The sequence below is a fragment of the Pristiophorus japonicus genome, chromosome 4 (genome assembly GCF_044704955.1).
Source record: "Pristiophorus japonicus isolate sPriJap1 chromosome 4, sPriJap1.hap1, whole genome shotgun sequence".
In the NCBI taxonomy this organism is placed as follows: Eukaryota; Metazoa; Chordata; class Chondrichthyes; family Pristiophoridae; genus Pristiophorus; species Pristiophorus japonicus.
In genome coordinates, this window is record NC_091980.1 from 236,903,835 (window position 1) to 237,048,013 (window position 144,179).

Below are 144,179 nucleotides of genomic sequence, written 5' to 3' on the forward strand. Positions count from 1 at the left end.
AGATTATATGAGAAGGCTGCAGTTTGAAGAGATAAAATGGATAACTCCCCCAAGTTAATGTGTTCTCTGGCTGGGCACAGATTAAGAGACAAAGGAAGCATAGCTTTGAAACCCATCAAAACCAAAAGGTGTAACCTAATTAAGGAACGATGTGATTATTTGTACTGTGGAGGATCTGTGGAGTCTCCGCCGGCCCGAACCGGAACTGTCATTCCGACCACCCAATCCGAACGGCCCCTGTGAAATTTCAAATCCTATTTTGTTTCATCATATTTTACAGATACAATGACCAAGTCAAAGGATTGGGACACGTCTGATTGTGAAATGATGCTGCAAGTAGTAGCTTAAGAATACATTTAGCAGAGATGTTAATGTCTCTGTAGTCGCTCACCTGTAGCATCGGCTAAACCTGCCTCGAGCGCCGAGCGGCCCCGACCCGGTGGGCGGCCAAGTGGCGGAGAAGAGTGAGAGAGGGAGAGGTGGGTAGAGAGCCTGGGGGTGGATAGAGAGAGACGGGGGGGAGGTAGAGAGAGAGACTGGGGGGGAGGGGAGGGAGAGAGACTGCGAGGGGGAGAGTCTGGGGGGGGAGGGAGAGAGAGAGAGAGACTGGGGGAGGGGGAGAGAGAGACTGGGGAGGTGGGAGGGAGAGAGAGAGAGAGAGAGACTGAGGGAGGGGGAGAGAGAGACTGGGGTGGGGGGTGGAAAGGGAGAGACTGGGGGGGTGAGAGAGCCTGGGGTGGGAGGGAGAGAGAGTCGGGGGGAAAGAGGGAGAGTCTGGCGGGGGCGGGGGGGGGGGTAGGGAGAGAACATGAGGGGGAGGGAGAGAGCCTGGGGTGGGGGGAGAGAGAGAGTCTGGAGAAGGGGGAGAGAGTCTGGGGGGGGGAGAGTCTGGGGGGGTGGGGGAGTCTGGAAGGGGAGAGAGAGAGAGTCTGGTGGGGTGGAGAGAGAGAATCTGGGGGGGTGGGGAGAGAGAGTCTGGGGGATGGGAGCGAGAGTCTGGGGGGGAGGGAGAGAAAGAGTCTGGGTGGGGGGTGTTGTGTATGCATGCCTGTTTACTGCGTGATGTCTGTAACACTGTTATGTGTACACCAAATGTACCTTTATATTGTACAGACCTTGCCTGTACACCAGAGGGTGCTTTTGCTGGAGACCTAGGGGTTGCCTGCACACGGCAGGTAACCCAGTACAATAGGGAACTCACAGCTTGTTGTCGTCACTCAGGAGCTGCAAATAAAGGACTACAGGTCTGCACAGTTTAAGTATCATACCCTGCCACATGGAGTCATTACTAAAGTGCCTACATACACTACAAGGGGAATGAAGGGTATTCAACCCAAAACATTAACTCTGCTTCCTCACCACAGATGCTGCCTGACCTGCTGAGATTTCCAGCATTTTCCATAAATATTATGATAGCTGAGGAAAGACGAGTTCTAGTTGCACTAATACATGCTGGGAGATTCTCCACATTGCATAACTCAGTCTATTGCATCCTCAGAACTTAGTTGGTAACAATCCCCACCCACAGTGAAGTGCAATTCATCATAGGCAACCCCTCGAAATCGAGGAAAACATAGAAACATAGAAACATAGAAAATAGGTGCAGGAGTAGGCCATTCAGCCCTTCAAGCCTGCACCGCCATTCAATGAGTTCATGGCTGAACATGCAACTTCAGTACCCCATTCCTGCTTTCTCGCCATACCCCTTGATCCCCCTAGTAGTAAGGACTACATCTAACTCCTTTTTGAATACATTTAGTGAATTGGCCTCAACAACTTTCTGTGGTAGAGAATTCCACAGGTTCATCACTCTCTGGGTGAAGAAGTTTATCCTCATCTCGGTCCTAAATGGCTTACTCGTTATCCTTAGACTGTGACCCCTGGTTCTGGACTTCCCCAACATTGGGAACATTCTTCCTGCATCTAACCTGTCGAAACCCGTCAGAATTTTAAACCTTTCTATGAGATCCCCTCTCATTCTTCTGAACTCCAGTGAATACAAGCCCAGTTGATCCAGTCTTTCTTGATATGTCAGTCCCGCCATCCCGGGAATCAGTCTGGTGAACCTTCGCTGCACTCCCTCAATAGCAAGAATGTCCTTCCTCAAGTTAGGAGATCAAAACTGTACACAATACTCCAGGTGTGGCCTCACCAAGGCCCTGTACAACTGTAGCAACACCTCCCTGCCCCTGTACTCAAATTCCCTCGCTATGAAGGCCAACATGCCATTTGCTTTCTTAACCGCCTGCTGTACCTGCATGCCAACCTTCAATGACTGATGTACCATGACACCCAGGTCTCGTTGCACCTCCCCTTTTCCTAATCTGTCACCATTCAGTTAATAGTCTGTCTCTCTGTTTTTACCACCAAAGTGAATAACCTCACATTTATCCACATTATACTTCATCTGCCATGCATTTGCCCACTCACCTAACCTATCCAAGTCACTCTGCAGCCTCATAGCATCCTCCTCGCAGCTCACACTGCCACCCAACTTAGTGTCATCCGCAAATTTGGAGATACTACATTTAATCCCCTTGTCTAAATCATTAATGTACAATGTAAACAGCTGGGGCCCCAGCACAGAACCTTTCGGTACCCCACTAGTCACTGCCTGCCATTCTGAAAAATACCCATTTACTCCTACTCTTTGCTTCCTGTCTGACAACCAGTTCTCAATCCATGTCAGCACACTACCCCCAATCCCATGTGCTTTAACTTTGCACATTAATCTCTTGTGTGGGACCTTGTCGAAAGCCTTCTGAAAGTCCAAATATACCACATCAACTGGTTCTCCCTTGTCCACTCTACTGGAAACATCCTCAAAAAATTCCAGAAGATTTATCAAGCATGATTTCTCTTTCACAAATCCATGCTGACTTGGACCTATCATGTCACCTCTTTCCAAATGCGCTGCTATGACATCCTTAATAATTGATTCCATCATTTTACCCACTACCGATGTCAGGCTGACCGGTCTATAATTCCCTGTTTTCTCTCTCCCTCCTTTTTTAAAAAGTGGGGTTACATTGGCTACCCTCCACTCCATAGGAACCGATCCAGAGACTATGGAATGTTGGAAAATGAGTCAATGCATCCGCTATTTCCAAGGCCACTTCCTTAAGTACTCTGGGATGCAGACCATCAGGCCCTGGGGATTTATCGGCCTTCAATCCCATCAATTTCCCCAACACAATTTCCCGACTAATAAGGATTTCCCTCAGTTCCTCCTTTTTACTAGACCCTCTGACCCCTTTTATATCCGGAAGGTTGTTTGTATCCTCCTTAGTGAATACCGAACCAAAGTACTTGTTCAATTGGTCTGCCATTTCTTTGTTCCCCGTTATGACTTCCCCTGATTCTGACTGCAGTTTGTCTTTACTAACCTTTTGCTCTTTACATATCTATAGATACTTTTGCAGTCTGTCTTAATAATCCCTGCAATCTTCCTCTCGTACTCTATTTTCCCGGCCCTAATCAAACCCTTTGTCCTCCTCTGCTGAGTTATAAATTTCTCCCAGTCCCCAGGTTCACTGCTATTTCTGGCCAATTTGTATGCCACTTCCTTGGCTTTAATACTATCCCTGATTTCCCTTGATAGCCACGGTTGAGCCACCTTCCATTTTTTATTTTTACGCCAGACAGGTACAATTGTTGTAGTTCATCCATGCGGTCTCTAAATGTCTGCCATTGCCCATCCACAGTCAACCCCTTAAGTATCATTCGCCAATCTATCCTAGCCAATTCACGCCTCATACCTTCAAAGTTACCCTTCTTTAAGTTCTGGACCAGGGTCTCTGAATTAACTGTTTCATTCTCCATCCTAATGTAGAATTCCACCATATTATGGTCACTCTTCCCCAAGGGGCCTCGCACTACGAGATTGCTAATTAATCCTCTCTCATTACACAACACCCAGTCTAAGATGGCCTCCCCCCTAGTTGGTTCCTCGACATATTGGTCTAGAAAACCATCCCTTATGCACTCCAGGAAATCCTCCTCCACCGTATTGCTTCCAGTTTGGTTAGCCCAATTTGTATGCATATTAAAGTCACCCATGATAACTGCTGTACCTTTATTGCATGCACCCCTAATTTCCTGTTTGATGCCCTCCCCAACATCAATACTACTGTTTGGAGGTCTGTACACAACTCCCACTAATGTTTTTTGCCCTTTGGTGTTCTGCAGCTCTTCCCATATAGATTCCACATCATCCAAGCTAATGTCCTTCCTAACTATTGCATTAATCTCCTCTTTAACTAGCAATGCTACCCCACCTCCTTTTCCTTTTATTCTATCCTTCCTGAATGTTGAATACCCATGGATGTTGAGTTCCCAGCCCTGATCATCCTGGAGCCACGTCTCTGTAATCCCAATCGCATCATATCCGTTAACATCTATTTGCACAGTTAATTCATCCACCTTATTATGGATACTCCTTGCATTAAGACACAAAGCCTTCAGGCTTGTTTTTTTAACACCCTTTGTCCTTTTAGAATTATGATGTAGTGTGGCCCTTTTTGTTTCTTGCCTTTGTTTACTCGGCCTTCTACTATTGCTTTTTACCTTTCTACCATCTGTTTCTGACTCCATATTATTTCCTTCCACTCCAAAAGTAACTTCTCAGGTGACTGAACAGTCCAATACGGGAATTACAGTCTCTGTCACAGGTGGGGCAGACAGTTGTTGAAGGAAAGGGTAGGTGGGGAGTCTGGTTTGCCGCACGCTCCTTCCGCTGCCTGCACTTGTTTTCTGCATGCTCTCGGCGATGAGACTCGAGGTGCTCAGTGCCTTCCCGGATGCTCTTCCTTCACTTGGGGCAGTCTTTGGACTCCCAGGTGTCGGTGGGGATATTGCACTTTATCAAGGAGGCTTTGAGGGTGTCCTTGAAACGTTTCCTCTGCCCACCTGGGGCTCGCTTGCCATGTAGGAGTTCTGCGTAAAGCGCTTGCTTTGGGAGTCTTGTGTCGAGCATGCAAACAATGTGGCCTGTCCAATGGAGCTTGTGGAGTGTGGTCAGTGCTTCGATGCTGGGAATGTTGGCCTGATCGAGAACACTAAGTTGGCGCATCTGTCCTCCCAGGGGATTTGCAGGATCTTGCGGGGACATCATTGGTAGTATTTCTCCAGCGATTTGAGATGTCTACTATATATGGTCCATGTCTCTGAGCCATACAGGAGGGCGGGTATCACTACAGCTCTGTAGACCATAAGCTTCGTGCCAGATTTGAGGGCCTGATCTTCGATCATTCTCTTCCTCAGGTGGCCGAAGGCTGCGCTGGCGTACCGGAGGTGGTGTTGAACCTTGTCGTTGATGTCTGACCTTGCTGATAATAGGCTCCCGAGGTAAGGAAAGTGGTCCACATTGTCCAAGGCCTCGCTGTGGATCTTGATGACTGCGGGGGGGGCAGTGCTGTGTGGTGGGGTCAGATTGGTGGAGGACCTTTCTCTTATGGATGTTTAGTGTAAGGCCCATGCTTTTGTACGCCTTGGTGAAGATGTTGACGATGACTTGGAGTTCAGCCTCTGAATGTGTGCAGACGCAAGCGTCATCCACGTACTGTAGCTCGATGACAGAGGATGGGACGGTCTTGGATCTGGCCTGGAGACGAGGAAGGTTGAACAGGTTCCCATTGTCATTGCCGCACCCACAGTGAAATGCAATTATAGCATGACACATTTGCATGTAAGTGCGGATGTAAGATTTTATAAGGAGAAAAGTTCACAGGAAGGTGGAAGAATTTAACATATATAGAGAGATCGGGAAATATGTAATTTATGTTTTAACAAAAGCAAAATACTTAATTTTGAGCCACGGTTATTTGACTTTTTAATAGGGACAAAGATTTGTGGGGAAAATCAAGTCAATAGAGTAAAAACAGAAAATGCTGGAAACACTCAGGAGGTCCGGCAGCATCTGTGGAGCGAGGGTTAACGTTTGTGGACGACCTCTCGACAAAACCCATTTGAGTGCGCTGGCGTCTGCTTTTATTAGTAAGGTTTCCTCAGGCTCAAATAGAGCTCTGATTGGCTGCGTTACGAATATGATTTTTGTTTTGAGCCAACCAGGCGAAAACGTGAGAACTGTTTGATATCGAGGGGTGTGAAGAGAACATAAATGCCAGCGGCAAAATCTGTGCCCAACCGATTCATTAAATGAAATTAAAACAGCCAGGTGCAGCGGTGTGGGTTTAACCTGTCACAGGGAGAGGCGTGGGGTGGTAGGTGGCAGGGCTGTCTGCTGTGTCTGGGGACTGCAATTGGAACACTGGAGGCTGAGCTCAGATAAGTCTACAATGAATGCGAGTGACGCAGGCCAACGAGCGGAGATCCCCGCAGCCAATGGCAGGTCGCCAGTCCAGGGCTATTTGTACTGAAGGAGCCGAATACACGAGTATTGTGTTTGAACCAGCAGCAGCAGCAAGCAGCAGCAGTATCTTGTCTGACCTCCCTTTCGCTCCTGTTCCCCACGTCCATGGATTGCGGAAAGCAGATAGCTAAAGGGGGCAAGGCCGAGGGGCAGAGCGGCGGGGCCGGGTCCGGGTCGGCCAAGCTGCCCATGCCTGCTGCCGGTGGTGCCAAGGGCTGGGTGAACGGGCACTCGGAGCCGCCCGAGTGGCAGGCGCAGCAGAAAGCGGCGGCTCAGTGGCAGGAGGTGCGGACCCGCAGCCTTGAGGACAACCAGATGAGTTTGCCGAGTCTGGAAGCCGCCTACTCGGCAATCCTGAAGGGGCTGGGGGAGGATCCCGAGCGGCAAGGGCTCCTCCGGACACCGTGGCGAGCCGCCACAACCATGCAGTTCTTCACCAAGGGTTACCAGGAGAAGATTTCAGGTAGAGTCAGCGTGACAAGGAAGTGCCTTTAAAAACTCTTCCTTTTCTCTCTCGCTCCGTGATTCGACAACATAAAATGTTTTAGGAATGTCCTGATTGTCGGTTTAATATAAAGATTTACTACATTTTGTGTACAGATGGGCAGTGGCTCTGGTTGTTTGGAGGTATCGCTGGTTTTCCTCTTGTAATCCTGGGCTAACCTTCTGTAATCCGCACAGGAAGCCCCTTTTAATTTGGTCTCTTTCGGTTTCTCATTCGCTCACTAAAGTTTGTTTCTGAATATGCTGCAGTCAGACAGTCCAGTAAGAATAACTTGTGTTCTTTCTCTCCTCCCCGAATTGTACCACCTCCCCTGGCAAAGAGCCCAGGGATCCTGCTCGGCCAACTGGGCTTTAACCAATAGAGTCATAGAAATTTACAGCATAGAAGGAGGCCATTCGGCCCATCGTGTCCGAGCTAGCCGACAAACAGCTATCCAGCCTAATCCCACTTTCCAGCTCTTGGTCCGTAGTCTTTTAGGTTACACACTTCGAGTGCACATCCAAATACTTTTTAAATGTGGTGAGGGTTTCTGCCTCTCTCACCCTTTCAGGCAGTGAGTTCTAGACACCCACAATGCTCTGGGTGAAAAAAATTCTCAAATTTCCTTAAACCTCCTACCAATTACTTTAAATCAATGCCCCCTCTGCTAAAGGAAATTGGTTCTTCCTGTCCACTCTAGACCCCTCATCATTTTATACACCTTAATCAAGTCTCCCCTCAGCCTCTTCTGATCCAAAGCGAGGAATATCTTTCCTCATAGCTAAAATTCTCCAGTCCAGGCAACATCCTCGTAAATCTTTGTAACCTCTCCAGTGCAATCACATCTTTCCTGTAATGTGGTGGCCAGAACCGCATGCAGTACTCTAGTTGTGGCCTAACTAGTGTTTTATACAGTTCAAGCATAACCTCCCTGCTCTTATATTCTATGCCTCGGCTAATGAAGGCAAGTATTCTGTATGCCTTCTTAACCACCTTATCTACCTGTCCTTCTATCTTCAGGGATCTGTGTATATTCACTCCAAGGTCCCCCTGTTCCTCTACACTTCTCAGTATCCTACCATTTATTGTGTATTCCCTTACCTTGTTAGCTCTCCTCAAGTGCATTACTTCACACTTCTCCGGATTTAATTCCATTTGCCACTGTTCTGTCCACCTGATCACTCCATTCATATCTTCCTGCAGTCTATAGCTTTCTTCTTCTTTATCAACCGCATGGCCAATTTTTGTATCATCTGCAAACTTCTTAATTATATCCCCCTACATTCAGGTGTAAATCATTGATATATACAGGTTGAGTGTCGAAAATTCAGAGTTCCGCAATCCGGACACCGGGATGATCCGTGGCAGGGTCGTCCGGAATCTGTAAAATGTTCCGGAATCCGGACACCCTGCCAAACCCGTTACCGTTGCCAGCCGGGCCCAGTGAAAATCCAAAAATCAAACTCACAGAACACTCACAGAAATGAAAAAACAAAAACTCCAACCCTACCTCTTCCAGGTCTTCACAGGCACCACTGCTCCTGGGTCTGCACACAGGTCCTTTTCCCTTGGCCAGAACTCAGGTGCACCTAAAATGCAAACCATGGCACCCCCAGCCTTGCACGCTGGCGGTCTGCCTAAAACCACCAGTGCAATACCCTGGCGAAACCCAAACCAGCTGGCCCCTGCCTGCCCCCAAATGAAACTGCGCAAATCGGGAGCTGAAATCAGATCACCACGCCACATGACCTCGAACGGAGCTGACACGCCCTCACCCAACCCGATTGCGATTTTAAGTTTTCATGACTTACAGAAAGGCGTTGCGAAGAAATGCATTGTGAAGGACTACAAAAAGGCATTGCAAAGAATTACAAAATGACGTCCAAAATCCGGAAATATCGGAACCTCAGCCCAGGCATTTCTGGACTCGGGACGTCGGAAAGACGTTCCAAAGTCCAGAAATACCGGAACCTGGGCTCGGGTGTTTCCGGATTCAGGATGTTAAAAAGACGTTCCGAAGTCCGGAAATACCCGGAATCCAGAACGGCCTCGGTGCGGAGGCTTCCAGATTTTCAATGCTCAACCTGTACCACAAAAAGCAAGGGACCTAGTACTGAGCCCTGCAGAACCTCACTGGAAACAGCCTTCCAGTCACAGAAATGGTAGAAGATGCAACATGACTTATTAGTGTACATGTGTTTGGTCTTGTGGGGAATGCATATTGACATGTCCCGGTACCCCTAACAGATTAACTGAAATCACAAGCAGGTTTGTGGCAAATTCTATTATTCCCTTTGTACCAGCCTGATATTGAAAATCTACAAAGCTGAACTGCCAATAATTTATATGCGACTTTAAAAAAAAAAATTGTCTGTCAGAATATACCAGTAATTCAGTATTCCTAATAGCACGCCTATTATATTACCAAGCCTTTTTTAGTCAGTGCTATTAAAGATACCAAAGCTAAAAGCTCTGCTCGGTTTTGTTTCAGCATTGTTAAATGAAAATGTTAAATGAAAACTATGTGAATTTCAAATAACTAAAAGACGACAGATCTGCTCATTTTAAATTGGTCTGCAAATCCCCTTCTACTACAGGGGAGGAAAGAAATTAGGCTATGTGGAAAATGAGACCATGTACTGTATCTCCTTTTGTGATCTTTGTAGGTAAGCAGCTCTGTCTTTCACTGGTGGGATTCACTTATTTCATCATAGGCAGTCCCTTGGAATTGAGGAAGACTTGCTTCCACTCTAAAAATAAATTCTTGGGCAACTGAACAGTCCAATGATGACCAGACACATTTATTTTAAACAGCTGGTCCCTTCAGGAATATTTGATACAGTTTTGAAGATATAAGATTTTGTAATAAAATGCAATCTAATTTATGATTCAATTGTTCGTACATAACATGCTCCTATGCAAGAAAGCCTGGCTTAAGAGGGGTTAACGTGATGAAAGGTGATTTCCATTTGCAAGAAAACCCTTAATTTCTCAATCAGATTTCCATTCTCAATGACCCAATGTTTATACTTAGGATGACTCATCAAAACTAACCTTTTATGTTGGGATACGTGAACGCATCTGTATCTTCAAACCCCATTGAGTATTATTGCGTTTGATTTTTTTTTTCCAGGAGTAAATTATTGTAGTAATATTTATAGGATAGCACTCTTTCAAAAGGTGGGGTAGGGCTGATTTCAGTAATTTATACTGGCTTGGAAATCTAGTTCTAGCTTTTGTCTCAGATTTTTATCAACATCTAAACAAACTAATCTTGATATGATGTTTTAATCAGAGCGAGTTATATGTATGATTGAGAGCAAATAGTAACCCGCTAAACATCAGATGGGCTTTGTTTAATTTTTGTTCGAGGTGTACCTAATGTGTCAAGTAGAAACTTTTGTAATTTTAGCTCCCCCGCCCATTATGTTCTGCTGTAGGACAGAACATAACTCCAGTCTAAGTCTCTCACATAAAATTCTTGAATTATTTACCAGGGAAGAGTAGCTGAGCTGGTTTCCTGTTGCCGTCCTTGCGGTTTTTGTCTTCGGAATACCTTGTCCTCAGTGGGCTTCTACCAAAACTAAGGAGCCTCACCTACCTTTTACGATCGGGCGTGAACCACTTGCACCCATTGGACATCAAGCCTGTATTCAGAGTCGGCACTCTGGTCTCTGTTCGGGTCAGCTGTCTGGAGTGGGACTGAACCAACCCTTCTGACTCAAACAGGAATACTGCCACAGAGCCAGTGGTCACTCCTAATTTCAGATACTTATTTATTTAAATATTATAAGTTTAAAATAACAGAGGCAAATTTTAGTGCAACTTATGGCAGACGATGTCAGTAAGTACAGCAGAGCTTAATGAAATCCTGGCAGTATATTCATAGTCTGGTTATCTCCTGCCTGCTAGAATAAAGAAATAAATCTGTTTATTACAAATGCAGCCACTTTTAATGTCCGGCCATTGTACCAAAGTTATATGCATCCATTTCTTTAGGCATTGACCAATACATCATTTTTGTTAGATAATTGTAAAACTACATATTAAGGGAAAGATAGCATTGTGGTAATGGCCTCAATTTTGCCCAAGCCCATTTTCTGGCGTATTGCCAGAGTTATGCCTGATTTTCTAGGCCAGAAATGCGGCGGAAATAATTTGCCAAACTTTCCTCAATCTCTCATTCGAATTTGGCAGTGCACAGCGTGTCCAGTCACCTTGGGAGGGGGTGGAGCCTGCTGTCTGCACCGATAAACAATGCCGTACCACTTGCGCATGCACGGGGAAAAAAGAATTACATTTCTAACGTCGTTGCAATGGACGCACATGCGCAGTACAGCTCAGAGTTGGCAATCGGCCATTTTTAAAGAGCAAGTTGTATGTGTGAGAAGGAGTGCTGTGTGAGATCATTGGAAAAATCACAGCTGCAGCAGTACAAGATGCAATGTGGTGTAAGGACCAAGAATTTCTTACAGGATGAAGTGGAGGCACTAGTTACTGTGATTGAGAACAGATGGCAGGAGCTGGACACCAGCAGAGGTCACATAAAAGTTCCACCCAAAGAAACAAAGAAATGCTGGAACCATGTTGCAGAAGATTACTGCACAGTGGTGACCACCACGAGATCTGGAGGCCAGTGTAAAAAGAAATGGCAGGACCCTGGTCAAGTAGTTAATGTAAGTAATATTTTCATTTATTCAATGCAATTGTAAATGTGACCAGCTGTATATGTCCCACCCAGCAGAAAGACACCCTCTCTCAAAAGTTATATGTTCATCTTTGCAGAGGAAAGTGGAACACAACAAATGAGAAAGAACTCTAACAAGAGGAGGCCCAGAAAACCTGCAGCCACTGATACCCTTGGAAGAGAGGGCTGCTGCTTTGATGGGTTCTTCCTGGAGAAAAGCAATCATTACTGTATAAGCTGGGCCCACACTCGAGGGAGAGGGTAAGTCATGCAAATTCCACAGTCTGGCTTTTCTAAATGTTAAGTACTGCGTGGGCTGGCTGTTGCTTCGGTTCCTGGGGATGTCTCTGTCAACTGCGCTTTGGTTGATGCAATGTGCTATCATTTATCGTGGTTCTTCAAATCAGCCTGCTCCTGGCCTGCGCTGTGTGAGCCTACTCATTCCACCCTTCCCCCTCCTCTGCTGCTAACCATTTGTCTGTGTTTTGTTATATTTTGCAGAACTTGAGGCCGACCCAGACGATGTAAAATAAAATTCAGATCAGGACCAGCCTGAACAGGATAACATCTTCAACCAACCCTCCAGACCAAGAACATGGGGGAAGGGGCGGCGATGGAGCTGGATGAAGCCCCCACTGTTTTACTGACTTTGGAGGAGGTGCCGCTCATTGTGGTGAGAGCCCCTTCCGTGACTAGTGGTTTGAGTGCTGGTGGGACATTCCGTGGTTTCCAAATGTCCGAGGCTACAGGTCCCAGTGCAACAAGGTACACCCAGAGCCCCACCTTCTGAGGCTGCGGGTCCCAGTGGTGGGGTGTAGCGAGGCACACCCAGGGCCCCACCATCCCAGGCTGCGGGTCCCAGTGGTGGGGTGCGAGCCACGCCCATGGGGAGGAGGGGAAGGAGAGCTCGACCGCGCTCTCCTGAGGTGCAGGATCTAACAGATGTGGTTCAGATGATGTCATTGAGTGCGGAGAGCATTGACCTTACCCGATCACTCCTGTGCACCATGTGTGGGGTGAGCAGGACTGTTGAGAAATGTTACAGCAATGACACGAGAAATGGGAACGATGTTCAGGAACAGTGACCATGAGGGAGGGAATGTTGCAGGTCATTGAGACACTGTCAGGGTGCATGAGGGACGGCATGTTGGAGTTAGCTGCTGCAATAAGGGAACACGCCCAGACCCCGTGCCCATTGACTGAATCAACTGTCATTCCCACTGCAATCCCCACACCAGCCTCTGAAGAGCCCAAAGCCGGGCCCTCCAACTTGCCGCCGATGCCCCCGCCCACCCTTAACAGATGCGTATTTACCCGATAATTTGGAAAGAATAAGCTTGGTACCAAGCCCAGAAACACTGTGCCACCGCCTGCGGGCAGGGGTGGTGGAGAGTACAAGACAAAGCGCAGCGGGCGGTCTTAGAATAAGGGGGAGGAGAGATGGGTGGGTGCACACTTTCTTTGCTGCTGCTGTTATTATTGTTACAGTTGTAACTGTTCTCAAATTTAAAGTTTTTGGTACCTTATGTAAATTTACAAGTTTAAAAGTTTGAGTGATCTGAAATAAAGTTATTCTTGTATCAAACTTTAAGTACAAAAAGAACTGTTTGTTCAACTTTTAAATAAAATATATTTTACATTAAAACTGAATCATTTCTATTATTTGTTCGATTATTAAAATAACTTTTGAAGTAAACAAAAATAATTTCCATCAACATAACATTACGGAACGGCTCCAACCAGTAAACACGGTCCATCTGGAATAGTTGCCGCTGAGCCCTCCGGCAGCAGTAAGGCGTTCACGGATGAGCTGCTGGCGCAAGGCTCGAGCAATCGTTAAAGGGGCATGATGGCCCGCCCTCCTCCGCCGTCATGCTCCGGCCTCAGCCACTTGCATAGCTTCCTCATCCTCCTCCTCCTCCTCCTCCTGCTCATCATCTGCATCTTCCGCATCATTATCATCAGCCACTGTCACCGCAGGTGGGTCTTCCACTACCTCATGATGGCTAAGTTATGCAGCAAACAACGAAGAACTGACTGACAATCTCATGGGGGTGCAACAAGTAGCCTCCGGAATGGTCCAGGCATCGGAAACGCTATTTCAAGATGCCAATGGTCCTCTCTCTCTCATGCTGCGTGTTGCAATATGCGACATATTGTATTCACGGTCAGCTTCCGTTCAGGTTACATGTAGTGGCGTCTTGAGCCAGGTGGTCAGGCCGTACCCTTTGTCTCCAAGTCGCCAGCTCTGCCCTTCTGGCTGCTGCTGAAACATGGCAAATATAACGCTCTCGCGTAGGATGAACGCATCATGGGTGCTCCCAGGGTATCTTGCATCGACTGACATGAAATGATGCATGTCATCACATACGAGCTGTACATTAATGGAGTGGAAGCCTTTTCTGTTCGTGTGCATCTCGGAATCCTCCAAAGATGCTCGCAAGGCAATGCGAGTACAATCAATGCAGCCCTGTACCTTTTGAGAAGGCAGCAATCCTGGAGAAACCCACAGCCCTGTCATGGATTGCTTGGGTGGTCATGAGGAACTTTATGAAATAATTCCTAGGTGTGTACACTGCAGCTGTCACCAGGCGAATGCAGACATATGTTGCTTGTTGAGAGATGGCGCACACATCCCCAGTTGTAGCTTGAGATGATCCGGATGCATAGAATGAAAGTGCAGCTGTAACCTTCACTTCAACTGATAAAGCAGTCCTCCTGATGCTTCTTTGTTGCATGTCTGCTTTGACCAAGATCTCAGTTACAATTTATTTGCGGAAACGCAGCCTTCTGACATCTGCATCACAGGTGCAGGTACGAACACCTGTCTTGATATACCCGATGTGGGAAGGCCTCCTGCCCAGCACCCTACGGGCTCTGATGTTCCTAATGCAATGACGTCGAATCAATCGTCTCCTACGTAGCACCATAATGCAGAAGGCTTGCACAAGGTTTGGTATTGTCAGAATTGCCCCCATACTTAAATTTTACCTTTTGAAAGAAGCTCAAAATGGCAGGAAAGCAGGCAGGACAGGTTGCCTTCTGATCGGCACCTCACTCCCTGGGCTCAGTGCATAAGCCTTCCAATCGGCACCTCACTCTCTCTCTCTCTCTCCTCCCCCCCCAACCCCTGGGTTTGTTTTCCATCCGAGCCCTGAGCCCATGTCCGGGTGTCGGGCCAATTCTACTGGCCAAAGCTACGACCCTCCAGCCCTGCTTCAAGACGTTCGGTGCTGGCATGACCTGGCCTTCTCTCCTCCTCCAGCATGTGGTGAGTAAAATGGCTGTGACCCCTCCTGCCCTCCCACTTTGAACCCTAGTGGGCCACTGACCCTTCCAATGCCTGCCCCCAACCAAGCCTCGGACCATCTACCATCAAGGGCGCTACCCAACGCCGAGCCTGCGGCCAACATCTCGCCGTAGGCAACTAGGCCCAATTAGCAGTGCCTGGTCTCCAGTCGTCTTGGACCCCCTTGCCACTGGACCAAGACCTTGCTCAGCTAAGCCCGTGTGGTAGCCGGTGTGTAATGACCATCCGACGTCAAACGAACCCATGCACACATCTTCCATCAACGACCCTGCCGTTGAAGTCACCGAGGAGGATCAGTATGTCACCCACGGGGACACAGGGCGGGGTTTTTTCGAGGTTGGAGTAAAAACCGTCTTTGGCCTCATCTGTTGCATCGAGTGTTGGGGTGTACGCACTGATGGCTGTGCCGCACTGGTTCCGGGATAGGGTAAGTCGAAGAGTCATAGGCGTTCGTTAGCCCCGCAGGGGGAGTCTTTGAGGTGGTCGACCAGCTCGTTTTTGATGGCGAAGCCGACTCCGTGGAGGCAGCTTTCTTCCCCTGGTTTCCCTTTCTCGGAGAAGGTGTAACCTCCATCCTGTTCCTTGAGCTAGCCTTCCCCTGCCCACCGGGTCTCGCACAGGGCGGCGATGTCGATACCAAAGCGTCTATGTTCCCGAGCAACTATGGCGGTGCGATGTTCTGGCCTGTTGCTGTTGGAGTTGTCCATGAGGGTCCTGAAGCTCCAGGTCGCTGGAGAAATACCACCAACTATGTCTCCGCAAGATCCTACAAATCCCCTGGGAGGACAGATGCACCAACGTTAGCGTCTTCGTCCAGGCCAACAGCCCCAGCATTGAAGCACTGACCACACTTGATCAACTCCGCTGCGCAGGCCACATGGTTCGCATGCCAGACACGAGACTCCCAAAGCAAGCGCTCCACTCGGAACTCCTTCACGGCAAACGAGCCAAAGGTGAGCAGCGGAAATGTTACAAGGACACCCTCAAAGCCTTCCTGATAAATGCAACATCCTCACTGACACCTGGAAGTCCCTGGCCAAAGACTGACCTAAGTGGAGGAAGTGCATCCGGGAGGGCGCTGAGTAACTCGAGTCTCTTCGCCGAGAGCATGCAGAAATCAAGCGCAGGCAGCGGAAAGAGTATGCGGCAAACCTGTCCCACCTGTGACAGAGATTGTGGTTCTCGTATTGGACTGTACCTAAGAACTCCTGTTAAGAGTGGAAGCAAGTGTTCCTCGATTCCGAGGGACTGCCTATGATGATGATGATTGTGGCGTGAGTGAGTTTAAAAAAAAGAGAGAACTTCTGAAATCCAACTTCCATTTACTATGTTGACAGGTTAAAAAAAAGTTGAACTTTATTATTGATTTTTACAGTGTTCTTGACTCCCTCCAAAATCTTCAATTTAAAAACAATGGTGTCTTTTAGCGCCGATTTATCAATGTGCGCTGGTTTTCTTAAGTGCCCAGAAGGTTTTTCGGGAGTGGCCAGATACGCCAACCTAGGAGGAAAACATTTTGGCCGAACTGCAAAAAATTATAAAAACCAGCGCAGACATGAGGGAACATGAAACATAGAAACATAGAAAATAGGTGCAGGAGTAGGCCATTCGGTCCTTCGAGCCTGCACTGCCATTCAATAAGATCATGGCTTATCATTCATCTTAGTACCCCTTTCCTGCTTTCTCTCCATACCCCTTGATCCCTTTAGCCGTAAGGGCCATATTTAACTCCCTCTTGAATATATCCAATGAACTGGCATCAACAACTCTCTGCGGCAGGGAATTCCACAGGTTAACAACTCTCTGCGTGAAGAAGTTTCTCCTCATCCCTCAGTCCTAAATGGCCTATCCCTTATCCTAAGACTGTGTCCCCTGGTTCTGGACTTCCCCAACATCGGGAACATTCTTCCCGCATCTAACCTGTCAAGTCCCGTCAGAATCTTACAAGTTTCTATGCGATCCCCTCTCATCCTTCTAAACAGTGTATAAAGGCCCAGTCGATCCAGTCTCTCCTCATATGTCAGTCCCGCTATCCCGGGAATCAGTCTGGTGAACCTTCGTTGCACTCCCTCAATAGCAAGAACGTCCTTCCTCCGATTAGGAGACCAAAACTGAACATAATATTCCAGGTGCGGCCTTACCAAGGCCCTGTACTATGACGACAAAAAAACTGGCCTAGAAAAATTGTAACTAAGTCAGTTACACCGGCGCAGATCGCAGGGGGAAACTTTGAAAAAAAATACAGCAAAAAAAAACGGCGCGCACCAGAAAAACGGCGCAAATGACCCAGGAAAATTGAGCCCAATGTTACTGGACTAGTAATCCAGAGGCCTGGACTAATAATCTTGAGACAGGAGTTTAAATCCTACCACGGCAGCTGGGGAATTTAAACTCCCTTGATTAAATAAATCTGGAATGTAAAAAAAGCTGGTATCCATAATGGTAACCATGAAACTACCAAATTGTTGTAAAAACCTATCTGATTCGCTAATGTCCTTTGGAGAAGGAAATCTGCCATCCTTACCTGGTCTGGCCTATATGTGACTCCAGACCCACAGGAATGTGGTTGACTCTTAATTACCCTCTGATATGGTGGCTCACCAATTAAAGATGGGCAATAAATGCTGGCCATGCCGGCGACGCCCATATCCCATGAACGAATAAAAAAAAAATACACTTTTGAATTTGCTTCTGTAACTTTAAATTTGTAAAGGACTTCCACCTCGCTCTGAGTCATGCTATGAGTAATAATGTTTGTAAGATCATGGTTGATCTGATCATGGACTCAGCTCCACTTCCCTGCCCGCTCCCCATAACCCTTTATACTCCCTTATTGCTCAAAAATCTGTCTATCTCCACCTTAAATATATTCAATGACCCAGCCTCTACAGCTCTCTAGGGTAGAGAGTTCCATAGATTTACAACCCTCTGAGAGAAGAAATTCCTCCTCATCTCCTTCGAAAGTGGGCGGCCCCTTACTCGAAGACTATCAGCTAGATTTTACACTTTTGTGCATTTCGCCCAAAAATGGGAAAATGGGCGTTATTTCCGGTGTGGGCGGTAAAAATGGGTTTTCAGATCGCCGGCTCCTCGCCTATTCTCAAAGCACCTAGTCTCCATTTTTTAAATTGGGCATTACCGCGAGCAATATGAAATGGGCTGTAGCGTTAAATCTCGCTAACCTTCAGCCGTAAAATGTCGCCATTCGTAGCAACGGCATGGCAACACTCGAATCCCGCGATTCAGGAGGCCAAGGGTCATCATGACATGCGCAGAAGAGGAGACAGAGAGAGAGAGAGGGAGCTGAGAGGGACTGAAGGCGTGTGTGGCTGTGGTGTGTGCTTGTTTGGCTGCTGTGGGAGACACGAGGGAGATTCACCAGCAGCAAAAAGTCTACTAAGCACCAAGAACATAGTTGTCACTGAGTTTTTGTACAACAAATAATATATAACATGGAAGGGATGGAGGAGGCCCTGGAGCTGGTAGCCAAGAACACTGGTGGCAGCGGGCTCCCAGTGATCCCTGAGAATGGCACTGCACCCCAAGGTGCCGCACCCCCATTGCCAACCACACGAGAGCCAGCAGCAACATCTTGTTTCTGGCTTGGAGCATGTTCCCACCTTGGGACCGTCCTCTCCCGTATCCATCCAAGCATCACCCCCCGCCCCCAATGAAGCATCGCTTGAGGAGCTCCTCGGCCAGGCGGCTTGGAGTCAGGAGGAGAAGGGGAAAGGGTGGAGGTGAGGAGAAGCTGGGGGGAAGGATTGGTTTTTACAGAAATACTGATGATTTCAGACAACTGTTCGGTTTAAATGTTTTTTATTTCACAAAACCTTGTTGCGCATTGGCTCAGATACACACTGGTGATTCCTTAACATTAAAGGGTATAATTACACTTAACTTCAATTAACTTAAACTTTAACCATCACCAAGGTGATGCCAACCATTGACGTATAACCTGCCCACCCAGCAGTGTGTCAGCCTTGTAAATAACACCAACGTTCTTTCAGGAAAAATGCTCATTGATGAGCTCCTGATGGAAGGCTCTTGCAGCTATCATGCCGCCACGGGCCCTTTCATGCGGTCTACAGGGGGGCGGCGGCGTGGCTTCAGCATCAGCCTGATTGTCTGGTCTGATGTCAGCGTCCGCCTCCTCGACCTCCTCTTCCTCTCTCTGGTGAGGTGGACTGTCAGACTCATCAGACAATTCTTGCCCCTCCTGATAGCCAAGTTGTGCAGCATGGAGCACACCACTACTAATTGAGGTAACTGCTCAGGGTGGTATTGGAGCTAGCCTCCTGAGTGGCCCAGGCATCTAAAGTGCTGCTTAAGCGCTCCAGTGGTTTTCTCCACGATATTGTGAGTTGCTCTGTGGCTCTCGTTGTATCGCTGCTCGACTTCACTGTGGGTGTCACGCAGGGGGGTCATCAGCCAGGTGGTGAGGCCATATCCTTTGTCACCAAGCATCCAGCATTGACCTTGTGGCTGATTGTTAAACAAGTCAGATACAGTGCTCTCACGCACGATGTGAGCATCATGGATGCTGCCCGGAAATTGAGCATTCACTGCCAGTATAATTTGCTGGTGGTCGACAACGAGTTGGACATTCAGAGAGTGGAATCCCTTGCGGTTCCTGAAAACCTCTGCATTCTGAAAAGGTGCCTGCATCGCGATGTGCGTACAGTCTATTGCTCCCTGCACCTTGGGGAAGTTTGCAATTCTGGAGAATTCTAGAGCCCTCTCAGTCTCGGCCTCCCTGGTCATAGGGAAGCTGATCAAGTCCCTCCTGCATGCATACAGGGCTTCAGTGACCTGTCCAATGCAGCAATGTGTGTCATGCTGAGACAGACCACAAATGTAACCAGCTGAGGCCTGAAAAGAACCCGACGCGTAGAATGATAGTGCCGCGATGACTTTGACCTTGATGGACAGTGCAGTACTGATGGTGCTGGCAGACTGCAGATCTCCCCTTATGAGCTGGCATACCTCAGTGATAACCTCATTGTGGAAGCGCAGTCTCCGAAGGCAGGTGGTATCGGGCAAGTCGAGGTAAGACCGCTTGTCCCTGTACTTGCGGGGGGTGTAACGTCTGGTCCTCCTCATCAGTCTGGCATGTCTTACATTGGGCACATAATGGTGTGGAGCGTACCTTCGGCAATCTCGAGTCTGCAGCATGTAATTGGTCATCAAGAAAGTGTGAGAAAGGACAGGCCCCATTGCAATAGCTCTCTCTTTTCCACCGATTGGTCACTAACAATGAATGTCCCAACGAAGACACCTATTAAATTCCAATCGGTCACAGTATGGTCAAGATGTTTGTGCAGATGTTCACATCAACTCCAACGACCTCCAGAGTACATCTGAACTCCCCCGAGGTTGATGCACAGCAACCTTTTAAAGATGCGACATGTGATGTAGTACATGGCGCCCATAACGCTGTGATTAGTTCCGGTTAGTTCCACTTTTTTGGGGCGAGCGATATTGTGGGAGATATGTGTGCGAGGTGGTGAAAGTGACGCTGGGCGACCGCATGGCCGCTAGTTTCGGCAATTATGATCTTTACGACAAAAAAAGTGGGCGGGCGGTATTATTGAATTTCAGCGTTAATTCTGTGCGGAAAGTAACGCTGGGCGATATTATGGGCGTTGATTCCGCCCATTCTGATGATTCTGCCCAAAAACGTGGGCGGATGGTATTATGTTTTTTCCCAGTGTTACGCACATGGGGAAAGTAACGTTCAGTGATAAGTTTCCAAAAAATGCCCGTCAGTTTCCATTTTGTGGCTAAATGGGCAATATATGGGTATTATACATAATTTCAGCGGTAAAATGGATGTTAAGTGGGCGTTAAGCAAGCAACCTTCTCTGAACAGCCTCCAATGCAAGTATATCCCTCCTTAAATACGGAGACCAAAACTGTACGCAGTACTCCAGGTGTGTCCCCACCAATACCCTGTACAGTGGTAGCAGGACTTCTCTGCTTTTATACTCTATCCCCCTTGCGATAAAGGCCAACATTCCATTTGCCTTCCTGATTACTTGCTGTACCTGCATGCTAACTTTTTGTGTTTCATGCACAAGGACCCCAGGTCTCTCCGTATTGCAGCATTTTGCAATTTTTCTCCATTTAAATTATACTTTGCTTTTCTGTTATTTCTGCCAAAGTGGATAACCTCACATTTTCCCACATTATACTCTAACTGCCAAATATTGCCCATTCACTCAGCCTGTCTATATCCCTTTGCAGATTTTTTTTGTCCTCACAATTTGCTGTCCCACCTGTGGTGTATGTAGCACACAAATCACTGCCTCTACACGGTCTGGTGTTGATCTAACTGCTGTGACCTTAGTCCTTTATTGAACAGCTCTAGGGTGCTCCACAGGTGTGGTGGGCAGCCTTTTATACTGCCTCGTGCAGGTACTTTCAGGTCTCCCACCACAGCGCCCTCTGTGGTGCACCATTGTACTTATCATACATTTAATGTACCAGAGCAATACACAACACCACCCATCTTTGTATCATCAGCAAACTTGGCTACATTACACTTGGTCATTAATATAGATTATAAATAGTTGAGGACCCAACACTGATCCCTGCGGCACCCCACTAGTCACTGTTTGCTAACCGGAAAATGACATATTTATCCCAACTCTCTGTCTTCTGTTAGTTAGCCAATCCTCTATCCATGCTAAAATATTACTCCCAACCCCGTGACCTTTTATCTTGTGCAGTAACCTCTTATGTGGCATCTTATCGAATGCCTTCTGGAAATCCAAATACACCACATCCACTGGTTCCCCTTTATCTACCCTGCTCGTTACAGCCTCAAAGAACTCCAGCAAATTTGTCAAACATGATTTCCTTTTCATAAAAATATGCTGACTCTGCTTGATTGAATCATGCTTTTCCAAATGTCCTGCTACTGCTTCCTTAATAATGGACTCCAGCATTTTCCCAACGACAGATGTTAGGCTAACTGGTCTATAGTCTTCTGCTTTTTGTCTGCCTCCTTTTTAAAATTGGGGCGGTACATTTGCGGTTTTCCAATCTGCTGGGACCGCCCCAGAATCCAGGGAATTTTGGTAAATTACAACCAATGCATCCACTATCTATGCAGCCACCTCTCTCAAGACCCTAGGATGTAAGCCATTGGGTGCAGGGGACTTGTCTGCCTTTAGTCCCATTATTTTACCAAGTACTACTTCATTAGTGATAGTGATTGTATTAAGTTCCTCCCTCCCTATAGCCCCTTGATTATCCACTATTGGGATGTTTTTAGTGTCTTCTACATTCCATCCTGGTATTCTCATGATACAATGATACTGGAGATACACATTTATATTATAACTAGTTGATCTTCCATGACATTTTACATGGGAGTTAAGACCAAGATCACTTTTATGTCAAGCAGGATTAGAGGGTGGGAAATAATTGGAGTAGGGCTGAGGGAAGAATGCAAAACTGGTCAAAGGGAGAGGATACAGTGGTGTTGGAGACCAGAAGGGTATCTGTAAAGTAGGACTCAGGATTATTTTGTAATAGAAAACATGTTCACTGGAGTATTGTACGGAGCCTAAATACCGGTTTAAATATTCTAGTGGAATGTGTTATAAAATTCAGCCTAATTCATTTTTTTTGAATCCTAATTAGTGAAGCTACAGCAATATTTAATAAGATTACATTTTGTAGGGATAGGAATATGATTAATCTTTGATGCCTTATGTTCTGCGTTACAGCATTTGTGACCTGCATGTTCTGTGGATTGAGAATAATATAATACTGTAATAATTACAGCACAAACCTCACACATTCCCCCTCTTTCACCCACACCCTCAATGCACAAGAGGGTGCAAGGGAAAGAGGGTGCAAGGGAAAGAGTGTGCACCTGTTCTCTTTTGCTATCCCGTGCACGTGTGCACTCTCGTGTGTGTTTTCTTGTGTGTGTTTTCTCTTGCTCTCTTGCTCCATTATCTTGCTTCCTCTCTCACTATCTTGCACTCTCTGCTGTGCATGGATCAAAATCTTCCTGCGCGAGAGAGAGCAATATTGCGTAAGAGAATCTGTTATTAAGGACAGACTGAGCACTTGGACAAATGTGAACTGATTAGAGAGAGCCAGCATGGATTCGTAAGGGACAAGTCATGTTTAACAAACCAAGTTGATTTTTTTAGGAGGTAACCTAACATGGTAGATAAAGGATTGCCTATGGATGTTATTTATATAGACTTCCAGAAGGCATTCAGTAAGGTTCCACATAAGAGATTGTTAACAAAAATGATAGCGCATGAAATTAGTGACTTTGGTAGGGAAATGGTTAGGAAATATGAATCTGGGAGTAGGAATCATGGATAGGTATTCAAATTGGCAGGATGTGACTCGAGGTGTCCTCCCAGGGATCTGTGCTAGGATCTCAGCTTTTCATCATATTTATAAATGACTTGGATGAAGGAATAGAAAGCTGTATATCCAAATTTTATGACAACATCATGTTAGGCGGCACAATAAATAGTGTAGGTGAGAGCAGATGTGAGCAGAAAGTTGCACATTGATAGATTAAGTGAATGGGTAAAACTGTGGCAGATGGAATTCAATGTGGGGAAGCGTGAGGCCATCCACTTCGGACCTAAGAATGATAGATCACAGTATTTCTAAATGGTGAGAAGCTAGGATGTGGAGGAGCAGAGAGATTTAGAGGTCCAGGTACAGAAACTACGAAAAATAAACTAGTGGACAGGTACAAAAAATAATTTAAAAGGCTAATGGAATGTTGGCCTTTAACTTGAGGCGACTGGAATACAAAGGGGTAGAAGTTATTTTACATTTGTAGAAAACTCTGGTATGATCCCATAAACTGTGGTATGATCCCATTTAGAGTACTGCATTTAATTTGGGCACCACACCTCAGGAACAATAAATGCCTTGGAGGGGGTGCAGCCCAGATTCACCAGAATGATATCAGGGCTAAAAGGGTTAAATTATGAGAGTGGGTTGCAAAGTCTAGGTTTTTATTGCTTTGAGTATAGAAAATTAAGGGGTGAGCTAATTGAGATGTTTAAGATGATTTAAAGGATTTGATAGGGTAGTTAGAGAGAAAATGTTTCCTCTGCTGGGGGAGTCCAGAACAAGGTGGAATGACCTTAAAATTAGAGCTATGCTGTTCAGGGGTGATTCAGAAAGCAGAAATGGTAGTGGAAATCGGGAATTCTTGCCCCCCGCCCCCCCCCCCACCCAAAAAAAAAGCTGTTGAGGCTAAGCCAATTGAAAATTTCAAAACTGAAATTGATAGATTTTTGATGGGCAAGTGTATTAAAGGTTACGGAACAAAGATGGGTAAACGGAGTTAAGATACAGATCAACAACAACAACAACTTGTATTTATATAGCACCTTTAACATAGTAAAACGTCCAAAGGTGCTTCACAGGAGTATTAGGAGACAAAAAAATTAGACACCGAGCCACATAAGGAGAAATTAGGGCAGGTGACCAAAAGCTTGATCAAAGAGGTAGGTTTTAAGGAGCATCTTAAAGGAGGAAAAAGAGGGAGAGAGGCGGAGAGGTTTAGACAGCGAATTCCAGAGCTTTAAGGCCTAGGCAACAGAAGGCACGGCCACCAATGGTTGAGCGATTATAATCAGGGATGCTCAAGAGGGCAGAATTAGAGGAGCACAGACATCTGGAAGATTGTGGGACTGGAGGAGATTACAGGTGGGGAGGGGCGAGGCCATGGAGGGATTTGAAAACAAGGATGAGAATTTTGAAATCGAGGTGTTGCTTAACTGGAAGCCAATGAAACGAGCACAGGGGTGATAGGTGAACGGGACTTGGTGCGCGTTAGGACAGGGTCATCTTGAGTGTTGGATCACCTCAAAGTTACGTAGGGTAGCATGTGGGAGGCCAGCCAGGAGTGCGTTGGAATAGTCAAGTCTAGAGGTAACAAAGGCATGGGTGAGGGTTTTAGCAGTGGATGAGCTGAGGCAAGGGTAGAGACGGCCAATGTTACAGAGGTGGAAATCGACACTCTTGGTTATGCTGCAGATATGTGGTCGGAAACGCATTTCAGGGTCAAATATGACACCAAGGTTGCGAACAGTGTGGTTCAACCTCAGACAGATGTTGGGGAGAGGGATGGAGTCAGTGACTAGGGAACAGTTTTTGACGGGAACCAAAAACAATGACTTTGGTCTTCCCAATATTTAATTGGAGAACATTTCTGCTCATCCAGAACTGGCAGACAGGCAGTCTGACAATTTAGAGACCCTGGAGTGGTTGAGAGAAATGGTATTGAGGTATAGTTGGGTGTCATCAGTGTACATATGGAAACTGACATTGTGTTTTCGGATGATGTCGCCAAGGAACAACATGAAGATGAAATAGGAGGGGGCCAAGGATGGACCCTAGGAGGACATCAGAGGTAACAATGGGAAGAGAAGCCATTGCAGGTGATTCTCTGGCTATGATTAGATAGATAAGAGGCGAGTGCAGTCCCACCCAGCTGGACGATGGTAGAGAGGTGTTGGAGAAGGATGGAGTGATCAACCGTGTCAAAGGCTGCAGACAAGTCGAGAAGGATGAGGAGGGATAGTTTGCCTTCGTCACAGTCACAAAGGAAGTCATTTGTGATTTTGATGAGAGTTGTTTCGGTACTGTGCAGGGGCAGAAACCTGATTGGAGGGATTCAAACATGGAGTTGCGGGAAAGATGGCCACAGATTTAGGAGGCGACAACACATTCAAGGACTTTGGAGAGGAAAGGGAGGTTGGAGAAGGGTTGGTAGTTTACAGGGATGGAGGGGTCAAAGGTTGGTATTTTGAGGAGAGGTTGGTATTTTGAGGAGAGGGTGATGACGGCAGATTTGAGGGAGAGGGGGACAGTACCTGAGGAGAGTGAACCGTTAATGATGTCAGCTAACATGGGAGCTAGAAAAGGAAGTTGGGTGGTCAGCCGTTTGGCGGCAATAGGGTCGAGGGATCAGGAAGAGGGTCTCATGGACAAGATGAGCTTGGAGAGGTCATGAGGGGAAATTGGAGAGAAACTGGAGAAATATGTGAGTTCAGAGCTAGGGCAGGGGGCTTCCTTAGGGGAGCTTTGGCCCGGTGGGTTAGGGGAAGGAAACGAAGTGGATGAGGCAGCTGAACGGATGGTCTCAATCTTAGAGACAAAGAAGTCCATGAGTTCTTCACACTTATTGTCAGAGGTGAGGGAGGAGACAGGAGAGTGGTTTATGAAGGTGGTTAACAGTGGAGAATAGAAGCCGGGGTCTATAAGAACATAAGAAAAGATCTTTACATTCAGAATGATTCTGGAATAGTGAGCAGTTTTGGAAGATGAGAGCGGGACCCGATAATACTTTGTGTTCCAGCTAAATCTGGCGGTGAATGGCTAAACCAGTTGTCGGCCATATCAGTTCAAGTCTGTGTCCCTTGGATTTAAAGGAGCGAAGCTGAGGGCCTTACTAGGGGGAATGGTCATGGTGAGAGAGAGTAATTGTTTTAATAGGGACTAGGGCATCAAAGCTGGTGGTGAGGGTGAGATTGAGCAGATCGGTAGTTGCAGAAATGTCATGGTGAATGGAGGGCCAAAGGCTGGACAATTAGGAGTTCCTAGTGCAGTTGTAAGAGTCAGGAGAGAGTTTTTTCCAGGGGCGGACACAGAAGGAGGTAGGGCTGCGGGGGACAGGAATGGGGATGTGGGTGGAGAGCGATACGAGGAAGTGGTCAGAGATGGCCTTATCTGTGATTGACACGATGGGAGTAGCGAGGCCACGAGAGATGGCAAGGTCGAGGTTGTGGCCGTGAACATGGGTTGGGGAGTTTACATGGAGGGACAGATTAAGGGAGGACAGGAGGCTAGTGAACTCAGAGGAGAGAGAGCATGGTGAATTGAAATGGAAGTTGAAATCACCAAGGACGATAAGTTGTTTGGTGCAGAGGCTGAGGAAGGAAAGCAGTGAGGATATATTAGGAATAACATTTGTATGGTACCCGGGTGGGCGGGGGACAATGAGAATTTGAATTGAGTGGGTTGGAATAAGGTCAGATGTTCAAAGGAGGAGAAACTGCTGGAGGAGTAGGGGGCTAGATCAAGGTGTGATTTGTTGATGAGAGCCATACCACCACCATGGCAGTCTGAGCAGGGCAAGTGGTGGAAGGTATAGCCAGGTGGGGAGGCGTCATTTAAGGGTTAAGGTGTCGCTGCCCCTCAACTAAGTTTCCGTCAGTGCCATGATGTCGATGCAATCATCCACAATAAGCTCATGGATGGCAAGGGCCTTGTTCGCAAGTGAACAGACATTCTGGAGGGTGATGTGGAGAGGGTCGGTGATGGCTGCCCCACTGTCAGCATCCACAGGGGCAGTGCTGGGTGGGGAGGAGATTGTCAAGATTAGCCCCAGTGGGTGCGCTGGGCAGGAAGGTCGGCGAGAGAGTAGGATGGGACAGTTTGGGTTGCTGCTCGTAAGGAGGCAGCGACGAGTGGCTCGATGGGCCCTTTGCAGATGCCTAGAGAGGCACAGAGGGAAGCTGTGGGCTTATCTAAGAGGGAGTCAAGCCTGGGACGGTGGCAGGAGAGTAGGAAAAGTCAAAGGATAATGAAGGATTGGGGTAGGGATTTGAGAGGGCGGAATATCCGAGAGAGGGGAGATGAAAGGAGGCATGATAACAGTGGAGAATGATCAGAGAGGGATCGAGAGAAGGAAAAGAGGGGAGAAAAGTGGAAACGTATTGAATGGCTCGGGTCCAGAGCGGCAACCAAATTGCGCACACGAATGGACAGGGGAAAGCTCAGGTTACATAGGCCTGTTTAATGTAGTAATTAATGGGATACAATAGTAGGGAGACCAGGGTCAAAGTCAGAAGTCCCATGGAAGGACAAAGCCGACATGAACAGGATGGGACCGGCACAGAGCATCGATGAACTGCTGTCCAAAGCAGACCAGTGAAGTCCAGAAGCTATTTGAAGTGTAGAGAGTTCGAGGATGGAGGTTGTTGCCATAGGAATGAGAGTCGGTAGCGGTGCAGAAAGATGATGGTGAAGTTGACGCAAGTTGGAGATCACTGTAGATCAAAGCAACGGAGAAAAAGTAAAAGCACAAGCCAGCCAAGATGAAAATCTGTAGAATGAGTCACCGTATAGAAAATGAAGCAGCAGCTGCTAGCTAGACGCCAGCTGAGCTGAAAAAACAGTAGAACCAGTTCAGCAGAGACACAGCTGCAGTTAAAAGGTAAAAAACAATGGGACGAAAATTCCGGCCTCGCAAAAGCCGATTTTTGGGGCAAGCTGTGCATGCGCTGAAAACCGGCTTTCCCGATCTGTCAAGATGTCTTTCCCTCGTACTCTCTCTCAAATGCACAGTTGCTTTATTTTTTCTGTCGCGCTCTATCTCTCGCTTTGGCATTCACACTCTGCATGAACTCGTCTGTACACATGTTCTTCCCATGCTCTCAAGCGTGCTATGCTGCACGCACTCTACATTACAACAGTGACTACACTTCAACAAGTAGTTAATTGGCTGATATTTCATGTCTTTATTTTTTTCCCTCTCGCACTTGTACTGAGCTCTCCCTCTTGCATGCATTCTCTCTCGTGCTTTTCTTCCATCTTAGTTTTTTGCAAAAGTTTTCTCTCCTTGCCCCTTCCCTTTCTTTGCTGCAATACAGTTCCACAGATGTTGGAAGATCTCCGCCACTTTTTCAAAGCGGAGATCAATTTGCAATTCCTTGCTGTCATCCCAGAAAACTGAATAAGATAACTGACATGCCTAGGATCCTCCTGGTGTTTACAGCTGGTCCTACTCACTGTCCTAACCAGCTGAACCATCGTGAGAGCCTCACTAGGTTGTGTTTTACCACTTCAACATGAGTTCTTTTCAGATTGTGAAGTAAGCACAGAAATGCACATCTATTAAGAAAATATTTGGACATTTCGGCTGAACTGGAGAGAAAATATAAAGTAGAAGTTTGTGTGTTTTGGACTAAGACTGCTTAGCAGTGCAGGAAAATGTGCTTCAATTTGTTTTCACCCAGTTCTACACAATGACGTATTTGTTTAATATCCTTCATTTTGTTTATCCTCACAATAGTGTTGATAAGCTATTCTCGTTGCTTGGTTATATTAGTTTTTTCTGTCACCGGGGTGTACACTGAGATGTCTGCAGCAATCCAGACAGTTGCCATATCAACACATTATTGTCTTTTTGTGATGCAGTTCCTGAAAATAACTGGTAAAGTCAAATTTAATCTAAATGTCTTGAAAGGTGTAGTGTCATCATGTTTGCTGTTTCATATCCACAGGTGGTTGAGATTCTGCTCGTCAAAAGGATATGTTGCAGAAATTGTCACGTTATATATTTCCTAGCAGTGCTTGTAATTGTTTTGTTGGCCATTGCTAAAGATGATCTATAATGACAGTTGATATGTCTTGTCATCATTAGCTGTGAGAAAAATGCAAAAATAAATCTTCAGTTCCTACCCTTAATTAAAAAAGATAAATTTAGATTTATTTGGCCATCTAACCACTAACTGAAAGCATTGTAAGAAATATATTTTTAATTCCAACTAATTAGATTTATAAAGAATCAAGCAATCTTACATAATTGCTTTATGTATTACTGTACTGTGAAGTTTCTAGGCTAGGAAGTAATCTTTCCTGTCTTGGCTGTATTTGGAAATAAAAAGCTGGTACCAGTAAAACTGACCAAGAAGCTGTGGGATTGTTGTAAAACCCCAACTGGTTCACTAATGTCCTTTAGGGAAGGAAACCTGCCATTCTTACCTGGTCTGTCCTATACATGACTCGAGTCCCACACGAATATGGTTGACTCTGAACTGCCCTCTGAAGTTCCCTAGCAAGTATCAAACCATTACCAGGATCGAAAAGGCAAGCTGCTACCACACCCTCAGAGCAACTATGGATAAGCTGGGATTGTTTCTTTACAACAGAGGAAGCTGATTGAGGTGTATAAAACCACGAGTGAATAGGAAGGACCTATTTCCCTCAGCAGAGAGGTCAGTAACCAGAGGGCATAGATTTAAAGTAATTGATAGAAGAATTAGAGGGGAGTTGAGGAGAACATTTTGTACCCAGAGGGTGGTGGGGTCTGGAACTCACTGTCTGAAAGGGTGGTGGAGGCAGAAACTCTCATCACGTTTACAAAGTATGTGGATATGCACCTGAAGTGCTGTAACCTACAGGGCTACGGACCAAGAGCTGGAAGGTGGAAGTAGGCTGGATCGCTATTTTTTGGCTGACACTGACATGATGGGCTGAATGGCCTCCTGTGGCGTAAATCTCTATGATTCTAAATGCCGGCCTTGTCAGCGATGCCCACAGCGTGAGAATGACTTAAAAAAAAATACACCTTTAAAATTGCATAAATAAGAACACAGTGAGTATAAGAGTTTTCGCACAGTGAGATTTTCCACTCTCAGTCTATAACCTCATGGCCCGGCATATCCCTCACTCTACCATTACCATCAAGCCAGGGGACCAATCCTGGTTCAATGAGGGGTGCGGAAGAGCACCAGGCGTACCTAAAAATGCTAAACAGCGGAAGCAGCATGCTATAAACTGAGCTAAGTGATCTCACAATCAACGGATCAGATCCAGCCTCCTGCCACATCCAGACATGAATGATGGTGGACAAACAACTAATGGGAAGAGGAGGCTCCATGAATATCCCCATGCCCAATAATGGCAGAGCTCAGCACGCAAGTGCAAAAGACAAGACTGAAGCGTTTGCCAGAAATATTCAGCCAGAAATGCTGAGTGGATGATCCATATCGGCCTCCTCCTGAGGCCCCACCATCACAGAAGCCAATCTTCAGCCAATTCGATTCACTCCACATTATATCGAGAAACGGCTGAGCGCACTGGATACAGCAAAGGCTATTGGCCCTGACAACATCCTGGCTGTCGTGCTGAAGACTTGTGCTCCAGAACTCGCCACGCCTCTAACCAAGCTACAACACTGGCATCCACCCGACAATGTGGAAAACTGCCCAGGTATGTCCTGTCCACAAAAAGCAGGACAAATCCAATCCAGCCAATTACTGCCCCACCAGTCTACTCTCAATCATCAGCAAACTGATGGAAGGTGTCATCGATAGTGCTATCAAGCAGCACTTACTCACCAATAACCTGCTCACTGATGCTCAGTTTGGGTTCTGCCAGGACCACTCGGCTCCAGACCTCTTACAGCCTTGGTCCAAACATGGACAAAAGAGCTGAATTCCAGAGGTGAAGCAAGCGTGACTGCCCTCGATATCAAGGCAGCATTTGATTGACTGTGGCATCAAGAGCCCGAGAAAAACTGAAGTCAATGGGAATCAGGGGGAAAACTCTCCACTGACTGGAGTCATACCTAGCACAAAGGAAGATGGTTGTGGTTGCTGGAGGCAATCAACACAGCCCCAGGACATCACTGCAGGAGTTCCTCAGGGCAGTGTCCTAGGCCCAACCATCTTCAGTTGCTTCATCAATGACTTTCCCTCCATCATAAAGTCAGAATTGGGAATGTTTGCTGATGTTTGCACAGTGTTCAGTTCCATTCGCAACTCCTCAGATAATGGAGCAGTCCATGCCTGCATACAGCAAGACTTGGACGACATTCAGGCTTGGGATGATAAGTGACAAGTACCATTCATGCCATACAAATGCTAGGCAATGACTACCTCCAACTACCTCTAACCACCACCCCTTTACATTCAAAGGCATTACTATCACCGATTTCCCCCACCATCAGCATCCTGGGATCACCATTGACCAGAAACTGAACATAAAGACTGTGGCAACAAGAACAGGTGAGAGGCTGGGTATTCTGTGGCGAGTGTCTCACTTCCTGACTCCCCAAAGCCTTACCACCATCTACAAGACACAAATCAGGAATATGATGGAATACTCTCCACTTGCCTGGATGAGTGCAGCTCTGACAACACTCAAGAAGCTCGACACTATCCAGGACAAAGCAGCCCACTTGATTGGCACCCCGTCCACCACCTTCAACATTCACTCCCTCCACCACCAGCGCACCGTGGCTGCAGTGTGTACCATCTACAAGGTGCACTGCAGCAACCTGCCAAGACTTCATCGGCAGCACCTCCCAAACCCACGACCTCTACCACCTAGAAGAACAAGGACAAGGGCAGTAGGCACATGGGAGACCATCACTTGCAAGTTCCTCTCCAAGTTACATACCATTCTGACTTGGAAATATATCTCCATTCCTTCATCATTGCTGCGTCAAAATCCTGGAGCTCCCTCCCTAACAGCACTGAGGGAGTGAGTACCTTCACTACAAGGACTACAGTGTTTCAAGAAGGCGGCTCACCACCACCTTATCGAGGGCAATTAGGAATGGGCAATAAATGCTGGCCATGCCAGCGATGCCCACATCCCAGAGTAAATATTTTTTTTAAAAGTCACTGAAAAATATAGAACAGAAGTCAAACACTTCAACACAAGGGCAGATGATGATGGAAAATGTAAAGGGCCAATAACCCAGAGCATGGCTCGATCATCTTCTAGCAGTTGGCTGTAGGGCAACATGGGCTGAAGCCTGTCCTGACTCATGGGGGAATTTAAATACCTGGGTGAGAACTTTTAATTTGAGGCTTTGGCGACTGGAAGCTGATTTAGGACTGCAAGGAAAGAGTTAATGGGATCGTGCAGGATAAGATACGGACAAGAGTGTTTTGGAGGAGCTAAATTTTATGGAGGGGGAAGATGAAAGGCCAGTCAGGACAGCATTGGAATAATCAAGGTGACAAAAGGCATGGATGAGGGTTTCAGTGGCAGATGGGTAGAGGTAGAGGCGGGCACTGTTCAAGTGCAAGTATGTGGTATTTGTGATGGAGAGGAGTTTGGACAGAAGCTCAACTCGGCAGAAAATAGGAGGCCGAGGTTGCAAATGGTTTGAGCCAGTGGCTGGGGAGGGGGTGGAGTTGGTCACAAGGGAATGGAGATGGTGGTGGGGGCTGAAGATGGTTTCAGTCTTCCCAGTTTGTAGCTGGAGCTTGCTATGGTGTACATGCAAGCTGAAGTTCCCTTCAGGCTGTTAGTAGTTAACCCTGAATTCAAGGTCTACTCGGCGAGCACCAATATAACATTTCCATTTCCCATTTTCCAAACCAGAGGTCCCTGTGGGAATTTGAGTGTGATTGCTAACTTTGTGTGAATTTTTGTCAGTGTCTGTGCTGTAGATGCATAGCGATGAGGAACTACTTAAAGCTAAATTGAGGCTGCCTACACTTGAGCACCCTTGCACTGACAAGAGAATTTAATTCTGTTAGTCTCATCTAGATTTGAACTGTCTCAAAGCAAAAGTGAAATGCTAGCCCACTGCCCAGAGACCTTGTAGAGCTTCACTCTAAATGATGCTAATTAGCTTCTTATTTTTAGGAGCTGAATACCTTGACACAAGGGGCTGGGTTTTCGGTTGTCTAACGCCTTCGTTATCGGCCAGGGGGGCATTAATGGGAGTGTAAGAGATTATCAACCAGACGTGCAGCTTTTAGCGCCCCAACAGAAACACATTAGAGGCCCACCGGGGGCACTGACAATCGGTGCGACCCTGATGTCAGTCCTGGTGCAACGCCCACGCTTGTGCCCCGGTCGATAAATTAGGTGCAGCCGCCTCATATTGCGACCACCAAGAACAATGTCTGGAAAAACAGTCGGTCCAGGTTTGCAGAGTCGTTAACTGGTGGCTACTTAAAGGGATGAGGAAGCGCTTCCCTCAGAGGTCATAGTCAGTGTAACGTTTACACACAGCATGGTGGTGAGCCTCCGAGTTTGCAATGGCAGACAGACATAGCAGTTGAAATTGAGAGGAAATAATTTGTAAAATTTTAATGGGGGCATTACTAGTTCGCTAATGTCACATTCTACATGCTCTAGCAAGGCATCGTGAAGAGAGAAGGGCTGTTGGCCATGATGGCAGCTGAAGGAGGAGAGCCCCTAGACGTCGGGACAGGAGCCTTACCCCCCTGTGTGTCAGAAGACTGCGCTTCCGAAAGGAGGTCATTACAGAGATATGCCATCTCCTGCAGGAAGACCTGTAGCCTCACATCAGCACCAGGACTGCGCTGCCTGTTGCAGTGAAGGTCACGGTGGCACTCGCCTTCTATGCCTCCGGCTCCTTCCAGGCTGCATCAGGGGACAGAAGCAGCATTTGACAATTCACAGCACCTCGCTGCATCCACGACATCACACAGGCTCTCTACACCCGTCGAATGGACTTCATTACCTTCCCGATGAGCAGGGAGAAACAGCATAAGGGCACATGTGGGTTTGCCAGGTTAGTGGGCTTACCAAGGGTGTAAGGATCAATTGACTGCACGCACGTGGTCTTGCGAGCACCATTCCAGAATGCAGAGCTAATCAGAAACAGAAAGGAATACCACGCCCTAAATGTACAGGTGGTGTGCGACCACACGCAGCACCTCGCAGTCAATGCTCGCTATCCTGGAAGCGCACATGATGCATTTATCCTGCGGGAGAGCACTGTGCCTCAACTGTTTCAGCCACCATGGGAAGGCCGAGGCTGGTTGCTCGGGGACAAGGGATATGGCCTGGCCACCTGGCTAATGAACCCCCTCTGCAACCCCACCACAGAGCCGGAGGAACGCTACCCGCAACATCATCGAGCAGACAATAGGGCTGCTGAAGCAGCGATTCCAATGCCTGGACTGCACTGGAGGCAGCCTTCTATATTCCCCTCAACAGGTATCACTGTGGTGTGCTGCATGCTGCACAACTTGGCCATGGACCCAGGCCTTGCCAGTGGGGATCACAGGCTCACCTCAGGATGACGAGGAGGAGGAGGAGGAACAAGAGCCTGCCGATGGACTGAATGAACAGCAAGACGATGAGGACCAACAGCAGCCATGGAGGAGGCAGTGTGCCAATGTTGACGATGGCAGGGCTATTGGGCGGCGGCTCGCTTAAATGGAGTAAGCTGAGGGCTACAGCTAATAATGAGCGCATATTGTGGCACGATAAGGCCACCTCTCCATTGCATGTCAAAAGGCATACACCAGAGGCTAAAGGAAAGGTTCAGCGTTACCTTTTATTGGAAACACATCCCTCAAACATTCCCCAAAAACCCCACTCCCTTTAAAGAAAACACAATGGGGCATTGCCATTTTAAATAATACAACAGATGAATAACATTTACACCTTTGCTACATGGGACCCATGGGCACACCTTTCATCAGTGGGTCTTACATAGGCACTTCCCACCCCTCTGCCTCACCCCCACCCTCGCCTACTCCTCCTCAAGGGTCCTCAGTGCCTGCAGCAAGGCCGCTTGAGGGCTGCTGTGTGTGTGAGGGAGACAGGACAGATGGCCCAGCATGATGCCCTGGATAAGTTCTGGGCCTGGAAGGCTTGGCTGCTGACAGCCCGAATGCTGACAGCCTGAATACATGACCTCATCTCTCTCATCTGGAGGGAGGAGAGCATGCCGGGAGATTTCAGAGATGCAGTAATCGTGACCATCTTTAAAAAAGGGGACAAGTCTGACTGCGGCAACTACAGTGGAATCTCCCTGTTGTCGGCAACTGGGAAAGTCATCGCTAGAATCCTCCTCAACTATCTTCTCCCTGTGGCTGAGGAGCTCCTCCCGGAGTCACAGTGCGGATTCCATCCACTACGGGATACAACGGACATGATATTTATGGCGCGACAACTGCAAGACAAATGCAGGGAACAGCACCAACCCTTGTACATGACCTTACAAAGACCTTTGACACTGTTAACCGTGAGGGACTATGGAGCATCCTCTTCCGTTTCGGCTGCCCCAAAAGTTTGTCGACATCCTGCGCCTGCTCCACAATGACATGCAGGCCGCGATCCTGACCAACGGATACATCAAAGACCTAATCCATGTCCGGACCGGGGTCAAGCAGGGCTGCGTCATCGCGCCAACCCTCTTCTCGAACTTCCTCGCTGCCATGCTCCATCTCACGCTCAACAAGCTCCCCGCTGGAGTGGAACTAAACTATAGAACCAGTGGGAACTTGTTCAACCTTCATCGCCTCCAGGCTAGTTCCAAGACCGTCCCATCCTCTGTACGCGAATGACGCTTGCATCTGCGTACATTCAGAGGCTGAACTCCAAGCCATCGTCAACATCTTCACTGAGGTGTACGAAAGCATGGGCTTTACACTAAACATCCGCAAGACAAAGGTCCTCCACGAACCTGACTCCGCCACACAGCACTGCCCCCCCCAGTCATCAAGATCCACAGTGCGGCCTTGGACAACGTGGACCAGTTTCCATACCTCGGGAGCCTTCATCAGCAAGGGCAGACATCCATGACGAGGTCCAATACTGCCTCCAGTACGCCAGCACAGCCTTCGGTTGCCTGCGGAAGAGAGTGTTCGAAGATCAAGCCCTCAAATCTGGCACTAAGCTAATGGTCTACAGGGCTGTAGTGATACCCGCCCTCCTATTATGGCTCAGAGACATGGACCGTGTACAGTAGACACCTCAAATCGCTGGAGAAATACCACCAACGATGTCTCCGCAAGATCCTGCAAATCCCCTGGGAGGATAGACGCACCAACATCGGTGTTCTCGATCAGGCCAACATCCCCCAGCATCGAAGCACTGACCACACTCGACCAGCTCCATTGGGCGGGCCACATTGTCCGCATGCCCGACACAAGACTCCCAAAGCAAGCGCTCTACTTGGAACTCCTACACGGCCAGCTAGCTCCAGGTGGGCAGAGGAAATGTTTCAAGGACACCCTCAAAGCCTCCTTGATAAAGTGCAACATCCCCACCGACACCTGGGAATCCCTGGCCAAAGACCGCCCTAAGTAGAGGAAGTGCATCCGGGAGGGCACTGAGCACCTTGAGTCTCGTTGCTGAGAGTATGCAGAAAACAAGCGCAGGCAGCAGAAGGAGCGTGTGGCAAACCAGACTCCCCACCCACCCTTTCCTCCAACGACTGTCTGTCCCACCCTGTGACAGAGACTGACAGTGCATCTGAGAATGGGAGGCAGTAGTATGTGATGGCTGGGGTGCAGACCGCGGCAGGTGCAAAGGTGAAATGGCAGTTTTGGGATACCGAATGATGTTCTCCTGAGAGAGGACATCATGTTCCATCTCGACTGATGGCCCCGGGACAGAGCCTCAATATTCGGAGCAGTCTAGTGGAGCGCAGATCGCTGGCCTACTTCAGTACCATTAGCTCCCCGTTGGACTGATGGCGACCCAAACATGATGGCAGCATTGATGCCAGCACTTTCTGACGACATGGCAGAATGCAAGTGTTGCGTGGTCTTGGCCTGCTGCTCAGTGGCTACTGCCACATCAGCCATAGCCCGCACCATCATGTCTGGGACCCCTTAGTCACTTGTGGCCTCCATCATCCATTCTAATCTACATAGGATGGGCTTGATGAGCCCCCGAAATGCAAATGCCAAGGTTGAGGCGGCCTCCGCCACATTCAACGCAAGTGAATCCACACTCGGCGGGATCCTTGCCAATGCACCCATGAGCTTGCGGTACATCTGCATTTTCTGTCTGTGCGCAGGACTCATGGGCCGACTTACCCTATGGACAGCTGGTCCCGAGCTTCCCCTCACGCTGGGCATTGCTGCAAGCCAGTGGAGACCGTAGCCTCAGGTTCAGCCAACCTTGGGAAGACGACCTCTTCCACCAAGCTGCTCTCCCCACTCAATGCAAATGTGGACATCTTGCCCTTTCCCGGCACACTGCTTTCCACCTCCACCTCCTCATCTTCCCCGTCGTCTGAAGACTTCAGCTGATGGGCAGGCTAGCACTCTTCTGGCTCATCATCTGTAAGCGGAAAGCTACAGAAGTGCGGTTATCAGCTGGGGAGGGGACAGGAAGGCAAGGCATGGGGCCTCAAGGCTAAGGGGACTCGCACAAAATGCCCATCCCATTCACAAACCGTCACTGTCGAGCAGGGGCTCTGCCTCCCCACCCTCCACCATCGTGACTGCGGCGTCCATGAGGGCGGTCAATTGCTCTTCCTCCTCGTCGGTCAGGCCCAGCAGGTACGGCTGGTCCTCTCCCTGTCAATGCAGCTCGCGCATATTGTGCGCAAGTTTGACCTGCAATGACAAAAGCAAGAAGTTGTTAGTGGCTGTGTAACATAGAAACATAGAAACATAGAAAATAGGTGCAGGAGTAGGCCATTCGGCCCTTCTAGCCTGCACCGCCATTCAATGAGTTCATGGCTGAACATTCAACTTCAGTACCCCATTCCTGCTTTCTCGCCATACCCCTTGATACCCCTAGTAGTAAGGACCTCATCTAACTCCTTTTTGAATATATTTAGTGAATTGGCCTCAACAACTTTCTGTGGTAGAGAATTCCACAGGTTCACCACTCTCTGGGTGAAGAAGTTCCTCCGCATCTCGGTCCTAAATGGCTTACCCCTTATCCTTAGACTGTGACCTCTGGTTCTGGACTTCCCCAACATTGGGAACATTCTTCCTGCATCTAACCTGTCTAACCCCGTCAGAATTTTATATGTTTCTATGAGGTCCCCTCTCATTCTTCTGAACTCCAGTGAATACAAGCCCAGTTGATCCTGTCTTTCTTGATAGGTCAGTCCCGCCATCCCGGGAATCAGTCTGGTGAACCTTCGCTGCACTCCCTCAATAGCAAGAATGTCCTTCCTCAGGTTAGGAGACCAAAACTGTACACAATACTCCGGGTGTGGCCTCACCAATGCCCTGTACAACTGTAGCAACACCTCCCTGCCCCTGTACTCAAATCCCCTTGCTATGAAGGCCAACATGCCATTTGCTTTCTTAACCACCTGCTGTACCTGCATGCCAACCTTCAATGACTGATGTACCATGACACCCAGGTCTCTTTGCACCTCCCCTTTTCCTAATCTGTCACCATTCAGATAATAGTCTGTCTCTCTGTTTTTACCACCAAAGTGGATAACCTCACATTTATCCATATTATACTTCATCTGCCATGCATTTGCCCACTCACCTAACCTATCCAAGTCGCTCTTCAGCCTCACAGCATCCTCCTCGCAGCTCACACTGCCACCCAACTTAGTGTCATCCGCAAATTTGGAGATACTACATTTAATCCCCTCATCTAAATCATTAATGTACAGTGTAAACAGCTGGGGCCCCAGCACAGAACCTTGCGGTACCCCACTAGTCACTGCCTGCCATTCTGAAAAGTACCCATTTACTCCTACTCTTTGCTTCCTGTCTGACAACCAGTTCTCAATCCATGTCAGTACACTACCCCCAATCCCATGTGCTCTAACTTTGCACATCAATCTCTTGTGTGGGACCTTGTCGAACGCCTTCTGAAAGTCCAAATATACCACATCAACTGGTTCTCCCTTATCCACTCTACTGGAAACATCCTCAAAAAATTCCAGAAGATTTGTCAAGCATGATTTCCCTTTCACAAATCCATGCTGACTTGGACCTATCATGTCACCTCTTTCCAAATGCACTGCTATGACATCCTTAATAATTGATTCCATCATTTTACCCACTACCGATGTCAGGCTGACCGGTCTATAATTCCCTGTTTTCTCTCTCCCTCCTTTTTTAAAAAGTGGGGTTACATTGGCTACCCTCCACTCCATAGGAACTGATCCAGAGTCAATGGAATGTTGGAAAATGACTGTCAACGCATCCACTATTTCCAAGGCCACCTCCTTAAGTACTCTGGGATGCAGTCCTTCAGGCCCTGAGGATTTATCGGCCTTCAATCCCATCAATTTCCCCAACACAATTTCCCGGCTAATAAGGATTTCCCTCAGTTCCTCCTCCTTACTTGACCCCCCGACCCCTTTTATAACCGGAAGGTTGTTCGTGTCCTCCTTCGTGAATTCCGAACCAAAGTACTTGTTCAATTGGTCCGCCATTTCTTTGTTCCCCGTTATGACTTCCCCTGATTCTGACTGCAGAGGACCTACGTTTGTCTTTACTAACCTTTTTCTCTTTACATATCTATAGAAACTTTTGCAATCCGTCTTAATGTAGGTGCTGGTGTGCCATATGTGTCTGCAGTAGGGTACTCGCGAGTAAGATGGCGAAGGGTGCATGTCGGCAGTTCATGCTGCATGGCATCGCACAGTGGATGTTTGAACTGTGGGTCTGGGGCACAGGCAACTATCAGTAAGTATGAGGCTCAGGACTGGGACCGCATATGAAGAGTTGAAAGGTACTGGTCGGTGGGCTTGGCCTGAGTAAGGAGGTAGAAGATGAGAGATGTGTGGATGGGCAGGGCATGTCTGGTGATGCGCTGGAGAGATCTCAAGCTGGCTTCAGCAATCAGGAGCATGGCCTGGCAGACATAAAGAAGGGGTAGGAACTGCAAAATCTTTACATTGTGTGAGACAGTGAGGTTCACATGAAGGCATTGGAAGGTGAATGAAAATGGTACTCACGCTGATGACCGTAGTAAGGCCGTTGAATCTATTGCGACATTGGGTCGCTGTTGTGGGCACCACGCACCGGGCTGTAATGTGCTCAGCCATCTCCCTCCAGAGCCTTGTCAAATTCCGAGGCGCTGGCATTCGTACTCCTCCAGGGTGAAGGGCACTCCAGCAACTCTCCACTGCCCCAGAAGAGCATCAAGGACGGTGGGCGAGAAGCAAGGAGATTAGCTGGCGTCCTCCTTGCTCCTCCATTTTTGCGCTGCGAAGACACTGTGGAGCTGGAACTACACATGCGCAAACTTGAGTTGCCGCGCCTTTAAGACTCGGCTGTTTCCGGAGTCTGACTCGGAGTTCCGCGCATGCGCAATGGGTCCGCCAAATTTACTGATAAACTTTCGTTATCACCCCCCAGCTGTAGTGTGCACCCGCTGATTTAGTGCCTCTGTGAGCTCTTCGACCGAATCTGACGAATTTCTCGGCGGAAGGCGTAAACTTTTTCACGGTGCTAAAGTTACCATTACATCTGGGTTACCGCGAATGAATTTCTCCCCCCACCAAGAGGTCTGAAGTTCTGACTTGACAAAGTGGAACACCGGATGCAGTTTTGGTTCCACATTCCATTAATGTAGTCATAAATTTGACATGATTTGAATGTGGGGTAGACTGAGCACAAAAATGTCAATACAATCTTTTTACAATCTTCGTTGGCAGAGAAATGTTGAATATTTATGGTTTTTCAGTGATTATAAGGAAGGAAACCTCAGTCTTAATATCCGGGTCCATCAGTGGTTTAGCTTGCTTTATTAGGAATACATTTGTTGCTAGTCTTTGTCAAAAGTATTCTCATTTTTGTAGATTTTAGCCAATCACAAGTAAAGCTTCTCTTGACTGTAGTCCTCTTGTAGTAATTTTGCAAAGATTTTCATGTTTTAGCTATTTGCTACATTGCGACTCACATTAGAGTAAAGTGAATGGTTACAAGTGTATGCTGTTCTCATCAAAGTATTGAAAATTCACTTTAAAACTGTAGGCAGCATGTAATGGAAAGCAGATTCCATGTAATTTTAACCTTTAAGTTAGTTTCAGTATTTGTTGTGTTATCAGGATAAATTTTCGACTCAATACAAGGAAATTGCAATTGAGTTTGAAATAATTGGAAGCTAAAACCTAAATGGAAATAACTCCCAAATATAGCATTAAGTCAGCACACTTAAATCATGCATTTAACAATACTGTCAGTAAAATATTTTCAAACACTGTGATTACAGCTAGAAACCTGTATAAATAAGAAGACACAGTGTAGATGTGATGTATGCTCTTTTTGAAATATAACCTATAAAGCCCACAAATATAAAGTGCAGGCGTTTTGTTTGAAGTCTGTTCTTAATAACAAAGAATGATGGGCACCTTGAGGTTTCTGTGATTACAACCATATATCAAGGATTGCAGACAGGAAATTAACATCTTGCCGCACAGCTTTGATGTTCTGAGTATCAAATGGTTTTGCATTCGTTATTGCAAAATTGGAAGGGAGAACAATCATTTCAATATTATTTTGTACATTCAAATATATTAAACATAAATGGTCTGAAAACATTGATAATTGCCAAATCAGATAAGTGAATGCTGCAAAATTTAACCATGAGTTGTAATCTGCACCTTTTTATAAGAGAAAATGATCCAGAAAGAGTTCTTGCTCTCAGTTTTAGTCTCCCGCAAATGTATTGGGAGGAACAGAAGCTTTGCTAAACCAATCTTTTAGTGTAATACGGGAGCTTCAATTAAAAGCTATAGCTTTTAAATCTCTTAGCATTTAATGTAGTCTCTTACTACCTGTACTGTAAAATAAATACATTTAAAATTCTATTAAACTGCATGTTGGTTTTGTGGCTTTCCCGCCACTATTCTTTCTATCTTCTCTTATATTGCCCCTCTTTAGGTTATCAGTACAATATGCTGCTGTCTGGCCAAAGAGATAGGCAATTGGATATTGTGCTTAATTTTTGAGGAGTGGGTTGGGGCTGTTCTGACCAAGTTTTGGTCAAAACAAATCTTTCAAATATGCTTGATTTATGTTCACAAAACATACTTGTTTATTGGAACTGATTTTATCCATCTCCAGTTGATTGTGAATATGCCAGTAGTGCGTTTGATGTAGTGTATATGGATTTTAGCAAAGCTTTTGATAAGGTCCCACATGGCAGACTGATCACGAAAGTAAAAGCCCATGGGATCCAGGGCATTTTGGCAATTTGGATCCAAAATTGGCTCAGAGGCAGAAAGCAATGGTTGATGGGTGTTTTTGCGACTGGAAGGCTGTTTCCAATGGGGTTCCGCAGGACTCAGTATGACGTTCCTTGCTTTTTGTGGTATATATCAATGACTTAGACTTGAATGTAGGGTGTACAATTAAGATGTTTGCAGATGATACTAAAATCAGCTGTGTGGTTGATAATGAAGAAGAAAGCTGTAAACTCCAGGAAGATATCAAAGACAGAACAGTGGCAAATGGAAGTTTGAGGTAATGCATTTGGAGAGGGCTAACAGGCAATGGAATACACATTAAATGGTCGGACACTGAGAAGTGTAGAGGACCTTGGAGTGCAGGTCCACAGATTCCTGAAGGTAAGGTGGTTAAGAAGGCATACAGAATACTAGCCTTTATTAGCCGAGGCATAGTATACAAGAGCAGGAAGGTTATGCTTGAACTGTATAAACACTAGTTAGGCCACAGCTGGAGTACTGTGTGCAACTCTGGTCACCACATTACAGGAAAGATGTGATTGCACTAGAGAGGGTGCAGAGGAGATTTATGAGGATGTTGCCTGGACTGGAGAATTTTAGTTATGAGGAAAGATTGGATAGGCTGGGTTTGTTTTCTTTAGAACAGAGGAGGCTGAGGGGAGACCTTATTGAGGTGTATAAAATTATGAGGGACCTAGATAGAACTGATAGGAAGGACCAATTTCCCTTGGGAGTGAGAACCAGGGGCATAGATTTAGAGTAATTGGGGGGAGGTTTAGAGGGGATTTGAGGGGAAATTTCTTCATCCAGATGGTGGTGGGGGTCTGGAACTCACTGTCCGAAAGGGTGGTAGAGGCAGAAACCCTCACCACATTTAAAAAGTGCTTGGATGTGCACTTGAGTGCGGTAACCTACAGGGCTACGGACCAAGAGCTGGAAAGTGGGATTAGGCTGGAAGGCTCTTTATCGGCCGGCTCGAACAGGATGGGCCGAAATGGCCTCCTTCCATGCTGTAAATTTCTATGTTTCTATGATTCTATATCTTCATTGTGCAGTTATATCTTTCCAGCGTTGTTAAGAAAATGCTGACATTTTAAGGTGCTGTATTTCATATTGGCTTGGGAACTTTTTTAACCTGTTTATTCCTACCTTTTTAACTATTGCCTATCTAAAACAGAGAGGTTTTCAAACTTTTGGGATGACCCTTTACAAGTATTGACATGTTTCCGTGTCCCAATGTAACAATTAACACATGCTCCAGGAAAACCTATCCTAAATTCTGCTGAATAATGCCAGCTACTCAAAGGAAATCTGTTACTGCAGAAACTGTATTTATTAGCAAATCATCAAAAATAGAAAACTGATAAAAAAAAGAAAATGCTAGAAATACTCAGCAGGTCAGAAAGCATCTGTGGGGAGAGAAACAGAGTTAACGTTTCAGGTCAATGGCCTTTTGTCTGAACTGGTAAAAGTTAGAGATCTAACAGGTTTTTAAGCAAGTGTCGGGGCAGGGAAAGGGGGGAGGGGAGGAAAGAACAAAAGGGGAGGTCTGTGACAGGGTGGAAGGCAGGAGAGATTAAATGACAAAGGGGTGATGGTGCAAGGAAAATGGGGATGGTAATGGGACACAGAAAAAAGATGGGTCTAGAGGCAATGTAAATGGGAATAGCAGAACCATTACCAGCACCTCCTGCCTGAAAAATGGAAATAGTGGTTATGATCTGAAATTGTTAAACTGTAAAGTGTCTAATCAAAAGCTTCCATTGAGCTTCATTAGGACAGTGCAGGAGGCCGAGGTTCGAGTGGGAGTGGGGTGGAGAATTAAAATGGCAAGTGACCTGAAGCTCTGGGTCACACTTGCGGACTGAACGGAGGTATTCAATAAGACGGTCACCCAATCTGAATTTGGTCTCCCCAGTGTAGAGGAGACCACATGGTGAACAGCGAGCGCAGTACACTAAATTGAAAGAAGTACAGGTAAATTGCTATTTCACCTGGACACAGATCTCTCCACAGATGCTGCCTGACTCGAGTAATTTCCAACATTTTCGGTGTTTTTTTTAAATTTCCAGCATCCGCAATATTTTGCTTTTTTAAAAAAAAACTGGTGAGCTGGGCTGAAATTTGGCAACTCCTCATGGATCCCCCCTAGTGTCTAGGAATTGTTTCAAAACTGAGGAGCAGAACTCATACTGGATTGAATGGTTAAAGCTGCTTGTGTCTAAAACCACTAAATCTGTTTTTGTTTAAAGTAAGTGCCCACCAATTATTGTGCAGATGCAAACCCTAGTGAGATTTTCTGCTGTAATAACTGCTGTGTCACTTGCAGCCAACAATAGGCCTATTCAGGAAACCATGACTCCTGTGCCAACATTGAGAAAGAATCCACCCAGATGAGATCCTTGGCTAGTTGGAAAAAAATTAATTTGAGGAGGAAATCCAGTTTCTGTGATGGACTAATTTGCAATTTCCATGGCATCAGGCACTTTTCCTATTTTTACAATAAGGCCTACCATGGATCTGTCTGGATCACCATTCAGCTCCTCACATTGCCAAGAAAGAAATACTTTATATATTGACTACTTAAAAAATCAAATTGCATAAATGTCAAAAGCTACTCAAAGTTAACAATTTTACTTAAAAGGAGTAATATGTTCTCTATCAACTTACTGATCATGATTTCTGCAGTGGGCCCAGCTCTGACTGAAGCACAGTAATTGAATATCTGTCCATCTCTGTAGCAAATAGGATAGCTCACTTCCCAACAGGAAAAATATATAGTTTTAGATCGGTCATGAAATATTGCACTGAATCACAAAGTGTTTTCAATATCATATTTAAAAAGATTTGCATCTCGGTTTCACAATCTTTTAGATGTTCAAACCTCTGAGGCAGGACTAATAGAGTTTACTTAGGTCAATTTGCAAATAATAGTTGTGAAGTTCCTAACTTACTGATTGTTTTCATGCTGGGAGAAAGACTGAGGAGCAGAACCGATACTGGATTGAAGCTTCGGTTACTTGGCTCCGAAAGCACAAAACAAATGCTTACCAGTATTGCATAAACAATGATCAGGTTACAGTTCTACCAAAATAAATTCAAAGGTGAAGTCAATGAAGTTATGGATTTATTATTTTAAAATAATTAGTCCAAGGTGTAATATGTTCTAGTTTTATATTAAAAAGCTCTCAAATTTGATGCTTTTGCCCTCAAAATTTCAAGACTTTTAAGGTTAATTACTGATCATGCTATGCAGTAGTTGACAAGTCAGTCGATTTTATACATTCACCCTGTACTACTACTTTAAAAACTATACAAACATAAATACCTGAGTAATGTTAGCTCTTCACATTATTATTAAACAGCAGCAACTTTTATTGGGTAGCTCATTTAACATTTTTTTTTAAAGTTCCAAGGCATTTCCCAGGTGGACATCTGGGAAACCAATGCAGAGTCAGGAAAGAAAGGTAGGAAGGAAGATCAAAAGCTTGATCAAAGGGATGGGTTTTGAGCTTTTTTAAAGGGAGGAGAAAGGGAATTTGAGATAGTGGGACCAAGGCAGCTGAAGGCTCTACCACCAATGGTGTGGTGAGGGCAGGGGTGCACCAGAGGAGTGGAGAATTGAGTGGAGAATTGAGTGATACAGGAAATGGTCACGGAGATAGGGTGGGGCAAGACATTGGAGAGATTTCAAGCCGAGGATTAGAATTTTACATTGGAAGTGTTGGTGGGGAGGCAGTGTAAGTCAAGGATGGGAAGGTGGAACAGGTAGAGTTTATGGAGGATGGCAAATGAGACGAGCAGGTGCAATCCAGACTGGAACTGATAAAATACATGTGGCTGAAATAGGAGTGGAGGTGGGCAGTGTTGTGGAGGTGGAAAAATCCTATCTGATGGAGAGGATATGGGGCCTGAAGCTTGGCTCAGCGTTGAACAGATTGCCACAGTTGCAAACAGTCTGATTCAAACTAGGACAATAGCTGGGGAGGGGGATGGAATCCATGGCAAGAAAGTGGAGCTTGCAACAGGAGCCATAGATACTGGCTTCAATCTTAAGATTCCTCCCAAGACTGGTTGTCACTTCAGTGCGGTACTAAAGGAATGCTGCTGGGTCGGAGGTGCCTTCTTTCGGATGAGATGTTAAACCAAGTCTATCCTCTAAGGTGGATGTGAAAGATCCCATGGCACTATTCAAAGAAGAGCAGGAGTTCTTTCTGTCCCAGCCAACATGTATCCCTCAACTGACCCTCTCAAAATAGATTATCTGATCATTTGTCTTATTTGTTGTTTTGGGGACCTGGTTATGTGTAAATTGGCTACCATGGGAAGCGATGATATGCCTAAGGAACTTCGAGAGGAAAGGGAGGTTGGAAATGGGGCCATAGTTGTTGAGGATAGAAGGGGCCAGGGTGGGTTTGTGAGGAAGGGGTGTTAACAGTGGTTTTGAAGGTTAGTTGGGAATCATTGAGGGTATACGCTAGTATGGGTGGAAGAAAGGAAGTTAATTGGTCAAAAGTGGGATGGGATAAAGGGTGCATGAGGTGAATCAGGTTCAGTTTGGAGAGAGCAGAGTGGAGAAATTACCAGAGTGATTATTTGCACTAGTTTTTTTGAGCATCCTTCTGTGCCTGCCTGCCCTGGACTCCACACCCGACGACTACACATGCGCACCACTGCCCCCTGGACTCCGCCCCCTTCCTCCCGCCCATGCACAGACTCCTTGAACCCAACACCAGAAGTCGGGCCTGTATCGTAAGCTGAAGTTGGTGCCGCATGGAGCTGTTCCGTGTGTGTCTAGCTATGGATTATCTCAGGACTTTTGCCGAGAATATCGCTGTGATTATTGACACGAACATTTTCGCTGCCTTCTGAGAGAGAGAAAACATTGGGGGTGGGGGAGAGAGAGTGGAGGGGGGGTGGTGGGGAGAGAGAGACTGGGGGGAGGGGAGAGAGAGAGAGAGAGAGAGACTGGGGAGGAGTGAGAAACTGGGGAGGGGAGCGAGAAGGAGACTGGGGTCAGGGGACCAAGAGAGTGACTGGAGCGAGAGAGAGACTGGGGGGGGTGGGGGAGCGAGAGAGAGACTGGGGGGGGTGGGGGAGCGAGAGAGAGACTGGGGAGGGGAAAAGTGAGAGAGACAGAGACTGGGGAGGGGGAGAGTGAGAGAGACAGAGACTGGGGAGGGGGAGAACGAGAAGGAGTGGGGAGGGCGAGAGAGACTGGGGAGTGGGGAGGGCGAGAGAGACTGGGAGTGGGGAGGGCGAGAGAGACTGGGGAGGTGGGAGCAAGAGCTAGAGAGCGACTGGGGAGGGGGACGAGAGAGCGACTGGGGAGGGGGAGCGAGAGAGCCACTGGGGAGAGGGAGCGAGAGAGTGACTGGGGAGGGGGAGCAAGAGAGAGACTGGGGCTATGGGGGGAAGAAAAAAGAGAGAGAGACGGGAGGGAGGAAGAGCCAGGAGGGAGGGGAGAGGGAGACAGGAAGGAGGGGAAAGGGAGACGGGAGGGAGGGAAGAAGGAAACGGGAGGGAGGGGAGAGAGAGAGACGAGAGGGGAGAGAGATGGGAGGGGGGAAGAGAGACGGGAGGGAGAGAGAGACGGGAGATAGGGGAGAGAGAAAGATACAGACGGTGGGGGGGGGGCAGAGAAAGAGAGATGGGAGGGGGGAGAGAGAGAGAGACGGGAGGGGGGGAGAGAGAGAGACGGGAGGGGGGGAGAGAGAGAGACGGGAGGGGAGGAAGAGAGAGAGACGGGAGGGGAGGAAGAGAGAGCGACTGGGGAGGGGGAGCGAGAGAGCGCGACTGGGGAGGGGGAGCGAGAGAGCGCGACTGGGGAGGGGGAGGGAGAGAGCAACTGGGGAGGGGGAGCGAGAGAGCGACTGGGGAGGGGGAGCGAGAGAGCGCGACTGGGGAAGGGGAGCGAGAGAGCGACTGGGGAGGGGGAGCGAGAGAGCGCGACTGGGGAAGGGGAGCGAGAGAGCGACTGGGGAGGGGGAGCGAGAGAGCGACTGGGAAGGGGAGCGAGAGAGCGCAACTGGGGAGGGGGAGCGAGAGAGCGACTGGGAAGGGGAAAAGAGACAGAGACTGGGGAGGGGGAAGAGAAAGAGAGACTGGGGAGGGGGAGCGAGAGAGAGCGGGACGGGGGCGAGAAAGAGATGGGGGAGGGCGAGAGAGACAGAAAGAGCCACTGGGGAGGGGGAGCGTGAGAGAGACTGGGGAGTGGGGAGAGAGAGAGAGAGAGACTGGGGAGGGGGAGAGAGAGAGAGAGAGAGAGACTGGGGAGTGGGGAGAGCGAGAGACTGGGGAGTGGGGGGAGAGAGAGAGAGAGAGAGAGAGAGACTGGGGAGTGGGGAGAGAGAGAGACTGGGGAGGGGGAGCGAGAGAGAGACTGGGGAGTGGGGAGAGAGAGAGAGAGAGAGAGAGAAGGGAGTGGGGAGAGAGAGAGAGAGAGACCGGGGAGAGAGAGAGAGAGAGAGAGGGGAGTGGGGAGAGAGAGAGAGAGACTGGGGAGTGGGGAGAGCGAGAGACTGGGGAGTGGGGAGAGAGAGAGAGAGAGAGAGAGACTGGGGAGTGGGGAGAGAGAGAGAGAGAGAGAGAGAGAGAGAGACTGGGGAGTGGGGAGAGAGACTGGGGAGTGAGGAGAGAGAGAGAGAGAGACTGGTGAGTGGGGAGACTGGGGAGTGGGGAGAGCTTGAGACTGGGGAGTGGGGAGAGAGAGAGAGAGAGAGTCGGGAGAGAGAGAGAAAGAGACTGGGGAGTGGGAGAGCGAGAGACTGGGGAGTGGGGAGACTGAGAAGTGGGGAGAGAGAGAGGGAGAGCGACTGGGGAGTAGGGAAAGAGACCGACTGGGAAGTAGGGAAGGAGAACGACTGGGGAGTAGGGAGAGAGAGAGAGAGACTGGGAAGGGGGAAGTGTGAGAGAGACTGGGAAGAGGGGAGCGAGAGAGAGACTGGGGATGAAGGAGTGAGAGAGAGACTGGGGAGGGGGAGAGAGAGAGAGACTGGGGAGGGGGAGAGAGAGAGAGATTGGGGAGGGGGGAGAGAGAGAGACTGGGGAGGGGGAGAGAGAGAGAGAGAGACTGGGGAGGGGGGAGAGAGAGAGAGACTGGGGAGGGGAAGAGAGAGAGAGACTGGGGAGGGGGAGAGAGAGAGAGACTGGGGAGTGGGGAGAGCGAGAGATTGGGGAGTGGGGAGAGAGAGAGAGAGAGAGAGACTGGGGAGGGGAAGAGAGAGAGAGACTGGGGAGGGGGAGAGAGAGAGACTGGGGCGTGGGGAGAGAGAGAGAGAGAGAGTCGGGAGAGAGAGAGAGAGACTGGGGAGTGGGAGAGCGAGAGACTGGGGAGTGGGGAGACTGAGAAGTGGGGAGAGAGAGAGGGAGAGCGACTGGGGAGTAGGGAAAGAGAGCAACTGGGAAGTAGGGAAAGAAAACGACTGGGGAGTAGGGAGAGAGAGAGAGAGACTGGGAAGGGGGAAGTGTGAGAGAGACTGGGAAGAGGGGAGCGAGAGAGAGACTGGGATTGAAGGAGTGAGAGAGAGACTGGGGAAGGGGAGAGAGAGAGAGACTGGGGAGGGGGAGAGAGAGAGAGACTGAGGAGGGGGAGAGAGAGAGAGATTGGGGAGGGGGAGAGAGAGAGAGATTGGGGAGGGGAGAGAGAGAGAGAGAGAGACTGGGGAGGGGGAGAGAGAGAAAGAGAGACTGGGGAGGAGGGAGAGAGAGAGAGAAAGACTGGGGAGGGGAAGAGAGAGAGAGACTGGGGAGGGGGAGAGAGAGAGAGACTGGGGAGGTAGAGGGGGAGAGAGAGGCAGGAGAGGCGGAGAGAGAGGCAGGAGAGGGGGAGAGAGAGGGACTGGAGGGGGGAGGCGAAGAGAGAGACAGACAGGAGGGGGTGAGATGGGAGAGAGAGAGAGAGAGAGACGGGGGTTGGGGGGGGTGAGATGGGAGAGAGAGAAACTGGAGGGGGGAGAGATGGGAGGGAGAGAGACTGGGGAGGAGAGAGTGAGAGACTGGGGAGAGGGGTTAACAGAAACATAGAAAGTAGGTGCAGGAGTAGGCCATTCGACCATTCGAGCCTGTACCACCATTCAATATGATCATGCAGCTTCAGTACCCCATTCCTGCTTTCTCTCCATACCCCTTGATCCCTTTAGCCATAAGGGCTACATCTAACTCCCTTTTGAATATATCTAACGAACTGGCCTCAACAACTTTCTGTGGTAGAGAATTCCACAGGTTCACAATTTTCTGAGTGAAGCAGTTTCTCCTCATCTCGGTCCTAAATGGCTTACCCCTTGTCCTTCGACTGTGACCCCTGGTTCTGGACTTCCACAACATCGAGAACATTCTTCCTGCATCTAACCTGTCCAATCCCGTCAGAATTTTATATGTTTCTATGAGATCCCCTCTCATTCTTTTAAATTCGAGTGAATATAAGCCTAGTCGATCCAGTCTTTCTTCATATGTCAGTCCTGCTATCCCGGGAATGAGTCTGGTGAACCTTCGCTGTACTCCCTCTATAGCAAGAATGTCCTTCCTCAGATTAGGAGACCAAATACTCAAGATGTGGTCTCACCAAGGCTCTGTACAACTGCAGTAAGACCTCCCTGCTCCTATACTTAAATCCCCTTGCTATGAAGGCCAGCATGCCATTTGCCTTCTTTACTGTCTGCTGTACCTGCATACCAACTTTCAATGACTGATGTACCATGACACCCAGGTCTCGTTGCACCTCTTTTACTAATCTGTCACCATTCAGCTAATTTGCCTTCCTGTTTTTGCAACCAAAGTGGATAACCTCACACTTATCCACATTATACTGCATCTGCCATTCACCTAACCTGTCCAAGTCACCCTGCAGCCTGCTAGCATCCTCCTCACAGCTCGCACTGCCACCCAGCTTAGTGTCATCTGCAAACTTGGAGATATTAACTCAATTCCTTCGTCTAAATCATTAACGTATATTGTAAATAGCTGGGGTCCCAGCACTGAACCCTGCAGTACCCCACTAGTCATTGCCTGCCATTCTGAAAAGGACCCGTTTATTCTTACTCTTTGCTTCCTGTCTGCCAACCAGTTCTCTATCCACATCAGTACATTACCCCCAACACCATGTGCCTTAATTTTGCGCACTAATCTCTTGTGTGGGACCTTGTCAAAAGCTTTTTGAAAGTCCAAATACACCACATCCACTGGTTCTCCCTTATCCACTCTACTAGTTACATGCTCAAAAAATTTTAGAAGATTTGTCAAGCATGATATCCCTTTCTTAAATCCATGCTGACTTGGACTGATCCTGTCACTGCTTTCCAAATGCGCTGCTATTACATCTTTAATAATTGATTCCAACATTTTCCCCACTATCGATGTCAGGCTAATTCCCTGTTTTCTCTCCCTCCTTTTTTAAAAAGTGGAGTTACATTTGCTACCCTCCAATCCATAAGAACTGAACCAGAGTTTATAGAATTTTGGAAAATGACTACCAGTGCATCCACTATTTCTAGGGCCACTTCCTTAAGTACACTGGGATGCAGACTATCAGGCCCTGGGGATTTATAAGCCTTCAGTCCTTTCAATTTCCCTCACACCATTTGCTGACTAATAAAGATTTCCCTCAGTTTCCCCTTCTCGCTAGACCCTCGGTCCCCTAGTATTTTCGGGAGGTTATTCGTGTCTTCCTGAGTGAAGACAGAACCAAAGTATTTGCTCAATTGATCTGCCATTTCCTTGTTCCCCATTATGAATTCCCCTGATTCTGACTGTAAGGGACCAACATTAGTCTTCACTAATCTTTTTCTCTTCACATATCTATAGAAGCTTTTGCAGTCAGTTTTTATGTTCCCTGCAAGCTTACTCTCATACTCTATTTTCCCCCTCCTAATTAGACCCTTAGTCCTCCTCTGCTGAATTCTAAATTTCTCCCAGTCCTCAGGTTTGCTGCTTTTTCTGGCCAATGTATATGCCTCTTCCTTGGATTTAACACTTTCCCTAATTTCCCTTGTTAGCCACGGTTGAGCCACCTTCTCTATTTTATTCTTACACCACACAGGGATGTACAATTGTTGCAGTTCATCCATATGATATTTAAATGTCTGCCATTGCCTATCTGCCGTCAACCCTTTAAGTATCATTCTTCAGTCTATCCTAGCCAATTCACATCTCATACCGTTGAAGTTTCCTTTCTTTAAGTTCAGGACCCTAGTCTCTGAATTAACTGTGTCACTCTCCATCTTAATGAAGAATTCTACTATATTATGATCACTCTTCCCCAAGGGGCCCCGCACGACCAGATTGCTAATTAATCCTCTCTCGTTGCATAAGGCCCAGTCTAGGATGGCCTGCTCTCTAGTTGGTTCCTTGACATATTGGTCTAGAAAACCATCCCTTATACACTCCAGGAAATCCTCCTCTACAGTATTGCTACCAGTTTGGTTAGCCCAATCAATAAGCAAATTAAAGTCACCCATGATAACATAAGAACATAAGAATTAGGAACAGGAGTAGGCCATCTAGCCCCTCGAGCCTGCTCCGCCATTCAAAAAGATCATGGCTGATCTGGCCGTGGACTCAGCTCCACTTATCCGCCCGCTCCCCATAACCCTTAATTCCCTTATTGGTTAAAAATCTATCTATCTGTGACTTGAATACATTCAATGAGCTAGCCTCAACTGCTTCCACAGATTCACAACCCTCTGGGAGAAGAAATTCCTTCTCAACTCGGTTTTAAATTGGCTCCCCCGTATTTTGAGGCTGTGCCCCCTAGTTCTAGTCTCCCCGACCAGTGGAAACAACCTCTCTGCCTCTATCTTGTTTATCCCTTTCATTATTTTAAATGTTTCAATAAGATCACCTCTCATCCTTCTGAACTCCAACGAGTAAAGACCCAGTCTACTCAATCTATCATCATAAGGTAACCCCCTCATCTCCGGAATCAGCCTAGTGAATCGTCTCTGTACCCCCTCCAAAGCCAGTATATCCTTCCTTAAGTAAGGCGACCAAAACTGCACGCAGTACTCCAGGTGCGGCCTCACCAATACCCTATACAGTTGCAGAAGAACTTCCCTGCTTTTGTACTCCATCCCTCTCGCAATGAAGGCCAACATTCCATTCGCCTTCCTGATTACCTGCTGCACCTGCAAACTAGCTTTTTGGGATTCATGCACAAGGACCCCCAGGTCCCTCTGCACCGCAGCATGTTGTAATTTCTCCCTATTCAAATAGTATTCCCTTTTTTTGGTTTTTTTCCCAAGGTGGATGACCTCACACTTTCCGACAGTGTATTCCATCTGCCAAACCTTAGCCCATTCGCTTAACCTATCTAAATCTCTTTGCAGCTTCTCTGTGTCCTCTACACAACCCGCTTTCCCACTAATCTCTGTGTCATCTGCAAATTTTGTTACACTACACTCTGTCCCCTCTTCCAGGTCATCTATGTACATTGTAAACAGTTGTGGTCCCAGCACCAATCCCTGTGGCACACCACTAACCACCGATTTCCAACCCGAAAAGGACCCATTTATCCCGACTCTGCTTTCTGTTAGCCAACCAATTCTCTATCCATGCTAATACATTTCCATTGACCCCGCGTACCTTTATCTTCTGCAGTAACCTTTTGTGTGGCACCTTATCGAATGCCTTTTGAAAATCTAAATACACCACATCCATCAGTACACCTCTATCCACCATGCTCGTTATATCCTCAAAGAATTCCAGTAAATTAGTTAAACATGATTTCCCCTTCATGAATCCATGCTGCGTCTGCTTGATTGCACTATTCCTATCTAGATGTCCCGCTATTTCTTCCTTAATGATAGTTTCAAGCATTTTCCCCACTACAGATGTTAAACTAACCGGCCTATAGTTACCTGTCTTTTGTCTGCCCCCTTTTTTAAACAGAGGCACTGATGTACCCTTATTGCACGCATTCCTAATTTCCTGTTTGATGCCATCCCCAACCTCCCTATTACAGTTTGGTGGTCTGTATACAACTCCCACTAGCGTTTTCTGCCCTTTGGTGTTTCACAGCTCTACCCATATAGATTCCACATCATCCACGCTAATATCCTTCCTTACTATTGCGTTAATCGCCTTTTTAACCAGTAATGCTACCCCACCTTCTTTTCTTTCCTGTCTGTCCTTCCTGAATATTGAAAACCCCTGGATGTTGAGATCCCAGCCTTGGTTACCTTGGAGCCATGTCTCCGTAATCCCAATTACATCATATCCGTTAGAGGGAGAGAGAGAGAGACGGGGGAGAGGGGAGAGAGAGACATGGGAGGGTATGAGAGAGAGTGTGAGATGGGAGGGGATGAGAGAGAGGGAGACTAGGGGAGGGGGAGAGAGAGAGAGACTGGGGAGGGGAAGAGAGAGAGAGAGAGAGACCGGGGAGGGGAAGAGAGAGAGACTCGGGATGAGATGAGAGAGGGAGTGAGAGAGAGAGACTGTGGAGTGAGTGAGAGAGACTGGGGAGGGAGAGGGGGAGAAAGAGACTGGGGAGGGCGAGGGGAGAGAGAGAGACTGGGGAGCGGGGGCGAGGGGGGAGAGAGAGAGAGAGAGACTGGGGAGCGGGGGGGAGAGAGAGACTGGGAAGGGAGGGGGAGGGAGAGACTGGGAATGGAGGGGGAGAGAGAGATTGGGAAGGAAGGGGGAGAGAGAGACTGGGGAGGGAGGGGGAGAGAGAGAGAGACTATGAAGGGAGGGAGAGAGAGAGAGAGAGTGCAAAGGGAGGGGGAGAGAGAGAGAGAGACTGGGAAGGGAGGGAGAGAGAGAGAGACTGGGTAGGGTGGAGGGAAAAAGACTGGGGAGGGGGAGTGAGAGAAAGACGGGGGGGGAGCGAGAGACTGGGGAGGGGGAATGGAGAGAGAAAGACTGGGGAGGGGGAGAGGAGAGAGAGAGAGACTGGGGAATGAGAGGGAGGCTGGGGAGGGGGAGGGGGATAAAGAGGGAGACTGGGGAGGGGGCGAGGGAGAGAGAGAGTCTGGGTAGGGGGGAGGGAGAGAGAGAGTCTGGGGAGGGGGCGAGGGAGAGAGAGAGTCTGGGGAGGGGGAGGGAGAGAGAGAGTCTGGGGAAGGGGCGAGAGAGAGAGAGAGACTGGGGAGAGGGGGAGAGCAACTGGGGGGAAGAGAGGTGACGTGGGAGAGGGGATCAGAGGGGAGAGAGGGAACTCCAGGAAGACAGATCACGTTCTTCCAACCCCACCCTCTTTACACCCACACCCGATTTCTCAGAAAGCTCGCTGCGTGTGTCACTATTCACTTCCTTCCCAATAAACTTGTTAACAATATGTTACCCACACACAATGCCCCATCTATGCTGCGGCGGGGGAGTGGCAGATCAGGAACTTGGGCTGGGATGGGGTAGGAGCTTGGCTTGTGCGGGGTGGGGGCATGAATTGGGGCTGGGGGTGTCAGGAACTTGGGCTGGGATGGGGGACGTTCTCCTGCCTGGACGGCAGTCAGAATGTCTTGAATTACACTTTGCAAAGTGACTGAGAACTTGAGCTGGGGGGTTCTAATTACGGTCCCCAGCGAAACTGCTGGGTGTGCCTTATCCTCCAAGAAGACCAATCAGCAATCCGGTGATGTGATCAATGGAGAGCCAATCAGAGCATTTTGTAGTGCAAATAAGCGTGTCCAGAAATTACAGAGATGAGGGTTCAGGGCTAGACTGCAAGGAGAACAGAGGGAAGCGGAAGGTAAGGGGAAGATTCGGTGAAAGCAGCTGCCCAAATAGTCTTGATGTCAGTGATGGAGGGATCTGAGCTGTCCATATTGGTGTTTAAGGAGAGAGTGAAGTAGGCAGAGGAGATCAGCTTAAGGAGCCGATTGGTTGTAGAAAAAATCAATGTGGTATTATCCTTGCCCTCCAGGGCAAATGTACAAAAAAGCGTTCTTTCACTGGTAAAGCCTGGCTTCGCAGTGGTTCTGTGGTTGTCAGTTTGACCAAGGTTTAGATCTCTGAAACATTTTACCAAAATATGTCAAGGATTTAACCCGATAATGATTGGTTGGCTATAGCCTTCTCTACAGGTTGTTGTTGTATAGAGGATTATTGTTTATCGCTTTTAATTTGTCTGTCAGAGTAAGATTTCAGGATGAATCATTTTATTGTAATAATGCAATAAAATCAATTCAGTCCCTTTCCATAGTAACCTCTGGAGCATTGTTGTGGCTATTTTGATTGTGTTCCCGTTTAGAAATATTGAAAGTGTTTGCAATTGGGTTGTACGAGCAGCGGTTTGCTTGAAAAACAGAAATATGGGTGGGGAGTTCACCACAAAACTCTGTGGTTAAAGTTAAAAAAAACGAGGTTGTGTTGAAATGAAATGGGATTGGTAAAAACAGGGAGAATTAAAAATAAAATGGGTCAGCATAAAAGTCCCTCTACATGATATGACTATGACACAATCCTTACAATGTTACATCTTTGTCTCGATGTAGTAGAATCATAGAATTGTACAGCACAGAATGAGGTCATTCGACCCATCGTGCCTATGCCAGCTCTTTGAAAGAGCGATCCAATTTAGTCCCACACCCCAACTTTTTCCTGACAATCCTGCAAATTAGTCCTCTTCAAATACATGGCCAATTGCCTTTTGAAAGTTCCTATGGAATCTGATTCCACCACACTTTCAGGGAGTGTGTTCCCGATCTTAACAACCCGCTGTGTGAAAATATTTCTCCTCCTTTCCTCTCTCGTTCTTTTGCCAATTATTTTAAATCTATGACCTCTGGTTGTCGATTCACTTCCCAGAGGAAGCTGTTTCTCCTTACTAGCTCCATTAGAAACTCTCAGAATTCTGAATACCTCTATTAGGTCATCCCTTAACCTTCTCTGCTCCAAGGAGAAAAATCCCAGATTCTCCAATTTCTCCACATAGCTGAAGTGCCTCATTCCTGGTAAACCTCCTCTATATCCTCTCCAAGGTCTTGACATCCTAACGTATGGTGCAAAGCATTGAACTCAGTACTCCAGTTAAAGCCTAACCAGTGATTTGTAACGCTTTAGCATGACTTCCTTGTTTTTGTTTTCAAAGCCAAGTATCCCATACGCTTTCTAAACTGTTTTATCAACTTGTCTTTCTACCTTCAAAGTTTTGTGAATATGTAACCCCAGGTCCTTATGCTCTTGTCCCCCCGCCCCCCTCAAAATAGCACCATTTAGATTGTACTGCCTCTTCATAATGTTCCTCCCAAAGTGCATCATTTCACACTTATCCTCATTAAATTTCATCATCATCATAGGCAGTCTCTCGGAATCAAGGAAGACTTGCTTCCATTCCTAAAGTGAGTCCTTTGGTGGCTGAACAGTCCAATGCGAGAGCCACAGACCCTGTCACAGATGGGACAGTCATTCATGAGGGGAAGAGAGGGTGTGGGATTGATTTGCCGCACGTTCCTTCCGCTGCCTGCGCCTGACCTCTTCATGCTCGCGGTGTTGAGATTCGAAGAGCTCAATGCCCTCCCGGATGCACTTTCTCCACTTAGGGCGGTCTTTGGCCAGGGACTCCCAGGTGTCATTGGGGATGTCGCACTTTATCAAGGAGGCTTTGAGGGTGTCCTTGTAACGTTTCCGCTGCCCACCTTTGGCTCATTTGCCGTGAAGGAGCTCTGCATAGAGCAATTGCTTAGGGAGTCTCGTGTCTGGCATGCAAACTGTGTGGTCTACCCAGCAAAGCTGATCGAGTATGGTCAGTGCTTCAATGTTGGGGATGTTAGCCTGGACGAGGACACTGATGTTGGTGCGCTTGTCCTCCCAGGGATTTGTAGGATCTTGCGGAGACATCATTGGTGATATATCTCCAGCGACTTGAGGTGTCTTCTATACATAGTCCATGCCTCAGACCCATACAGGAGGGCGGGTATTACTACAACCCTGTAGATTATGAGCTTGGTGGTAGATTTGAGGGCCTGGTCTTCGAACACTCTTTTCCTCAGGCGGCCAAAGGCTGCACTTGCGCATCGGAGGCGATGTTGAATCTCCGTATCAATGTCTGCCTTTGTTGATAAAAGGCTCCCGAGATATGGGAAATGGTCCACGTTGTCAAGGGCCGTGCCGTGAATCTTGATGATTGGAGGACAGTGCTGTGCGGCAAGGACAGGCTGGTGGAGGACCTTTGTCTTACGGATGTTAAGCGTAAGGCCCATGCTTTCAATTGCCTCGGTGAATACATTGACTATATCCTGGAGTTCAGCCTCAGAATGTACACAGACGCAGGCGTCGTCCGCGTACTGCACCTCAACGACAGAGGTTGGGGTGATCTTGGACCTGGCCTGGAGGCGGCATAGGTTAAAGAGCTTCCCACTGGTTCTGTAGTTTAGTTCCAATCCAGCGGGGAGCTTGTTGACTGTGAGGTGGAGCATGGCAGTGAGGAAGATTGAGAAGAGGGTTGGAGTGATAATACAGACCTGTTTGACCCCGGTCCGGACGTTGATTGGGTCTGTAATGGAACCGCTGGTAAGGATCACGACCTGCATGTCGTCGTGGAGCAGGCGAAGGATGTTGACAAACTTTTGGGGGCATCCAAAACAGAGGAGGACGCTCCATAAGCCCTCACGGTTGGCAGTGTCAAAGGCTTTTGTAAGATCGAAAAAGGCCATGTCTAAGGCCTGCATTTTTCCTGCAGCTGTCGCGCTGCAAAGATCATGTCCGTTGTGTCCCATAGGGGACGAAATCCGCACTGTGATTCCGGGAGGAGCTGCTCAGCCACAGGGAGAAGACGGTTGAGGAGAACTCTCGCGACAACCTTCCCAGTGGCTGATAGCAGGGAGATTCCTGTAGTTGCCGCAGTCGGACTTGTCCCCCTTTTTAAAGATGGTTACGATCACTGCATCTCTGAGATCTCGCGGCATGCTCTCCTCCCTCCAAATGAGAGAGATGAGGTCATGTATCCATGCCAACAGCGCCTCTCCGCCATACTTTATCGCCTCAGCAGGAATTCCATCTGCCCCCGTAGCCTCGTTATTCTTGAGCTGTTTTATGGCTTTGCCTACCTCGTGCAGTGTTGGGGTTTCACTGAGGTGGTGGCGGGTCACATGCTGCGGGATGGAGTTGAGAACACTTGAGTCAAAGGCAGAGTCTCGATTGATGAGATCTTCAAAGTGCTCCTTCCATCGGGCCCTGACAGCCTCGGTGTCCTTGATGAGTGTTTCCCCGTTCTTGGCCAGGAGTGGAGTGGGGCCTTGGGAGTTTGGACCGTAGGTGGCCTTGACTGTGATGAAGAATCCTCGCATATCGTGGCTGTCGGCCAGTTGTTGTATCACCTGGGCTTTCTCCATCCACCACCTGTTCTTTAGGTCCCGGGTTTTTTGTTGGACCTCAGCCTTGAGCTGTCTGTAACGTTGCTTTGCAGCTCCCGAGTTGGGTTGTTGCTTGAGGCTCAGAAATGCTCTGCGCTTACGATCTATTAGCTCTTGGATCTCCTGATCATTTTCATCAAACCAGTCCTGGTGTTTACTGGTTGAGTAACCAAGTGTCTCTTCACAGGCACTGGTTATGGAGGTCTGGAGGGCAGATCAAGCGCTGTGGGCAGTGAGTATCTCGGGGTCATCAAGGCACGCCAGATTGGCTGTGAGACACTGCCTGTATAGGGCTCTCTTAGCTGGGTTTTTAAGTGCCCCAGCATTAACTTTTTTGCGACACTGCTTCGGCTGTCCCCTCTGCTTTGGGGCTATGTTTATATTGATGATGGATCGGATTAGGCGGTGGTCCATTCAGCAGTTGTCAGCTCCTGTCATGGAGCTGGTGATGCGCACATCCTTGTGACCCTTGGCTCGGAATATGACATAATCGAGCAGGTGCCAGTGTTTGGAGCGAGGGTGTTGCCACGATGTCTTGTATTTGTCCCTCTGGTGGAACAGGGTGTTGGTGATGAGGAGTTTGTGTTCTAAACATTTTGTCAGGAGTAGGGTGCCGTTGGAGTTGGCTTTCCCTACCCCATCTCTGCCAATAATGCCTCTCCAGAGGGCTGTGTCTTTGCCGACCCTGGCATTAAAGTCACCTAGGAGGATCAATTTGTTGCCCGTGGGGACGCAGGACAGGGGATGTCTCGAGGTTGGAATAAAAACTCTCTTCAGCCTCATCCGTTGCATCGAGTGTTGGGGCGTACGCACTGATGACTGTGGCACATTGGTTCCGGGATAAGGTAAGGCGAAGCATCATCAGACGTTCGTTAATCCCGCAGGGGGAGTCTTTGAGGCGGTCGACCAGTTCATTTTGACGGCGAAGCTGACTCCATGAAGGCAGCGTTCTTCCTCTGGTTTTCCTTTCCAGAAAAAGGTGTAACCTCCATCATGTTCCTTGAGCTGGCCTTCCCCTGCCTGCTGGGTCTTGCTTAGAGCAGCGATGTCAGTGTCAAAACGTCTAAGTTCCCGGGCAACTATGGCGGTGCTGTGTTCCGGCCTGTTGCTGTTGGGATTGTCCACGAGGGTCCTGACGTTCCAGGTCCCGAACTTCATACTGACAAAGTGGAAGATGCCTGTGCGTGAGTTCTTTTAACGTGGGGTGGCCGCTGTACACCGGCAACCACACGGGCTTAGCTCAACAAGGTCTCGGTCCAGTGGCAAGGGGGTCCAAGACAACTGGAGACCAGGCACAGCTCTATAAGCCTAATTGCCTAGGGCGAGATGTTAGCCGCAAGCTCGGCGCCGCCTGCCCCAGAAGAGTTGGCGGGCCCCAGCGAGCCATTGATGGCCCGAGGCTTGGTTGGGGGGCAGGCATTGGGAAGGTCAGCCGCCCGCTGGGGTTCCGAGGGTTGTTTTGGAAAGTTTCTTCCAAGGTTAAAAATGTCCCCAAAGGTTTCCAAGTTGTTTTAAAAGTTTAAGAGTTTAAAAGTATTTCCAAATTATTATTAATTTTTAAGTTACACAGGTTGATTGAAGGTTTAATAAATAGATTAAGAATTGATTAAAAGTTATAGAAAAAGAGTTCTCCAAGATGATAAAAAAATTTTAAGTTTTCCTGAATTGTTTAATATCTTTAAAAGTTGATTAAAAGTTTAAAAATGGAGTCCCTTCGGCCGGTTCAGCACTGGCCCCGGAGTCCCTTCGGCTGGTTGAGCGCCGGCCCAGGGCAGAATGTTTCACAGTACTGCCGCAACATGCCACCCCATCATTTTCCTTGTGGCTGGTGGGCCGGCGGGCGTCGAAGAGTCAGCGGGTCCCGGCGGGCCCTGAAGAGTCAGCGGGCCCCAGGAAAGTCGGCGGGCTCCGGCGAGCCTCGGAAGAGTCGGCGGGCCCAGAATAGCCAGCGGCCCCCGGAGTCCTTTCGGCCCAGGGTAAAAGCGGGCCGGTGCAGGCAAATTTCATCTGCCAAGTGTCTGGCCATTTCACCAATCTGTTTGTCCTCCTAAAGTCTGCTCACTATTTACTATGCTGCCAAGTTTTGTATCATCCATAAACTTTAAGATTGTACTTCCTATACCCAAGTCCGGGTCATTTATATATAAAACAAGAAACGCAATAGTCCTAATTATCCTGGGGGACCCTACTGCATACTTCTGTTCAGTCAGAAAAACATCTGTTCACCAGTACTCTTTGCCTCCTATCCCTTAGCCAATTATGTACAGATTGAACCTCCCTTACGGAAACTTCAGGACCTGGCCTGTTCTGGATAAGGGATTTTTCCGGACGAGGGGTGGTCATATTAAATTGGATGGTACAGGTATTGAGCAAAGGGATATCAGGGCTGGCTGGTTTGGGGCTGGGAGTGCAGCAGAGAGATGGAGGGGGAGAGGGGTGTGGTGGATCGCGAGGTCAGGCCAGTGATTGTGGGAGTCGGCTGTGAGGAAGGACTTCAATTTGTTCATGTTGGAGTTCTGCGCACGCGCCACCTGGTGGCCGGAATGGTTCTTGACGAGGGGTGGTTCTAAGTTACCACTGTCCCTTTAATACCATGTGCTTCTATTTTCCAAATAAGTCTGTTGTAAGAAACTTTATCAAATGTCTTGAAAATCCATATATACAACTTCTGCTGCACTAACATAATCAATCAGGTTAGCCAGACACGATTTTCCGTCAATAAATCTCCGCTGGCTTTCTTTTATTAACCCATGCTTCTTCAAGTGAGAATTAATTTTTTCCTTGACAAAGGTCTCTAGTAGTTTTCCCACTGAAGATTGCCTGACTGGCCTGTATTTACCAGGTTTATCCCTCTCCCCTTTTTTGAACAGGGGTGTAGCATTTGTAATCCTTCAGTGTCCAGCATCACTTCCATATCCAAGGCCGATTGAAGGATTGTGGTTCTGCTATGTTCACCCTAGCTTCCCTCAGCAACCTAGGGTGCAGCCTATCTGCACCACATGACTTGTAGTACTCAGTGTCAAAAAGTGTAGTCAATCTAACATGCTGCGTGCTTTTTTAATATATGACATGTCCTTTCATCTCCAGATATTTTGAATGATGCCATATTTGATGAGGACCATGATGAGATGGTAATAGTGAAGGACATTGACATGTTTTCGATGTGTGAACACCATTTAGTTCCATTTATTGGAAAGGTAAGGAAAGCAAAATCTGCCTTGTGTTGCGTATCTACACCAACTATGTCACATTGTGGTGTGAAACATGCCATGATGTGAACCACAGTTCCTGAGCCTGACTTGTGACTTTTTTGGAGGAACATATACATTAATTTTCATCTAGAGAAATCAGATAATTTACCCCTCGCCATCTTGACTATTTGAAAAGCTCTTGATATTTATTTATTTCAAAGCATTTTGTAGAGTACAAGAAGTGCTTCAGGGCAGATATCACAGAATTAAACCAGATCACAATAGACAGGACCTGATCTAACCTATAAATTAAAGCAGTAAGCTGCAAGAACAGATTACAGGTTCCTGTCATATTTTAACCCTTTAAACTCTGGAAAGGGATGCTTGTTTCTTGTTATAGGCTATAACGCCAGAGGAAAAAATTCAATACCATTTACATTGTTCCATGAACTTTGTCAATATTTAATAGCAAATGGAAACATTTTCTGTTTACTTACTGGTAATGTTGTGCTATCCTTACAAATCTGCCCCCCTTGTTGGACTGAAGGATTAAATTTTGCTTTAGCCGAGCTCATATACCAATTTCATGGGCTCAATTTTCCTGTTACCTGCACCGATTTTTGCCGTGCGCTGCTTTTTTTGGCGTAAATTAAAATCTCCCAGTTTCCCCAAAGTTTCTGCGCCAGCATAACTCAGGTACGATTTTTTTAGGTTAGTTTTTTTTTTGCGTCATGGGAGTGTAACCTGATGTCTGTGCCAGTTTTTCACATTTAAGCAAGTTTGGCCAACTTGAACTGAAGGGATGGGAACCCTTAGACATATAGCAGCTTCAAAAGAAGCCTGGGGGGTAGTGGGGGGTGTTGGTGGACGCTGAGCCCCTGTGTCTGAGCGAGGGAGCAATTCTGTCGGCCGACCCTCGAGCCCAGTGAGATGTTCGGTCAATGGTGGGGTGGTACATTGAAAAAAATGAAAAATTAAAGAATTGCATTAGACTTTGTTGCCCCAAATCTCAGCAAGCATATTGCGCATGAGCAAACCATACTAGGGCGTCGACTTTGGGGAGAGAGAGAGAGAGGAAAGAAGGTTGAAGTCCTTTGTCATGCTGTTTTGAGCTTCTTGCAAAGCTACAATTCAATAACGGTGGCAATATTGACAATGCCATACCTCGTGCAAGCCTTCTGCGTGATGGTGCTGTGGAGGAGAAGATTGATTCGACATCATCACATGAGGAACCTCAGAGAACATAGGATGACGGGTATATCGAGACAGGCATTCTTACCTGCACTTGAGTGATGCAGACTGTGTGAGAAGGCTGCGTTTCCGCAAAGAAGTTGTAACCGAGATCTGTGAGTTAGTAAAAGCAGACCTGCACCGTAGAAGTGTCAGGAGGACTGCTTTGTCAGTTGAAGTAAAGGTTACAGCTGCACTTTCATTTTATGCATCTGGATCATTCCAGGCCACAACTGAGGATGTGTGCGCCATTTCTCAACATGCAACACATATCTGCATTCGGCAGGTGACTGCTGCACCATATGCCTGGAGGAATGACTACATAAAGTTCCTCATGACCGACCAGGCAATGCGTGACATGGCTGTGGGCTTCTCCAGGATTGCTGGCTTCCCAAAGGTACAGGGCTGCATTGATTGTACCCACATCGCCTTCGAGCACCTTTGGAGGATTCCGAGATGTACAGGAACAGTAAAGGCTTCCACTCCATGAATGTGCAGCTCGTCTGTGACGACATGCATCGCATCATGGCAGTTGATGCGAGATACCCTGGGAGCACCCATGATGCTTTCATCCTATACGAGAGCACTATATCTGCCATGTTTCAGCAGCAGCCAAAAGGGCAGAACTGGCTGCTGGGAGACAAAGGGTATGGCCTTGCCACCTGGCTCATGACGCCCCTACGTGTAACCCGGACGGAAGCTGACCGGGAATACAACATGTCACACATTGCAATGCCCAGCATAATTGACAGGACCATTGGCATATCGAAACAACGTTTCTGATGCCTGGACCATTCCGGAGGCTACTTGCAATACTCCCCTGTGATTCTTGGCCAGTTCACTGTTGTGTGCTGCATGCTGCATAACTTAGCCATCATGAGGCAGCAGCAGCTAGTAGTAGAAGACCCACCTGAGAGGAGAGTGGCTGATGATAAGGAGGGACATGCAGGTGACGAGGCGGACGAGGAAGCCATGCAAGTACCTGAACCCGGAGCAGGAAGGCGGGCCGTCGTGCCCCTTTAACGATTGCTTGAGCCTTGCACCAGCAGCTCATCCATGAACGCTTTGCTGCCTGAGGGCTCAGCAACAACTATTCCAAATAGACCCTGTTTACTGTTTGGACCTGTTCGGTAATGCTGTGTTGTGTTGATGGAACAAATAATGGAAATGATTCTGCTTTAGTTCAAAAAATTGTGTTAATAATGGAACAAATAATGGAAATGATTAAGTTATAATTTAAAATATATTCTATTCAAAAGTTTAACACGCTTGTTTGTACATAACTTTAAAGTTTGATACAAGATTATTTTTTATTAAAGTTTTCAGTTAAGATTACTTACACACTTTAAGATCACTTAAAAACTTTAAGATCACTTACAAACTTTAAACTTGTAAATTTACAAAAACTTTTAATTTGAGAACAGTTACAACAGTAACAACAACAACAGCAGCGAAGAAAGGCTGCACCCATCTCTCCTCCACCTTATTCTAAGACCGCCCACTGCACTTGGTCTTGGTGACTTCACCTCTGATTGCAGGCGGTGGTGCAGCGTTTGTTGGGTTGGTACCAAGCTTATTCTTTCGAGCATCTCGGGTAATGCGTATTTCTTGATGGGGGGGACGTGGGCAGGCGGTAATGTGGAAGGCCCGGCTTGGGCCTATTCAGAGGCTGGTCTGGGAATTGGAGTTGGAGTAGCAGTTGATTCCGTCAATGGTCGCAGGTTCTGGGCGTGTTCCCTTATTGCACCAGCTAACTCCGACATTCCCTCCCTCATGTGCCTCGACAGTGTCTCAACTACATGCAGCATTCCCTCCCTCATGTTCACCGACTGTTGGGATAAAAAGAAGATTTCTTCAAGGTGGATCCCCTGAAATAAGGGATCGACACCCACCGTATAGCGACCACGGAATCACTCAAGACGAAACCTCGGTTCAACCGATCTTTATCCAAGCAATATGCAGGGGAAGAGTTCCGATGAACCTTCATAGAACAATGGTTTCACCCACAGTTGCACAGTTTCCGAGGTGTGCGACCCTCCTGCAAAACCTTCTACGACCACCAGTTGGTTTACAGCTGATTTTCGAAGCTATATTGATTCGATAACCCTCATCAGACTGGCTGCTGAGTTGTTTCACAACCTCTCCATCTTGTGGGCCGATCTCAGCCTTTTAGAATGTGTTGTTCCACAGTCTTAACCTTGGTCTGGCGTTTCCAGCTTGGTCTGCTGTTTTAAAGATAAACACACAGGTAAAGCTATTCCCTTATAACCTGATTCCATGACATTCCCTTATTTGGGTCTTGAATGTGTAAAGTTTTCATTTTACGTTATTCAGCCATTTTCTATCATTTATAAGTGAGTTTTACATACAATCTGTCAATAGGCGATATCTTACAATCCCTACCTTGAGGTGGAGGCACATCCGACTCCTCACAACCCTCTAATACTGATAAGCACTTTAATCTTGACCATTTTACGTGTCCGATCAATTCACTGCCTTCAGTACTCACTTTAGTGAACATTTGTTTATACTTTTTATCCCCTTACACCAACATTGTCTCCACTACCTGCAACATTCCCTCCCTCTTGTTCGGTGACAGTGTATCAGCTGCCTGTGAGGTTCCCTCCCTCATGTAACCGGACAGTGTTCCCATTTCTCGTGAGAGTATTGTTACTTCTCCCGACCGTCCCTCATCATCCACCCCGCTGATGGTGTCCAAGAGTAATGGCATATGGCCAATGCTCTCCACACTCATTGCCATCACCTGAACCACATCTGTTAGATCCTGTACCTCAGGAGAGTGCTGTCAATCGCTCCTTCCCCTCCTCACCCTGGCTATGGCACGCTACATCCCACTGGGACCCGCAGCCGCGGACTGTGCAAAACAAAGAATGTCCCAACACTCGTACCCCTCAGGAAATGGCCTGGCACCTCAATGGGCGGCACCTGCAGCTCCTCCAGAGTGAGTACAACAGTGGGGGCTTCATCCTCCTCCCCTCCCCCTTTCCCTCACCCCTATGCTCTTGGTCTAGAAGGTGGGATTGGAAGATGGTCTCCTCTTCAGGCTCGTCCTTGTCGGAATCATCTTCTGCATTGGCTTCAGCTTGTCAGGGTTGGCCTCAAGTTATGCAAAATATAACAAAACAGACACATGGTTAGTAGCAGAGGAGGCGACAGGATGGCATGAGTAGGCTCACACAGCGCAGGCAGCAGGCTCATTTGAAGAACCACGATGAATAGTAGCATATTGCATCAACCAAAGCGTAGCTGACCGGAGACATCCCCATGAACTGAAGAACAGCTAGCCCATGCAGTACTTGACTTTTAGTAAAGCCAGAATGTGGAATTTGCAGGACTTACCCTCTCCCTCGAGTGTGGGCCCTCTGCAAAGATGAAGATATAACTTTTTAAGAGAGGATGTCTTTCTGCTGGGTGGGACGTATACAGATGGTCACATTTACAATTGCAATTCCAGTGAATAAATGAAAATATTACTTACACTAACTACTTGACCAAGGTCCTGCCACTTCTTTTTACACTGGCCTCCAGACCTCGGGGTAGTCACCATTGTACAGTAATCTTTAGCAAGTTGGTTCCTGTGTTTCTTAATTTCTTTTGGTGAAACTTTTATGTGACCTCTGCTGGTGTTCAGCTCATGCCACCTGGCCTCAATTACAATAACTAGAGCCTCCACTTCCTCTTGTGAGCAATTCTTGGTCCTTGAGTCATGTTGCATATTGCAGCTTCGATTTTTCCACTGAGAATTAAAGTTCTCATACAGCACTCAAAGTTCTCACACACAGCTGGCTCTTTAAAAATGACCGACTGCAGACCGGGAGGTGTACTGGGCATGTCACCTAAAAAACAACATTTATTTTCCCGCGCATGCGCAGAAGGTGGGACATCATTTTCTCGGCACAGACATTAGGCTCCACTCCCCAGGTTTTGATTTTCATGCATTGAATGCAATTATTTGCTCTCTCTCGGAATAATATTTTGTATTGGACCATACACGTGGGCAGTTCTGTCTTGATGAGTTTATGTGCATTCTTTTGAAATTGATTTGGGTAAAATGGATTAGTTGCCTGCAATGTTCCTAGCTGAAGATTAATACTATTTTTAAATACAAATTATACAGCCACTTTGTTCATAAAATGTGTGATTTTCTTCGATTTAAAAAAAAAGGTTTGATGGAAAATCAATAATACTGTCACATTTAACTCAGGATAGGTCAGTCAATTTAAAGAGTTCAACTAGTCTCATTCGTTATTCAACCAGCTTATGCTTGATTTTCCTCCAGACAATAGACAAGCAATTATGTTGCTGAAGTGGAAGTATACAATAATCAAAGAATAGTTCAACACGAAGCGAGATTCTAGTGGTTCACTTCATTGCACTGTTCTCCGTGCTACTCACTTTAATTATGAATAGCTGTTATTTCTCATTCCTTAAATAAATTGTAGTTCACAAGAGATGCTCCCATGTAAAGTTACCGTAACTTTCTGAACCTGGGTTGTTGAAGCCGGTTCTTAAGCTAAGCAAAAGCTCCTGGCTTGGTCTTTGGCACATCAGTACTATTTCTTTAGGTCCTTCTATGTTTGCAGCAACCACAGGGTCAAAGTTTAAGAAATGTGCTTTCAATATAGTTGCCTGCAGCTGTACCCTGTTGTTATGTCATCTAACATTAACAAAAATGATAGAAAATGGAGAATATGGTACAAGTAATGCAATGAAATAAATGACTTTATCATTAGGGGTTGATTTTCCCTTTTTTAAAAAATGTTAAACTTCCTTGGGCAAAGATTAATCCCTCTACAGTGCAAACAAATCTACGTGTCCGTTTCCTCAATTATATATTCTGTTCACAATCCATAGTTACTAATATAATCTGTTAAACATAAGATTCTTTGTCTTGAAACTGTCTCCTTTTTTTCAGGTTTCAATTGGTTATTTACCAAACAGAAAAGTTATAGGAGTGAGCAAGTTAGCCAGGTAACTCAGCTCAAGTGCCTGCGAGAGAGACAGATACAACAGATGGGAGTTGGTAGACATTGTAGTTTCAGTTGGGTGCTCACCATTTCAGTCAGACTGAATTGAAGCTGGCACCCAATGAAACAAAGGCTGCATTTCTCCTATGGTTGTTATCTGTGGCAATACCCTAAGTCTTTGGTTAGACAGAAGATAGAAAACTAATACTAAATCTACTGCAATATGGTACATGCGTACCTATAATTTTTTTTAATGAAACAAAATTTGATCACTTTTTAATACAGAATATTATGATTTATCGGTGTGCTCAAAATGTACCCATATGACCATATGTCATTGCCCTAGATACGCATGACCATTTTTTTTACTGGAATCCTTTTGTAATGAATGTTTTGCCAAAGACTTGTGATATACAGCACTGGCTGCTAAGAGCTTTAGGAAATCAGAGTTCTGTGTAGTTTAGTTCATTGGCTTGTAATTGAATGAGCAGTTTTCCCTTAAGCCGTGTTACTCACAGCTTGCTATTTATTCCAGAAGGCTGCTTATGATTGCATGGTCATCCCATTGCACACATTTGGCCTCATACTGATTCGGGACCCATCAGAAAATGTCAGCGTCTCTCTTGTCTACGAATACTTCAATTTTGACCTTGCTGAGAAAGTTCTCGGTCCCTTCTGTGTGTGGTCAGGTGTAGTCAATGTTTTCTTTCCATCCTGTAGGTACATATAGGTTATCTACCTGAAAAACGTCTCCTTGGTCTCAGCAAGCTAGCCAGGTAAGTACTGATTGGCTATGACTGAGGGTCAATTAGGCCACAGTTACTCCAAATCAATGACTTACAACTTTGCTTTACTATTTTCATTTTTAATCTTACATTGTTATACCTGTAGTATTAAAATTTTGCTGAAGAAATTGGAACAAAATAAATATTAAAAATGTCAGCCAGAAATTTGATATTTTATGCAAAGTGTTAAAGAACATATTGCTCATGAGTCATAATTAAAAATAGATATATTTAGGATTAAGCAGATAATTGTTTTAGATTCATGCCACATATAGATATCTCTCTCATCTTTCTCACAATGAGAAGGAAAGGCTGTAAGAGAAGGGATAACCATCTGTGGCTAACTAAGGAAATAAGGGATGGTATCAAATTGAAAACAAGGGCATACAATGTGGACAAGACTGGTGGGAGGCCAGATGATTGGGAAACTTTTAAAAGCCAGCAAAGAACAACTAAAAAACTAATGAGAGGGAAGATAGATTATGAAAGGAAATTAGCACGAAATATAAAAACAGAGAGTAAGAGTTTCTACAGGCACATAAAAAGGAAAAGAGTGACTAAAGTAAATGTTGATCCCCTAGAGGATGAGACTGGGGAATTAATAATGGAGAAAAGGGAAAAGGCAGAGACTTTGAACAAATATTTTGTATCGGTCTTCACAGTAGAAGACACTAAAAACATCCCAATCGGGGATAATCAAGGGGCTATAGGGAGGAAGGAACTTAATGCAATCACTATCACTAAAGAAGTAGTACTCGGTATATTAATGGGACTAAAAGCAGACAAGTCCCTTGGACCTGATGGCTTGCATCCTAGGGTCCTAAAAGAAGTGGTGCAGAGATAGTAATCTACCAAAATTCCTTGGATTCTAGGGAAGTCCCAGTGGATTGGAAAACCGCAAATGTAATGCCCCTATTTAAAAAAGGAAGCAGACAGAAAGCAGGAAACTATAGACCGGTTAGCCTAACATCTGTCATTGGGAAAATGCTGGAGTCCATTATTAAGGCAGCAATAACAAGACATTTTGAAAAGCATAATTTAATCAAGCAGAGTCAGCATGGTTTTATGAAAGGGAAATCATGTTTAACAAATTTGCTGGAGTTCTTCGACGATGTAACGAGTAGGGTGGATAAGGGGGAACCAGTGCATGTGGTGCATTTGGATTTCCAGAAGGCATTCGATAAGGTGCCACATAAAAGGTTGCCGAGACATGCAGAAATCAAGCGCAGGCATTGGAAGGAGCGTGCGGCAAACCAGGCTCCCCTCCTACCCTTCCCCTCAACCACAGTCTGTCCCACCTGTGACAGAGACTGTGGTTCTCATATTGGACTGTACAGCCGTCTAAGAACTCATGCTAAGAGTGGAAGCCAGTCTTCCTCGATTCTGAGGGACTGCCTATGATGAAGATGGTGATGATGACATAAAAGGTTACTGCACAAGATAAAAGTTCACGGGGTTGGGGTAATATATTAGCATGGATTGAGGGTTGGCTAACTAACAGAAAACAGAGAGTCAGGATAGACGGGTCAATTTTTGGTTGGCAAACAGTAACTAGTGGGGTGCTGCAGGGATCGGTGCTGGGTCCTCAACTATTTACAATCTATATTAATGACTTGGATGAAGAGACTGAGTGTAATGTAGCCAAGTTTGCTAAGTGAATGGGCAAAAATTTGGCAGATGGAGTATAATGCAGAAAATGTGAGGTTATCCATTTAACAGAAACAATAGAAAAGCAGATTATAATTTACATGGAGAAAAATTGCAAAGTGCTCAGTACAGAGGGACCTGGGGGGGTCCTTGTGCATGAAACACAAAATGTTAGTATGCAGGTACAGCAAGTAATCAGGAAGGCAAATGGAATGTTGGCCTTTAGTGGAAGAGGGATAGAGTATAAAAGCAGAGAACTCCTGCTACAACTGTACAGGGTATTGGTGAGGCCACACCTGGAGTACTGCGTGCAGTTTTGGTCTTCGTATTTAAGGAAGGATATATTTGCACTGGAGGCTGTTCAGAGAAGGTTCACTAGGTTGATTCTGGAGATGAAGGGGTTCAGTAGGTTAGGTCTATACTTTTTACACTCATAATAAGTGGTCAGACTGAGTACTGTGTGTAATGAGCAAGTGTGACCTTAGCTCCTTTATTAAGGTTCCAGAGTGCAGGTACCTCGTGGGTGGCATGCTTATATATTGTGCTCCCAAGGGATGCTGGGATCCCTTGGGACTCCAACAGGTAGGCCCTCTGGTGGTCAGGTGTGATGCAGGTTACAAGGGGTTAAATACATAACATCGCTTCCTCCGTGAAGTCAACAGTAAATTTATTTACAAGGTGAGACGATCTGGGGCTTTGTGTTCCCTTGTCGATCGTCTCGGTACAAATGCTGGTGTGGGTGGGTTGGTCAGTTCTTCACTGGGTTGTTGGGCAGCCGGCCTTGCCGGGCTGCTGGGGATGATGAGTTCAGTTTCGTGGTCAACTGTGATGTCAGTTGCCACTTGTGTATGTGTTGGAGGGTCAAAGTTGGTGGTGTCCTCTTCAGGTTGTTCGTAGCTGTTGGTGAACCGCAATTTGATTTGGTCCAAATGTTTTCTGTGCATTTGTTCATTGGTCAGTTTGACCTGAAATACCCTACTCCCCTCTTTGGCTGTGACCATGCCAGCGAGCCATTTGAGACCATGTCCATAATTGAGCACAAATACAGGATCATTGATCTCAATATCGCGTGACAAATTTACGCGGTCATGGTACACATTTTGTTCACGCTGCTCGTCCTCCACGTGATCATGGAGATCAGGGTGGACCAGAAAGAGCCTTGTTTTCAGCGCCCTCTTTATGAGCAGCTCAGCTGGGGGAATCCCAGTGAGTGAGTGGGGTCTGGTGCAGTAGCTGAGCAGTATTCGGGACAACCGGGTCTGCAGGGAGCCTTCCGACATGCGTTTCAAGCTTTGCTTGATGGTCTGAACTGCCCGTTGTGCCTAGCTGTTGGATGCGGGCTTGAACGGGGAAGATATGACATGTTTGATCCTGTTGCGGGTCATGAATTCTTTGAATTCAGCACTGGTGAAGCACGGCCCATTGTCACTGACTAGGACATCGGGCAAGCCGTGCGTGACAACCATAGCTCGTAGGCTTTCAATGGTGGCCGTGGATGTACTTACAGACATTATTGAACATTCAATCCACTTTGAGTAAGCGTCCATGACAACCAAAAACATTTTTCCTAGGAATGGGCCCGCACAGTCTACATGGATCCTTGACAAGGGTTTGGAGGGCCAGGACCACAAACTTAGCAGTGCCTCTCTGGGTGCATTGCTCAACTGAGAGCAAGTGTTGCACTGGCGCACACATGACTCTAAATCTGAGTCAATGCCACACCACCACACGTGAGATCTGGCTATGGCTTTCATCATTACGATGCCTGGGTGGGTGCTGTGCAGTTCACAAATAAATGTGTCTCTGCCTTTCTTGGGCAAGACCACACGATTGCCCCACAAAAGACAGTCCGCCTGCAGGGACAGCTCATCTTTGCGACTGTGGAGTGGCTTAATCGCTTCCTGCATCACCACTGGGACACTGGACCAGCACTCGTGGAGGACACAGTTTTTTTTACCAAGGACAGTAAAGGATCCTGGCTGGTCCAGGTCCTGATCTGGCGGGCCATAACGGGGGATTTCCCATTCTCTAATGCCTCCATGATCATGAGCAAATCCGCTGGCTGTGCCATTTCCACCCCGGTGGTGGGCAATGGTAGCCGACTGAGAGCATCTGCGCAGTTCTCTGTACTCGGTCTGTGGCGGATTACATAGTTGTATGCCAACAGCGTGAGCGCCTATCTTTGGATGCGGGCAGAGGCATTGGTATTAATCCCTTTGCTCTCTGAGAATAGCGATTATGTGAGGCTTGTGGTCAGTTTCAAGCTCGAACTTGAGGCCAAATAAGTACTGGTGCATTTTTTTTATCCCGTAAACACATGCCAGAGCCTCTTTTTCAACCATGCTGAAGGCCCTTTCGGCCTTGGACAAACTCCTGGCTGCATACGCAACAGGTTGCAAAATTCACGATTCATTAGCCCGACCCCTATGACGACACATCACAAGCTAACACCAATCGTTTACATGGGTTATACAGGACAAGCAGTTTGTTAGAACACAATAAGGTTCTGGCTTTCTTAAAGGCAGCCTCTTGTGAATTCCCCCATACCCAGTCGTCTCCCTTGCGCAGTAGCGCATGTAGGGGTTCTAGCAGGGTGCTTAACCCAGGTCGGAAATTATTGAAGTAGTAAAGGAGTCCTAGGAACGACCGCAGCTGCATCACGTTCTGTGGTCGTGACGCGTTCTTGATGGCCTCCGTCTTGGCGTCGATAGGTCTGATGCCATCTGCTGCGATTCTCCTTCCTGTACCAGGAAAACATACTTCGAGCGTTTCAACCTGAGCCCCACGCGATCCAACCAACTAAGAACCTCCTCCAGATTCTTCAAGTGCTCCAAGGTGTCCTGACCTGTAACCAATATGTCGTCCTGGAAGACCACTGTGCAAGTAACCGACTTTAGCAGGCTGTCCATGTTCCGTTGGAAGATCGCCGCGGCCGACCGAATCCCGAACAGGCAACTGTTGTAGATAAACAGACCTTTGTGTGTGTTGATGCAGGTGAGGCCTTTCGAAGACTTCTCCAGCTCCTCCGTCATATAGGCCGAGGTCAGGTCCAGCTTGGTGAACGTCTTCCCTCCAGCCAGGGTCGCGAATAGGTCGTCTGCCTTGGGTATCGGGTACTGATCCTGCAGCGAAAAACGGTTAATCGTTACTTTATAGTCCCCGCAAATTCTAACCGTACCGTCCTCCTTGAGTACTGGAACAATCGCACTGGCCCAGTCATTGAATTCCACCGGCGCGATGATGCCTTCACGTTGCAGCCTCTCCAGCTCGATTTCCACTTTTTCACGCTTCATGTACGGTACCGCCCGAGCCTTGAGGTGAATGGATCGCGTACCAGGAACCAAATGGATCTGCACTTTCGCCCCCGAAAAGCTTCCAATGCCTGGCTCAAATAACGAAGGGAACTTGCTTATAACCTGGGTACATGCGGTGTCATCGACGGACAAAAGCGCTTGGATGTCGTCCCAGTTCCAGCAGATTTTCCCCAGCCAGCTTCTGTCAAGGAATCCACAGCGGGAATTCGTGTACTGCTCTATCATAGGAGACTTGACTTCAGCTCTGCCAATTACAGGGATTAGTTCCTTGGTGTAAATCCTTAGTTTGGTGTGAATGGGCTGAGCATGGGCCTGTGTGCCGCCTTTCCCCACAGCCTGTCGAAGGCCGTTTTACTCATTATGGACTGACTTGCCCCCATGTCCAGCTCCATAGATACTGGAATACCGTTCAGTTCAACTTTCAACATTATTGGTGGGCATTTTGTCGTGAACGTGTGTACCCCATACACCTCTACCTCCTCCGTACGAGTTTCCAAATCAGACTGATCCACTGTGGATTGATCTTCCTCTGCAACATGGTGGTTTGCAAGATTTGCAGCTCGCCTGCACATTCGTTGGAGGTATCCCATTGTTCTGCAGTCATTGTACGCATAGTGCTTAAAGCAGCATTGTTGGGGCTGATGATCACCTCCGCAGCGCCAACAGGGTGTTAACTGCCTCACATTAACAGATGATGGCGGACTCTGGGACAATTGAGGTCGGGCCACAGCAGCCGGCGTGTACGTTCTGCCATGGACATTTCTACTCAAAACCGACATTACTTTATGCACAGTACTGGCTGAAACTTCTTTGTTCTGTGAAATCTGCTTGATGTTGTCGCTGGTGGAGATAAATACCTGGGCTATCGTTATGGCTTTACTCAGAGTTGGAATTTCTACAGTCAACAGTTTGCGAAGGATTGTCTCATGTCCGATGCCCAGTGCAACAAAGTCTCTGAACATTTGTTCTAGGAATCCCTCAAACTCACAATGTCCTCCAAGGCGCCTTAGTTCGGCATCGTAGCTCACCATTTCCTGATCCTCCGATCGTTGACACGTCTAGAACCGATATCTCGCCATCAAAACGCTTTCCTTAGGATTTAGGTGCTCCCGGACCAGCGTACACAGTTCTTCGTAGGATTTCTCTATTGGCTTTGCCGGGGTCAGGAGATTCTTCATGAGGCCATAGGTTGTTGCCCCACAGACAGTTAGGAGGATCGCCCTTCGTTTGGTTGTGTTCTCGTCCCCTTCCAGCTCGTTGGCCACGAAGTATTGGTCGAGTCTCTCCATGAAGGCCTCCCAATCGTCCCCTTCTGAGAACTTCTCCAGGATGCCGACTGTTCTTTGCATTTTCACGCGGTTGTTCGTTACCTCATCGCCAATTGTTACACTCATAATAAATGGTCAGACTGAGTACTGTGTGTAATGAGTAAGTGTGACCTTAGCTCCTTTATTAAGGTTCCAGAGTGCAGCTACCTCGTGGGTGGCTTGCTTATATACTTTGCTCCCAAGGGATGCTGGGATCCCATGGGACTCCAACAGGTAGGCCCTCTGGTGGTCAGGTGTGATGCAGGTTACAAGAGGTTAAATACATAACAATACTCATTGGAGTTTTTGAAGAATGAGAGGTGATCTTATCGAAACATATAAGATAATGAGAGAGCTGGACAAGTTGGATGCAGAGAGGATATTTCCACTCATAGGGAAACTAAAACTAGGAGGCATAGTCTCAAAATAAGGGGCCGCCCATTTAAAACTGAGATGAGGAGACATTTCTTCTCTGAGGCTTGTAAATCTGTGCAATTCTCTGCCCCAGAGAATTGTGGAGGTTGGGTCATTGAATATATTTAAGGCGGAGATAGACAGATTTTTGAGCGATAAGGGAATAAAGGGTTATGGGGAACGGGCAGGGAAGTGGAGCTGAGCCCAGGATCAGATCAGCCATGATCTTATTAAATGGCGGAGCAGGCTCCAAGAGTCAAATGGCCTACTCCTGCTCCTATTTCTTGTGTTCTCTGAACAGCTATCTTGGCACAGTTTTATTCTGAGCAAGTTATTTATAGATGGTCAGAATCTTCTCCTACTATATTTGCCCTTCAAGGAAAGAAAGAATAAAATAAAATAATGAACAAACTCATGTTCTGCTTTCTTTCTGTTATTATTAATCAATTATTGGTGCAGTCATGTATTACTGGATTCATAATTTAAACTTGTTCACCTGGGAGTTTCTGTAGGTATATAAAAAGGAAAAGAGTGGCTAGAGTAAATGTTGGTCCCTTAGAGGACGAGACTAGGGAATTATTAATGGGGAACATGGAGATGGCAGAAACTCTGAACAAATATTTTGTATCTTTACGGTAGAGGACAATAACAATATTCCAACAGTGGATTGTCAAGGGGCTATAGTGGGGGAGGAACTTATCACAATCACCTAAGGAGCTGGAACTCAGTAAAATAATGGGACTAAAGGCAGATAAATCCCCTGGACCTGATGCTTGCATCCTAGGATCTTAAGAGAAATAGCAGCAGGGATAGTGGATGCATTGGTTGTAATTTACTAAAATTCCCTGGATTCTAGGGAGGTCCCAGCAGATGGGAAAACTGCAAATGTAGCGCCCCTATTTAAAAAAGGAGGCAGACAAAAAGCAGGAAACTATAGACCAGTTAGCCTAACATCTGTGGTTAGGAAGATGTTGGAGTCCATTATTAAAGAAGCAGTAGCAGGACATTTGGAAAAGCAAAATTCAATCAGGCAGAGTCAGCATGGATTTATGAAGGGGAAGTCATGTTTGATAAATTTGCTAGAATTCGTTGAGGATGTAACCAGTGGATGTGGTGTATTTGGACTTCCAGAAGGCATTTGGCAAGGTGCCACATAAAAGGTTACTGCACAAGATAAAAGTTCACAGGGTTGGGGGTAATATATTAGCATGGATAGAGGATTGGCTAACCAGCAGAAAACAGAGAATCAAGATAAATGTTTCATTCTCGGGTTGGCAATCAGTAACCAGTGGGGTGGCGCAGGGATCAGTGCTGGGACCCCAACTATTTACAATCTATTAACGACTTGGAGGAAGGGACCGAGTGTAACGTAGCCCAGTTTGCCAACGATACAAAGATAGGAGGAAAAGCAATATGTGAGGAGAACACAAAAAATCTGCAAAAGGACATAGACAGGCTAAGTGAGTGGGCAAAAATTTGGCAGATGGAGTATAATGTTGGAAAGTGTGAGGTCATGCTCTTTGGCAGAAAAAAAATCAAAGAGCAAGTTATTATTTAAATGGAGAAAGGTTGCAAAGTCAGCAGGACCTGGGGGTACTTTTGCATGAAACACAAAAGGTTAGCATGCAGGTACAGCAAGTGATCAGGAAGGCCAATGGAATCTTGGCCTTTAGAAACATAGAAACATAGAAAATAGGTGCAGGAGCAGGCCATTCAGCCCTTCTAGCCTGCACCGCCATTTAATGAGTTCATGGCTGAACATGAAACTTCAGTACCCCATTCCTGCTTTCTCGCCATACCCCTTGATCCCCCGAGTAGTAAGGACTTCATCTAACTCCCTTTTGAATATATTTAGTGAATTGGCCCCAACCACTTTCTGTGGCAGAGAATTCCACAGGTTCACCACTCTCTGGGTGAAGAAGTCTCTCCTCATCTCGGTCCTAAATGGCTTACCCCTTATCCTTAGACTGTGACCCTGGTTCTGGACTTCCCCAACATTGGGAACATTCTTCCTGCATCTAACCTGTCCAAACCCGTCAGGATTTTAAACGTTTCTATGAGGTCCCCTCTCATTCTTCTGAACTCCAGTGAATACAAGATATATAAGGGGATGGAGTATAAAAGCAGGGAAGTCTTGCTACATTTGTACAGGGTATGGTGCGGCCACACCTGGAAAACTGCGTGCAGTTTTGGTTTCCATATTTACGAAAGGATATACTTGCTTTGGAGGCAGTTCAGAGAAGGTTCACAAGGTTGATTCCGGAGATGAGGGGGTTGACTTATAAGGAAAGATTGAGTAGGTTGGGCCTCTACTCATTGGAATTCAGAAGAATGAGGTGTGATCTTATTGAAACATATAAGATTATGAGGGAGCTTGACAAGATGGATGCAGAGAGGATGTTTCTATTGATAGGGGAGACTAGAACTAGAGGGCATAATCTTAGAATAAGGCACCGCCCATTTAAAATTGAGATGAGGAAAAATTTCTTCTCTTAGAGGGTTGTGGATCTGTGGAATTCGCTGCCTCAGAGAGCTGTGGAAGCTGGGACATTGAATAAATTTAAGACAGAAATAGACAGTTTCTTAAACGATAAGAGAATAAGGGGAAGGGAAGTGGACCCGAGTCCATGATCGGATCAGCCATGATCATATTAAATGGCGGAGCAGACTCGGCCTAATCCTGCTCCTATTTCTTATGTTGTTATGTTAGATGCATTGAGACTACATATATCGATCAAATTTGTGACTAACTAGTTGGCATTTTGTAATAAATCTGTGAGATTTTATTTGGATGAAACCCGCTGAGCATGTAATTACACAGCCTTTACAATTCACTTCCCAGGTATTGAACAAAATGACTAAGTAATTTAAATTGCAGTGTCTTATTATATTAGACTAATTTTTCATAGATTTTCTGTAGGTCTATCTATCTTTCAAATATATATGGCCTATTTACCAAGCACTACCTGTGATGTGACTAATGAGACCTTATTGTGTGCACTATTACTGATCAGGGAAGGAAGAAGATAGTGCATGACAGGCAACTTTAAACTTGAAACATTCCTTGTTGCGACTTCCTTGCATCGAATATAAGCCTCCTTGTAAATGTGTGTTTACATTTTACAGTAGATTCCAAACATGACTCCAAAGTGACCTGTGTTAAGTAACTATAAGCTGATTATTCAAATGTGATTACATCTGGCAAGTGTGTTAAAGTACACCAGTAACTCTAAGTAATCAAAGATCTTTTACTAAAAGTAATTAAACACTGTTGTTCTTCGCTGGCTTGGAAAAAAATCATCTGATTTCATGAATTAGAAAAAAGGCTAATAATCTATTAATTGCTCAATATGTCCAGATATTTTGCAGGATTACTATTTTAGCAATATATCTTTTTTTAAAGCACGTAATTTCTTAATTTAATTGTTCAAATGTAAGATTGAAATATTTGTAAGATCAATCTATATTTAAAGGACCTAAACTAAGCTAATTAATGGTGAAAATACTCTACCACTGAGAGGGGTTATTTGGCCTGCAGAAAGATTATTTCAAAAAGCATGTTTCATGGAAAGTGGAACTGCCTCCACATTTTAATGTCTTGTTCTCTTGATGATCCATGGAGCATTGACCTTTTATATTGCCTTCAGGATAGAGGTACGTGCACCTCCATGAGCATGAAATGGAAATTCACCTAGGCAACCAGATAGGAGAATGGAAACCCTCTGACTTAATTTACTATATGAATTTTCTCTGCTACTGGAACATTTCTGTTCCTTCTACATAGAATGGAAGCATATTCTCGGATAACATGGTATTGGAGTATTTATTGAAATAAAGCATTTTCTCAAACATTTATCCATCTGGTATTTTTACTTATTTGAGTTCTGAAAGATCTTTTCAGATTTCAAAATATGCATATTTTATTTTATATGGATTGTAATCAGATTATTTTAAAATGGTTAACATTAGAGAAATAATCAGAACCGTAAATCTGAATACATTTTTTAAAATAATTTTGATACAGAACTTTTAAGAATATTTGGGTAAAAGGAAAGTTTTGCTTCTGGCTTCATACTTGTTTAAAGAAAGTACTTACCTGATTTTGTTTTCCAGGATTGTTGAAATTTACAGTAGGAGACTCCAAGGTAAGAAGTTAACAAACTTTTTAAATGTATTTAAAATTTGTTTGCATTTTTAAATCATTCTAGCCCCATTTGAAGTGTAATCAGTGTGATCTTTGGTCTAATACCGAATAGTGGAAACCGATAATCCCCCCAGTTAATGGATCTATTCAAATTAGATGCAGGTGGCACGAACTGAAACTAAAACCTTCAAAAACACAACAATCATAAACATTTGCTTTATCGAATTGCCATTTGATTTAGAATTATTGTTACTGCTCTATATAACTAGGAGCATAGGATCAGAAGAAACCATTGCTGGTCTCCAAACTCAAATGCATGACATTTTAACAGGTGGTGTAAACCGAATCAGACCAACTTATTCCACCGAGAAGTGGCCGACCTGGTGGGAGTTGCACTTTTGATGAGTGCCTATTTCGGCTTTGCATAAAAGCCATTTTAATTCTTTACATTGACACCCCATTTATGTATTTAGCAAATGGCTGTCTTGCTTCCAATATGCTGCCATCTATGCTGGGGCGTATTCTAATTAGAAACGCAGGGAAATATGGAGGAACTTGTTGATAGCGAGATCGGCGCTCTAAACAGCTCAATTTATGGTGTATGCCACCAATCTTGCTGCTGCAGGACTATCTGGGGTAGTATCTTTATTAGCATACGTGTGCAGCTGGTCTCCATAGGAGACGAAAGGAACGGGCATGAATAAAGAACATAGATAATTATGAAGGGAAAGTTATGTTTGACTAATTTGCTGGAATTCTTTGAGAATGTCACGAACAGGGTGGATAAAGGGGAACCAGTGGATGTGGGGTATTTGAACTTCCGAAGGCATTTGACAAAGTGTCACACAAAAGGTTACTGCACAAGATAAAAGTTCACGTGTTTGGGGGTAATATATTAGCATGGATAGAAGATTGGCTGACAAACAGAAAACAGCAAGTTAGGATAAATGGTTCATTCTCTGGTTGGCAATCAGTAACGAGTGGGGTGCCGCAGGGATCAGTGCTGGGACCCCAACTATTTACAATCTATATTAACGACTTGGAAGAAGGGACTGAGTGTAACGTAGCCAAGTTTGCTGACGATACAAAGATGGGAGGAAGGGTAATGTATGAGGAGGACATAAAGAGGCTGCAGGAAGACTTAGACAGGCTAAGTGAGTGGGCAAGAATTTGGCAGATGGAGTATAATGTTGGAAAATGTGAGGTCATGCACTTTGGCAGAAAAAAATCAAAGAGCAAGTTATTATTTGAATGGAGAAAGATTGCAAAGTGCTGCAGTACAGCTGGACCTGGGGGTACTTGTGCATGAAACACAAAATGATAGTATGCAGGTACAGCATGTGATCAGGAAGGCCAATGGAATCTTGGCCTTTATTGCAAAGGGAATGGAGTATAAAAGCAGGGAAGTCTTGTTACAGCTGTACAAGGTATTGGTAAGGCTACACATGCGTGCAGTTTTGGTTTCCATATTTACGAAAGAATATACTTGCTTTGGAGGCAGTTCAGAGAAGGTTCACTAGATTGATTCTGGGGATGAGGGCGTTGACTTATGAGGAAAGGTTGAGTAGGTTGGGCCTCTACTCATTGGAATTCAGAAAAATGAGAGATGATCTTATAGAAATGTATAAGACTATGAGGGGGCTTGACAAGGTGGATGCAGAGAGGATGTTTCCACTGGCGGGGAAATAGAGGGCATAATCTTAGGATAAGGGGCCGCCCATTTAGAACTGAGATGAGGAGAAATTTCTTCTCTGAGGGTTGTGAATCTGTGGAATTCGCTGGCTCAGCCGTGGAAGCTGGGACATTAAGAAACTGCCTACTTCTGTCTTAAATTTATTTAAATGATAAGCAGATAAGAGGTTATGGAGAGCGGGCAGGGAAGTAGAGCTGAGTCCATGATCAGATCAGCCATGATCTTATTGAGTGGCGGAGCAGGCTCGAGGGGCCTTATGGCCTACTCCTGCTCCTATTTCTTATGTTCTTATGTAGATGAAGAAAGAACAAGAAAAACATGCAGAGGGAGAGAAAGTGTCTGAGAGGCAGAGAGTGTGGGAAACATACATAAAAGAGAAGAGACACCACAAAGGAAAGACTAATTGAGTGGATGAAAACAAGTCAAATAAGCAGAGAGAGAGTTAGAAATGAGAGAAAGGGCTCAATTTTCCCAAGCCCTTTTTCTAGTGTATTGCCAGAATTATACCGGGGTTTTCTAGGCCAGAAATGCAGCAGAAATATTTTGGCAAACTTTCCCCAATGTATAATTTGAATTTGGCGCCACACAGCGTGTCCAGTCGCCTCGGGGGGTGGAACCTGCTATCTGCGCCAAAAAACAATAACGCATCTTCTGCGCATGCGCGTAAAAACTTTTTACGTTTTTTGACGTCGTTGCAATGGACACGCATGCTCAGTACAGCTTGGATTTGACAATCAGCCATTTTTCAAGAACCAGTTGTGTGTGTGAGAAGGCGTGCTGTGTGTGAGAGAAGGAGTGCTGTGTGAAAGCATTGGGAAAATCGCAGCTGGAGCTATACAAGATGCAACGCGGACCAAGGACTAAGAATTTCTTGCTGGAAGACGTGGAGGCACTAGTTACTGTGATTGAGAACAGATGACAGGAGCTGGATACCAGCAGAGGTGATATAAAAGTTCCAGCAAAAGAAATGAAGAAACTCTGGAACCAAGTTGCAGAAGATTACTGTGCAATGGTGAACATCACGAGATCTGGAAGCCAGTGTAAAAGAAATGGCAGGACCTTGGTCAAGTAGTTAGTGTAAGTAATATTTTCATTTGTTCAATGCAATTGTAAATGTGACCAGCTGTATATGGTCCCACCCATCAGAAAGACATCCTTTCTAAAAAGTTGCATTTTCATCTTTGCAGAGGAAAGTGGCCCACAACAAAAGGCAAAGAACACGAACAGGAAGAGGACCGGCAAATCTGCACCCACTGGTACCCTTGGAAGAGAGGGCCATTGCTTTGATGGGTCCTGCCTGGAGAAAAGCAATCAGTATTGCACATGCTGGGCCCATACTCGGGGGAGAGGGTAAGTCCTGCAAATTAATTGTGGCCCTTCAAATCAACCTGCTGCCTGGTCTGCGATGTGTGAGCCTACTCATGCCACCCATCCTGCCCCCTCCTCTGCTGCTAACCATTTGCCTGTTCTGTTATATTTTGCAGAACTGGAGGCCAATCCTGATGATGCAGAAGAAGATTCAGATGAGGATGAGCCTGAAGAGGAGAACATCTTACAATCCAATCCTCCAGACCAAGAACATGGGGGGGAGGGGGAGTGGACCGAGCTGGATGAAGCTCCCACTGCTGTACTGAATATGGAGGACATGCCGCTCATGGAGGTGCCAGCCCCTTCCGTGACTAGTGGTTTGAGTGTTGGTGGGACATTCCATGGTTTCCGAGGTTGCGGGTCCCAGTAGTGGGGTGCAGCGAGGCACAACCAAGGCCCCACTGTCCCAGGCTGCGGGTCCCAATGGAATGCAGCGAGGCACACCCAGGGCCCCACCGTCCGAGGCTGCGGGTCCCAGTGGAATGCAGCGAGCCACACCCAGGGTGAGGAGGGGAAGGAGAGCTCGACCATGCTCTCCTGAGTTGCAGGATGTAACAGATGTGGTTCAGATGATGTCATTGAGTGCTGAGAGCATTGACCTTACCCAATCACTCCTGGACACCATCAGTGGGGTGAGTGATGAGGTAGTGGGACTGTCGGGAGAAGTAACAACACTCGCCGGGACCATCAGTGAGGGAATAGTGGCCATGAGGGAGTGAATGTCAGAGGTAGAGTAAACCACGACACTGGCATTGAGAGAGGGAGTGTCAGAGGTAGTACTGGCCATTAGGGAAGACAAATATAGGCCCCTTACAGTCAGAATCAGGTGAATTTATAATGGGGAACAAAGAAATGGCAGACCAATTGAACAAATACTTTGGTTCTGTCTTCACTAAGGAAGACACAATTAACCTTCCGGAAATACTAGGTGACCGAGGGTCTAGCGAGAAGGAGGAACTAAAGGAAATCCTTATTAGTCAGCAAATTGTGTTTGGAAAATTGAAGGCCGATAAATCCTCAGGGCCTGATGGTCTGTATCCCAGAGTACTTAAGAAAGTGGTCCTAGAAATAGTGAATGCATTGGTTAGTGGTGTGCCACAGGGATCAGTGCTGGGGCCACAACTGTTTACAATATACATAGATGACCTAGAAGAGGGGACAGAGTGTAGTGCAACAAAATTTGCAGATGACACTAAGATTAGTGGGAAAGCGGGTTGTGTAGAGGACTCAGAGAGGCTGCAAGGAGATTTGGATAGGTTAAGCGAATGGGCTAAGGTTTGGCAGATGGAATACAATGTCGGAAAGTGTGAGATCATCCACCTTGGGAAAAAAAACAGTAAAAGGGAATATTATTTGAATGGGGAGAAATTACAACATGCTGTGGTGCAGAGGGACCTGGGGGTCCTTGTGCATGAAACTCTTTTTGGAGTTTATCTGAAAAACATAAAACATTAAACCGTGCCACCCGACCTGGATGACACACCAGACATTTACAAGGCCCTTTTTTTCTTTTTTTTGTGTTTTTTTTTGTGTTTTTCTTGTTTTTTTGGGGGTTTTTTTTGGGCACTAAAATCACATTTTTTCCAGTGCCCCCTATAAAAGGGGAGGGGGGACACTAAAAGCACCGGCAATTAAAACAAATTAAACTTTAAAACATAAAATCAAATTAAAATTTGATTGCCGGGCGTGACGATGCACTCCAGTCCCTCCGGTGCCCACCTCTCGCGGAAGGCCGCGAGCGTATCGGTGGACACCGCGTGCTCCATCGCCAAGGACACCCTGGTGCGAATGTACGCGCGGAAGAGAGGCAGGCAGTCAGGTTGAACGACCCCTCCTTGTGCATGAAACTCTTTTAGAGTCTACCTGTAAAACAAAAAACATTAAACTGTGCCACCCGCCCTGGATGACACAGCAGACATTTACAAGGCCCTTTTTTTTTTTCCTTTTTTGTGTTTTTCTTTTTTTTTGGGTTTTTTTTGGGCACTAAAATCACATTTTTCCCCAGTGCCCCCTATAAAAGGGAAGGGGGACACTAAAAGCACCGGCAATTAAAACAAATTAAACTTTAAAACGTAAAATCAAATTAAAATTTGGTTCCTGGGCGTGATGATGCACTCCAGTCCCTCCGGTGCCCACCTCTCGCGGAAGGCCGCGAGCGTACCAGTGGACACCGCGTGCTCCATCTCCAAGGACACCCTGGTGCGAATGTACGCGCGGAAGAGAGGCAGGCAGTCAGGTTGAACGACCCCTCCTTGTGCATGAAACTCTTTTTGGAGTTTATCTGCAAAACATAAAACATTAAACCGTGCCACCCGCCCTGGATGACACAGCAGACATTTACAAGGCCCTTTTTTTTTTTCCTTTTTTTGTGTTTTTTTTTGTGTTTTTCTTTTTTTTTGGGCACTAAAATCACAATTTTTCCACAGTGCCCCCTATAAAAGGGAAGGGGACACTAAAAACACCGGCAATTAAAACAAATTAAACTTTAAAACATAAAATCAAATTAAAATTTGGTTGCCGGGCGTGATGATGCACTCCAGTCCCTCCGGTGCCCACCTCTTCCTTGTGCATGAATCCCAAAAGGTTAGTTTGCAGGTGCAGCAGGTAATCAGGAAGGCGAATGGAATGTTGGCCTTCATTGCGAGAGGGATGGAGTACAAAAGCAGGGAGGTCTTGCTGCAACTGTATAAGGTATTGGTAAGGCCGCACCTGGAGTACTGCGTGCAGTTTTGGTTACCTTACTTAAGGAAGGATATACTAGCTTTGGAAGGGGTACAGAGATAATTCACTAGGCTGATTCCAGAAATGAGGGGGTTACCTTATGATGATAGATTGAGTAGACTGGGTCTTTACTCCTTGGAGTTCAGAAGGATGAGGGGTGATCTTATAGAAACATTTAAAATCATGAAAGGGATAGACAAGATAGAGGCAGAGAGGTTGTTTCTACTGGTGGGGAGACTAGAACTAGGGGGCACAGCCTCAAAATACGGAGGAGCCAATTTAAAACCGAGTTGAGAAAGAATTTCTTCTCCCAGAGGGTTGTGAATCTGTGGAATTCTCTGCCCAAGGAAGCAGTTGAGGCTGGCTCATTGAATGTTTTCAAGTCAAAGATAGATAGATTTTTAACCAATAAGGGAATTAAGGGTTACGGGGAGTGGGCGGGTAAGTGGAGCTGAGTCCATGACCAGATCAGCCATGATCTTATTGAATGGTGGAGCAGGCTCGAGGGGCTAGATGGCCTACTCCTGTTCCTAATTCTTATGTTCTTATTGGTGGTCATTTTCCAACATTCTATTGACTCTGGATCAGTTCCTATGGACTGGAGAGTAGATAATGCAACCCCACTTTTTAAAAAAGGAGGGAAAGAGAAAACAGGGAATTATAGACTGGTTAGCCTGACATCGGTAGTGGGGAAAATGTTGGAATCAATTATTAAAGATGTAACAGCAGCGCATTTGGAAAGCAGTGACCGGATCGGTCCAAGTCAGCATGGACTTATGAAAGGGAAATCATGCTTGACAAATCTTCGAGTTTTTTGAGGATGTAACTAGTAGAGTGGACAAGGGGGAGCCAGTGGATGTGGTGTATTTAGACTCTCAAAAGGCTTTTGACAAGGTCCCACACAAGAGATTAGTGTGCAAAATTAAAGCACATGGTATTGGGGGTAATGTACTGACATGGATAGACAACTGGTTGGCAGACAGGAAGCAGAGAGTCGGGATAAACGGGTCCTTTTCAGAATGGCAGGCAGTGACTAGTGGGGTACTGCAAGGTTCAGTACTGGGACCCCAGCTATTTACAATATACTTTAATGATTTAGACGAAGGAATTGAATGTAATATCTCCAATTTTGCAGATGACACTAAGCTGGGTGGCAGTGTGAGCTGTGAGGAGGATGCTAAGAGGCTGCTGAGTGACTTGGACAGGTTAGGTGTGTGGGCAAATACATGGTAGATGCAGTATAATGTAGATAAATGTGAGGTTATCCACTTTGGTGGTAAAAACAGGAAGACAGATTATTATCTGAATGGTGACAGATTAGGAAAAGGGGAGGTGCAACGAGACCTGGGTGTCATGGTAAATCAGAAATTGAAAGTTGGCATGCAGGTACAGCAGGCGGTGAAGAAGTCAAATGGTATGTTGGCCTTCATAGCAAGAGGATTTGAGTATAGGAGCAGGGAGGTCTTACTCCAGGGCCTTGGTGAGGCCACACCTTGAATATTGTGTACAGTTTTGCTTTCCTAATCTGAGGAAGGACATTCTTGCTATTGAGGGAGTGCAGCGATGGTTCACCAGACTGATTCCCGGGATGACAGGACTGACATATGAAGAAAGAGTGGATCGACTAGGCTTATATTCACTGGAATTTAGAAGAATGAGAGGGGATCTCATAGAAGCATATAAAATTCTGATGGGATTGGACAGGCCAGATGCAGGAAGAATGTTCCCGATGTTGGGGAAGTCCAGAACCAGGGGTCACAGTCTAAGGATAAGGGGTAAGCCATTTAAGACAGAGATGAGGAGAAACTTCTTCACTCAGAAAGTGGTGAACCTGTGGAATTCTCTACCACAGAAAGTTGTTGAGGCCAGTTCGTTAGATATATTCAAAAGGGAGTTAGATGTGGCTCTTATGGCTAAAGGGATCAAGGGGTATGGAGGGAAAGCAGGAATGGGGTACTGAAGTGCATGAACAGCCATGAACTTATTGAATGGTGGTGCAGGCTCGAAGGTCCGAATGGCCTACTCCTGCACCTATTTTCTATGTTTCTGTGATTGTTGTAGTCCGCTGAGAAACTGTCAGGGTGCATGAGGGACAGCATGTGTGAGTTGGCTGCTGCAATAAGGGAACATACCCAGACCCCGCACCCATTGACAGAAGCAACTGCCACTCCCACTGCAATCCCCACACCAGCTCCTGAAGAGCCCAAAGCCAGGCCCTCCCACTTACAGCTTGATGCTGACGCCCTCCACCTTCAAGAGGTGCTCAGTACCCGAGATGTTAGAAGGAATAAGCTTGGTACCAAGCCCAAAAACACTGCGCCACCACCTGCGGGCATGGGTGATGGAGAGTCCAAGCACAGCGGGCGGTCTTAGACTAAGGGGGATGAGAGATGGGTGCAGCCTTTCTTTGCTGCTGTTGTTGCACCAGTGCAGCCTTCAGCCGTCTGAGGAAAAGAGTGTTTGAAGACCAGGCCCTCACATGTACCACCAAGCTCATGGTCTACAGGGCTGTAGTAATACCCGCCCTCCTGTATGGATCAGAGGCATGGACAATGTATAGACCTCAAGTCGCTGGAGATATATCACCAACGATGTCTCCGCAAGATCCTGCAAATTCCCTGGGAGGACAGGCGTACCAACATCAGTGTCCTCGTCCAGGCTAACATCCCCAGTATTGAAGCACTGACCACACTCAATCAGTTTCACTAGGCAGGCCACATAGTTCGCATGCCAGATACGAGACTCCCTGAGCAAATGCTTTATGCGGAGCTCCTTCATGGCAAATGAGCCAAAAGGTGGGCAGCGGAAACGTTACAAGGACACCCTCAAAGCCTCCCTGGTAAAGTGCGACATCACCACTGACACCTGGGAGACCCTGGCCGAAGACCGCCCTAGGTGGAGAAAGTACATCCGGGAGGGCATTGAGCTCTTCGAGTCTCAACGCAAAGAGCATGAAGAGGTCAAGCACAGGCAGCGGAAGGAGCACGCGGCAAACCAGCCCCTTCCCTCGACGAATGTCTGTCCACCTGTAACAGGGTCTGTGGCTCTCGTATTGGACTGTTCAGCCATCAAAGGACTCACTTTGGGAGTGGAAGCAAGTCTTGCTCGATTCCGAGGGACTGCCTATGATGATGTTATTATTGGTGTAACTGTTCTCAAATTAAAAGTTTTTTGTAAGTTAGTGTAAATTTACAAGTTTATAAGTGATCTTAAAGTTTTTAAAGTGATCTTAAAGAGTGATATTAAAGTAGTTTGATACAAGAATAATTTTATTAAAGTTAAGTACATTGTAAACTTTTGAATAAAATATTTTACATTAAAACTGAATCATGTTCCATTAACACAACACAACATTACGGAACAGCTCCAAACAATAAACATGTCCATGTGGAATAGTTGTTGCTGAGCCCTCAGGCATCAGTAAAGCATTCACGGATGAGCTGCTGGTGCAAGGCTCCAGCAATTGTTATAGGAGCATGATGGCCCGCCCTCCTCCGCCATCGTGCTCCGGCCTCAGGCACTTGCATGGCTTCCTCATCATCATCATCCTCCTCTTCCTCCTCCTCATCCTCATCCTGCTCGTCACCTGCATCTTCCACATCATTATCATCAACCACTCTCACCGCAGGTGGGTCTTCCACTACCAGGTGCTGCTGCTTCATGATGGCTTAGTTATGCAGCATGCAGCACACAACAATGAACTGACCGACAGTCTCAGGGGAGTACAGAAAGTAGCCTAGAATGGTCCAGGCATTGAAACGCTGTTTCAATATGCCAATGGTACTCTCAATGATGTTGCGCGTCACAATGTGCGACATGTTGTATTCACGGTCAGCTTCCGTCCGGGTTATGCGTAGGGGCGTCGTGAGCCTGGTGGCGAGGCCGTACCCTTTGTCTCACAGTAGCCAGCTCTGCCCTTCTGGCTGCTGCTCAAACATGGCAGATATAACGCTGTTGCGTAGGATGAACGCATCATGGGTGCTGCCAGGTTATCTTGCATCGACTGACATGATGCGATGCTTGTCATCACACACGAGCTGCACATTAATGGAGTGGAAGCCTTTTCTATTCCTGTACACCTTGAAATCCTGCAACGGTGCTCGCAAGGGTACACTCAATGCAGCCCTGTATCTTTGGGAAGCCAGCAATCCTTGAGGAGCTCACAGCCCTGTCATGGATTGCTTGGGCGGTCATGGGGAGCTTGATGAAGTCATTTCTCCACGTATATAGTGCAGCCGTGATGTGGCGAATGGAGACATGTGTTGCATGCTGAGAGATGATGCACACATCCCCAGTTGTAGCTTGAAACGATCTGGAGACGTAGAATGAAAGTGCAGCTGTAACCTTCACTTCAACTGACAAAGCAGTCCTCCTGACGCTTCTCGGCTGCAGGTCTGCTTTCACCAACTCACAGATCTTACGGACAACTTCTTTGCGGAAACGCAGCCTTCTGACACTTTCTGCATCACTCAGATGCAGGTACGAACGCCTGTCTCGATATACCCGAGGTGGGGAAGGCCTCCTGCCCAGCACCCTACGAGCTCTGATGTTCCTGATGCGATGAGCTCTAATCAATTGTCTCCTACGTAGCACCATGATGCAGAAGGCTCGCACAAGGTATGGCATTGTCAGTATTGTCCCCATACTTAGTTAAACTTTCAAAGAAGCTCAAAACGGTAGGAAAGCAGGCAACACAGATTCGCAGTTCTCTCTCTCCCCAAGGTCTGTATGGATGGACCACACACAAAGGTCTTGTGACCTCTCCTCTCTCTTCCCCACCCACCAGCCCCCCCGCCCCCCTTGAGTCTCGTGACCTCTCTCTCCCTCCCCCTCCCCGGGCTACAAGCCGTAAGATCGGCTCTCTCCCTCCCCCCTCCCCCCTCCCCCCACGGCTTGTTTTGTAGCTGAACCCTGAGCCGCTGTGTCCGGGCGCAAGGCTGATTCTGCCGGCCAAACCTACAACCCTCCAGGCCTTCCAAGATGTTCGTTGGTAGAGTGTGAGTGAGTTTAAAAAATGAGAAAACTTGTGAAATCCAACAAATTTACACTTCTACGTTGACAGGTTAAAAAAAAGTTGAACTTTATAATTGATTTTGACAGAGTTCTTGACTCACCCCAAAACCTTCGATTTAAAAACAATGGTATCTTTTCAGCCCAGATTTGTGAATGTGTGCTGGTTTCTTAACTCACCAGAAGGTTTTTTGGGAGTGACCAGATACGCCAACGTAATGGAGAAAAATGTTGGCCAAACTGTGAACAATTAAAAAAACCGGTGCAGAGGGGAACGTCCCCTCTGAGGTGAAAAAAACTGGCCTAGAAAAATCGTTACTAAGTCTGTTACACTGGCACAGATGGCAGGGGAAAAGTTTGAAAAAAAAAACGGCATAAATTCAATACGCCAAAAAATGCAGCTGACTGCCAAAAAACGGCGCAAATCATTGGGGAAAATTGAGCCCAAAGTATGAGCCATAGAGACCTAGAAGGGGAGAATGTGTGCGAGAGGCATAGGGATAAGTGGGAAACATGCAGGAGAAAAGAGACATCGTGAAAGATTTATGGATAGAAAGTGAAAGTGAAGATAAGTAGAGGTACAGATATGATGAGCGAAATGCTGAGAAGCATAGAGGGAGAAAGAGAGTGTGTGGAAGATGAACAGAAAGATGGTGGTTTCGCTGGGCCCAGGTCTATACTATTTATTTTACAAGCTCAATAACAATACTTTTGCTACATTAAAGTGAGTTTGCCTGTCCCACCACAATCCACAGAAATACTGTCACTAGCTATCTGTAAAGAAGCATCTTGGAGCAAATATTATTCAGCACTACTAAGAACAGAAGCATGGTAGCAGAGTAATTATGTTGCTGGACTAGTAATCCAGAGGCCTGGACTAATGATCTAGTTCACATCCCACCACAGCAACTGGGAAATTTAAATTCAGTTAATTAAATTTTTTAACCTGGAATTAAAAAGCTGGTATCAGTAATGGTGACCATGAAATGACCAGATTGTTGTAAAAACCCATCTGATTCACTGATGTCACTAGGGAAGGAAATCTATCGTCTTCATCTTTATCTTTATCTGGCCTAAGTGTGACTCACAGCAATGTGGTTGACACTACTCTCTGCGGTTCAAGAAGGGCGGCTCACCACCACCTTCTTGAGGGCAATTAGGGATGGGCAATAAATGCTGGTCTTGCCAGCGAGCCCCAGATCCCATGAACGAATACAAAAAAAACCATTAAAAAAGTACATGAATATAACCTTGTACAGAAATGTTACTTTGATTAGATTAGTGGTTAATGACTTATATAGATGGTTAAATGAACATATTAAAATTACAAAGTTAAGAATGATGAGAATTAAGAAACTTGCATATGTATTGTGATATGTATAAGTTATAAAACCGTACTCTTTATTCTGAACAGGCTAATACAACTTAAGAATTTATTTTTATGAATATAATAATAAAACACACAATTAAATGGTGTAATTTCCCAGTTAACTCTGGTCCCCTTTCTTATGGGTACATTATTCATCCTGTCAACAGTACAAGAGCGTCTCACCAAACAAATTGCAATAGCAATCACAGAAGCCTTACAGCCTGCAGGGGTGGGAGTTGTGATTGAAGCCACGTAAGTTCGGAACCCAAAGATTTTGCTCCTTGTAATAATTTTTAGTTTTGTGTAATAAAAAAAACAGCTTTAACTTGGAAATTATTATAATTCTTAGAAATAGAATAGTATGAATAATTTATATTAAAGAAACTCGGGTTTGCTAAGTTTTAGGTTTTTTGCTGTTTTGTTAAAGTAGCGATTTAATGGATCTTTTCATTCATCCATGGCATGTGGGCGACGCTGGCAAGACCAGCATTTATTGCTCATCCTTAAATGCCCTTGAGAGGGTGGTGGTGAGCCACCATCGTGCACCATTGCAGTCCGTGAAGGCACTTACACAGTATTGTTAGAGAGGGAATTCCAGGATTTTTACCCAGCAATGATGAAGGAACGGCGATATATTTCCAAGTCAGGATGGTGTGTAACATGGAGGGAATCTTGGAGATGATGGTGCCAATCAAGCTGGCTGCTTTGTTGAGCTTCTTGAGTGTTGTTTGAGCTGCACTCATCCAGACAAATAGAGCGTATTCCATCACACTCCTGACTTGTGCCTTGTAGATGGTGGAAAGACTTTGGGGAGTCAGGAGGTGAGACACTCTCTGCAGAATACCCAGCCTCTGACCTGCTCTTGTAGCCACAGTATTTGTGTGGCTGGTCCAGTTAAGTTTCTGGTCAATAATGACCCCAAGGATATTAATTGTGGGGAATTTGGTGATGGTAATGCCATTGAATGTAAAGGGGTGGTGGTTAGACTCTCGCTTGTTGGGGATATTTATTGCCTGGCACTTGTGTGGCACGAATGTTGCCACTTACCATGTGGCAAGTAATCCAGGTCTTGCTGCATGCGGGCATGGACTGCTTCATTATCTGAGGTGTTGCGAATGGAATTGAACACTGTGCTATCATAAGAACGCAAGAAATAGAAGCAGGAGTAGACCACCTGGCCCCTTGAGCCTGTTCCGCCATTTAATAACATCATGGCAGATCTAATCATGGACTCAGCTCCACTTCCCCGCCCGTTCCCCATAACACTTTCTTTCCTGTCGCTCAAAAATCTGTCTATCTCCGCCTTAAATATATTCAAAGACCCAGCCTCCACAGCTCTCTGGGGCAGAGAATTCCATAGATTTACAACCCTCTGAGAAAAGAAATTTCTCTTCATCTCAGTTTTAAATGTGCGGCCCCTTATTCTGAGACACTGTCCCCTAGTTTTAGTTTCCCCTATGAGTGAAAATATCCTCTCTGCAGCCACCTTGTCAAGCCTTATCTTATATGTTTCGATAAGATCACCTCTTATTCTTCTGAACACCAATGTGTACAAGCCTAACCTACTCAACCTATCTTCGTAAGTCAACCCTCTCATCTCCGGAATCAACCTAGTAAACCTTCTCTGAACAGCCTCCAATGCAAATCGTCATCATCATAGGCAGTCCCTCAGAATCGAAGACTTACTTCCACTCTAAAAATGAGCCCTTAAGTGGCTGAACAGTCCAATACGAGAACCACAGTCCCTGTCACAGGTGGGACAGATAGTCGTTGAGGGTAAGGGAGGGTGCGACTGGTTTGCCGCACGCTCTTTCCGCTGCCTGCGCTTGATTTCTGCATGCTCTCGGCGATGAGACTTGAGGTGTTCAGTGCCCTCTCTGATGCACTTCCTCCACTTAGGGCGGTCTTTGGCCAGGGACTCCCAGGTGTCAGTGGGGATGTTGCACTTTATCAGGGAGGCTTTGAGGGTGTCCTTGTAACGTTTCCTCTGCCCACCTTTTGGCTTGCTTGCCGTGAAGGATACTTGCCAATGCAAGTATATACTTCCTTAAATATGGAGACCAAAACTGTACACAGTACTCTAGGTGTGGCCTCACCAATACCCTGTACAGTTGTAGCAGGTCTTCTCTGCTTTTATACTCTACCCACCTTGCAATAAAGGTCAACATTCTATTTGCCTTCCTGATTACTTGCTGTACCTGCATACTAACTTTTTGTGTTTCATGCTTAAGGACCCCCAGGTCTCTCTGTACTGCAGCACTTTGCATTTTTTCTCCATTTAAATTACAATTTGCTTTTCTATTTTTTCTGCCAAAATAGATAACCTCACATTTTCCCACATTATACTCCATCTGCCAAATTTTTGCCCACTCACTTAGCCGGTCATCAGCAGACATCCCCACTTCTGACCTTATGATGGAGGGAAGGTCATTGATGAAGCAGCTGAAGATGGTTGGGCCTAGGGCACTGCTCTGAGGAATGCCTGCAGCAATGTCCTGGGGCTGGGCTGATTGGCCTCCAACAACCACAACCATCTTCGTGCTTGCTAGGTATGATTCCCATTGACTTCAAATATAGTTGGGCTCCTTGGTGCCACACTCGGTCAAATGCTGCCTTGATGTCAAGGGCAGTCACTCTCACCAGACCGGTTATAACTGTGTGAATGTATCTTTGTTGTTGGGATGTAGCCGATGCTGGCAAGGCCGTATTTATCGCCCATCCCTAGTTTTCCTGAGAAGGCCTCCCGTTGAACTGCGACAGTATCTCACGGTATTGGAAGGGAATTCCAGGATATTTACCCAGTGACAGCAAAGGAATGGTGTGTGTATATTATATGCATGTATGTGTGAATAATATAGTCTGAATGGTGTGAATGAGGAAGGAGGTATTGCTGGATCGGGTTCTGGGGAATGAGGCGAGTCAAGTGAAGCAAGTGTCAGTTGGCGAACATTTAGGGAACAGTGATCATAGTATCATAAGGTTTAGATTAACTATGGAAAAGGACAATGAGCAATGTGGAGTAAAAATACTTAACTGGAGGAAGGCAAATTTTAGTGGGTTGAGAATGGATCGGGCCCGGGTAAATTGGAATCAAAGATTGGGAGGCAAAACTGTAATCGAACAATGGGCTGCCTTTAAAGAGGAGATATTTTGGGTACAGTTGAGGTACATTCCCACGAGGCGAGAGGTCAAACAACTAAACCCAGAGCTTCCTGGATGATGAAAGAGATAGAGAGTAAGATGAAGCAAAAAAAGAGCGCATATGACAAATGTCTGGTCGAGAATACAAGTGAGAACCAGGCTGAATATAAAAAGTTCAGAGGGGAAGTGAAAATGAAAATAAGAAGGACAAAGAGAGAGTATGAGAATAGATTGGCAGCCAACATAAAAGGGAATTCAAAAGTCCTCTATAGGCATATAAATAGTAAACGGGTAGTAAGAGGAGGAGTGGGTCGATTCGGGACTAAAAAGGAGACCTACGCATGGAGGCAGAGGGCATGGTTGAGAAACTAAATGAGTACCTGTACTTTGCAACTGTCTTCAACAAGGAAGAATATGTTGCCAAAGTCATAAAGGAGGAGGTAGTGGAGATACTGGATGAGATAAAAATTGATGAAGTGGAGGTACTAGAAAGGCTGCTGTACTTAAAGTTGATAAGTCAACAGGATCGGATGGCATGCATCCTAGGATGCTGAGGGAAGTTAAGGAGGAAATCGGGGAGGTGTTGGCCATAATCTTTCAATCCTCCTTAAGTATGGGAGTGGTGCCAAAGGACTGGAGATTTGCAAATGTTAGTCTTGTTTAAAAAAGGGTGCAAGGATAAACCCAGCAACTATAGGCCAGTCAGTTTAACCTCGGTAATGGGGAAGCTTTTAGAAATGATAATCCGGGACAAAGTTAACAGTCACTTAGACAAGTGTGGATTAATTAAGGAAAGCCAGCACAGATTTGTTAAAGGCAAATAGTTTTTAACAAACTTGATTGCAGTTTTTGATGAGATAAGAGAGGATTAATGAGAACAATGCAATTGGTGTGGTGTACATGGACTCCTAAAAGGCATTTGATAAAGTGCCACATAATAGGCTTGCCAGCAAAGTTGAAGCCCATGGAATAAAAGGGACAGTGGCAGCATGGATATGAAATTGGCTAAGTGACAGGAAACAGAGTGTAGTGGTGAACAGTTGTTTTTCGGACTGGAGGAGGGTATACAGTGGTCTTCCCCATTGGTCGGTATTAGGACCACTGCTTTTCTTGATATATATAATAATGTGGACTTGGGTGTACAGGATACAATTTCAAAATTTGCAGATGACACAAAACTTGGAAGTATAGTGAACAGTGAGGAGAATAGTGATGGGCTTCAAGAGGACATAGACAGGCTGATGAAATGGGCGGACACATGGCAGATGAAATTTAATGCAGAAAAGTGTAAAGTGATACATTTTGGTCGGAAGAACGAGGAGAGGCAATATAAACTAAAGGGTATAAACCTAAAGTGGGTGCATGAACAGAGACCTGGGATATATGAGCACAAGTCATTAACAGTGGCAAGGCAGGTTGAGAAAAACATACGGGATCCTGGGCTTCATAAATAGAGGCATAGAGTACAAAAGCAAGGAAGTTATGATGAATCTTTATAAAACACTAGTTTGGCCTCAAGAGGAATATTGTCCAATTCTGGGCACCGCACTTTATGAAGTATGTGAAAGCCTTAGAGAGGGTGCAGAAAAGATTTACGAGAATGGTTCCAGGGACGAGGGACTTTAGTTACAAGGTTAGACTAGAAAAGCTGGGCTGTTCTCTTTAGAGCAGAGAAGGTTGAGAGGAGATTTGATCGAGGTGTTCAAAATCATGAGGGGTCTAGATAGAGTAGAGGGAAACTGTTCCCATTGGCGGAAGGGTTGAGGACCAGAGGGCACAGATTTAACGTGATTGGCAAAAGAATCAAAGGCGACATGAGGAATTTTTTTTTTACGTAGTGAGTGGTTAGGATCTGGAAAGCATTGCCTGAAAGGTTGGTGGAGGCAGACTAAATCATGGCTTTCAAAAGGGAGTTGGATAAGTACCTGAAGGAAAATAATTTGCAGGCTACAGGGAAAGGGCAGGGGAGTGGGACTAGCTGAAGTGTAGTTACAGAGAGCCAGCATGGGCTGAATGGTTACAGCATAGAAGGAGGCCATTCTATGATTTGGAGGAGAATTTGGAAATGATGGTGTTTCCACAACATTGCTGCTTTTCTTCTCCGAGGTAGAGGTTGCTGGGCAGGGAGGGGTTGGCAAATTAACTTTGGTGAGCTACAGCAGTGCATTCTTTAGATTGGACATACTGCAGCCGTAGTGTGCCAGTGGTTGAATGAGAGGATAATTAGTCTGGTACAGGGGCACCGATCTAGCGAACTGCTGTATCCTAGATGGTACTGGCTTAATGTGTTGCAGCTTCATCCATCCAGGTGCGTGAAGAATATTCCATCACATTTCTGACTTAAACCTTGTAGATGGTGAATGGGCTTTATGGGGTCATCAGCAGGTGAGTCACTCATCAGAGTACTTAGGCTCTGCTCTGTTCTTGTCACTAAAATGTTGATATGGCTGGTCCTGTTTAAGCTTCTGGTCAGTGATGACCCCAAGATGCTGATGATAGGGGACTTGGCGGTGCTGTTAAAGGCCAAGGGCAAATGCTGGGCTTTATCTTTATCTTAGTTAATCTCCCGTGATGTTGAATGTGCGGAGTTAAGATCAAGTGTAATAATCCCATCTAGTAAGGTTAGTGTGTGTGGAAAATAATTGAATTGAACCATAGGGGAGGAGGGAAGGAGGTAGATGGATAGTGGAAGTGATGAGAAAGAAAGGAGGACGAGGTGGGAAAAAGAGGACATGAAGGGTAATAGGGAGGGGAGAGAGCACTGAGTAGGGAAGGAAAGATGAGGAGGAGCAATGGAGAAGAGAGGGAGAGAATCCAGGGGAAGGTGGATGTGACTGGGAAGAAGGGAGAACAAGCGGAGAGGAAATGGCAGTTGGAATAGAGAGGGGATAGTTGTAGAATTAGGGCAAAACATGTTCATGTGGGGGGTGGGTGGTTGTAACATTTTGGTCATGATGAAAATAATGCTGCTCCATGCTGGGATGGGGATTTGGAGGTTGGGAAATGTTATGTGTGCAACACCTTATAACCAGCATTCTATCGCCACCAGAGGGCGCATTTGTTGGAGTCCCAAGGGATCCCAGCATCCCTTGGGAGTACTGCATATAAGCAGGTTTCCCATGCTGTGCCAGCACTCTGGAATCAGAATAAAGAGACTAAGGTCACACTTAAAGTCTACAATACTCAGTCACATTGCTTTATTTAAGACATAACAACTGACGACGAGTAATAGATAACGAACCATCACGTGAAAATGCAGAGAACTGTTGGTATCACGGAGAAATTCTCAGAATGTGATGATTGGGGTGCCTTCGTGGAGCGACTCGATCAATACTTCGTGGCCAACGAGCTGGAAGGGGATGAGAACGCTGCCAAACGAAGGGCGATCCTCCTCACCGTCTGCGGGGCAACAACCTATGACCTCAAAGAATCTTCTCGCTCTGGTGAAACCAACAACCAAATCGTATGAAGAACTGTGTACGCTGGTCCGGGAGCACCTAAATCCGAAGGAGAGCGTTCTGATGGCAAGGTATCGATTTTATACATGTCAACGATCTGAAGGCCTGGAAGTGGCGAGCTACGTTGCTGAACTAAGGCGCCTTGCAGGACATTGCGAATTCGGTGGATTCCTGGAGCAAATGCTAAGAGACTTTTTTGTGCTTGGCATTGGCCATGAGGTTATCCTTCACAAGCTATTGACTGTTGTAACACCGAACCTGAGCAAAGCCATAACGATAGCCCAGGCATTTATGTCCACCAGCGATAACACCAAACAGATTTTGCAGCATAAAGATGCATCGACAAGTACTGTACACAAAGTAATGTCGTTTTCAGGCAGGAATGCACATGGCAGAACGTACACGCCTGCAACTGCACGACCTCAGATGACTCAGAGTCCGCCATCAAGTGTGAATGCGAGGCAATTAAAACCTTGTTGGCGCTGCGGAGGTGATCATCGAGCCCATCAATGCCGCTTCAAAAACTATGCGTGCAAAGGCTGTGGAACAATGAGACACCTCCAGCGAATGTGCAGACGAGCTGCAAATCCTGCAAACCACCACATTGCAGAGGAAGACCGATCCATGGCAGATCAAACTGAACTAGAGACTTGAAGTGAGAAGGCAGAAGTGTACAGGGTATACACCTTCACCATAAAATGTCCACCGATAATGTTAAATGTTGAACTGAATGGAATTCCAGTATCCATGGAATTGGACACGGGCGCGAGTCAGTCTATCATGAGCAAAAAGGCCTGAGAGGCTGTGGTGCAATAAAGCACAAAGGACCAAGCAGAGCCCTATTCATACCAAGCTGAGAACTTATACTAGTTAGATGAAGTCCTTACTACTGGGGGGATCAAGGGGTATGGCGAGAAAGCAGGAAGGGGGTACTGAAGTTGCATGTTCAGCCATGAACTCATTGAATGGCGGTGCAGGCTAGAAGGGCTGAATGGCCTACTCCTGCACCTATTTTCTATGTCTATGTTTCTTACTAAAGAGCTGATCCCTATAATTGGCAGTGCAGCAGTAAAAGTCTGCTATGATGGAACGGTGCACGAACTACCACTATGGATTGTACCAGGAGATGGCCCCACACTGTTCGGCAGAAACTGGCTGGGACAACATCCGAGCGCTTTTGTCCGTCGATGACGCCTCATGTGCCCAGATTTTGAGCAAGTTCGCATCGTTGTTTGAGCCAGGCATCGGAAATTTCTCTGGGGCGAAGGTGTAGATCCACTTGGTTCCCGGTACACGACCCATCCACCACAAGGCACATGCGGTGCCATACATGATGCAAGAGAAAGTGGAGATCGAGCTGGACAGGCTGCAATGAGAGGGCATCTTTGCGCCAGTTCAACGAGTAGGCCAGTCCGATTGTTGCGGTTCTCAAGGGCGATGGTACGGTCAGAATTTGTGGGGACTATAAAGTAACAATTAACCGTTTTTCGCTGCAGGACCAGTACCCGCTACCCAAGACTGGCGACCTATTTGCGACGCTGGCAAGAGGGAAGATGTTCACCAAGTTGGACCTGACCTCGGCCTACATGACGCAGGAGCTGGTGGAATCTTCGAAAGGCCTCACCTGCATCAACACGCACAAAGGTCTGTTCATCTACAATAGATGTCCGTTTGGGATTCGATAGGCCACGGCTATTTTTCAAAGGAACATGGAAAGTCTGCTAAAGTCGGTTCCGCGCACCATGGTTTTCCAGGACGACATACTGGTCAGGCCAGGGCACCATCGAACACTTGCAGAACCTGGAAGGCGTTCTAAGTCGGCTAGATTGTGTGGGACTCAGGTTGAAACGCTCAGTGTGTTTTCCTGGCGCCAGAGATCGAGTTCTTAGGGAGAAGAATCACGGCAGACGGCATTAGACCCACTGACGCCGAGACCACAGAACGTGACAGAGCTGCGGTCATTCCTGGGACTCCTCAATTATTTTGGTAATTTCCTACCTGGGTTAAGCACCTTGCTAGAACCTCTACATGTGTTGCTACGCAAGGGAGATGACTGGGTATGGGGAAAATCACAAGAGATTGTTTTTGAGAAAGCCAGAAATCTGTTATGTTCCAACAAACTGCTTGTTCTGTATGACCCATGTAAACGTTTAGTGCTAGCTTGCGATGTGTCTTCGTACGGGGTTGGGTGTGTGTTACAACAAGCAAATGAATCGGGAACATTGCAACCGGTCGTTTATGCGCCCAGGCTGAAAGGGCCTACAGCATGATTGAAAAAGAAACTTTGGCATGCGTTTACAGGGTGAAAAAATGCACCAGTATCTGTTTAGGCTTAAGTTAGAGTTAGAAACTGACCATAAGCCGCTCATAGCGCTATTCTCAGAGAGCAAAGGTATTAATACCAACGCCTCTGCTCGCATCCAAAGATGGGCGCTCATGCTGTCTGCATATAACTATGTAATTCACCACAGGCCAGGCACAGAGAACTGCGCTGATGCTCTCAGTCAGCTACCATTGTCCACCACCGGGGTGGAAATGGCACAGCCTGCAGACTTGCTCTTGGTGATGGATGCATTTGAAAATGAAAAGTCACCCGTTACGGCCCGCCAAATCAGGGCCTGGACCAGGATCCTTTACTGTCCCTTGTAAAAAAACTGAGTCCTCCATGGGAGCTGGTCCAACGTCCCAGCGGAGATGCATGAAGAGATCAAGTTGTTCCAGTGGCGCAAAGACGAAATGTCCATACAGGTGGACTGTCTTTTGTGGGGTAATCGCATGGTTTTGCCTAAGAAAGGCAGGGAAACGTTCATATGCGACCTACACAGTACCCACCCAGGCCTAGTAATGATGAAAGCTATAGCCAGATCCCATGTGTGGTGGCCGAGCATCGACTCAGATTTGGAGTCTTGTGTGCACCAATGCAACACTTGCTCTCAACTAAGCAATGCACCCAGGGAGGCACCGCTAAGTTTGTGGTCATGGCCCTCCAAACCGTGGTCTAGGATCCACATTGACTTCGCTGGCCCGTTTCTAGGCAAAATGTTTTTGGTTGTTGTGGACGCTTATTCAAAATAGATGGTGTAATAATGTCTGTAAGCATGTCCACTGCCACCATCGAAAGCCTACGAGCCATGTTTGCCACGCACGGCCTGTCTGATGTCCTTGTCAACGACAATGAGCCGTGCTTCACCAGCGCTGAATTCAAGGAATTCATGACCCGCAATGGGATCAAGCACGTCACATCTGCCCCGTTCAAGCCCGCATCTAATGGCCAGGCAGAACGGGCAGTCCAAACCATCAAGCAAAGCTTGAAATGCGTGTCGGAAGGCTCCCTGCAGACTCGCCTGTCCCGAGTCCTGCTCAGCTACCGCACAAGACCCCACTCGCTCACCGGGGTTCCCCCTGCCGAACTGCTCATAAAAAGGGCACTCAAAACAAGGTTGTCTCTAGTCCATCCTGATCTTCATGATCATGTCGAGGGCAGGCGGCATCAACAAAGGATGTACCATGATCGCGCAAATTTGTCTCACGATATTGAAGTCAATGACCCTGTATTTGTACTCAACTATGAACATGGTCCCAAATGGCTTGCTGGCACTGTTGTAGCCAAAGAAGGGAGTAGGGTGTTTGAGGTCAAACTTGAAAATCGACTAACTTGCAGAAAGCATTTGGACCAAACCAAACTGCAATTCACAGACAGCCACGAGCAACCTGAAGAGGACACCACCAACTTCGACCCTCCGATACACACACAAGTGGCAATCGACAGCACGGTTGACTACAAAGCTGAACTCATCATCCCCAGCAGCCCAGCAAGACCAGCTGCGCAACAGCCCAGGAAAGGCCCAACCAACTCACCTGCACCTGTGTTTGTACCGAGACGATCGACTAGGGAGTGGAAAGCCCCAGATCGTCTCACCCTGTAAATAAGTGTACTATTGACTTTGAGAAGGGATTGATGTTATGTATGCAACACCTTGTAACCAGCATTCTACCGCCACCAGAGGGCGCATCTGTTGGAGTCCCAAGGGATCCCAGCATCCCTTGGGAGCACTGCATATAAGCAGGCCTCCCATGCTGTGCCAGCACTCTGGAGTCAGAATAAAGAGACTAAGGTCACACTTACTCAAGTCTACAGTACTCGTTCACATTGCTTTATTTGAGACATAACAGGAAACATGCTGATTTGGTTTTTGGTTTTGGAAAGTTGTGCTCAGTGGGAAGTTGTAAAAATAAACTAAAGGTTTGTTAAAAAAAGCTATTTTTCAGTTATAAAAACTGAAGATGCTGGAAATACTCAGCAGGTCAGGCAGCATATGTGTTGCTGTTGATGGTTCTGCTATTCCCAGTTACATCTCTTCCAGACCCATCTTTTGTTCCTTTACTTGTCCCATTACCATCTCCTTTTGCCTCGCACCATGATCCCTTTTGTTTTTAATCTCTCCTGCTTTCCACCCTCAGACCTTTCCTTCTGCTCTTTCCTACCTGCCCCTTCCCTGCCTCTGCACTTGCTTGAAACCCGTTATATCTCTAACCTTTTTCCAGTTCTGACGAAAGGTCATCGACCTGAAACGTTAACTCTCTTTCTCTCTCCACACATGCTGCCTGACCTGCCGAGTATTTCCAGCATTTTCTGTTTTTATTTCAGATTTCCAGCAACCGCAGTGTTTAGCAGTTGTATTTTTCAGTAATGATGGGGTGTAAAATGAAATTGCACGAAACTCACTGAGCAGCCAAGCCATTCTGAGAAATCACTCGGTGGAAAACCCACATGGAGAACACCGTCAACAAATCTGTTTATAATGTCATTTTTGTTTGCAGGCACATGTGCATGGTGATGAGGGGAGTACAAAAGATGAACAGTAAAACTGTAACCAGCACAATGTTAGGTGTTTTCCGGGAAGACCCAAAGACCCGTGAAGAATTTCTGACTCTTATTAGGAACTGAAAATCGTGCCCTGGATGGAACTGCACTAAGTGGATGGGCTGCTTTTAGATGTTCAGTACGTGGTTTAATTGTTTTTACTGGTTTGTATTCTGTAGTATGTGTAAATGTCTGATTCAGGCAGACAAAAAAAAATCTAATTGTTAATAGTAATGTACCTAGGGCTGTACCAACATATTTGTAACAAATAGTCTCTGTTATTAGTGTTTAATATTTGGCTGTATGAAATTCTCAAATTTACAACATAGTAGTTTCATCGCTTTAAATGTCTTGTAACCAACTGGTTAGCATCTGATGCAATTAAACAAATAGAGGTTTACTCAGAATACTTGTACAACATTACAGATTGGTAGCTATCAACTAAAAATAAAAATACTTTCTCTTTCATATCTGCCAGATAGTTGAATGGGGGATAATCGCAAGTGATTCTGAATTTTCACTAAATGCTTCATCCATCTCACATCCTTCAGATGGTCTCCTCCCTGCACACCTACATGGTTTAGATTTATTTTTTTCCTCTTGTCCACGTCAACCAGAGCTTCTGATAGCTTGGCTTCAATGGCACGGTGACAGAATTTGAAGTGGTGACTAGAGATAATGGCATAGGTCTTCCCCATGTGACAGTGCTACTTGTGGTTTGAGCTTGTGAACTCTCTTTTTTTGTATCGAGTTCTGACTCCACTCCACTGATAAATTAGATTCACCAGATCAGGCCAAACCCTTTCAGTAATGTTGTTTGCTTCAGATTTGAGAACTAATGTGGGTCAACAAATACTGTACACAAATATTACAAAGAAGGTGCCCAGGCTTGATCCAAATCAAGATTCCTTCATTTATCAAAAGATAATTATGAACGAGGGAGGTCAGTCTGTCCATCTTACTGCATCCATCCAGATTGACCCTAAAATTAGGGCATCTAATTGGTTCTTCATGATTCTGGGGTTTTTATCTCCACCACTTGATCTGGCGGACCAATCCATGTATTGGTCACTATCTGTGTGAAGAAACAGTTCCTTACATCAGTCCTTGTACTACTTCACCCTGTGGCCCCTTGTTCTACTTTTGTAATTTAAAGTAATTTTCTGGATTTATCTTTTCAAAACCATTTTATACATCTCGATAGGATTGCCCCTCAGATTCTTTCCTTCAAGGATGAAAAGCACAAGTTTTTCCAGGCTTTTCCCATAACTCAGACCTGAGATGAGGCACTTCTGTCTCCTTTTTATCTCCATGGCTAGAAATGGACACAGTACTCAAGATATGGTCTGACCAGACTTCCTCTAACTTGTATTCTAATGTTCATAGTTCAGCATTCCATTGCCTTTACATAGAAATTATAACCTGGAAATGGTCCATCTAGTTTGTGTTCATATTTAACTTATTGTTAAATGTTGAAATGGTCCCTAATTCATTCTATAGCCTCCCAACCCTCTGTTTATATAAAAAAAACAATTATTTTCCTGTTCTTTGTCCTAAATCTCTTAAATTTAATCTTGTATCAATGTCCCCTTGTTCTAGACCCCTCAGCTACTGGAAACAGTGGGGTTTTTAATCTACCCTGCCCCATCCCTTCATCATTTCAGACACCTCTATCAATCATCTAACCCTAACCCATAATCTCTTTTCTAATGGGTCCCAATTTTCAAGTCTTTCTTGATCGTCTTGTATTTCCTCATACCAGGCAGCATGTTAGAGAATCTACGCAGTACCCTCTCCAATGCCTCAACATCCTTTCTGTAGTATGGATTTCAAAATTGTATACAGTACTCCAACTGTGGTCTTGCTAAGGTTTTATATAGATTCACCATTACATCTTGAATGTTATATTCTATATCTCTTGCTATAAAACCCAGTATTCCATTATCTTTTTTGAAAATGAGCTTATCCACTTGAGGTGCTGCTTTTAATATGCTGTGAACCTGAACCCCCAAATTCCTCTACTTTTGCACATCACCCAGCTTCTCCTCATTCAAAGTATAATTATTACTTTTATTTCTTTTAACCGAAGTGTACCACCTCACATTTGAATTCCAACTGCCATGTTTTGCCTATTCCACCATCTTATCAATATTCCCTTGCAGCTTCCTTTGGTTTTCACAATTATTTACTAGGCCCTCTATTTTATTCTCATCTACAAATTTCTCTAGCTCTCCTTCTAACCCTACATCCAAATCGTTGATTGCTGCCCTGTAGTGGTTGAACATATTCAGCGTCAAGTCTACTAAAACGCTAGGTCTTTCTCATCATCATCTTTAATATGTTCAATTCCATTCACAGATTGTGCAGTCTTCTACACTTGTCTGTATTAGTGTTCATCTGCCATTGTTCTGCCCACTTATATATTTTGTCCAACTCAATCTATAATTTCTATTCTGTATCCTTCGATTCCACTGCCCTTTCTAGTTTGATATAATTTGCAAATGTAATTGATTTGAATTGCGTTTCTAATCCAATCTCATTAAGGACAATCCTTAATCAAGACACCAGTATAGTGGAAATGTGCATTTTCACTATTATGTCAGATTTATGATGAGCCCTGGTGTCACATTCCAAGATTTTCTTAAAAGGTTAGAATCAGGCAAGGGAATAAGACTGAGTAAATAAATCACTTTCCGAGAGTTGGCACAGGCATGATGGGCCAAATAGCTCCTCTTATGCTGTAAAGATTCCACGATTCTAGGCTTAGAATTTGCAATGAATGCTTCTATTTTATAGTGGAGCCATTCTCTTGTTATACTATGTTTAAAAGGAGCTTAGATTTCAGGACAGATCTGAACTCCTAGTATTATAAATAAGTTCCTGGAATGCACAGCTATTGATACTTTTACAAAAAGCTACCATTTTGTAGCCAGCGTAACACATGTTTGGATAAAAGTGGTGTATGGTTTAAATAGGCTTCATCATTGGTTTAGATTGACTTATAACTATATCGCAAATATGTGGGAAGAGGACGTCTGAGGAGGGAAGATCGAGGATTGGAGGAAGCAGAACATGAAGCATGAATACTGCATACTGAGCACTGCTAGCTGACCCTAAATCCAGACAATAATATATTGACAAGGAAGCTGCGGTGCTTAAATGATAGCCCAACAATACAACATACGTACAAAGTACTATGGAGTAGAAAGGACATGGGGTCTCCCACAAATCCATGCAGTGTGACTTCCAAATATCAGTTAGTCAGTTGGAGGGGTTGGAGGATGCTGACCTTGAGGGAGAGGAGAAGAAAATAAAATCAGGGGGTGGTTAAAGTTTATTTACATTTGTGCAATAAATGATGAGAATAACCAGGAATAGATGTGCCTGGTGACTGATTCACTAATGATACGTGGAGAATAATTGAATTGAAAGAATATGGACTACCACATTTTCAGTCAGGATATGGATTACCAAATTTGCCCTTCCGTTTTGCTTTTGTTCAGCAATCTCTGGCATCTTCTATAAAATAGCTCGAATTGCCAAATCTGAAACATTTTGTTACTAGTTTACCTGGTGGCAAGGCAATTTAATGAAGTACTTCATTATCATTATTTAAATGCATAATTATTAACCAAAGATCCAGCACAGCCTGAGTGTAATCATGCAAACTAGGGCTGTAAAATTACATGCTTAACACATTTGAATGGAATTATTTTGACGCCTGCTTTTAATGGAGGCATTAAACCTTTTAAAAATGACAGTTAATGCCTCTGTTAAAATTGCAGGAAAAGAAATTTGTAGAAACACATTAAGCAGTTGTACACTAATATTCACACAGCACGATTTCAAGGCCCATGTGTCATAAGAACATAAGAAATAGGAGCAGGAGTAGGCCATTTGGCCCCTCGAGCCTGCTCCGCCATTTAATAAGATCATGGCTGCTCTGATCATGGACTCAGCTCCACTTCCCTGCCCGCTCCTCATAACCCTTTATTCCCTTATCGCTCAAAAATCTGTCTATCTCTGTCTTAAATATATTCAATGACGCAGCCTCCACAGCTCTCTGGGGCAGAGAATTCCAGATTTACAACTCTCAGAAGAAATTCCCCCTCATCTCAGTTTTAAATGGGCGGCCCCTTATTCTGAGACTATGTCCCCTAGTTTTACTTACCCCTACGAGTGGAAATATCCTCTCTACATCCACCTTGTCGAGTCCACTCATTATCTTATTTGTTTCGATAAGATCACCTCTCATTCTTCTGAACTCCAATGTGTATAGGCCCAACCTACTCAACCTATCTTCATAAGTCAATCCCCTCCGGAATCAACCTAGTGAACCTTCTCTGAACAGCCACCAATGCAAGTATATCCTTCTTTAAATACGGAGACCAAAACTGCACGCAGTAACCTAGGTGTGGGGTGTGGCCTCACCAATACCCTGTACAGTTGTAGCAGGACTTCTCTGCTTTTATACTCTATCCCCCTTGCAATAAAGGCCAACATTCCATTTGCCTTCCTGATTACTTGCTGTACCTGCATACTAACTTTGTGTTTCATGATGATACTGATTAAATGCTTAACTAGTCCTTGTGAACTATTGCAGGAAAATAATCTACTTAAGAACACAAGGAATAGAGTTTCTATTTGGCCCCTCAAGCCTGCTTCGCCATTCAATAAGATCATGGCTGACCTTCTACCTCATTTCCTGCACTATCCCCATATCCTTAATATTCAAAAAAATCTATTGATCTCTGTCTTGAATATATTCAACGACTGAGCCTCAGCAGCTATCCGGGATAGAAAATTCCAGAGATTCACCACCCTCTGAGTGAAGAAGTTTCTCCACATCTCAGTCCTAAATGACCGACCCTTTATTCTGAGACTGTGACCCCAGGTTCTAGACTCCTTAGCCAGAGGAAACATCCTCCCTGCATCTACCCTGTCAAGCTCTGTAAGAATGTTGTTTGTTTCAATGAGATCACCTCTCATTCTTCTAAACTCTAGGGAATATAGGCCTAGTCTACTCAATCTCCCCTCATAGGACAATCCCCCCCTTTTCTATCATTTCCTTATTCCCCATTATAATTTCTCCTGAATCGGCTTGTAAGGGACTCACGTTTACTTTCGGTAATCATTTCCTTTTTACGTACCTATAGAAGCTTTTACAGTCTGTTTTTATGTCTCTTGCTAATTTACTCTCATTCTATTTTCCCTTTATCAATTTCTTCTCCTTTGCTGAAGTCTAAAATCCTCCTGATCCTCAAGCTTTCTACTGTTTGGAAACATTATAAGCCTCTTCCTTTGATCTAATATTATCTTTAACTTCTGTTGTTGGCCACAGTTGAACCACTTTTCCTGTGGGGTTTTTGTGCCTTAAAAGAATATATATTTGTTGCAATTTACGTATTAAAATTCTTTAAATGCGAGCCATTGTTTGTCCACTGTCATACCTTTTAATATAGTTTCCCAATCTACCTTAGCCAACTCGCCCCTCATACCTACGTAGTTTGCTTTGTTTAGATTTAACTAAGTTTCTTTCAAACTCTCTATAAAATTCTATCATTTTATGGTCACTCTTCCCTAAAGGCCCCTTTACCACAAGGTTATTAATTAACCCTTTCTCATTGCACAATACTAGATCTAAAATAGCCTGTTCCCTAGTTGGTTCCTCAACATACTGATCTAGAAAACTATTTTGTATACAATCTATTAATTCGTCCTCTACACTATTACTGCAAATTTGGTTTGCCGAGTCTCCCCCATGACTACTGTATTACCCTTGTTACATGCGCCTCTAATTTCCTGATTTACACTGTGCCCTACATTACAACTACTGTTGGAGGGCCTATTGACAACTCCCACCAATGTTTTCTGCCCCTTGCTGTTTCTTAGTTCCACCTAAACTGATTCTACTTCTTCATTTTCAGAGCTGAGATACTGTCTTTATCCCTTCCTTTATTACCCCTCCTCCTTTTCCATTTTGCCTATCTCTTCTAAAAATTAAGTATCCTGGAATATTTAGCTCCCAATCTTGGCCTCTTTGCAACCACGTCTTTGAAATGGCTATTAGATCAAACCTATTCATTTCTATTTGCGCTGTTAATTCATCTATTTTGTTGTGAATGCTTTGCGCATTCAGATATAGTGCCTTTAGCTGGACTTTTTTCTATTTTTCCCTGATGACACCTTAGTCACTGATGCCTTATTACTTTTGTTACTTTCTCTGTCCCTTCCCGACCACTGCTTATTTTTACCTAAAAGTCTGCTCTGCTCTGGAGCCTTGACATTTCTCTTGCTGCTTTTAAAATTACTCTTTCCTGAATCCTCCCACCCTCGCTTCATTACTAGAAATCCCTGTCTACTGCCCTAGTTATTCGATTCTCCAGTACACTGGTCCCAGCCTGGTTTAAGTGGAGCCCGTCCCAACAGTTGGAACAGCTCCCTCTTCCCCAGTACTGGTGCCAGTGTCCCATGAATTGAAATCCTTTCCTCGCACACCACTCTTTGAGCCACGCATTTAAACCTCTAATCTGCTTGTCCCTATGCCAATATGTGTGTGGCTCAGGTGATAATCTAGAGATTATTATCTTTGAGGTTCTACTTTTTAATTTGGACTCTAGCTCCTCAAACTCCCTCAGCAGAACCTCATTCCTAGTTCTACCCATGTCGTTGGTTCCTAAGTGGACCACAACTACTGGATCCTCCTCTAGGAGGAGATTTCTTTAACCCTGGCACCGGGCAGGCAACACAGCCTTCCTGTCGCGGCTGCAGAGAACAGTATCTATCCCCCTGACTATACTGTCGTCTACCACTACCACATTCCTTTTTACTCTCCCCACTTGAATGGCCTCCTGTACCACGGTGCCGTGGTCAGTTTGGCTATCCTCCCTGCAGTCCTTGTTCTCATCCACACAAGCAACAAGTACCTTGTACCTGTTGGACAAGGTCAAGGGCTTTCTAAGTATTTAAATTATTTAATATTTACCAATAAAAACATTTTATGTTTGTGAAATATAGAACTAATAACTTGTGAATTAACTTTTTAATCATAATTAATTATAATTATTTAAAAACAAACACTATCCTTGAGCACAGGCTATTGTAGTGTGTTTTCTGGGGAATCTGAAAGTGCAATACAATGTGTATATGTAGTGATGCGTGACTTGAGGATTGATACCTTTCTTTTTAAAAAAAGGCTCTTTTTGTTACCCTTTAAAAATAGCTCCAATTTATCGCTCGGCCAATGATAAAAAGTGTCAATTTAGGACCCAATTAATTTATGTAGCTTCTTGCAATGAGGAAAATCTAAAATGCTTCGCGACAGATGACAGATTTTGTATTGTATCCTCAAGTTTACCAAGCTGCTGATTCCTCTTTTTTTAAAGTAGTGAGAGAGCAGAGTGTTAATTCAGTTTGAAGGAATGAACATTGAGTGCAGGGTTTAATTGAATTGAAAGGTTTAGCAGATATTCTATTTTAATACAAACTAAGTTTTGAATGTGAAATTATTCTATATTTGGTTCATGCTTTGAGCCAGCAGGAATTTGGTACAGACACTGAACAAGTGCATCCTACATCATTGGCACGTGATGACATTCAGAGTGTAGGCTTAAGCATTGTCATTACTGTAAGATTATTTCTTGATAAATTGCACTTGAATGCTGCAAAAACTTCATAACCAGTGTATGATTCTCCTTGTAATATGAATGCTTATGTCTCTGTGATGCGCATTTTCTTAAATGTGTACTCTACTGTGCAATGATGATCCTTTATTTCAAAAGTTAATGTTTTCACATTTGAATTGTGTGACATTCTAGGACTCTGCAGTACTCAAGTGAATACTATTGCATTGTTACGAATGTTAATGTGCAATTTTACGTAAGGAAAACCGGATGTTATTAATTTATCAATTTAGCTATATATAGAGTGGTCCCGAATCGTGTACTAATTTACTGTAAACAAGTTCCTTATGTTGAAAAAATTATATTTAATTCAGGTATGTGGAATTCCACACTCACTATGTTCTGAGCAACCTATTGTAGTGTATTAGCGTGGAGTTTGTTAGCACTAAAATGTGGCCTTGGACTCTGTTGTATCCTCAGAGCAAATAGATTGTTTATTTTACTCTCACATTTTGTAATTGTTCTGTCTTTTTTGAAATGCATTTGGTTTTAGTGCACATACAGCACTGTATTGGATATACGATCACAAATAAAGATATAATGTATATATGTCATGTACATTAGTTGTTTATACAAAGTATTATTTGTTGTGACACTTTCTCTCCATTAAGTTATACTTTACACTAAAATTTTAAATGAGCTGACCTTCACAAACTTTATTTCTTTACAAAATGTAAGTAGCTGGTGTCTAGAATTTGAGCAACATTTTGTTTTAAATTATAAAATTACGACATGATTTTTTGGGGATAAGTTCATGATTTTCACCTAGCTAATGCTGTCTCACCCAGGTTAGCGAGGTGGGGGCAGAGGAGGTCAACTATTTTAGTTGTGCACTTTAATCAAATGCCCCCTGCAAAGGGGGGGGTCACACTCCAAAATAATTTTTTTTTAGGGCACTAAAACCAGAAATTATACAAGTGCCCCCTAGCTAAAAGGGAAGGGTGGAGGGGGGGAGGGGGGGGGCACTAAAACTGGCAAATTCAACAAATTCAACTTTAAACTTAAATGATCAAATTAAAATTTGGTTGCCGTGGGTGATTATGCACTCCAGTCCCTCCGGGGCCTACTTCTCATGGAAGGCCGCGAGTGTAACGGTGGACACTGCGTGGTCCATCTCCAGGGACACCCTGGCTCAAATGTAACCACAGAAGAGAGGCAGGCAGTCGGGCTGAATGGCCCCCTCGACCGCCCGCTGCCTGGACCGGCTGATGGCCCCCTTGGCTGTGCCCAGGAGCAGTCCGACAAGGAGGACCTCCGACCTGCCTGCTCCCCTCTGCACAAGGTGCCCAAAGATCAGGAGTGTGGGACTGAAGTGCAACCAGAATTTGAGGAGCAGCCCGTTCAAATATTGGAAGAGGAGCTGCAACCTCGCACACTCCATAAAAACGTGGAACATGGACTCCTCTAGACCGCAGAAATTGCAGGCGGCTTGGGAGCCCGTGAACCAACTTAAAAACTTATTGTACAGGACTGCTCCGTGCAACACCCTCCAGGCCAAGTCCTCAATAGATAAAGGGAGGACTCCAGTGCACTCCATTGGGGACCGTCGCCTCCTCTGGATGGCAAGATGGTGCGCCATGGCATGTCCGGACGGCAGACGAGAATGGCAACGTGGAGAGTGCAAGAGCAGCCCATACAGGATTTCCCTGAGGAGGCTCAAGTTGTGAGGTGCCGGCTCCCGAGGGAGGTTTCGGGGCTTGGTGCCGATGAGGATTTCCATCGCAGAGGAGGTCAACTATTTTAGTTGCGCACTTTAAACAAATGGCTCCTGCAAGGGGGGTCACACTCCAAAATAATGTTTTTTTCCAGTGCCCCTTTTTTTTTGGGGGGGGGGGGGGTTAGGGCACTAAAAACAGAAATTATACAAGTGCCCCCTGGCTAAACTGGGTGAGGGAGGGGGGCACTCAAACCAACAAATTAAACTTTAAACTTAAATGATCAAATTAAAATTTGGTTGCCGGGATGATGATGCACTTCAGTCCCTCTGGCGCCCACCTCTTGCGGAAGGCCGTGAGCGTACCGGTGGACACCGCGTGCTCCATCTCCAGGGACGCCCTGGCTTGGATGTAACCGCGGAAGAGAGGCAGGCAGTCGGGCTGAACGACCCCCCGCTGCCTGGACCGACTGATGGCCCCCTTGGCCATGCCCAGGAGCAGTACTACGAGGAGGCCTTCCGACCTGCCCGTTCCCCTCCGCACAGGGTGCCCAAAGAGTGTGGGACTGAAGTGCAACCAGAATTTGAGGAGCAGCCCCTTCAAATAATGGAACAGGGGCTGCAACCTCGCACATTTGCTAAAAACATAGAACACGGACTCTTCCAGACCGCAGAAATTGCAGGCAGCCTGGGAGCCCATGAACTGACTTAAAAACTTATTGCACGGGACTGCTCCGTGCAACACCCTCCAAGCCAAGTCTCCAATAAATAGAGGGAGGACTCCCGCGTAGAGCGCACTCCATTGGGGACTCCGCCTCCTCCGGACTGCAAGATGGTACGCCATGGCGTGTCCGGACGGAAGCCGAGGAAGGCAATGTGGAGAGTGTGCAAGAGCAGCCCGTACAGGAAACCCCTCCGTGCAGAACTGAAAGGCACGGAGGGGATTTTCCCGAGGAGGCTCAAGTTGTGAGGTGCCAGCTCCCGAGGGAGGTTTTGGGCCTTGGCGCCGATGAGGAATTCCGTCGCAGAGGAGGTCAGTTCTACATGCCAGGTGCTGTGATCTGCAAATGAGTCAGCTGTTTCAGAACTAATCCGATTAAAGCTTGTTAAAGCATTAATTAGGTATGCAAAGCCTAGATAAGGCATGAAACATTTGCTTGTCAACAATAACTTGGATTTATATGACACCAGTAAAGTAGAATAATGTCTGAAGGTGCTTCACAGTAGCATAATCAGACTAGATACCAAACCAAATAAATAAATATTAGGATTGGTGACAAAAAGCCTGATCAAAGAGATGGGCTTTCAGAAAGGTCATAAAAGGAGGAGAGGGCAGTGTAGAAGCAGAGAGGTTTAGGGAGGGAATTCCAGAACATAGGGCCTAGAGTGCTAAAGGAATGGCTACCAATGGTGGGACAAAGAGAGTGGGGGTCGCACAAGAGGCCAGAGTTGGAGGAAAGCAGAGTTATCAGAGGGTGGTAGGGCTGCAGAATATTACAGATGTACAGAAAGGTGAGGCCATGAAGGGATTTAAACATAAAGAGAATTTTAAATTTGGGGACCAGGTCATGAGCACAGGAGTAATAGATGAGTGGAACTTGGTGTGAGATAGGATATGGGCAGCAAAAGTTAGGATGAGCTGAAGTTTATGGAGGGTGTAGAATGGGAGGCTGGCCGGGAGATCATTGGAATCATTGGTGACAAAGGTATGGATGAGGGTTTTGGAAGCAGATGGGCAATGTTATGTAGGTAGAATCATACAGTTTTTGTGATGGAGAAGTTTAGCATTTTAGTAGAAGTAGAATCTGGGGACAGGACCAGGTTGTGGGAGTGGGGGTGGGGTGGTGGGTGGAGGGGAGATTCAGCTTTAGAGGGCAGGGGAAGGTGGGATTATGGCAGAGGCAGCTGAATGGATAGTTTCAATCTTCATAACAAAAAAAAGTCCATAAGTTCCTACCACTTATTATTGGAGGAGAGGGTGAAAGCAGCCAGGAGATGGATTAAAGGAGATGTTGGGTCATGGAGAAAAGAAGCCAGGGTTATGTTTTCTTTCCAGGATTATCCTGGAGTAGTGAAGGCTCTGTTGAAATGACAAAATGTTTACTTGTACAAGCAAATTACAGTCACCATTGGTTGTAGGAGAATTTATTTTTCTAAACGTTATCTAACAACTGCATGTTGCACATGGGAAGGCTAGTCAGTAAGCCATGGCATGATTAAGTAAGTCCTGTTTTGTGAAGAAAGTATATATTATTGGCAATGGTGCAAATTGATTCTAGATTACTGTATTAATAATTGCAGAATTTGAAGGAGCTGTATAGAAACATAGAAAATAGGTGCAGGAATAGGCCATTCGGCCCTTCGAGCCTGCACCACCATTCAATGAGTTCATGGCTGAACATGCAACTTCAGTACCCCATTCCTGCTTTCTCGCCATACCCCTTGATCCCCCTAGTAGTAAGGACTACATCTAACTCCTTTTGAATATATTTAGTGAATTGGTCTCAACAACTTGCTGTGGTAGAGAATTCCACAGGTTCACCACTCTCTGGGTGAAGAAGTTTCTCCTCATCTCGGTCCTAAATGGCTTACCCCTTATCCATAGACTGTGACCCCCTGGTTCTGGACTTCCTCAACATTGGGAACATTCTTCCTGCATCTAACCTGTCGAAACCCATCAGAATTTTAAACGTTTCTATGAGATCCCCTCTCATTCTTCTGAACTCCAGTGAAAACAAGCCCAGTTGATCCAGTCTTTCTTGATAGGTCAGTCCCGCCATCCCGGGAATCAGTCTGGTGATCCTTCGCTGCACTCCCTCAATAGCAAGAATGTCCTTCCTCAAGTTAGGAGACCAAAACTGTACACAATACTCCAGGGTGTGGCCTCACCAAGGCCCTGTACAACTGTAGTAACACCTCCCTGCCCTGTACTCAAATCCCTTCGCTATGAAGGCCAACATGCCATTTGCTTTCTTAACCGCCTGCTGTACCTGCATGCCAACCTTCAATGACTGATGTACCATGACACCCAGGTCTCGTTGCACCTCCTGTTTTCCTAATCTGTCACCATTCAGATAATAGTCTGTCTCTCTGCTTTTACCACCAAAGTGGATAACCTCACATTTATCCACATTATACTTCATCTGCCATACATTTGCCCACTCACCTAACCTATCCAAGTCACTCTGCAGCCTCATAGCATCCTCCTAGCATCCTCCTCACAGCTCACACTGCCACCCAACTTCGTGTTATCCGCAAATTTGGAGATACTACATTTAATCCCTCGTCTAAATCATTAATGTACAATGTAAACAGCTGGGGCCCCAGCACAGAACCTTGCGGTACCCCACTAGTCACTGCCTGCCATTCTGAAAAGTACCCATTTACTCCTACTCTTAGCTTCCTGTCTGCCAACCAGTTCTCAATCCACGTCAGCACACTACCCCCCATTCCACGTGCTTTAACTTTGCACATTAATCTCTTGTGTGGGACCTTGTCGAAAGCCTTCTGAAAGTCCAAATACACCACATTAACTGGTTCTTCCTTGTCCACTCTACTGGAAACATCCTCAAAGAATTCCAGAAGATTTGTCAAGCATGATTTCCCTTTCACAAATCCATGCTGACTTGGACCCATCATGTCACCTCTTTCCAAATGTGCTGCTATGACATCCTTAATAATTGATTCCATCATTTTACCCACTACCGATGTCAGGCTAACCGGTCTATAATTCCCTGTTTTCTCTCTCCCTCCTTTTTTAAAAAAAGTGGTGTTACATTGGCTACCCTCCACTCCATAGGAACTGATCGAGAGTCTATGGAATTTTGGAAAATGACCGTCAATGCATCCGCTATTTCCAAGGTCACCTCCTTAAGTACTCTGGGATGCAGTCCCAACAGGCCCTGGGGATTTATCGGCCTTCAATCCCATTAATTTCCCCAACACAATTTCCCGACTAATAAGGATTTCCCTCAGTTCCTCCTTCTTACTAGACCCTCAGACCCCTTTTATGTCCGGAAGGTTGTGTCCTCCTTCGTGAATACCGAACCAAAGTACTTGTTCAATTGGTCTGCCATTTCTTTGTTCCCCGTTATGACTTCCCCTGATTCTGACTGCAGGGGACCTACGTTCCTTGGATTAGTTGTCAGATTTGCAACAGAGGACTGTGAAGCTACAAAGGTAATTCAGTGATCACCTGCCCCCGGCATGGGTCCGGGGTAGGTTTACAGTACAGCAATTCCGATTCACCAACTTGTGCTCCCAGAGCAGGGATCCCCACTAGAAGCACTGAATTTGCCCTACAGCATTGCCTGATAAGAAAAAAAATCGACAATAAACTTTAAATTATTCCAAATTATTTTAGACAACGTTTCAGACAGAAATAGTCTAATAATCTGCCTTTGTTTTGTCTTTCATTTTGTTTGCCCTAAATATTTGCCACAGGAGCGGCTTGACATGAAGTCCACGTTATTCCATAATTGCCTAGAGCAGGACCGTCAATGTTTTTTTTTCTTAAGTTTTTAATTTTAGTATCATTTTGGGGGAAAACTGGAGCCCAAAATAAACCATGATGCCTTCCTAGAAAATGTTTTAATTTAGAACATCACTGAAACTCAACAAGCAACAAATTAACAAAAAGGCAATTAAGCTAAATGACAACTCACAATTATTTGTCATTTCGCTGAAATTGCTATTCACTTTCTGATGTTTCGCTGTACCTTTTATATTAAAAAAAATTCTCTCAAATATTTATCTACTTCCCTTTAATAAGCTATTGTGGATTCAGAGGCCACCAATGTATCTTGTAGGGCATTCAGTGTCCCAACAATTTACATTTAAAAAAAAAAGCTTTTCTTAACTGGCCTCGGCATTTTCTTTTGGTGATGATCTTAAACTTATGTCCTTTAGTTATTGATACACCAACCTGGAAATGGCTTGATTGTTAGACTATGAATGAATCAATAAATAACTGAGTGGAGTTTACACGGAGATTCTGCAAGAATGCAAAATCCCAGCTAATCTTTCACTATTTACCCTCTCAAAAATCTTTCATAATTTTGAAAATATCTGTGAGGGCTTCCTGCTTCACCTATTTGGTTTCTTTGAAAAAGGATCACTTTTTGACTATTACTGCTTATAAAGTCTGTTGAATCTTTGCTGTATCCTATCCTTGGCTGTAGTATGATGGTACCTAGAACTGCTTGCAATTCTCCAAACATGGCCTACCCAATTTTTTGTGCAAATTAACTGGCTTTTATGTTTATCGGGCCCGAAATTGATGGTCCTACCGCCAGCTAACAAGTTTTCTCAGCGATTTCCTCGTTTTGTCGGCGCTCTCTCCCCTCCGTGGCAGATTGGTGAGGCCCTCACGCTGGTGGTTTGGAAGGACCGCTGGGGAGTGTCCGCCGGCGTGCAACACCGACAAAAGTCCTCCCGCCCGAGATTCATCCGAGCGGTCCTCCGCTCCTGCAGGAGAAAAGACTGCCACATAACATAAGAACATAAGAATTAGGAACAGGAGTAGGCCATCTAGCCCCTCGAGCCTGCTCCGCCATTCAATAAGATCATGGCTGATCTGGTCGTGGACTCAGCTCCACTTACCCGCCCTCTCCCCGTAACCCTTAATTCCCTTATTGCTTAAAAATCTATCTATCTTTGACTTGAAAACATTCAATGAGCCAGCCTCAACTGCTTCCTTGGGCAGAGAATTCCACAGATTCACAACCCTCTGGGAGAAGAAATTATTTCTCAACTCTGTTTTAAATTGGCTCCTCCGTATTTTGAGGCTGTGCCCCCTAGTTCTAGTCTCCCCCACCAATGGAAACAACCTCTCTGCCTCTATCTTGTCTATCCCTTTCATGATTTTAAATGTTTCTATAAGATCACCCCTCATCCCTCTGAACTCCAAGGAGTAAAGACCCAGTCTACTCAATCTATCATCATAAGGTAACCCCCTCATTTCTCGAATCAGCCTAGTGAATCGTCTCTGTACCCCTTCCAAAGCTAGTATATCCTTCCTTAAGTAAGGTGACCAAAACTGCACGCAGTACTCCAGGTGCGGCGTTACCAATACCTTATACAGTTGCAGCAAGACCTCCCTGCTTTTGTACTCCATCCCTTTCGCAATGAAGGCCAACATTCCATTTGCTTTCCTGATTACCTGCTGCACCTGCAAACTAACCTTTTGGGATTCATGCACAAGGACCCCCAGGTCCCTCTGCACCACAGCATGTTGTAATTTCTCCCCATTCAAATAATATTCCCTTTTACTGTTTTTTTTTCCCACCAAGGTGGATGACCTCACACTTTCCGACATTGTATTCCATCTGCCAAACCTTAGCCCATTCGCTTAACCTATCCAAATCTCCTTGCAGCCTCTCTGAGTCCTCTACACAACCCGCTTTCCCACTAATTTTAGTGTCATCTGCAAATTTTGTTGCACTACACTCTGTCCCCTCTTCTAGGTCATCTATGTATATTGTAAACAGTTGTGGTCCCAGTGCTGATCCCTGTGGCACACCACTAACCACTGATTTCCAACCGGAAAAGGACCCATTTATCCTGACTCTCTGCTTTCTGTTCGCCAGCCAATTCTCTATCCATGCTAATATATTTCCTCTGACTCCGCGTACCTTTATCTTCTGCAGTAACCTTTTGTGTGGCACCTTATCGAATGCCTTTTGGAAATCTAAATACACCACATCCATCGGTACACCTCTATCCACCATGCTCGTTATATCCTCAAAGAATTCCAGTAAATTAGTTAAACATGATTTCCCTTTCATGAATCCATGCTGCGTCTGTTTGATTGCACTATTCCTATCCAGATGTCCCGCTATTTCTTCCTTAATGATAGTTTCAAGCATTTTCCCCACTACAGATGTTAAACTAACCAGCCTATAGTTACCTGCCTTTTGCCTGCCCCCTTTTTTAAACAGAGGCATTACATTAGCTGCTCTCTAATCCGCTGGTACCTCCCCAGAGTCCAGAGAATTTTGGTAGATTATAACAAATGCATCTGCTATAACTTCCCCCATCTCTTTTAATACTCTGGGATGCATTTCATCAGGACCAGGGGACTTGTCTACCTTCAATCCCATTAGTCTGTCCAGCACTACCTCCCTAGTGATAGTGATCATCTCAAGGTCCTCCCTTCCCACATTCCTATGACCAGCAATTTTTGGCATGGTTTTTGTGTCTTCCACTGTGAAGACGGAAGCAAAATAATTGTTTAAGGTCTCAGCCATTTCCACATTTCCCATTATTAAATCCCCCTTTTCATCTTCGAAGAGACCAACATTTACTTTAGTCACTCTTTTCCGTTTTGTATATCTGTAAAAGCTTTTACTATCTGTTTTTATGTTTTGCACAAGTTTACCTTCATAATCTATCTTCCCTTTCTTTATTTCTTTTTTAGTCATTCTTTGCTGTTGCTTAAAATTTTCCCAATCCTTTAGTTTCCCACTAACCTTGGCCACCTTATACGCATTGGTCTTTGATTTGATACTTTCCTTTATTTCCTTGGTTATCCACGGCTGGTTATCTCTTCTCTTGCCGCCCTTCTTTTTCACTGGAATATATTTTTGTTGCGCATTATGAAAGAGCTCCTTAAAAGTCCTCTACTGTTCCTCAATTGTGCCACCGTTTAGTCCTTGTTTCCAGTCTACTTGAGCCAACTCTGCCCTCATCCCACTGTAGTCCCCTTTGTTTAAGCATAGTACGCTCGTTTCTGACACAACTTCCTCATCCTCAATCTGTATTACAAATTCAACCATATTGTGATCACTCATTCCGAGAGGATCTTTTACGAGGAGATCGTTTATTTTTCCTGTCTCGTTACACAGGACCAGATCCAAAACGGCTTGCTCCCTTGTAGGCTCTGTTACATACTGTTCTAAGAAACAATCCCGTATGCATTCTATGAATTCCTCCTCCAGGCTACCCCCCGCGATTTGATTTGACCAATCGATATGTAGGTTAAAATCCCCTATAACTACTGTCGTTCCTTTTTCACATGCCTCCATTATTCCCTTGATTATTGCCCGCCCCACCATGAAGTTATTATTTGGGGGCCTATAAACTGCGCCGACCAGTGACTTTTTCCCCTTACTATCTCTAATCTCCACCCACAATGATTCAACATTTTGTTAATTGGAGCCAATATCATCCCTCACAACTGCCCTGATATCATCCTTTATTAACAGAGCTACCCCACCTCCTTTCCCTTCTTGCCAATCTTTCTGAATCATCAGATACCCCTGTATGTTTAATTCCCAGTCTTGGCCACCTTGCAACCATGTTTCTGTAATGGCCACCAAATCATACCCATTTGTAATGATTTGTGCCGTCAACTCATTTACTTTATTTCTAATGCTGCATGCATTTAGGTAGAGTGTTTTCATCCTAGTTTTTAAACCTTGATTTTTAGTTTTTACCCCTCCTGCAGCCCTTTTATATTCAATGGCCCTTTTTGTTTCTTGCCTTTGGTTTCTCTGCCCTCCACTTTTACTCATCTCTTTTCTGTCTTTTGTTTTTGTCTCCTTTTTGTTTCCCTCTGTCTCCCTGTATTGGTTCCCATCCCCCTGCCATATTAGTTTAACTCCTCACCAACAGCACTAGCAAACACTCCCCCTAGGACATTGGTTCCGTTCCTGCCCAAGTGCAGACCGTCCGGTTTGTACTGGTCCCACCTCCCCCAGAACCTGTTCCAATGCCCCACGAATTTGAATCCCTCCCTGCTGCACCACTGCTCAAGCCACGTATTCATCTGTGCTATCCTGCGATTCCTACTCTGACTAGCACGTGGCACTGGTAGCAATCCCAAGATTACTACTTTTGAGGTCCTACTTTTTAATTTAACTCCTAGCTCCTTAAATTCGTCTAGTAGGACCTTATCTCTTTTTTTAACCTATGTCGTTGGTACCAATGTGCACCACGACAATTGGCTGTTCTCCCTCCCTTTTCAGAATGTCCTGCACTCGCTCGGAGACATCCTTGACCCTTGCACCAGGGAGGCAACACACCATCCTGGAGTCTCGATTGCGGCCGCAGAAACGCCTATTTATCCCCCTTATGATTGAATCCCCCATCACTAACGCTCTCCCACTCTTTTTTATGCCCTCCTGTACAACAGAGCCAGCCACGGTGCCATGAACTTGGCTGCTGTTGCTCTCCCCTAATGAGTCATTTCCCTCAACAGCACTCAAAACAGTGTATCTGTTTTGCAGGGGGATGACCAGATGGGACCTCTGCACTACCTTCTTTGTACTACTCTTCCTGCTAGTCTTCCATTCCCTAGCTGGCTGTGGATCCTTCTCATGTGATAAGACCAACTCACTACACGTGCCACTGATGTTATTCTCAGCATCGTGGATGCTCCAGAGTGAATCCACCCTCAGCTCCAATTCCGCAACGCGGTCCATCAGGAGCTGGAGGCGGATACACTTCTTACACACATCGTCGTCAGGGACACCGGAAGCGTCCCTGAGTTCCCACATGGCACAGGAGGAGCATATCACGTGACCGAGCTCTCCTGCCATGCCTTAACCCTTAAATACCCTTAAATTGGTAATAACAATGTTACAGTTTACTTTACTGATATAAAAATAAAAAGGCTACTCACCAATCACCAGCCAATCACTTACCCCATTGGCTGTGACGTCACCTTTTGATTCCTTTCTACTTTTTTTGCTTTCTCTCCCGCTGTAGCTGCACCGGTACGCCTTTTATAGGCCGCTCCGACGCTGCTCCCACCTCTCGCCAACTGCCGCTGACTCTCGAGCTCCCGCTGGGCCTTTTATAGGCCGCTCCGACGCTGCTCCCACCTCTCGCCAACTGCCGTTGACTCTCGAGCTCCCGCTGGGCCTTTTATAGGCCGCTCCGACGCTGCTCCCACCTCTCGCCAACTGCCGTTGACTCTCGAGCTCCCGCTGGGCCTTTTATAGGCCGCTCCGACGCTGCTCCCGCCTCTCGCCAACTGTCGCTGACTCTCGAGCTCATGGAAGCAGGTCCTACCTGGACGGTAGGTATGAAGACCTGCAAAAAAAGGTAAGTGAGATTTTCTTTTTTCATTTGCAGCTTTTTTGTGTTAAAGCGTCCTCTGAAGATTGTGATTTTTTTTCCCCCTTGTTTTTAAATTTTTTTTGTGCGTTCCCCCCTCCCTGGGCCCGACTCCAGCCACGGCGTAACTTTCTCCAGGATTGCATTTGCCATCCAGAATTCCATCTACTGCCCAGAATCGGCGTGTAAGGCCCATTTTTGCCGCCAGGCACTTTTTTCACCCTTTTTGACCGAACTTCCGCCCAAAGTACCGTCAGGATCTTAGCAGTCTTTTCGACGGTAAATGTGCGGAACTTGCCTTTGATCAATTTCGACCCCAATGTCTCTTATGCATATGCAGACAGACAAGTCATAGGCAGACCTACCAGGTAGGAATCCTAAGTTTTCACAGTAAATAATGAATGGAACTAACAATGTTTTATCTATTTTATTTCCTATTTGTCTCTACTGCAAACAGATCCTAAAACATACTTAAAATAATCTTGAATACTCATTCACTTAGTAACTGACAGCTCTGCAACAACTATAGCCATAAAGGAACAGTTAGAAAATGTCTAAAACTGGTGGCTGTGTTGCCTTGGATGCCTAATCTGCATTTAACTTTGACACAACTTCATGCAATATCTGAGGAGGTGATTGGTTTTTAAAAAAAATAGATGAACTTGTATCATTTCTGGATTTCCCTCAAGAATTTGGTGTTGAAAATGGGGTTCTGGGATGTGTTAGTGACACCTTGCATGTTGTATGCTACAAACACACACGTTCACATGTTTTTATACAATGTGGACCTGTAAATGTCTGAATGTGGGAATTTGCAAGTGAGAAATGAAATGGAATTGGATTTCACCAATTCATCTGAAATAATCTGGAACTTATCGGTGGAAATTGGTTAAAAAATTATCTTTAAATGATTCTTATACTTCATGCCAACTTACAGCCTCATGGCTCAGTGCATAAATTGTTAAATTGTACTAGAAAAGTCCCAGATTCATTTTTGACTTTGCTGATGGTCCTACTGCTCTGCCTTACTGGAGACTTTTACATTTTCCTGTGTGCTGATGGCCATGCTTGTGAGGGACAGAATACAAAAAAATAGTGTATGAATAGAACATTTTCACTTACGCTTGCATACTTTGGGAGGGTAAGTGTCTGGAGATCCTCAGTCGTAGCTGTTACGATTTGGGCATACTCCAGCTATCTCTTTGCATGCCAATCATGGATCTAATTGCACAGATCAGTCTGAGTCCTTATGTACCAAAGCATAAGCTTGGGATGGTGAGAGTCCTTTGAATTCAAGATTGCTCCTGGGCTGGCAGCTCCTTTCTGGGCTGCTCTTCTCTTCAACTATATCCGTGGTCATTCATTGCCATCTTTTGCCCTTTCTTCCCCCAAACTCCTTTCTTCTATTGCTTAAGATACCCTACCTCTAATAGTGAAGGCATTTCAGCTCAAACTACAAGTTTAAGGCTACCCCTGCAGCGCCCACTGCCCATCCCCCAAGCGTGTCTTTGTTCTCACTGAGCTCTTTCAACTGCTGAAACTTGACTACCATCACTGGATTCCTCACAAACAGGACTTCGTTGCTGTACTGACTACACTGTTTGCCTCAGTGGCTGTGGCTCTGCTGTGCTTTACAGTCGCTTCAAGTCTTATGCTGCTGAATTCTTTTGTCAAATTGGTTTCTGATCTCCTGGACTTCTCTGGACATCTGAACTACACTTGATTACACCACTACATTTCTGCACTGGACGACACTGGATTACACTGCAGGACTTACCTGCTGTGTCTCTATCTCTGCTGCTGAAAGATTTTTTTACCTTTTAAACCGCGCCTGTGTGTCTGCTGAACTGATTCTACTGGTTTTTCAGCTCTGCTGGCTACAAGCTTGCAACTGCTGCTTCTCTTGCTTTCCGGTGACTCGTTCTACCAGTTTTCAGCTTTGCTGGTTGCTGGCTTGTGGTTTTACTTTTCTCTGCCGCTTTGATCGACCGTGATCTCCAACTTGCGTCAATTTTGCCATCATCTTTCTCCACCACTACCGACTCATTCCTATGGCAACAATCGCCATCTTTGAACTCTCCACCCCTCAAATAGCTTCTGGACTTCACTCATCTGCTTTGGACAGCAGTTCATCGATGCTCCGTGCTGGTCCCATCCTGTTCATTTCAACTTTGTCCTTCCATGGGGCCTCTGACAGTGACCCTGGTCTTCCTACTATTGTATCCCATTAATTACTACATTGAACAGGCCTATGTAACCTGAGCTTTCCCCTGTATCCATTTGCGTGCTGCTGCTCTGGACTCGAGCCATTCACTATTTTTCATCCCTCTTTTCCTTTTCTCTCGATCCCTACCTGATCACTCTCCTATCGTCATGCCGCCTTTCAACCCTCCTCTCTCAGACACTCTGCCCTCCCAAATCCCTACCCTAATCCATTATTCTTCGACCTTCCTACTCTCCTGCTGCTGTCTCAGGCTTTACTCCCTCCTAGACAAGCCTACAGCTTCCCTCTGTGTCTCTCTTGGTATCCTACAAAGGGCCTATCGAGGCACACATCGCTGCCTCCTTACAAGCAGCAACTCCAATTGTTCCATCCTACTCTCTTGCCGACCTTCTCGCCCAGTGTGCTCACTGGGGGCTTATCTTGCCAATCTCCTCCCCATCCAACTCATCTCCCCCCAGCACCCACTGAACCTGTGGACCTTGGCAGTGGGGAGGCATCACCGACCCTCTCTGCATCCTTCTCAGAATGTCCATTCACTTGCGAACAAGGCCCTTGTCATCCATGAACTTGGATGCTTGCAACGACATCATGGCACTGACGGAAATCTGGTTTATGGGTGATGATACCTTACACTTAAATGAAGCCTCCCTGCCTGGCTATACCTTCCACCACTTGCCACACCCAGATCGCCATGGTGGCGGTGTGGCTCTCATCACCAGGTCACACCTTGGTCTGTTCCCTACTCCTCCAGCATTTTCTCCTCCTTTGAGCATCTGGCCTTATTCCACCCCTCTCACCTCATTTAAAATTCTCCTTCTGTACTGCCCACCCAAGTATTATTACCGAGATATCTTCACTGCTTTTCTCCCTCTGCCTCTGCACCGAGCGACTTCTCATCCTCGGCGATTTCAATCTCCATCTCAATTCATCATGCTCTTTTTCTGAGTTCAATAGCCTCCTATCCTCCCTTAACCTCACCCTCCATGTAAATGCCCCAACCCATACTCACGGCCACCCCATCGACCTTGTCATCTCTCGTGGCCTCGCTGCTCCCATCGTGCCAATCACAGATAAGGCCATTTCTAACCACTTCCTCATCACTTCCCACCCATCTCCCCCTTCCACCGGCTTCGATTCTCCACTGCTAACCATCTTCTTAAACCCATCTGTCTCCTCCACCTCACCTCTGACAAGTATGAGGAGCTCATGGACGTCGTTGTCTCAAAGATTGAGACCATCCGTTCAGCTGTCTCTACATCCTCCCTTCCTTCCCCTAGACCACCAGCCCAAACTTCCTCTAAGGTTCCCCCATGCCCTAGCCCTGAACTCAAATCTTTCTCCAGTTTCTCTTCGATCTCCACTCATGAAGTCTCTGCGCTCATCTTGACCATGAGACTCACTTCCTGCTCTCCTGACCCTATTCCCACCAAACTGCTGACCACCCAACTTCTTTTTCTGGCTCTCATGTTAGCTGACATTGTTAACGGTTCTCTCTCCTCGGGTACTGTCCCCTTCCCCCTCAAATCTGCCATCAACACCCCTCTCAAAAAAAAACAATCCTTGACCCCCTCCGTCCTTACAAATTATCACCCCAGCTCCTTTTTCTCTCAAGTCCTTAAACATATTGCCACCTCCTAAATCCGTGCCCATCTTTCCCACAACTCCATGTTTGAATCCCTCCGATCAGGTTTCCGCCCTAGCCACAGTACCGAAACGGCTCTCATCAAAATCACAAATGACACCCTGCGTGACTGACAAAGCTAACCTATCCATCCTCGTCCTTCTGGACTAATCTGCAGCCTTTGACATGGTTGACCACTCCATCCTTCTCCAACGCCTCTATACCATCATCCAACTGGGTGGGATTGCACTCGCCTGGTTCCACTCTTATCTATTTAATCATAACAAGAGAATCACCTGCAACAGCTTCTCTTCCCACTCCCACATCGTTACCTTTGGTGTGCCCAAAGGATCTATCCTTGGCCCCCTCCTATTTCTCATCTACATGTTGCCCCTTGGCGAAATCATCCGAAAACACAACATCAGTTTCCACATGTACGCTGATGACACCCAGCTCTACCTTACTACCATTTCTCTCGACCCCTCACGTTCTCTAAATTGTCACAGTGCTTGTCTGACATCCAGTTCTGGATGAGCAGAAACTTTCTCCAATTAAATATTGGGAAGACTGAAGCCATTGTTTTCAGTCCCTGCCAAAACTTCCGTTGCCTAGCACTGACTCCATCCCTCACCCTAACATCTGTCTGAGGTTGAACCACACTGTTCATAACCTTGGTGTCATATTAGATCCTGAAATGTGCTACCGGCCACATATCTGCAGCAGAACTAAGACCTATTTCCATCTCCGTAACATAAGAACATAAGAAATAAGAGCAGGAGTAGGCCATACGGCCCCTCGAGCCTGCTCCACCATTTAATACAATCATGGCTGATCCGATCATGGTCTCAGGTCCACTTCCCTGCCCGCTCCCCATAATCCCTTAGCCCCTTATTGTTTAAGAAACTGTCTATTTCCGTCTTAAATTTATTCAATGTCCCAGCTTCCACAGCTCTCTGAGGCAGCGAATTCCTCAGATTTACAACCCTCAAAGAAGAAATTTCTCACCTCAGTTTTAAATGGGCGGCCCCTTATTCGAAGATCATGCTCTCTAGTTTTATTCTCCCCTATCAGTGGAAACATCCTCTGCATCCACCTTGTCAAGCCCCCTCATAATTTTATACATTTCAATTCTTCTCTCATTCTTCTAAATTCCAATGAGTAGAGGCCCAACCTACTCAACTTTTCCTCATAAGTCAACCTCCTCATCTCCGGAATCAACCTAGTGAACCTTCTCTGAACTGCCTCCAAAGCAATTCCTTTTGTAAATATGGAAACCAAAACTGCATGCAGTATTCCAGATGTGGCCTCACCCATACTGTGTACAGCTATAGCAAGACTTCCTTGCTTTTATACTCCATCCCCATTGCAATAAAGGCCAAGATTCCATTTGCCTTCCTGATCACTTGCTGTACCTGCATACTATCCTTTTGTGTGTCATGCACAAGTACCCCCAGGTCCTGCTGTACTGCAGCACTTTGCAATCTTTCTGCATTTAAATAATAACTTGCTCTTTGATTTTTTTTCTGCCAAAGTGCATGACCTCACACTTTCCGACATTATACTCCATCTGCCAAATTTTTGCCCACTCACTTAACCTGTCTATGTCCTTTTGCAGATTTTTTGTGTCCTCCTCACACATTGCTTTTCCTCCCATCTTTGTATTGTCAGCAGACTTGGCTGTGTTACACTCAATTCATTCTGCCAAATCGTTAATATAGATTGTAAATAGTTGGGGTCCCAGCACTGATCCCTGCGGCACCCCACTAGTTACTGATTGCCAACCAGAGAATGAACCATTTATCCCGACTTTCTGTTAGTTAGCCAATCCCCTATCCATGCTAATATATTACCCCCAACCCCATGAACTTTTATCTTGTGGCAGTAACCTTTTATGTGGCACCTTGTCAAATGCCTTCTGGAAGTCCAAATACACCACATCCACTGGTTCCCTTTTATCCACCCTATTCGTTACATCCTCAAAGAACTCCAGCAAATTTGTCAAACATGACTTCCCCTTCATAAATCTATGCTGACTCTGCCTGACCGAATTTAAAGTGGACTCCAACATTTTCCCAACCACAGGTGTTAGGCTAACTGGTCTATAGTTTCCTGCTTTTTGTCTGCCTCCTTTTTTTAAATAGAGGCATTACGTTTGCAGTTTTCCAATCTGCTGGGATCTCCCCAGAATCCAGAGAATTTTGGTAAATTACATCCAATGCATCCACAATCCCTGCCGCTACTTCTCTTAAGACCCTAGGATGCAAGCCATCAGATCCAGGGGATTTATCTGCCTTTAGTCCCATTAGCTTACTGAGTACCACCTCCTTAGTGATTGTGATTCCTCCCCCCTATAGCCCTTGACTATCCATTGTTGGAATATTGTTAGTGTCCTCTACCATAAAGACTGATACAAAATATTTGTTCAGAGTTTCTGCCATCTCCATGTTCCCCATTACTAATTCCCCGGTCTCGTCCTCTAAGGGACCAACATTTACTTTAGCCACTCTTTTTCTTTTTATATACCTATAGAAATTCTATCTGTTTTTATATTTTGTGATAGTTTACTTTCATAGCCTATCTTCCCTTTCTTAATCATTTTTTTAAGTCATTCTTTGCTGGCTTTTAAAAGCTTCCCAATCTTCTGTCCTCCCACTAATTTTGGCCACTTTGTATGCCCTTGTTTTTAATTGGATACCGTCCTTTATTTCTTTAGTTAGCCACAGATGGCTATCTTTTCTCTTACACCCTTTCCTCCTCACTGGATTATATTTTTCTTGAGAGTTGTGAAATATCTCTTTAAATGTACACCACTGTTCATCAACCGTCCTACACTTTAATCTATTTTCCCAGTCCACTTTAGCCAACTCTGCCCACATACCCTCATAGTCTCCTTTATTTAAACTTAGTACGCTGGTTAGAGATCCAACTTTCTCATCTGCTGCTAAAGCCCTCATCCAGGCCTTTGCTACCTCTAGACTTGACTATTCCAATGAACTCCTGGCTGGCTTCCCACATTCTACCCTACGTAAACTTGAGGTCATCCAAAACTCGGCTACCTGTGTCTTAACTTGCACCAAGTCCCGCTCACCCATCACCCTTGTGCTCACTGACATACATTGGCTCCCGGTGAAGCAACACCTCAATTTAAAAATTCTCATCATTGTTTTCAAATCCCTCCATGGCCTTGCCCCTCCCTATCTCTGTAATCTCCTTCAGCCCCACAAATCCCAATATATCTGCGCTGCTCAAATTTTGCCTTCTTGAGCATCACTGATTATAATCGCTCAACCATTGGTGGCCATGCCTTCTGTTGCCTAGGCCCTAAGGTCTGAAACTCCCTGTCTAAACCTCTCTGCCTCTCTTTCCTCTCTTTCCTCCTTTAAAACGCTCCTTAAAACTTACCTTTTTGACCAAGCTTTCGGTCACCTGCCTTAATTTCTCCTTATATGGCTTGGTTTCAAATTTTTTTCTTATAATTCTCCTGCGAAGCGCCTTGGAACATTTTATTATGTTAAAGGCACTTATATACAAGTTGCTGTTGTTGCCCTGGTCCAGCCACTTGGAATTCAGCCTCAATGTACGCAGATGCAAGCGTTGTCTGCGTAATGTAATTCGACGACAGAGAATGGAACAGTCTTGGATCTGGCCTGGAGGAGACGAGGTTGAACAGATTCCCACTGGTTCTATAGTTTAGTTCCACTGCAGCGGGGGGCTTGTTGAGTGTGAGATGGAGCAATGCAGCGAGGAAGATCGAGAAGAGGGTTGGCGCAATGACGCTGCAATGCTTGACCACGGTCCGGACGTTCTGAGCATCGAAGCACTGACCACACTCAACTAGCACCATTGGGCGGGCCCCACATTGTTCGCATGCCCGATACGAGACTCCTAAAGCAAGCGCTCTACTTGGAACTCCTACACGGCAAGCAAGCCCCAGGTGGGCAGAGGAAACATTTCAAGGACACCCTCAAAGCCTCCTTGATAAAGTGCAACATCCCCATCGATACCTGGGAGTCCTTGGCCAAAGACTGCCCAAAGTGGAGGAAGAGCAGCCGGGAGGACGCTGATCACCTTGAGTCTAGTCACCGAGAGCATGCAGAAAACAAGTGCAGGCAGCAGAAGGAGCGTGCGGCAAACCAGACTCCCCACCCACCCTTTCCTCCTGCAACAGAGACTGTAATTCCCATATTGGACTGTTCAGTCACCTGAGAACTCCCTTTTAGAGTGGATGCAAGTCTTCCTCGATTGTGAGGGACTGCCTATGATGATGGTCCAGTCACTGTGCATTTCAGTCCAGCGTTCGAGACCCAGCTGCTTCATCAATGACTTCTGTGCTGTTTGTAAATGATTGTTTCATTATGAGGAATTGCGAAAGGAGTGCAGTCATTTTTGAGATCTTAAATTCTTCATTATAAAAATGATCAAATTAAAGCTGTACTTATTTTTTTGGGGTGGGAGCGAATGAGTTTCTTAAGGGGTCCTCCCTCCTCCTTTAGAAGCAATCCACTAATTGCAGTGTTTTGATTCTGTCAGTAAATATTTTAAAGACAGGACAGTATGAACTATATGGCAATGAAATGTCCATGATCCAGAATATTTTTGGTGTGCAATACTGAAAAAGCCAATTATAATTTATACGGTGCGGGACAAAACTATACGTTTTTAAACTAATGCTTTTGATTCAGTTAAGACGTAGTATAATAACGGTGACAATCATAACTCTTAAAACATAACTTTAATTATATTGAATGCAAGCCAACATTTCCTGTGATCCATTGCATTTCTGCCCCCTAGTGGAGTAATTCCATTTTCTATTGTGAAGCCGCCTTTCGGTCAAATGATTTATATATCGTTTCTCAAGAAGGAAGCTCATCCAGTCCTATGTTATCGATTATACGCTACAAAACTAAAAAGACAATTAATATAATGCTGTAATATCGTCATTGTTTTGTTTTTCCTTGGCACATTTTACCCCTCCCCTTCCTTTACTGAATACACTGACTCATTATTGGGGTACAGTTCTACCAACACGAATCATCTGGTACCTCACGCAATTGGCAAGTATGCATGAGTGAGCCTTAACTGTGAATGTCATCAGGATATATGGGGGGTGGGGGGTTAAATCACCCATGAACCTAGTCTAATCTTCTACTTACTGGAATATGCTGTAATGTGCCTCACATCTTTGTTATGTTCACAAGAATACAATTAGTAAAGTTTTTGCTAACACCCCTCCCCCCTCAAAATTTGAAAAGGAAACTAAAACACTCAAGAAATGAAAATGTCAAACAATAATATTGGAATATACTGTCCATTACATTTCTTAATCTTTTGTAGTTTATTTTTCATATTTAATTTTTGTTTTAAGATTAGGAGTGTCATGTACACTGGCACTGGTAGCCCTTTGCTCTGCAATAGACAGTGTTTGTTTTCCTACTGTTGGTGACATTTTAAGTTGCTGTTTTAAATTGAAAGCAGATACCTGATGGTCCCATGAGGAAAATTCAAAGTACAGACCATTGCTTTTACTGGATGTTTGGGGTAGCTTTTTTAAAATTGAAACTCCAAGGCCTTGACTGTTGTTTTACATCCTCACACACACCCTCCACTTCTCTAACATCGGGCTTCATCTTGACTTCTGTTCCACCACTGGTGGCCATTCTTTCAGCCATTGTCTCTTCAGGAGTTCCTTGTATATATCCCTTCAACTGGCCGCCACCTCCCTGCTTTCACAAACATTCTCTTCAACCAAGCCTTTGGGACTAACCTTGACCCTCTTAGTTATTCACTAATTACATTCTCTTCACTGTAAAGTACTTTGAGACATTTTCCTGTGCATGAAGATTGCAAATTATGTATATTTCATCATATTTAACATGTTATTTCTTATTATCTTAATGCACCCTCACTAGTTAATTAAATGTAGGTACTTTATTTAATAGATCAAATACATTTTGTAATCTGATATTTTAAAGTAACCATTAAATATATTAAAGGCAGTTGCTCCTACTGCTTTTTACTTTTGGATCAAATATTTATATTTGTTTCAGATAGTTACAACAGTGTGAGCTAATAGTGATAATATAAACAAACAATGCTTGATCAGCAAAATGTAAGCACAAAACCAACTAATTAGGTTAATCCAATTAAACACATAGACATAACAATTCACATTTTCCAATCAAGGAAGCAAAATTTAGACTTTAAGAGAAATGTTAGAATGTGCCAATGGGAAACAAATAAAGACAGCAGTTGTGCTCCAAACAGGAGAATGTTCCCTCCGCTGGATAATCCACTGTATTATATAATACAAAGCACAGCCACACAGGAAAAAGACTAAGTGCTCCAAGCTACTGAAATGCCTGATTTTTGCTTACTAGTTGGCTGACTTGATCATTTGTTTTCTAACATGAACTATTTGCTGGTTGTCAACTCTGACGTGGATTGAGAACTGGTTGTCAGACAGGAAGCAAAGAGTAGGAGTAAATGGGTACTTTTCAGAATGGCAGGCAGTGACTAGTGGGGTACCGCAAGGTTCTGTGCTGGGGCCCCAGCTGTTTACATTGTACATTAATGATTTAGACGAGGGGATTAAATGTAGTATCTCCAAATTTGCGGATGACACTAAGTTGGGTGGCAGTGTGAGCTGCGAGGAGGATGCTATGAGGCTGCAGAGTGACTTGGATAGGTTAGGTGAGTGGGCAAATGCGTGGCAGATGAAGTATAATGTGGATAAATGTGAGGTTATCCGCTTTGGTGGTAAAAACAGAGAGACAGACTATTATCTGAATGGTGACAGATTAGGAAAAGGGAAGGTGCAACGAGACCTGGGTGTCATGGTACATCAGTCATTGAAGGTTGGCATGCAGGTACAGCAGGCGGTTAAGAAAGCAAATGGCATGTTGGCCTTCATAGCGAGGGGATTTGAGTACAGGGGCAGGGAGGCGGTGCTACAGTTGTACAGGGCCTTGGTGAGGCCACACCTGGAGTATTGTGTACAGTTTTGGTCTCCTAACTTGAGGAAGGACATTCTTGCTATTGAGGGAGTGCAGCAAAGATTCACCAGACTGATTCCCGGGATGGTGGGACTGACCTATCAAGAAAGACTGGATCAACTGGGCTTGTATTCACTGGAGTTCAGAAGAATGAGAGGGAACCTCATAGAAACGTTTAAAATCCTGACGGGTTTAGACAGGTTAGATGCAGGAAGAATGTTCCCAATGTTGGGGAAGTCCAGAACCAGGGGCACAGTCTAAGGATAAGGGGTAAGCCATTTAGGACCGAGATGAGGAGAGACTTCTTCACCCAGAGAGTGGTGAACCTGTGGAATTCTCTGCCACAGAAAGTGGTTGGGGCCAATTCACTAAATATATTCAAAAGGGAGTTAGATGAAGTCCTTACTACTCGGGGGATCAAGGGGTATGGCGAGAAAGCAGGAATGGGGTACTGAGGTTTCATGTTCAGCCATGAACTCAGTGAATGGCGGTGCAGGCTAGAAGGGCTGAATGGCCTGCTCCTGCACCTATTTTCTATGTTTCTACACTTACAAGCCGATAAAATTTATATTAATATTTTGTTAGACCAACATACTTTAGGCATAAGAATCATTAAAGAAACTTTTTGTAAAAGTGTAAAATTTAGACAACTAATTTGTAAAGTAGTACTAACTGAGTCCGCAAACATTGGTACAAAAATACATAACAGCTTCCTGGATTTAGATTAACAGCAAACAGACTAGTTAATTTTTAACCAACCTGGGTCTGTGAACAAATACACTAGCAATGATCAATAAAAGATACCTGACAGATTCTTCTGCTTGACATCAGGGATGTTTCCAATTTAATTAAACTGTCGATGTAAGGATCCACTGAGATTTTGGATGACCAAGTCACATTCATTTCATTTAGGATCTTACATCAGTGGACAAAATGTTCATTCTATCAGACTGGGGCTCAATGATTAATACAATCAATCACTGTACCTTCTTTTACTTTGTATAAGATAATTCATTAATAGTAGGCATCATGGCGACAATTTTAACCTATCCCATTGGGTGGGAACAGGAGGCCTTGCAGTTAAATTTTCCTCCAAAAACAAAGCGCCATTTCAGCTCACCACCACTTTAAATGGGTCTTTTTTTTTTAAAAAGGCGGCCAAGGCGCCCACCTGACACCAGAAGGAGCCTCATTGATGTGTATAAATAAGGTTCCTATGATGTCATCACATTTTACTGCCAACTGAGCGGAGCGGCCGCCTCAGTAACGCCTGTCGGGGAGAAAGCAGAGGCCTGAAAAGCAAGTGTTAAAAGTTATCTTTGAGGGGACAAGAGGAGTAGGCGTGCTCCTCCAGGCCCCAAAGGCAAAGTCATTGGTGCAGAAATTGCGGTCGGAGGTTTCCTGCAGGCGTAAGCCTCCGACCTGAAAAAAAATCTCTTTGGAAGGTTCGACGATTTGCGGTCCTGGGCCTGTATGCGAAGGCGTGTGTAGAGGCCCACATATCTCAGGGACGCAGGCGTTTCGCAAGCGTCCCTGGGATCACATGGGCCAGCCTAACCAACCAAAGTAGGGTATTCACATTCATGCTTGTGGTGAGTTCTGTATGTATGGAATCACTAAAGTATGAATGGGAATACCTCCCAAAATACACAAACATTTAATAGTTTTTAATAAACTATTACTTAAAATTAATCAAAATGGAATTTAATTTAAAACAAAAATTTCATTTTATGAAAAATATATTTACATATTTTATGGGGTCTAAAAATAAACTTCCTTATTTCACAGGTTTTTAAATATTTAAATTATTGAAATGTTTTTATTTTTCTGTCTTTTCTAAGTCTTACGCTGATAAAAGCAGGCCCAACGCGTAGATCCACGTAGGAACCAACGACATAGGTAGAACTAGGAATAAGGTTCTGCTGAGGGATTGAGGAGCAAGGTTCCAAATTAAAAAGCAGAACCTCAAAAGTAATAATCTCTGGATTGTTACCTGAGCCACGCGCAAATTGGCATACGGACAAGCAGATCAGAGAGTTAAATGTGTGGCACAAAGAGTGGTGTGGGAGGAAGGGTTTTGATTCATGGGATATTGGCACCAATACTTGGGAAAGAGGGAGCTGGTTCCATTGGTACAGTCTCCACTTGGCTGGGACCAATGTCCTGGCAAATCACATAACTTGGTAATATAACTGTAAATAGGGCTTTAAACTAAAAAGGGGGGGGGAGTGTAGATCAGGTGACTGGAAATTAATAATCTAAAGAGAAAAGTCAAAGCAATGGAGAAGTATAGCGATTTGGGTACAAAAAAGTCATGTGTGACAGGAAAGGACAGAGAGTATAAAGGTGCATCAGCGAATAAGATGAAAGTAGGGAATAATAGTAAAAGGCTAAAACTAAAGTCTTTTTACCTGAATGCACAAAGCATTTGTACCAAGATAGACAAATTAGTGGCACAAATAGTGATCTAATAGCCATTACAGAGACATGGTTGCAAGGAGATCAGGATTGGGAACTAAATATTCCAGGGTACTTGATGTATTGAAAAGACAGGCAGACTGGAACAGGAGGGAGGGGAGGGGGGGGGGGCGTGGTAGCCCTGATAATTAAGGATGACATAAGGGACCTAAGGACAGTAGTGAGAAAAGATCTTGGCTCAGAAAATAAGGAAGTAGAATCAGTATGGGTGGAGATAAGAATTAACAAGGGGGAAAAAAGTACTGGTGGGAGTAGTTTATAAACCACTAAACAGTAGCTATACCGTTGGACAGAGTATTAATCAACAAATAACAGGAGCTTATAACAAAGGAAATACAATAATCATGGGGGACTTTAATCTTCATATAGATTGGACAAACTAAATTGGCAAAGGTAGTCTGGAGGACGAGTTTATGGAATGCATTTGAGACAGTTTCCTAGAACAATGTCATGGAACCAATCAGGGATTAAGCTATGTTAGACCCTGTATTATGTAATGAGACAGTAATCTCATAGCAAATGATGCTCAAGGAAGAATGATAATAATATGATAACATTTCACATTGAGTTTGAGTGTGAAGTACTTCAGTCAGAAAAGTGTGTCTTAGGGCACGAACTTCGTGGAAGCCAAGTTCCGCCCAAAGGACTGCTGAGATACCCGGCGGTACTTTGGGCGGAAGTTTCATGAAAAAACCCTCCAAAGACTGCCTGGCGGCAAAAAAACAACTTACACCATGAATCCGGGTGGGAACTTCCAATCTCGGTGGCAAATGCGATCCTTGCCAAAGTGCCACCGAGGATTGAGTCGGGCCCAGGGAGGGGGGAGCACATAAGAATAATTTTCACCCCCAAAAAAACACAACAGAAGACCTTCAGGGGACCCCATACACATAAATCGCTGAAATAAAAATTAATAAAATAAGTTCACTAATACTTTTTTGCAGGTCTTCTTACTTACCGTTGGGGTTAGATCTGTCTTCACGCAGCGATCCTTCCCCCTGCTGCCGCCGACTCCTGCCCACACCAATCTGGCAGCTCAGCGGGTGGGAGGACACTTACGTGCCTTGCACGCCAGCAGTTGTAAGTGGGCGGTTCCCAGCGGTACTCCCCTCCCGCCGGCGGGAGGCCTCCACGAAAATGGCACCGAGGGGAGACCGCCCAAAAAACTCGGCGGCAGTGGGCAGTAAGGCCACCAAGTTTGGGCCCTTAAACTTAAATAAAGCCAATTACATAGGTAAGAGGGGCAACTTAGCCAAAGTAGATTGGGAAATTAGATTAAAAGTAATGATGGTAGATAAGCAGTGGCAAACATTTAAAGAAATATTCAAAAATTTGTTGTCTAAATAAATATACATTCCATTTGGAAATAAAAACTCCATGGGAAAAGTGATCCATCCGTGGCGAACTAAAGTAGTTAAGGATTGCATTAGATTAAAAGAAGAGCCTCATAATGGTGTGAAGAATAGCAGTAAGCCTGAGGATTGGGAGAGCTTTAAAAACCAGCAAAGGATGACCAAAAAATTGATGATAAGGAGAAAATAGAACATGAGAGTAAACTAACAAGAAATATAAAAAGATTGAAAGTAGCTTCTACAAGTATGTAAAAAAGGAAGAGAGTAGCAAAAGGAAGCATTGGTCCCTAGAGGCTGAGGCTGGTGGAATTATCATGGGGAATAAGGAAATGGCTTTAAACAAATATTTAGTATCTGTCTTCACAGTAGAAGTCACAAAAAGCATACCATCCTGGAGTCTCGATTGCGGCCGCAGAAACGCCTATCTATTCCCCTTACAATAGAATCCCTTACCACTATAGCTCTCCCACTCTTTTCCTGCCCTCCTGAGCAGCAAAGCCACCCATGGTGCCATGATTTTGGCTGCTTCTGCCTTCCCCTGATGGGCCATCTCCCCCAAAGGTACCCAAAACAGTATATCTGTTTTGGAGGGAGATGACCACAGGGGACCCCTGCACTACCTTCCTTCCAGTGCTCTTCCTGCTGGTCACCCATTCCCTATCTGCCTGTGTAACCTTTACCTGCGGTGTGACCAACTCACTAAACATGCTATTCATGACGTCCTCAGCATCGCGGATGCTCCAGAGTGAATCCATGCGCAGCTCCAGTGCCGCAATGCGGTCTGTCAGGAGCTGCAGCTGGACACACTTGCTGCACACAGTAGTCAGGGACACTGGAAGCGTCCCTGATTTCCCACATAGCACAGGAGTGCTTATCTGAGAAAGGTCATACATGCCTGAGAGGTGGTGCAACAAAGATTCGCTAGATTGATCCCTGGGATGAGAGGATTGTCCTATGAGAAGAGATTGAATAGATTGGGCCTATACTTGCTAGAGTTGAAGAATGAGGAGAGATTTCATTGAAACATGTAAGATTCTGAGGGGGATTTACAGGATAGATGCTGAGAGGTTGTTTCCCCGGCTGGAGAGTCTAGAACATGGTGTCAGTCTCAGGATAAGGGGTCCGCCATTTAAGGCTGAGATGAGGAGGAATTTCTTCACAGAGGGTTTGGAATTCTCTACCCCAAAGGGCTGTGGATGCTGAGTCATTGAGTATATTCAAGGCTGAGATTGATAGATTTTTGGACTCTAGGGGAATCAAGGAATATGGAGATCGGGCGGGAAAGTAGAGTTGAGGTCGATGATCAGCCATGATCTTATTGAATGACGGTGTAGGCTGAAAGGGCCATATGGCCAATCCTGCTCCTAATTCTTAAGTTCTTATGTAAATCTTACATGGGCTAGCATCAGAAAAATGACCATGAAAGTTGTGTTCCAGCTGAAGTTATGTTATACTATATGCACTTCGTTAAATATCGTTCAGATTACGCAAACTCAATTAAAATAGATTTTAAATACTTCTGTTATGGGGATGGCAGTCCTGACACTAAATTTCCAGACACTCCAAAATGTGATTGAAGGACTGGGATGACCTGAATTCAAATGACAATGCTAAGTGAAAGCTTCAATCTACAAAGCTTTTGTACAATAAATGAAGTAAATTGATGCTCAAAAGCATTTCACTTAAAAAAAAAGTGAGCAAACACGACGCTGAGAATGGAGTGAAATTACCCATGACTAGGACGCCATTTTGATATCACAAAAATAGACACAAAGTGCGTAAAAATTATGAGACACTTAAATTGAACCTGCAGTGGAAACCATGGCCCAATTTGAATTCCTTGACACAAGGGGAGTCCAATAGTGTGCGGGAATCCTGGATGCAAGTGCAGCGCATCAGTCAGTGGCTTTTTAACCTCAGCCATCTCATAATTTTACTTCCAGGTTGCCCGTCAAATCAGTAGTAGTGTGCGTGCTGTGCACCTGCATGACTCGATCTCAGGAGTCTGAAATTAGGAACCAAAGCGAAGGAAGTGCCAGAGTGGAGTCGAGATGGCAAAGGCTGCGTCTTGTTTCAGTGATGCCTCCCTGGACATGCTGCTGGGGGCTGTGGGAGATACTCTTCCCTACAAACGGGAGGATGAAGCCTGTAGTGGAAATCAAGGCGGCGTGGTTGGAGGTAGCAGAGGTTAGCAGCAGGAGTGTGATGCCATGCTCCTGGATGCAGTGCTGAAAGCGCTTTAATGATCTAAGCACGTCAGGAAAGGTGAATACAGTGGCACATTAATCTACATCCTGCTGTGTGCATGACCCCACCCCCTCACTCTGCCTTGTCAAGCCTACTCCAGCACGTCACTCCTCACACCCACTTACATTGCACGTGAACCCATCCTCTTTCTATGCACTTCCTCACCCCATCTATCCATCCATCACTCCCACTCACCCTCATGCAATGTCATGCCTCTCGCTCAGTCATCCTCACCAAATGTACTTCGTCTATTGGATGAACATATGCCATTACACTCACTCAAACGTCTCTTCTTACCCTTCTAGCAGGAGAAGGGAGCACCAAGGAGAAGAGGAGAATTAGAGGGGGGCCTCCAAACATGTCACAGCTGACAAGTGCAGAGGAGGCGGCACTGGAGATCAGTGGGGTTTCGGTGTTTCTGGCAGTTGGACATGGGGAGACGGGAAGCTCCCAGCTACCCTGTGACACAATTAAATCAAAGCCACCTACAAATCACATGGCACTCAAGTCATGGTGACTTGATTCCAACAGCGAGTGAAACATGATCAGCTTCATAATGATAATTTGCAACATATTCTTTCCTTGCTAGGTTTAATTCATATCTTTATCTCCCACAGGACCTTCATACGTGCAGCAGCAGTTGGTGGAGGTCGCTGGCGACGATTCCTCTGAGGAGCGGAGTTCCTCTGAAGGTGCACCATCACAGAAATCATGCAGACCATGCACCAGCTCAGATTCGTACACACTTCAGTGGGATCAGTAAGGCAGATAGCTGGGTTTTCACCTGGTGACTCACACTTCACAAGTGCTCAAAAGAAAATGGTGGAGACAGGGATAGCAATGGAGGGTCTTGCGAGACACATATGCTGTACCTCGGGAGTCGCTAATGAAGAGGAGAATTATTGAGCAGCAACCAGGCCTTCAAACTGGAATTCACATGATTACATAAGAGATTGGAGGAGTGTACCTTAAACTTGAGGGGGGTGATGACACAGGCCACTGATGATGCATTTTTCCATGGATAGAGTGGCCAGCGCCATGGATCATCACATGCTAAAATTAATACCACGCCTTCAACACCACCATGCAGACTTGGATGCCAACATGTCTGCCACCTTAAATAGGTTGACAGATATCTTAACCTTGACCTTACAGGGCTGCAATGATCTGCACCAAAATGTGCTCCAGCACAGTGAAGTGCGGCTGGGCCATGAGAGGGATGATGGCGGCAGGAGTCATGGAAGTGGGGACTCTACTAGAACATCCACAGCCTACCTCTCAGTCAGCACCCCACATGCTACCTTATCTCCCAATCCAGAGTCTGCCACTGCACAGGTGCAGGTGGAAGTCTTTGTGGGGCCCTCACGGGTTCCAAAACCCGGATGTCAGCCAAGAGCATCTTAGCCGCCTCTACCTCTGCTGAAGCTACACAGGTTGCACCATTTAGGAGTAGCAGAAATAGGAACAGTAATGCTTTTAGTTGCGCAGGGGTATCTGATAAAAGGTTGTGCTGTGTTGATAAGTTTTTGTTATTTATTCAGATCACAAACGTTATTCTTTTTCATCACTTTCCCGTCTTGTCCATTCTTGGGTGCTTGGTGGTAAGTGGCCTTCTAACTTGTTTGATGAATGGGAGGACATGAATTGATGGGGACCAATAGAGGGAAGCAATGTTCCTATTAAGCTGTGCAGCTGTCAGTAGGTTCTGTGCAGGCCCATCACCAGTTTTTCAATGGGACGCTGCATGCATGTGCAAAATTCTGAATGGGTCGCACAGTCCATTAAAGGGACCGCGCACCGACCACCCCTCACCCCCCGCGCAAAGTAGGAGAAACACGGATTTGCTTGGGGCGGGGGGGGGGGGGGGATTTGAAGGGGTGGTTGGTTGATTGCAGGACTGCTTTGTGTCAGTTGCATTGGCTGGGGGATAAGAGAAAGAGTGGCTGTTGCATTTTCTGCTGACATGGATGCACTGATACAACTTAAGTGAACCTTGCATAAATAAGGGTGGCCCTGGCAGCTGGGGGTGCATTACCCACCTCCTCCTCTTCCAAATCGTCTGAAGAGGTTCTGCACTCTTCACCTGGTTCCTCCTGCAGGTCCCAGCCTTGCTGTGGCACAATATTTTGCAGAGTACAGCAAATAGCAACCACTGTGGAGAGCGGGGCTGGTGCACACTGAAGGGCACCTCCAGATCTGTCCAGGCACCTCAAGCCTATCTTCAGCATTCTGATGGCCTGTTCGACCACATATCTGGTGGTGATATGGCATTCATTGTAGTATTGTTGGGCTTCAGTGGTCGGGTTTCTGATGGGTGTCATGAGCCAAGTTTGCAGTGGGTATCCCTCGTCACCTAGCAGCCACCCTTAAGTCTGCTTCCAGGTACGAAGAGATCAGGGAGCTTGGACTGCTGCAGGACGAAAACATTAGGGCAGCTCTACGGGAATCTTGCGCACACCTACATAAAGATCCTTGTGGTTGCATGCCAGTTGCACATTGATGGAGTGGAAGCCCTTGTGGTGGAAGAATACTCCAGATTGTTCCGGGCGTGTCTGAATTGCCAAGTGTGTGCAGTCAATGGTGCTCTACATCGATGGAAAGCCAGTCAGAGCTGCAAAGTCAGGTGGCTGCTCATTCTGACTGGCATCATTGATGGCAAAGTTGACATATTTTCCAGCCTCGGCAAACAACCAGTCACCTGTCTTTATGCATTTGTGCGCGGCCAACTGCAAGATCCTGCACATGTCTGCAGCAGAATGGTGGAAGGATCCGGAGGCAAAACAGTGCTAGATGGTGGTGACTGGTAACACATGGCCACCAGGTCTTCGTCAAGGAGGCTGCAAATGTCCGACACCACCGGACTTGACATACTGAGCCTCCTGCCAGACTGGTGTTCAGACACGCCAAGGAAACGAATCCTCTGCCTATAGATCTGGTTTCGTTAGTAGTGCTGCCTGCAAGCAGATCTCTCTACTGTGCAGCAGCATGGCTGCTGGTCATCTTGGTGCGCATCTGAGGCCCAAGCTAAGGCAGCATAAATAACACCCATGCTGATGTGATAGAGCAAACCCTCCAGTGTAAAAAGTAACCTCTCACCAAAGGTACTGTGAACAAACTCTCTCCCACTAGCAGGTTTAAAAAAAGGAGCTGGAAGTATTTATTGGCATCTTTGCCCCCTCAATTGCACTAGCGAGTTTCAGGAAGCCCGGTTAAATCAATTGACCTGACGATAAAATGAAAATGGTGTCAATAGCACTCTAACTGAGCTATTAGCTTATAGAAATTGACAATCCATTTCTCCTGCAGGGCTCGCGTGCTAGAGTCAAATGCAGAAGTCGGTGGCTTGAAGCCAGCTTTCCGGCACGCTGTCAATTTCACAAGTTTTAACCCTCTACCTGCACCAAAAGCTATGCACTCTACCACATTTCAATTCAGCTTCATGTCTTTATA

At 45.7% G+C, this 144,179-nt stretch overlaps 1 protein-coding gene and 1 long non-coding RNA gene across 2 annotated transcripts; both read left to right on the plus strand.

Moving 5' to 3' along the window:
• The first annotated feature begins 6,237 nt into the window (after window positions 1–6,237).
• Window positions 6,238–112,632, plus strand: gch1 (GTP cyclohydrolase 1). Its single transcript, XM_070879184.1, has 6 exons — window positions 6,238–6,833; window positions 62,864–62,973; window positions 69,906–69,961; window positions 80,766–80,797; window positions 93,125–93,209; window positions 104,378–112,632. The coding sequence occupies exons 1-6, from the start codon at window positions 6,476–6,478 to the stop codon at window positions 104,502–104,504; spliced, it is 768 nt and encodes a 255-aa protein (XP_070735285.1). The 5' UTR covers window positions 6,238–6,475; the 3' UTR covers window positions 104,505–112,632.
• Window positions 9,394–13,002, plus strand: LOC139263313 (uncharacterized). The gene is made up of 3 exons (XR_011593096.1): window positions 9,394–11,530; window positions 11,640–11,802; window positions 12,043–13,002. It is a non-coding gene; the product is annotated as an uncharacterized lncRNA (long non-coding RNA).
• Window positions 112,633–144,179: the final 31,547 nt, after the last annotated feature.

Bases quoted from the DNA above. Each gene is read 5' to 3' on its own strand.
- gch1 (XM_070879184.1), top strand. From the start codon at position 6,476: ATGGATTGCGGAAAGCAGATAGCTAAAGGGGGCAAGGCCGAGGGGCAG. The intron at 6,834-62,863 runs GTAGAGTCAGCG...TTTCATCTCCAG, and splicing joins TTACCAGGAGAAGATTTCAG to ATATTTTGAATGATGCCATA. The intron at 62,974-69,905 runs GTAAGGAAAGCA...TCCATCCTGTAG, and splicing joins TAGTTCCATTTATTGGAAAG to GTACATATAGGTTATCTACC.